The sequence below is a fragment of the Camelina sativa genome, chromosome 17, assembly GCF_030686135.1.
Source record: "Camelina sativa cultivar CO46 ecotype springtype chromosome 17, ASM3068613v1".
In the NCBI taxonomy this organism is placed as follows: Eukaryota; Viridiplantae; Streptophyta; class Magnoliopsida; order Brassicales; family Brassicaceae; genus Camelina; species Camelina sativa.
The window spans coordinates 17,459,773-17,584,662 of NC_141896.1; the positions used below are offsets into that span (position 1 = coordinate 17,459,773).

General features: G+C 34.8%; 24 protein-coding genes, 3 long non-coding RNA genes and 3 other non-coding genes across 39 annotated transcripts; 13 read left to right on the top strand and 17 right to left on the bottom strand.

Moving 5' to 3' along the window:
- Positions 1-1,702: 1,702 nt before the first annotated feature.
- On the bottom strand, positions 1,703-3,736 carry LOC104756994 (putative caffeoyl-CoA O-methyltransferase At1g67980). Its single transcript, XM_010479682.3, has 5 exons — positions 3,321-3,736; positions 2,995-3,080; positions 2,481-2,625; positions 2,262-2,390; positions 1,703-2,133 (listed from the first exon to the last, which is right to left on the bottom strand). Exons 1-5 carry the CDS (start codon positions 3,375-3,377, stop codon positions 1,840-1,842), a joined length of 711 nt encoding a protein of 236 aa, XP_010477984.1. The 5' UTR covers positions 3,378-3,736; the 3' UTR covers positions 1,703-1,839.
- A 1,254-nt stretch (positions 3,737-4,990) lies between these two features.
- Positions 4,991-5,077, top strand: LOC147923929 (small nucleolar RNA Z159/U59). The gene has a single exon (XR_015587969.1). It is a non-coding gene; the product is annotated as a small nucleolar RNA Z159/U59 (small nucleolar RNA).
- On the bottom strand, positions 5,056-6,297 carry LOC104756995 (putative caffeoyl-CoA O-methyltransferase At1g67980). The gene is made up of 3 exons (XM_087494094.1): positions 6,014-6,297; positions 5,772-5,900; positions 5,056-5,655 (listed from the first exon to the last, which is right to left on the bottom strand). Exons 1-3 carry the CDS (start codon positions 6,149-6,151, stop codon positions 5,527-5,529), a joined length of 396 nt encoding a protein of 131 aa, XP_087350220.1. The 5' UTR covers positions 6,152-6,297; the 3' UTR covers positions 5,056-5,526.
- A 2,168-nt stretch (positions 6,298-8,465) lies between these two features.
- On the bottom strand, positions 8,466-10,180 carry LOC104756996 (uncharacterized). Its single transcript, XR_002036229.2, has 4 exons — positions 10,049-10,180; positions 9,518-9,945; positions 9,203-9,323; positions 8,466-8,807 (listed from the first exon to the last, which is right to left on the bottom strand). It is a non-coding gene; the product is annotated as an uncharacterized LOC104756996 (long non-coding RNA).
- Positions 10,181-16,387: 6,207 nt separating this feature from the next.
- On the bottom strand, positions 16,388-17,737 carry LOC147923930 (uncharacterized). The gene is made up of 3 exons (XR_015585985.1): positions 17,407-17,737; positions 16,899-16,958; positions 16,388-16,789 (listed from the first exon to the last, which is right to left on the bottom strand). It is a non-coding gene; the product is annotated as an uncharacterized LOC147923930 (long non-coding RNA).
- A 214-nt stretch (positions 17,738-17,951) lies between these two features.
- LOC147923931 (small nucleolar RNA Z159/U59) lies at positions 17,952-18,038 on the top strand. Its single transcript, XR_015587970.1, has one exon. It is a non-coding gene; the product is annotated as a small nucleolar RNA Z159/U59 (small nucleolar RNA).
- Positions 18,039-18,112: 74 nt separating this feature from the next.
- On the top strand, positions 18,113-18,198 carry LOC147923932 (small nucleolar RNA Z159/U59). Its single transcript, XR_015587967.1, has one exon. It is a non-coding gene; the product is annotated as a small nucleolar RNA Z159/U59 (small nucleolar RNA).
- A 1,002-nt stretch (positions 18,199-19,200) lies between these two features.
- Positions 19,201-32,705, bottom strand: LOC104756998 (THO complex subunit 2). Of its 4 annotated transcripts, none has more exons than XM_087494096.1 (35): positions 32,545-32,705; positions 32,227-32,424; positions 31,996-32,121; positions 31,823-31,864; positions 31,263-31,322; positions 30,661-30,723; positions 30,331-30,411; positions 29,908-29,979; positions 29,791-29,838; positions 29,620-29,688; positions 29,397-29,530; positions 29,158-29,233; positions 28,647-28,840; positions 28,167-28,247; positions 27,807-28,011; positions 27,496-27,726; positions 27,332-27,412; positions 27,116-27,235; positions 26,965-27,024; positions 26,360-26,487; positions 25,560-25,656; positions 25,347-25,475; positions 24,805-24,908; positions 24,301-24,481; positions 23,954-24,120; positions 23,176-23,782; positions 22,968-23,072; positions 22,052-22,207; positions 21,839-21,919; positions 21,376-21,768; positions 20,901-21,108; positions 20,295-20,807; positions 20,002-20,180; positions 19,476-19,777; positions 19,201-19,316 (listed from the first exon to the last, which is right to left on the bottom strand). In XM_087494096.1, the coding sequence occupies exons 2-35, from the start codon at positions 32,359-32,361 to the stop codon at positions 19,247-19,249; spliced, it is 5,298 nt and encodes a 1,765-aa protein (XP_087350222.1). In that variant the 5' UTR covers positions 32,362-32,424; positions 32,545-32,705; the 3' UTR covers positions 19,201-19,246. The 4 variants fall into 4 exon arrangements, with proteins under 4 accessions (XP_087350222.1, XP_087350223.1, XP_087350221.1 ...); XM_087494097.1 differs by adding an exon at positions 25,715-25,817 and having other exon boundaries at positions 20,002-20,807; positions 32,545-32,646; XM_087494095.1 differs by having other exon boundaries at positions 20,002-20,807.
- Positions 32,706-33,896: 1,191 nt separating this feature from the next.
- On the bottom strand, positions 33,897-37,086 carry LOC104743543 (receptor-like kinase TMK2). The gene is made up of 2 exons (XM_010464610.2): positions 34,786-37,086; positions 33,897-34,687 (listed from the first exon to the last, which is right to left on the bottom strand). The coding sequence occupies exons 1-2, from the start codon at positions 36,896-36,898 to the stop codon at positions 34,200-34,202; spliced, it is 2,601 nt and encodes an 866-aa protein (XP_010462912.2). The 5' UTR covers positions 36,899-37,086; the 3' UTR covers positions 33,897-34,199.
- Positions 37,087-45,402: 8,316 nt separating this feature from the next.
- LOC104757000 (zinc finger protein 7) lies at positions 45,403-46,827 on the top strand. Its single transcript, XM_010479684.3, has 2 exons — positions 45,403-45,759; positions 46,067-46,827. The coding sequence occupies exon 2, from the start codon at positions 46,093-46,095 to the stop codon at positions 46,696-46,698; it is 606 nt and encodes a 201-aa protein (XP_010477986.1). The 5' UTR covers positions 45,403-45,759; positions 46,067-46,092; the 3' UTR covers positions 46,699-46,827.
- Positions 46,828-47,713: 886 nt separating this feature from the next.
- LOC104757001 (putative calcium-binding protein CML25) lies at positions 47,714-48,873 on the top strand. The gene has a single exon (XM_010479685.2). The coding sequence runs from the start codon at positions 47,985-47,987 to the stop codon at positions 48,546-48,548; it is 564 nt and encodes a 187-aa protein (XP_010477987.1). The 5' UTR covers positions 47,714-47,984; the 3' UTR covers positions 48,549-48,873.
- A 320-nt stretch (positions 48,874-49,193) lies between these two features.
- On the top strand, positions 49,194-51,974 carry LOC104757002 (uncharacterized). Of its 3 annotated transcripts, none has more exons than XM_010479687.3 (6): positions 49,201-49,620; positions 49,761-49,927; positions 50,014-50,322; positions 50,406-50,669; positions 50,778-51,162; positions 51,292-51,974. In XM_010479687.3, the coding sequence occupies exons 1-5, from the start codon at positions 49,296-49,298 to the stop codon at positions 51,150-51,152; spliced, it is 1,440 nt and encodes a 479-aa protein (XP_010477989.1). In that variant the 5' UTR covers positions 49,201-49,295; the 3' UTR covers positions 51,153-51,162; positions 51,292-51,974. The 3 variants fall into 3 exon arrangements, with proteins under 3 accessions (XP_010477988.1, XP_010477989.1, XP_010477990.1); XM_010479688.3 differs by having other exon boundaries at positions 49,209-49,620; positions 51,298-51,974; XM_010479686.3 differs by lacking the exon at positions 51,292-51,974 and having other exon boundaries at positions 49,194-49,620; positions 50,778-51,269.
- On the bottom strand, positions 51,366-51,696 carry LOC109129829 (uncharacterized). The gene has a single exon (XM_019238658.2). The coding sequence runs from the start codon at positions 51,694-51,696 to the stop codon at positions 51,478-51,480; it is 219 nt and encodes a 72-aa protein (XP_019094203.1). The 3' UTR covers positions 51,366-51,477.
- Positions 51,975-56,952: 4,978 nt separating the features above from the next.
- On the top strand, positions 56,953-58,043 carry LOC104757003 (ethylene-responsive transcription factor ESR2). The gene has a single exon (XM_010479689.3). The coding sequence runs from the start codon at positions 57,000-57,002 to the stop codon at positions 57,912-57,914; it is 915 nt and encodes a 304-aa protein (XP_010477991.2). The 5' UTR covers positions 56,953-56,999; the 3' UTR covers positions 57,915-58,043.
- Positions 58,044-59,180: 1,137 nt separating this feature from the next.
- Positions 59,181-59,721, top strand: LOC104757004 (uncharacterized). Its single transcript, XM_010479690.3, has one exon. It carries the CDS (start codon positions 59,249-59,251, stop codon positions 59,498-59,500), a length of 252 nt encoding a protein of 83 aa, XP_010477992.1. The 5' UTR covers positions 59,181-59,248; the 3' UTR covers positions 59,501-59,721.
- A 1,672-nt stretch (positions 59,722-61,393) lies between these two features.
- LOC104757005 (uncharacterized) lies at positions 61,394-61,929 on the top strand. Its single transcript, XM_010479691.2, has one exon. The coding sequence runs from the start codon at positions 61,478-61,480 to the stop codon at positions 61,739-61,741; it is 264 nt and encodes an 87-aa protein (XP_010477993.1). The 5' UTR covers positions 61,394-61,477; the 3' UTR covers positions 61,742-61,929.
- A 254-nt stretch (positions 61,930-62,183) lies between these two features.
- LOC104757006 (uncharacterized) lies at positions 62,184-66,639 on the bottom strand. Of its 4 annotated transcripts, none has more exons than XM_019238705.2 (16): positions 66,507-66,639; positions 66,284-66,413; positions 65,982-66,049; positions 65,782-65,890; positions 65,604-65,696; positions 65,413-65,517; positions 65,240-65,323; positions 65,036-65,154; positions 64,849-64,950; positions 64,669-64,782; positions 64,535-64,591; positions 64,382-64,448; positions 64,225-64,278; positions 64,040-64,117; positions 63,912-63,947; positions 62,184-63,733 (listed from the first exon to the last, which is right to left on the bottom strand). In XM_019238705.2, exons 3-16 carry the CDS (start codon positions 65,999-66,001, stop codon positions 63,614-63,616), a joined length of 1,158 nt encoding a protein of 385 aa, XP_019094250.1. In that variant the 5' UTR covers positions 66,002-66,049; positions 66,284-66,413; positions 66,507-66,639; the 3' UTR covers positions 62,184-63,613. The 4 variants fall into 4 exon arrangements, with proteins under 4 accessions (XP_019094250.1, XP_087349713.1, XP_087349714.1 ...); XM_087493587.1 differs by having other exon boundaries at positions 65,782-65,887; positions 66,507-66,624; XM_087493588.1 differs by lacking the exon at positions 66,507-66,639 and adding an exon at positions 66,157-66,176 and having other exon boundaries at positions 65,782-65,887; positions 66,284-66,416.
- LOC104757007 (putative E3 ubiquitin-protein ligase XERICO) lies at positions 62,211-62,848 on the bottom strand. The gene has a single exon (XM_010479696.3). The coding sequence runs from the start codon at positions 62,846-62,848 to the stop codon at positions 62,450-62,452; it is 399 nt and encodes a 132-aa protein (XP_010477998.1). The 3' UTR covers positions 62,211-62,449.
- A 1,793-nt stretch (positions 66,640-68,432) lies between the features above and the next one.
- LOC104757008 (uncharacterized protein At3g49055) lies at positions 68,433-72,014 on the bottom strand. Its single transcript, XM_010479697.2, has 5 exons — positions 70,258-72,014; positions 70,098-70,174; positions 69,603-69,714; positions 69,369-69,485; positions 68,433-68,985 (listed from the first exon to the last, which is right to left on the bottom strand). The coding sequence occupies exons 1-5, from the start codon at positions 71,662-71,664 to the stop codon at positions 68,635-68,637; spliced, it is 2,064 nt and encodes a 687-aa protein (XP_010477999.1). The 5' UTR covers positions 71,665-72,014; the 3' UTR covers positions 68,433-68,634.
- A 187-nt stretch (positions 72,015-72,201) lies between these two features.
- On the top strand, positions 72,202-74,841 carry LOC104757009 (E3 ubiquitin-protein ligase RGLG5-like). 2 transcript variants are annotated; one of them, XM_010479698.3, is made up of 10 exons: positions 72,202-72,350; positions 72,637-72,856; positions 72,952-73,036; positions 73,124-73,264; positions 73,353-73,466; positions 73,551-73,648; positions 73,735-73,814; positions 73,901-74,134; positions 74,228-74,378; positions 74,465-74,841. In XM_010479698.3, the coding sequence occupies exons 2-10, from the start codon at positions 72,656-72,658 to the stop codon at positions 74,600-74,602; spliced, it is 1,242 nt and encodes a 413-aa protein (XP_010478000.1). In that variant the 5' UTR covers positions 72,202-72,350; positions 72,637-72,655; the 3' UTR covers positions 74,603-74,841. The 2 variants fall into 2 exon arrangements, with proteins under 2 accessions (XP_010478000.1, XP_010478001.1); XM_010479699.3 differs by having other exon boundaries at positions 72,206-72,350; positions 72,641-72,856.
- LOC104757010 (cytochrome P450 86B1) lies at positions 74,747-76,799 on the bottom strand. The gene has a single exon (XM_010479700.2). The coding sequence runs from the start codon at positions 76,572-76,574 to the stop codon at positions 75,003-75,005; it is 1,572 nt and encodes a 523-aa protein (XP_010478002.1). The 5' UTR covers positions 76,575-76,799; the 3' UTR covers positions 74,747-75,002.
- A 4,593-nt stretch (positions 76,800-81,392) lies between these two features.
- LOC104757012 (protein JINGUBANG) lies at positions 81,393-83,258 on the bottom strand. Its single transcript, XM_010479701.2, has one exon. The coding sequence runs from the start codon at positions 82,754-82,756 to the stop codon at positions 81,506-81,508; it is 1,251 nt and encodes a 416-aa protein (XP_010478003.1). The 5' UTR covers positions 82,757-83,258; the 3' UTR covers positions 81,393-81,505.
- Positions 83,259-85,614: 2,356 nt separating this feature from the next.
- LOC104757013 (anther-specific protein BCP1) lies at positions 85,615-86,411 on the bottom strand. Its single transcript, XM_010479702.3, has one exon. It carries the CDS (start codon positions 86,142-86,144, stop codon positions 85,776-85,778), a length of 369 nt encoding a protein of 122 aa, XP_010478004.1. The 5' UTR covers positions 86,145-86,411; the 3' UTR covers positions 85,615-85,775.
- An 811-nt stretch (positions 86,412-87,222) lies between these two features.
- LOC109124496 (T-complex protein 1 subunit epsilon) lies at positions 87,223-90,251 on the top strand. Its single transcript, XM_010479703.3, has 9 exons — positions 87,223-87,636; positions 88,008-88,326; positions 88,421-88,769; positions 88,890-89,022; positions 89,103-89,155; positions 89,255-89,357; positions 89,499-89,665; positions 89,735-89,848; positions 89,930-90,251. The coding sequence occupies exons 1-9, from the start codon at positions 87,438-87,440 to the stop codon at positions 90,098-90,100; spliced, it is 1,608 nt and encodes a 535-aa protein (XP_010478005.1). The 5' UTR covers positions 87,223-87,437; the 3' UTR covers positions 90,101-90,251.
- A 63-nt stretch (positions 90,252-90,314) lies between these two features.
- Positions 90,315-93,483, bottom strand: LOC104757015 (ALBINO3-like protein 1, chloroplastic). Its single transcript, XM_087493589.1, has 10 exons — positions 92,908-93,483; positions 92,716-92,826; positions 92,542-92,616; positions 92,249-92,309; positions 92,086-92,159; positions 91,890-91,994; positions 91,587-91,694; positions 91,336-91,439; positions 91,015-91,245; positions 90,315-90,935 (listed from the first exon to the last, which is right to left on the bottom strand). The coding sequence occupies exons 1-10, from the start codon at positions 93,265-93,267 to the stop codon at positions 90,635-90,637; spliced, it is 1,530 nt and encodes a 509-aa protein (XP_087349715.1). The 5' UTR covers positions 93,268-93,483; the 3' UTR covers positions 90,315-90,634.
- Positions 93,484-94,527: 1,044 nt separating this feature from the next.
- On the bottom strand, positions 94,528-96,949 carry LOC104757016 (uncharacterized protein At1g24485-like). Its single transcript, XM_010479706.2, has 5 exons — positions 96,868-96,949; positions 96,209-96,734; positions 95,269-95,900; positions 94,843-94,995; positions 94,528-94,717 (listed from the first exon to the last, which is right to left on the bottom strand). Exons 1-5 carry the CDS (start codon positions 96,947-96,949, stop codon positions 94,638-94,640), a joined length of 1,473 nt encoding a protein of 490 aa, XP_010478008.2. The 3' UTR covers positions 94,528-94,637.
- Positions 96,950-98,358: 1,409 nt separating this feature from the next.
- LOC104757017 (uncharacterized) lies at positions 98,359-99,312 on the top strand. Its single transcript, XM_010479708.2, has one exon. The coding sequence runs from the start codon at positions 98,516-98,518 to the stop codon at positions 99,236-99,238; it is 723 nt and encodes a 240-aa protein (XP_010478010.1). The 5' UTR covers positions 98,359-98,515; the 3' UTR covers positions 99,239-99,312.
- A 6,964-nt stretch (positions 99,313-106,276) lies between these two features.
- Positions 106,277-107,559, bottom strand: LOC147923933 (uncharacterized). Its single transcript, XR_015586161.1, has 2 exons — positions 107,463-107,559; positions 106,277-106,658 (listed from the first exon to the last, which is right to left on the bottom strand). It is a non-coding gene; the product is annotated as an uncharacterized LOC147923933 (long non-coding RNA).
- A 4,830-nt stretch (positions 107,560-112,389) lies between these two features.
- On the bottom strand, positions 112,390-115,213 carry LOC147923934 (very-long-chain 3-oxoacyl-CoA reductase-like protein At1g24470). Its single transcript, XM_087493590.1, has 4 exons — positions 114,709-115,213; positions 113,967-114,252; positions 113,092-113,161; positions 112,390-112,962 (listed from the first exon to the last, which is right to left on the bottom strand). Exons 1-4 carry the CDS (start codon positions 115,049-115,051, stop codon positions 112,723-112,725), a joined length of 939 nt encoding a protein of 312 aa, XP_087349716.1. The 5' UTR covers positions 115,052-115,213; the 3' UTR covers positions 112,390-112,722.
- Positions 115,214-115,968: 755 nt separating this feature from the next.
- On the top strand, positions 115,969-116,820 carry LOC147923935 (uncharacterized). The gene has a single exon (XM_087493591.1). It carries the CDS (start codon positions 116,231-116,233, stop codon positions 116,750-116,752), a length of 522 nt encoding a protein of 173 aa, XP_087349717.1. The 5' UTR covers positions 115,969-116,230; the 3' UTR covers positions 116,753-116,820.
- The last annotated feature ends 8,070 nt before the right edge of the window (positions 116,821-124,890 follow it).

The window sequence follows — 124,890 nt, forward strand, 5'->3', positions numbered from 1 at the left end:
GGATTGGTAATTTTCTTACTGATTGAGTGAATAGTAATATTTTTATTCATTTTCTATGAAGTAAAAATTGATTTTGGAGATAGAAGTATGTTTGAGTTATTCTAAAAATATTAAAATAATTAATTGAAATGAATTTAAACAAATTATTATGTCATTTTAAGAATGGTCTTCAATTAATATTTTTAATATTTTTAGTTTATCATTTTAAAAAATTAAAAATATAATCATTTACATATCATATCATATTTGACAACAAGAGAACAAGTTGTAACGGTTCATAAAATATATAAAAATATGACTGTAAGTTTAAGAAGAGAAGACACGACTGCATATTGTATTTATTCATTTTTTAGAAATTAAAAAATATTTTACGAAAAATTACGATGAAAATACACAGATAAAATGTTACATTGAAAAGATGTGTACGAAATGTTATGACGAATAAAAGCGAACGAAATAACACAACTGCAATGTAATCTCATGGAAGTTAATCGTAAAAATTTGTTTAATTTGATGTGTGTAGCATCGTTAATTATATATTTAATCATATGTGAAGGTAAGATTATTTTTAAAGAATATTTTTCAATAAAGATATATAAAATGTTTCAAAAATTTGTATGTTTTTGAAATTTTTATTAAATTGTTTAGAAATCCCAATAGTTTAATAAATAAATTTAAATAAAGAAAATTTGTAACGAATATTTTACTAAAATGAGATCCTCCGCGATATCGCGGGGACTCCATACCCAGTATTTTTAATAATATTGTATATTAATTTTTAGAAATTATATAGGGTTGTGAGATTTTCTTTTCTAGTTAGTAAAAATAAAATCTTGGTGGTATTCAGTTGATATGATTTGATTAATGAAATCCAAAACTTGTCTCTTTGTCTTTTTCTTCTTTGTTTTCCGTATACATTGCGACAGTTTAACGATCTCGATTCGAAAAATCAACGTCAAAACTAATATATCATTTATCAACGTGCCCACACTACAAAAATTAATTTAAGTTGTTCTACATTTTACCATACGAGATCTAGGAGGTTAAAGAAAAGTATACAATGCATCTCTTTCTCTTAAGACATACAGTATCTTACTAATAGTAATAAATAAATAATAATAAAAATAGCATTCTTTTTCCTTTTGTTAGGAGAAAACTAGCAAATCTAGAAAAAAAAAGGAACATGTTTAATTTGGTGGTCAGTTTCAACCACGAGGATAACATATTTTATAGGTAGACAAGATGAGGATTGTGACCCAACGTGGTGTGGTCAATGATACTGTTGAAGAGAACAATATATTCATAGCAATAATGGAGTATAGAAGTTTAGTGTTTGTAAACCAATTTCGACGTGGAAATGTAAAATATTACATTGTTAAAACAGACAATATGATTATGTGAAACAAAAAAGCCTACGCTATATGCAAATTAAAGCAGGAATACGTACGAATTCAATTATAACTTATGTTACTGTGTGTAAGTAAATATATATTTGCATACAGTAGTATATATGGATTTAATAATCACACAAAGAGCGTAGTACGTCGAGTAACAAACAAATAAGGAATTAGTACGTATTCCTACTTAGATTGTGTACGAAGTACCATCACCACCTTATTTGTTTGTGTACCTCTAATTCCTTATATGTTTGTTACTCCGCTCTTTGTTTGCATATTGGGTTTTCTGAGATATATATATGTGATTTAAATAAATGCATGCACTCATATATATAAAAACTGCAAGTCTGCAACGTAAGGTACTGATCAAATCACATCACAAGAATCACTGGACGATTCACAAACTAAGAACAGTTGGTATTTTGATGAGTCTCATAATCAATCATGCAAGGCGTCTACAGAGAGTGACACCATCACCAATAGAGACTTGAGAGAGCTCGATGCGAGGATCAGCAGCAAGCCGCTTGTTCAATTCCATAATGGCTGTTCTGTTCTCCCTCATATGCTCTGGCACGCTTTCTTCTTTCTCCTCTGCCACAAACCCAAACCACAGTGTGTTATCAAACGCTATGATTCCTCCTACCTTCACTAGCTTCATTAGTCTCTCGTGCATGTTGGGATAGTTTGGTTTATCAGCGTCAATAAATGCGAAATCAAACTCCGGTTTTGGATTCTCCTATGCCCCATCATCATGCATAAACCAATGTCATCAGATTAAGAGAATATGCCAAAAGAGAAGAAAAAAAATGGGTGATATATAATAAAAAAATAAAAAATGACTGCTAATAATAATGGATTACGTACGGTCAACAACTTGTCTAAAGCCTGAAGAACATCCGATTGGATGAAATTGATCTTGTGATCAACACCTGCGTTCTTGATGAACTCTAGACCCACCTCGTAAGCTTCTTTGTCGATGTCTATTGCAGTAATCTGTGAGAGTCATAGATGTTAGCTAGCTAGCTCCTATCATTTTTGCTTATTTGATTTTGAGTAAATCAAGGAGTACTGTTGGGTACATACATGTCCATCATGAGGCAATGCAAGAGCCGTTGTGAGCAACGAATAACCCGTGAAAACACCAAGCTCTATCGTCTTTTTGGCATTCATTATCTTTAGAAGCATCGATAGGAAATGCCCTTCGTCAACCGGTACCTCCATCTCGCTTCTATGCATACAAACAAAAATCATTTTTTTCATTAATTATTAGTATAATCCTAATAAATGATTCGATTAATATAATATTCTATCAGTCTTAGCAATGAAACTGCGGTTTGGGGCACAACAACTCGAGCACCAACCACTAAGCTAGTAAGTCTAGTCAAAATTTATAAATGTTAATTTTTTAAAAGTTCATAAGAAGAAACAAAATCAATTTATTTATGCGAGTGGGATACAAGGTACATACACATATTTAGGATTTAAGGTTGTAAAACTTGCAATTATTGTTAGAAAGTTTAAGAGTATGATCGTATAAACTCTTGCAAAATATCAGCTCAAGTCAACTTATGATTATAGAGGTTGCAGCCAGACTTACAAATTGCCATACTTGTGGACCGTAGCTTCTCGTAATTTCTTGAGTTGTTCATGCTCTCTTGGATAAGCCGTCGTTTCAAATATATACTGTCTCACGTACATAATCACAAGTTTTGATTCACAACCACAACCGTATAAATAGAATATATGTATTGGTACGGATTTAGCATTCACGGAAAATATTAATCGTTAAACGATAATAAAGCTTCATCTCATCGGACAAACTAAGTAAACTTTAATTGTGCAGATCAAACAAGACTGTGGGTGGGATCCGAACAAAAAAGAAAACAAGTAGGGAGAAAAATATATAGAAAGTGATTAAAAGACCTTTTTGAGAGCCTCGCTCTTGAGAATCCCTTTGGGCGGAAGCAGCTTCTCCTCCATAGCTCTCTGCCTCTCTCGAGATGCCTTAAGAAATGCTTTTTAACGCACATGAGTATATGACCACCATCTTATATATGTCTCTTTTACTCTTTAGACAATCATTAAAGTTAGTGGCCTAGTAATTATCAACAGTTCGACTACTGTATATCGAATAAGCATATATCTTTGGAACTATTTTCATTTATCTTTTTGCATCTTTGGTGTATTTTATTTTTTAAGTATATTATACTTTAATTTAAAACGTTTTTGTGTGATCTATATATTCGATTTTTTAATTCCAGCTTACTATTCAAGCTGCTACAATATCAGTAATCATACAAAACATTTTAGACAACACCTATTGTCATCTCTTATATATCGCCAGCTAATTTATCTTGATGATCTTTATCATCGCACACTAGCTACTGTTATTTTTTATTGCCGGTCGAGAGTTATAATGCTTTCATTGGCTTAGGTTTATTATTTATGTATCTCCCATTCAAACTCATCAACTATATATTTTCTTATAAAAACAAAGTATTTTTTCACGGAAAAAGGCACTTAGTTAATAATGAACGAGAATCAAACTTTTTCTAATCAAAGAGAATCGTTTGCTCCAAATTGTACATCATTATTATTTCACCAAATTACTTAATTATAAAAACAGAAGAATAGTTCATTTTGTACTCTTTTAAGACATTACTTAAAAGAACAAATAAAGAGTATCAATATTGCTTTTGTTAGGTGAAAAATAGCAGATATAGATGATTGGGTACTGGCCATTATCACAGTGATTCAACGGCTGTGGAGCGTCAATAGCTGTATAGCACTGTTGAATAGAGAAAAAAAAGGCAATATTGGAGGATCTATAATGTTTGTGTTTTACCAGCCAGCCGACTTCCACGAAGAAATGTGAAAACTGTGGAAAAAAAAAACCAAAGCATGGAAACAGTAAAAAGCATATGATTGAGGTTTTATTCTAGCCTTCGAGGTCTTGAAATTTCATCATCTGAGCTCACATGACTAATAAAATAGTCTCACGTCTATACTTTAATTTTCTCATAGCATGATCAAAATCTTGAATCTCAGTATCTCTCTATAGGGACAATGACATAAGTAAAACTCGAAGAAGAGTTACAAAATATGTACTCCTTAAAAAAATCACAAAGCCAAAACAAACTGGTGAGAACATTTAGTATTTTGATGAGTCTCTTCTGAATCATACAAGGCGTCGTAGGCAGAGAGTGACGATGGAGAACTTGATTGAGAGAGCTCGATACGAGGATCAAAAGCGAGCCACTTGTCAGTCTAACTCTATATTATACTAAGAAATCGCATGGGCTAATTTAGAGAAATCCATTAACAAATATGCCCATTATAACTAAGCCCAGATGACGGAATGATAGAACTAGGGTTTAGTCACAACGACTCAGCCACCCTCTCTTCCAGTGTATGTAGCCATATAAATAGCATAGTCATGAGATTGTAGTAACCTAGCTATCAATCACTCAGTTTTAGTCGGTTTTGTTTTAAACTTGGTCTTTTAGTTTCTGTATTGAATTTTTTTCACACGCAGTGATTCTTTTATCGTTCTTCTTTTTTTTTTTTTTTTTTTTGGGATTAATTAAGAAATTGCCAGCGATGATGATCAAATCATAACTTTCGTTCTTCCGAGATTTTAAATCATGCGGAGAAATTATGGAGACCTGAACTGAGCTTTAATTTGAGGCTATTTCTTCTTAATTATCTTTGTTTTCGTACGTATATATATATATTTTTTAATTACTCATAAGTTGCTGATTAATTTCTTGGAATTAACGCATATTGCATAAGGGTTGTGTGGTCCAACACTTGACCAAAATAGAGCTTAACCGGATAAACAAACCGGAGATGGTTTTAAACAGTACTTATTGAAAACAAGAAAATATTGCGATAGATAAAAAGATAGAGATTGATGGGCTGTGATCTAGTCTTGTCACAGTATTTTTAATGACTCGATCGTAATTAATCATACAAGGCGCCTGCAGAGAGTGACACCATCGCCAATGGAGACTTGAGAGAGCTCGATGCGAGGATCAGCAGCAAGCCGCTTGTTCAATTCCATAATGGCTGTTCTCTCCTCCCTCATATTCTCTGGCACGCTTTCTTCCTCCTCTGCCACAAACCCCACTCACAGTGTGTTATCAAACGCTATGATTCCTCCTACCTTCACCAGCTTCATTAGTCTATCGTACATGTTGCCATAGTTTAGTTTATCAGCATCAACAAATGCGAAATCAAACTCCGGTTTTGGATTCTCCTGATGGTTTCCATCATCATACGGTTTACGTACATACATACATACATAAAGGAAAACAAATAATCAGGGAAGTGCGTACGTAAGAAACATGATTGATGATGTAAAGGATCACGTACGTTTAACATCTTGTCTAAGGCCTGAACAGCATCAGATTGGATGAAAGTGATCTTGTGATCAACACCTGCCTTCTTGATGAACTCTAGACCCATCTCGTAATTATCTTTATCAATATCTATTCCAGTAACCTGTATATCCAAAGAGTTGATAGATGTTAGCTCTGATTATTATTTTCGCTTATTTGATTTCGAGGAAATTAATTAAGGAAGACGACGACTGTGCATAGTAATAGTATACATACATGCCCATCCTCAGGCAACGCAAGAGCTGTCGTGAGCAGTGAGTAACCCGTGAAAACACCGAGCTCTAGTGTCTTCTTGGCATTCGTTATCTTTATAAGCATTGATAGGAAATGCCCCTCATCAACGGGTACCTCCATCACGCTCCTGTGTATATATATATAAACACAAAAAACATTTCATTATCTAAAATCCTTGAATTGGTTCGATTTTTTCATTATTTTTTTTTTCATTATATAAACACGCTCTCATTTTTGGGTTTCTAATTTTGATATTTTATATAATTAATATATTTTATATAATTAATATATTATATAACTCAGAGAGTAAATCCCCAAATTTATGGAGGGGTCCGAGACTAATCTCTCTGAGGGAAGGGCATCTTATGGGTAGGGTCCCCCGGTTATGCAAATGGGCCGTAAGCAATGGGCCCATACCCATGTGGCCAAAGGGATAAAGCTGAGCAATTCTTGCGCTTAGGGAGAATCGATCCCTGGTCTAGACCAACAGGACGACTCTTCCATCAATGCTAGAACCACTAGCCCACCACCTCGTGGTTAAAAGAACTTTATTGTTCACGTTCCTCATTTAGTAATCTTACCAAATCACACAGGTCTCTCGCGTAATCCTCCACTTACACTCTCATCTCTATTCCACCAAATTAAATCACCCGAATATCTCAATGTCTTTAATTACTTGATTTCTACTTTGGCTGTATTTCTTACTCACTTTAAAGTAGGAAATGCTCAATTTCTTGTCTGTTCCATCAAGTGTGTTTGGTTAAGAGCTCTTTTGTAATTGAAACCATTTTTTCTTTTGGTATATAGTTTAACATTAAAACCGAAAAAAAAATCCACTTTTTTAACGGGCCTTACGTCCTCTCACTAGGCCCGTGAGCTCATCCAAATCTGACGGCCGGTTTGCTATGTCCAGAAGGTTTTAAAGACTTGTTCACCGTACCTACAAATCACTACATGATTTTTCTATGTGTTTTGTCCTCACTCGCGTAGTTCCGACAATCATTTTCCGAAAGGTCACCATCCTGAAACTAATCCAGCTCAAGCACGCTTAACTCTGGAGTTTTCTCATAATTACTAACTGAAAAGATAAGTGGCACTTTGATAATATAAATGGTCAAATCAATTTTTTTAAACTATTCTTTCCTGTCTTTCTTATACCAAACATAAATGTCACATGTCTTTCTTGGACCACGTATAAATGTTTTAATCTTCAGTAAAAGTAATAAGAATAAAAAAAAAAGGAGAATGATTGAAATAAATACGCATAAACATATGGTCCTACATGCTTTAAATGGAGAGATGTAGTTGCTAAAATTTGTGGTAAAGGGTACAAAGAAACAAAAAATCAGAGCAGTGTACTTAATAAAATTGTGTGGTAAACAGAAAACAGAGCAAACACTCTCTGAACACATCTCTATATCGTCCGCACATCTCACAGATCATTACAAATGTTATCAGAATGATTATTAAGAATGTTACTTACCCTTTCACATTCAACCAGAGTTGGTATCACAAGAGATAAAATACAAGAGATAAAAAGTAAGTTAGACCAATCCATGATTTTCTTCTATCTATTAATTGCTAACAACAAGAAACCACGTAATATGGTGTGAGAGACCAAATTATATATGCAAAGATGTAAAAAAGCAAACCTCTAGGTATGTTTAGAGAGCTTAGAGCAAGTTTATTAGGGGGTTTATATAAGGGGAGTTCTTAAATTTTTTATGAATTAATTGTGTACTGTTTGGAATATAAGAACCTATGATCTCTTAGATAAAATTTTTTCTTTTATTGGTAGGTTCTTATTTTGGGTCTCTTATTTTTGAAAATATTGTTTTTAAATTTTAAAAATATTAAATAGAATAGAAGTGGTATAAATGTGTAAACATTTAAGATTTTATAAAATTAGAAAATATTGCATTTTAATTAATTTTCAAACATACAAAACATAATAAAAACATTAATACATATTATAACAGAAGTGCAATTTATAAATGGAGAGAATGATTAATTTTAATACTGATTTGCTCCAAATTTTGCCCAAATATTCTAAACCAAATGGCAAGCACAGAGATTGATCGTTTTGTTTCATAAGTAAATGTAGGAAAGTATATAGATGGAACATCATACTACAACTAAACCAATCGTAAACCATCTGGGAGTTGTTGATCATGAGAGGAGTCTTGAGATATTAACTACAAATAAATGATAGTTTCTTTTTTTTTTTGGTGAGAATAAATGATAGTTTCTTAGGAATGGAATGAGGATTTGCGTATATATATAGGAAGACACAAATTCTTTAGACAAATTTAAAACTTCTATACAGTTAGCAATTATATGTTGTAGAATGAGATTTGATCCTTTGGTAAAGAAATTGTTCAACGACTAAAAAATAAATGTCCTACGTATAGGTGTAGTGTCATTGAGCTTAAAGTTAGATAAACAAAATGATAATTAATCACGTGATTAATATTTGATTCTACATTAATATATAAGTTTACATATCATATATCATGCAACAATCACCCTATCGGTGTTATCGTTTTTGCTCCGCTGATCTTTGCACTCTTCCTCGTCCATAGTGTCGCATAGATCACTCCCTCTAGTCTCTGGCAATCCCACCGCAAACAACCCCATCAAACCTATAGCAAGACCGAACAATCCAAATGACCAAAGCCCGTTTTTCCGACCAGCTGCTACCATGATAGGGCTGAAAACCCCTCCAAGCACCAACGCCTGCCAACTGTAACGCCCCGTGGTTCCCGATTCTCATATTCTGTAACGCAAACATAAACAGTTCTTTGATTCTGATCAATCCGATCATGAAAGCACCAATTGAAAGAGATCAACTATAAACAGTCACAGGATCAAATATCTTATTCTCCAAACATACGAATCAAACATACGAACCAAACATACTAATTCAACTGAAAACAAACACACAAACTCAAGAGTCACAGAATTAAAAAGATGGGATCTTAAGCAACGGTTCATTATGTTCTATCACTAAAACATCAAGTTCTAATGCTTCATCCATAAATCAACACAGTAGAGAGTGAGTCACTTAACTAATGCAGTAATCAAATCTAAACACATACATCAAGTAACTCATGAACATCACCAACACAATCACGGAACAAAATTAGACAAAGAACAAGAAAAAATGAAAACCTGGTTTGCAGAAAACAGAGAGGACAAGCCTCAACGACCCGAACAATAGTTTTGATAAGCTTAGCAGCTTCTCTCTCACTGTAATGACCTCTCTTGACGATCCTATCAAACAACTCACCACCTTCACACAAGCATTACAAAAACTTACATAAGCATTACGGTCAGGAATCAAATCAAATGATCAATTTGGAACACATGCACAACAAAAACACTAATTTTCCAACAAACTTCAAATAACCCTCAATTCCGATCCAAATAAAAAAACCCTAATCATAAAACAATTTCCGATTCAAACAATTCTACTAAGAAACTTACCTTTCTGATTCCAATTGATTCAACCTCTCTACCGATTTAATCGACTCCTGTTATCAAATTCATCGTTTCCAATTGATTCAAGCTTCTGATTCCAAATTCATCGTTTGTCTCGTCGATGAAATCGCAACCGAGAGAGAGAGAGTCACACGAAAAAGAAATTAATCGAGGAGGAAATGTTTTTTTTTCTCTTTTGTTTTATTATTTTAACCAATAGAATTGGGACACGTAGCGCCTCTTAAACATATATTCGGTCTCTTATATAAGGGGAGATCTTCCCATTTTTTCCATTTCTGATTTATTTTTTTCTTCTTTTTAGTTAGAACTCCCCTTAAATTCTCTTAAATCCCTCCGATAAACAAGGCCTTAGGAGCCCCCGATTGAAGGCTAACAAGGCCATCTCCTTGGCTATTGCTTGGCTGGCTCGGAACCTGAGAAATTGAACAAAATCAAAATCATCAGGATTAGCGAGCACACTAGTAACCAACATATCACATCAGGTGAAACTTAAAAAAAAACTAATACTGTTATAACCTCTGTGGTTGATTCGGTAGGAGGAGGATATGCATGAATTTAGAAATATCAAGTAAAATAACCCACTTTGATTCTGAATTTAGGATTTTTAAGATAAGTGAAATCAATGGTCTTCAATTCATTTTATATATTAATTCTATTAGAATCATTTTACGATTTAAATCCCCGATTTCACTAACATTTTCTTTGAAAAAAAATGCAAATTTAATGCAAGTGCATTTAATTCTATAAGTTTCCCAAAAATATTTTTGATCAAAAAGTTGTCGCAAAAATATTAGTATAGACTAGACTATGACCCGCGATCCACCGCGGGGTAAGTTTTTTAAAAAAATTTTTTGTTAATGTAGTATTTTAATACTAATTTTGCTAATATATTATTTTATTAATTTTAGTGATTTAATATATAAACCGTGGTATACCGTACAATAATTTTTGTTTACTACAATCTTAATTAAATCAATTTGATTCGACATATTTTATATTGGTGTTGTTAAAACATTAAAATGAGGATTTAATCCGTATTGAAATATCATATTAATGATAGTCTATTTTTTACTATTATCAATTCAATCTTGTAATGTCATATAACCCGTCATGTAGTATAACTCGTTTGTATAATTTTGAAAATTTAATATGTTTAAATATTTACAGATTTAAACTTTTTATTAAGTTTAGATATATCAGTTATAAATTATAAACTTCTTAAAAATTTATAATTTACTATATACAGTAAAATTACTATATATGTATGTTGAACACACACTTTTTATATCAATTGAGTAATATATGTTTGTTTAAAAAAATTCAAATCATAATATATACAGGAAAATACATTTTTATTAACTTTATGGTTTATATGATGATTCACTACATTTAAATTTTAAATCAAAAAGAGATGATAGGAGAATAATTTTTTTAATCTAGAATAAATCTTCTAAATATCTACATTAATTATAGAACATTATATATGGATATTTAAAATATTTTAATTGTGTTTGGTTATAAGGACAATAGAGAAAGTTAACTAAACTTGTTTAGATATGAATATAAGCATTAAATAGCATTCAATGTAAAAAAATTTTAAAAATACTTTTGAAGAAAAACTGCTATAAAAATACTAGTATAGATTATGTTATTGAGCAAAACTAGAAAATTCTTCGTTCAAAATGGTACTAGGCAAATTTTGCCAACTCACCAAAAACAGATCTTATGAAATAGGGGCCGATTTATTTAAAGTTGTAACTTGTAAATATGGATTTGCCTAGCTTGGTCCCAAACGCAAAGGACCCAAAGTGTCGGTCATACTAAATTTATAGGTTTATAGAATATGTTAGTTTATAAGTATAGGTATTTTACATTAGCAATAGAATCAATGAATATATATATGCAAACGCAACTTAACTATTTTATGTAAACATACTGGAATGATGCTTATACAGAGTTATAGTAACTCATCCGAGATCATATATGATATATATATAATGAAACATATGAAGAACTAGAATAAGTTGAAGTACTATATGACAAATATGAAACAATACAGAATGGGAGATTTAATTACTAGGTACTAACCCGCAGAAAATCGCGGGCTGAGCCTTTTTCTGATAAAGATTTGTAATCATTTATTTAGTTATTATATTATTTATAATGGTTTGTGACTAAAAATTCGATTTGCTTCTATTAATATTTTTAGATTTTAAAAATGTTTATTGAAAACATGTCAATAAAACATTTGTTGTAATGAATAAAACTGTTTAAATCTTTGTCAATTAAACACAATTCTTGCTATAGTTGTGAAGTAAGTAAAAATATATAAATGACATGTAAAAAGGGCATTAAATATAGGCAGTGAAGGTTCTGAAAAAACTCTTTAAAAACAATGATTTTTTTTTCTGTGGCTTCCCTTTCTTGTCTGTAATAAACACCTTCAAGCATTTTAAATCTCAACTTAGTTTTATTTTTCTAAAAAAACTGTGGCTAAAAAATAATATAACTTTTAAAAGTAGATAAGATACTATATCTATATCTTTTATCTTTTATTTATTAATTTTTACAATCTAATCCGTTAAACGGAACTGTTATATATTTTACGATTAGATTTTTGATAAAAATTTTAACCCGTGTTGGAAAAGTTTTTGATAAAATTTGTGGTTATATAGATTTTATTCGATTAGATTTTTAAAATCTTAGCTGTTAATTTTTTTAAGTATGAGTTAGTTTTGATTCTAAAAGTTTTTTTTTAATTTTCTACAATTTCTTTTATGTGTCCCCAATTTTTGTTTGTAATTAATTAATTATATTTATTTAATTAATTAACCTTAATCAAGTTTTTCTAATGGTTATTGAATGTAATTTTTTACACATTTTAAGGTCAGTTTCATATTTGTACTTCTCAATTAATATAGTAGGATACATTTTAGGTAATATTACCAGAATCTACAAAAAAAATTTATTACTAGAATATTTCGGATATTTTCAAAATACTCAGCGTGCCCTTGTTTTATGTTACCAGAAAAAACGTAATTACAAAAATATCATTGTCACGTCAGACGTCACGTCATAAATCGCTGATGTGTATTAAATAATTCAGCCATAACGTGTAATGAGGTTGAGTTATGGGTACATTGCGGCTGATTTATGAAAAAACATTTGAGTAAGAGCGGACGGCTGACTTAGAGCATAACTCAGCCAAGCGTTACGGCTGACTTATTAAAATCTGGCTGAGTTATGCGCTCTAACTCAACTGTCCTTACGGTTGAGTTTTCATCTGATGGTTGAGTTGTCAAAATTTTGGCTGAGTTATCACTATGACACGGCTGAATTAACTTTTTCCGGGTGGCTGAGTTATGAAAAACGGCTGACTTATGAGATGTAGTTACGGCTGAGTTATGGTTAAAAACTATAACTCAGCCATGATAGGCTGACTTATCGTACAACTCGGCCATTTCACGGCTGACTTAGTAGCAAAAGATTAATTACTTGAATATTATTCCGTTACGGTTGACTTATTAAACGATACAGCTGAGTTACATATTTTCAGTTAATGAAGCGGCTGAATTTGGCTGCCATTTTTTTACTTTTTAATTACTGTAATGTTATTCATGTTGTGACTGAGTTATAATTTGTTTGATGGCTGAGTTATATTTAGGCTGAGTTATAATTTGTTTGATGGCTGATTTGCCACGTCAGACGCATCATCCATGTCAGCATTCCATGTCATTATCTTTCTTCTCCGGATACGAAACGTCGTTCCTTCGACTCTTGTTCTTACATGGTTTTTACCTTCTTCTTGACCTTGTTCTTCTACTTCTTCTTCACCTTCTTCTTCACCTTGTTCTTCTACTTATTCTTCACCTTGTTCTTCATTTTCTTTCATGGATTCAGTTCTGGTACTAGCTGTTTCCGGTAATTGGGTAAAGAAACACAAATATGTATTTAACACCGACGATAGAGGGTGTATAGTTGTGCAGATAGATGGAGGCACAACACAGGACAAGCTTGTGGAGCTTGTTCTTGAAAACTACGGATTGGACGCGTTGGCTAAACGCATGCTCTCGATGTAAACAAGTTGGGCACAATGCGAAAACTTGTATGATGCAGTATTATTGTAATACATTTGTTTTATTTTGTGCAATAACTCAGGCATCAAGTATTATAACTCAGCCGTCATATTAATCGACGAGACATTTCGTTTTCCGCTTTCAGATTATTCCTTGTGATAACTCAGCCACAAAATATTATAACTCAACCGCAATATGAATCGACGAAACCTTTCGTTTTCCCGTAAATACTATAACTCAGCCGTTAAGTAATATAAATCAACTGTTTGCTTTCAGGTTATTTCTTATGATAACTCAGCCACAAAACATTATAACTCAGCCGTCATATGAATCGACGAGACCTTTCGTCTTCCTGTAAATACTATAACTCAGCTGTTAAATTTTTTTTTTGGGTTGTGACGTGGAAACTTGAAAATGATGTGTATTTTAATTTGCTGATGTGTATTTTTTTTATTTTTTTAATCAAAATCTAAAAACTAAACCCAAGGGGTAAATTGTAATTACACCCAGTACACTAAACATTTGAGCAATTTTTAGAAGATTGTTAGATATGAAGAATAAATTAATTTTTGGATAACATTTAAATTCTTTTAAAGATGCAAGTGTCAATTTGGCATATTGAGAGCACAGTGGGAGCTAGGAGGTAGGTTCAGCTCGAGAAAAAGTAAACAAATATGAGATCGGACGGAAAATTGTTGGAACATGATCATATAATGAGAGGATCTAGCTAGTGACTGCCCGGATAAATCGAAGAGTTTGGAATGGAGATAACACTATAGAAGAGGATATAAACTTTCTTATTAGGGTAAGCCATTTTAGTTTGAGAAAAAAAAAGTGAGGTTAATTTTATTGAACAAAAAATATTATATATTGTGGATTTCGCAGGTGAGTGTACAAAAGAAATACATTAGTTGTCGTTTTGTAAGTAAGCTAAGTAGATTATGAATTGTTTAGAGGCAAATCACTATGGGTGATGATGTTGCATAACACTGATCAAACAATCTTGTAACTTACTTGGGTTGGTGAAACCCTTAAATGGCTACACCCACTTGCTATACTGATAAGCTACAAGTTGCTATCAATGGAAGTAAAGGAAAACGCACGAAGATACCTAACGCAAATTTGTGGACTATGTTTCAGGATATGTTTCACGTGGTATATTTATCATCAAGTCAAATTATTAGTAGTTTCAAAAACAATATAAATTTCAAGTAAAAAAAAAGAAATCCGAAATGCCAAATAATTACAATTAACTAATTAGTAAAACTTCTATAAATTAATAAGATCGAGACCATGGAATTTTATTAATTTACAGATGTTTTATTTCATTTTCATAGATTTGAAAAATTTCTATTACAAAATAAAATACTTTTGTTATCATTTACATTTTTAAAGAATTTTTTTAATTTATAATCTTGTCTATCGTAATAGGATAAATGTCAATTATTTACTAGATTATCTAGTTAAAAATGATAAATGTTAGAAGTTTAGAGTTTAGAAGAAATTGCTACTGCTATTCTTTCATGGTAATGATGAGGTTGAAGAAAATATTCGGTACCTTTAAAACCAATTATATGTAAAGAAATAATTATTGCATCTAGAACTTTCTATAATTTTTGGATGATATTTAAGAAGACACCAACTAAAAAGATTACAGATAAGCTCCAATAAGAATGCAAATTCAAGAATAGACAAACAAAATAAAGTCATTATCACTAGATTTTCTTACATATATATATATATATATATTAGTTTATTTGATTATTAATTTATAATATTGATGATACTATAATTTTACATAGGATTTTTTAAAAAAAATATTATCTTACAATTTTATCGAAATATGTCATTTTTACTAAATATTACTTTAGACCGGAAGAATTTATTAGTTTAAAGAGTTCTATCCTATCCCTTTTTAAAAGTAAAAATAAAAAACAAAAAAATCTACTAAAAGAAATCATGGGCTGGTTTAGAAAGATCCAATAACAAAGGCCCATTATATACTCAAAGAGAGAGAGCTAGGGTTTTTTAGTCACCCAGGACTCCTCCTACTCAGCCTCCCTCTTCTAATGTAGCCAGCCATATAAATAGCGTAGTGAATGAGACCGTAAGGGCATATTTATAGGGGGATCATGTGGGGGTGATCTTAGATGAGAAATAATGTAAAAATATTGTAAGATCAGGGCTTAAGATCTTTTGTTAAGAAGGAAGTTATAGGGAGAACAGGTATAAGATCTTAAGATTTAATAATATAATATTCTTATAGAATTTTTAAAATATTGAATAAATACAAAGATTAATGTTTAATATATAATTTAAGTATGCTTAAAACTATTTAATATAATGTTTATTAATTTTCTTATTAAACATATTACAATTATTAAAATTTATAAAATAACATTTTAATTGAAAATTATTACAACTTTTATTATAAAAAAAAACATTATTACTTAATTAATTAAAGAAGACAAACATTTTATTTAATTAATACAAATGACCAAATTTATTCCAAATATTCTCAATCAAATCCTCCTTTAGTTTGCGATGTGCTTATTGGAATTCTTGTTCGTCATAAAGTGTGTATGAATCTTTTTCATCTTCGACAATCATATTATGCAGTAGATAACACCAGTTTAAACATCTACTAATGAAAAGTTTGAGGGATTGAAAACAGCAGAAGAGAGGTTAAAGAGTATTATTTACCGAAATATTATGTAGTTTAGTCACATGAAGGTTTGAAGATCAATATATGAGGTTTCAGATTTTTGACCGATTACAATTATTAGAAAATCTGTCCGTTTTATATATTGGACTTGGATTTCTTGTTTGTATTTTAAGTTAATGAAGGATTCTAATATAACTGAAAGTTAAACAACGAAACAACAAACATCAAACAGAACACAACAACAACAACAACAGGACAGCATATATACATTGATCTAAAAGCTTTTCAGATTCAGCAGGCACTCGCACTAGACCAGAAACAAACGGTGACTCTTGTCTTACCAATCTTCAAGATCTAGTAACCTCCCTGAATAAACGCATTAAGGCGTTGAAGCTCCTCTCGATGCTCACTCACCACAGCTCGGACCACATCTCCAATGGACACCATTCCGATCATCTTCGGATCTTTGTTCAGACCTCCTTTGAACTCTTTGAAAGTGCTTTGGTAAAGTTTTGTCTGCAGTTTGTAAATCAAGGAGAGAATATATATCAGCATTTGTATCTCATCTTCTAAACCAACACTCACAAAAACATGGAGGATCAGATCTTAGTCCTCAGCTACATACCTTTCTTTCTCAAGTTTTGACTTCAGCTCCTCAATCTTTGAATTAACCTCATTGGACATGCTGCCAGAAAAATATACAAGGATTGAAGCAAGAATCAGCTAACAAACTAACAACACTTAAAAGAGCATTAGAACATGATAAATTTGGTCTGCGATAGAAGATCTAGACTAATCCATGTACAACGAGCTTGATATCTTATCAATCAAATACACATAATCAATTGCACAACAGATCGATTAACCAATATAAAAATGCTTGAGCATATGATCGAACACCTTTAGCTTCATCTGCCTACATCTAGTTGATAAAATTAGGTTTGCAATACAAGATCCAGACTAATTAATTCATGTAACAAATTGAAGAAACGCTCCATAGAATCAAACGATCGCCATAAATTTCTCGATGATCTCATAGCAAAAAATTGAAATCTAAGGTGACGGTGATATTCAACTAAACATTCCATAACCTAATCGGAGAGGAACATGTAACCAAGAGATTATATTATCACCTGGAGATGCTTTCTTCCTTCTTCTTACGGCCATTCTCGTCCGCCTTCTCTCTGATTTTCTGCAACGCCGACATGAGTCCTTTGAGATCGCTGCGTATGATCAACACAGAAAACACAATCGCGAGTCATAATCGCGAGTCATAATTTAGTCAACCGGAATCGGAGACGAAGAAAGGTCTCGGAGTTTCGCCGTTTCGCCTCTTCGGAGAGAACAAGAAAAAAAATTTAGGAAAACCCGAGTGAAGAGAAAGAAAATGGTACGAAGACAAAATAATTTCCAACCAATCTCGTTCAGACACGTGCCCGGAAGATCACCCGAAGAACTGATCTTATTTTAGATCAGAAGGCCTGATCTTATTTACACTGTTCAATTTTTTTCAATTTAAAAAAGCCCAAGATCAGGCCTTCGTTTTACCGATAAATATGGCCTAACCTTATCAAAATCACTCAGTTTTAATCGTTTTATTTGTTTTAGCCTTTCGCTTCTTTTGTTTTTTTTTTCCCAAACGTTTTGTTTTTAAGATTGTAGGAAATTAAATTGCCTGCGAAGCGATGATGATCAAATCATAACTTTCGTTCTTCCGAGATTTAAAATCATGCGGAGAAATTATGGAGACCTGAACTGAGCTTCAAGGCAATTTTTTTTTTTTTTTTTTTTTTGTAAAATCAAAATCGAGCTGTTTTGGTTTTTGTGGGAAAAAAAACAAACTCTGATGATGTCAAAACTTAAAACTTTCGTTCTCCTGAGATTTCAATGTGCTGAAAAAAATTGGAGACCTGAACTGAAGGAGTTAATTTTTTTATTTTTTTTAATAAATTAAATCGTTTTCTCGTGATTATTTTTGGTTTGTTTTTAGAGTTTTGGATCTGAGTCTCTTCTTTCTACAAGCTCGATCGATATCAACTTGATGAATGAAACAGAACCCTTTTGTCACATTATTTGAAGACTAATTCAATAATTTGATATTATCAATTAAAAGTATCTGAGTATCTCATATTTTATCAACCAGGATCAATTGTTTGATTTCATTCTAGTCTTCTAGATTAGTCTAATTTGACAATATTGGATTGATATCAAAAGTAAAAAAAAATTCCCGAACCATGGAACCTAAACCCTCAATGTGATTCTAGCGGACAAGATGAAAAAGTGAAATTTTGTACTTTTTTTTTTAATCTTTATGACCAAATGGCAAATAATCCAGTTATTGGTTTCATCTTGACCTTGTCAAACTGATGACACATTTCCGAAGAAGGACGAATTCAGAAACCTGAAACAAGTCGGCATATTTCAAAACTGTGATCATACTTTTTTTTACTGAAGTCAATACTTGATTACGTCAAAGTTATTGGAACTCTTAAGGTGGGGGTTGTTCACAGCGTTTATGATATAGTCAAAGGGAATAGACAAAATTGACCACAATAAATATAAAGTTGATCCAACGTTTATGATGATCTGCTAAATTTGCCAATCAGTTTTTTTTTTTGCGGACCATCTATATATTCATTCACTCGGAAGTTTTTTCCCCACTGTTTTATAACAATTGAGAAAACGCTAAAACAAAATTTGATATGTTGTTACACTATCAATTTCCCTCGCTAGCTATAGTTTTACAAGCTTCTCCATACAAAAATCTGAAAAATAAAATTGCGAATTTGGTATGAGCATATCTCAAGTCTTGCAAAGTCATTGTCAAACTCGGCTGAGCCACAAGACAAAGTAGACCGCATAGCCATGGAATGGTTAACAGTACGTGTACAGAAAATGCAGTGTTCAGTACCAGCCATTTGTCTCTCTCTTCATTGAACAAACCCAAGTATATGCGAGTTCATCACTGTCTACCTACTTCCGATCTCTCCGCTTCCGTTCTGCTCTCTGCCTCTTCTCCTCTTCCCATTCACGGTCATACATTCTATACCAAGGTCAAGGAAATTGCTAAATCTTGGATTTGGATTTTGCAACTCTGAAGATATCATTTAATGATGCATCATATAAGGGTTTAATTCATGATGCAAACTCAAGCAGAGAGATTATATAAATTGGTAACGGGGCTCTTTTTCTTTAAGGATACGGTTCGGGATCACGGCGAGCCATCTTGCTGGAAGCTTCTTTTCCAACAAGTCTGATGCTTGGCTCTTCAAGATAACCTCCGTGTTGAATCATACTACTGCTCTTTCGCTCTCTGCCTTCGTAAGATGATGGTCCCATACCAGTCGATAAAGAGGATTGATGTGGTGGCATGGGAGAATATTCCCCTGGCTCTGCAGATGAAACCTGTTGCTCCCTCTTAAGCTTCCTTCTCTTGGATGCTTCAAAATCCTCTTTCAAAGGGAGGCTTTTTTCTCTTTCTCTTTCTCTTTCTCTTTCTTCACCCTGCATCAAGTAGAAAATAAGATTATCATTCATATGCTCAAAAAGGGAGATCATTACGGACAACACTCCATCACGTTTCCCTTTTTTCATGATAAAAACTGATCAAATGTGAATCACCATAACACAAAAGTCGATAAGAGAAAGAAACATGACGATGCAACTACAGCAAAAAATTCTTCAGTTCTCAATATCAATAGGGGTATGTACTGAGGGAGCTATGTTACCTTCACAGTGATTGATTCTCGGTCATCTCGCTTTCGGTCACGGAAATCGTCATCTCTTCTACGTTTTGCATCATCCACAGAAACTGATGAATTCTCTTCAGAGCGTCGTCTCTCTCTTTCGTCATGCCTCGGGGAAAGCCTCTGAGAATGCCTTGAACCTCCAGCCCTTCTTTCGAGGTCTTCTTTTGCAGCCATAGAATGTGGAACGATGTTAGGTGGTAAAGGTGGAGGTGGGGGTAAACCTTGAGAATGAAAATGATCATCAGAATGAGATTTCTCTAGTGATGCCTCACCATGACGCAGTTTGCTTCTATCATCTTTGTTTCTTTCATCCTTGTTTCTATCATAACTCCTAGTTGTTCCTTTATCTAGACCCTTCTCAACAGATCGCTCTCTACCATGACGCTCCAAAGATTTGTCTCTTGCTTTCTCTACATCATCTCCGCGAGGTTTATCAGAACGCTCAACTCTTTCTCTATGGTCTCGGTCCTGTCTTTCATTACCCTTATCCTTTGATCTATCTTGATCCCTATGTGTGCTTTGGTCATCAGTAACTGTTTTGTTTAAATCCAACCGAGCGTCTGTTGATCTATCTCGATCACTTGATCGAGGCTCACTGTCATGCTCTCTGTGCTCAACATCTCCTTTACGACGTTTACTTATTCTCTCACTATCTTCAACAGCATTCGTTCGTTTCTGTAACCTATCACTTGATCTCACAGAAGAGACGATTTCATGCCGCGGGGAATGAACAGTCCGAGAAGATTGCTTTTGTGCATCCGAAGCTTCAGCACCGTCGTCTTTTACTGCATCAGAAATTAAAGTCAGAATATCTGATAAGTCCATCCAACTACATTAGCTTCCACAAACATTTAATGATTTTGTGAGTGAGATCAAACCTTTGGACGAACCAGTGGCTATGCTACCATTGGCTGCTGTGCTGGAAATAGATTTGGTCAAACCTGATTGCCTGCTCTCCAAATAAGTAAGATCTTTTTCAGCTGTGGATGTTCTTCCACCAGCTTTACCGGACTTTCCATCATCTTTTCCAAAATCTTGCTTTGTAGATTTGTTCACTGATGCACCTCGTTTAGAGGAAGGTTTTAACTGCCAGCCAAAAACATTTATACATAATACAAAGTTAGAAACCAAAAATTTCCTGAAAATGCGGATTAGCTGAATTTTTTCAGCCAACAATTAACACAAAAAAAGGGTGGGAGAAGGTAACCATCACTTCCCTTAAATAAATCCTAACTGTCAAGAAAATAGAATTGGCTCTAGTAAACCAAATAAGATAGAGTGGGCAGGATAAATTTCCTACATAACTTTGGTGAACACATGCTAGTAATAAAAGAGAAAAGCACACAGCCATACCTCGGTTTCAGAATACTTTGAAGCAGCTTTGACAGGATGTTCATCAGATATTTTGGGTGTTTCATCTGTTTCCTTTTGTTCCACTGACTTCTTAGACATGGATGATTGGGCATCCAATGGATTACCCCCCTTTGATTTAAGATTTCCTTGATCAGATTTTGAAGGTAAACTGTCCGTTCTTCCATCTAGATGTTTAGTTTTCAATAACTGGTCCTTGCCCAATCCACCAGACTCAGTCTGCTGGTTAACACTTGCTCTTTCCCCAGTTGGTTCACCATGGGAGACACCAATCAACAAGCCATTCTGGGAAGAAGTATGTTTTGGAGCATGTACTGGCGGGGCCTTTAGTTCAAGGAAGCCCATGCTAAATTCTTCATCTGTAACCCAATGTGGCTGCAAATAAAAGACATTCAGTGAAATTCCATAAAACACTAAACATGAAATTGCTATGGTTAGAACTCACTTTTCTTGCAGACAGAGCTGCGGCAACACCAGTTGCTAAGACCTTAAGGTCCTCTCGTTCATCATTTTTAATCTTGGCTACCTGCGATATCAGACCATCAAATAAAGGAAACATTAATTTTTTTCATGAAGAAAACAGAGCGACAGATAGAAATCACACTAATTAAAAGCAGATTCAAAAGACAGGAAGGCTGGCTAGTAAAGAGGTACTTGCCCGTTTCTCAAGGTTTATCCCAGTTTTCCGAGTAACTGGGAAAACACCAGATATTTTTGTTAACATAATTAGGGCATTACGAATCTCCATATACTCATTAGACTCCAGACACTGGATCAAAAGCCGTGTGATTCTTCCACTCCATTTCCAGTGTACCTTTCAGAGAGATCAACAGATGAAGCAGACATGAAACACAAAGGAGCAAGACTTTGTTAACAGTAATTAAAGCAGAATGCGTAATAGCTAAATACAGTGGAATTACATAGGGAATCCACAAATGAAATGGAAGATATCAAATCACGGAGCAGAAGCACAGCAGTTCCATAAAATTAAAAAAGGTATTTTAACTACTTTTCTAGGCGTCATACCATAAGTTCAACAAATCAATATAACGTCCAGCACCAATTAAAATAACCGTCTAGTTCAAATAGTGTAAGATTTACTCAAGCCCTAAGCCCTACATGATAAAAATATCCGAGTCTTACATGTCATAATATCTTTCTGAAAGAATCATAATACAGAGAAAATGCACTGTCAGTAACTCAGGAATTGACTACACATGAGAGGGTGTGAACAAACTCTTCACTGATTTGGCTTCAGCCACTCATCATATATCATAAATATATTATTCCTGATACGCAACCCCTTTTTCCCTTCACCCTAAACTCTTATCAAAAACTGATACTTCCCTTTTTTCTAGGCTATTGCGATCTACAAGTTAGCCATTACTACTTTCCAGAAATATATTAAAATGCACTTCTACATGTGGTTTATCACAACTAAAAATACTAAATTGTAACAAACAAGAATGCTCGAGACAGTTATAGAGTTTATGTCACCTAAAACATGAGACAAGGTATAAAGTATACCACTAAAAGTAACATGATAATACAAGTCAAGGGTCAGAATTTCTAACCTTCACAAATTGTCCAAATGTGACACGCTGGCTGTTCGGGTATCTGTAATAAACAGCAAACCCTGGCATATTTCCGCACTCATGTTCATAGACTGATTCCTTACTCTGAGAAAATATTAGAGACAACAACAGCATTAGAAACTAGGTTAGAAAGAAAAACCCAAATCTATACTATCATCGTCAAAGTAAAATAAAATTTTAAAGTGACCTTCCAGTGGTATGCAATCTTCAAGGTCTCAAACAAAAACCTCCCAAGTCTTCCAACCTCATATTCAGTGCAGCAGCAGATCATTGGTTGCAGCGTTTTACAAATCAGAACATCAATGTGATTGACAGTGTTAAAAAAGGGTGTTCCAAGAGAGTGGAGCATATGTACAAACATCGCGCAGTACACAGAATCTGCCATGCTAAATGTGCACCGAGGGAAAATACAACGTTGCAGGAACTCCATATTGATCTTCAAAGTATCAGGACAGGAACTCAACCATGTATCCTTTTCACGTGAAAGCCTTCTACGGACAGAAGCAACATGTTCTTCATGCTTTTTCAGTTCACCGGTTAGACGATCAAGAGACTCTTGAATCCTTTCCTTCTCTTTTTTTCTCTTCGTAATTGCTGAGCTAGAATTATCAGCAACCTCTTCAAGTGTCTTAAGGGCAGCATGCTGTTTAGATATCTCAGACTCATAACGATTTCTGGGAACATGGAGATCATAAAGCGTAAGCCCCCAAAAAGTAGCGTAGAGGTCTGGCGATAGACTATTCCAAGCTTTTGACGGCAGCATTGTTCTTACTGTATCAAGAACATCAGACCACCTGCAAACACAATGATGAGGTAATTAAATGCAATTAAAATAACTAACTCTTTATCAGCGAGAAAAACTACATATCTTCAGAAAGAGACTATTTGAAACTACAAATAGACATCACGTACAGAGTATTGCTAATACAACAAAATATACTATACAGGTTGAGTTGAAATATTACGTTACAGCTTTTTCAGATGCACCGACATCGAGAATCATAGAACTCTCAGACTCTGATATTTCAGAATCCGCATCCATAGATTCCCCACTATCCAAAGGCCATGAAACATCACCATTCCGTCGACACTTGAAGAGCCTCATCACAGGGCGAAATACCAAAAAAGCGACCTGGCATGGGATTTAGAACATAAGTATGGATTTCAAACTGCAGAAATGTAATCACAAAAAGGCGGGAATAATAGCTAAAGATATAGACCAGAAATACATAAGTTAAAGTCATGAAATCCATATTGTTGAAAAATGAGGCAACACAAGGGTAAAGAACAAAGAAAAAAAAAATCAAGAAACCTCTGGCTCGAGATGGTATGTGTGAACAAGCTCATCAAGCGAAGGTACCAGGCGAGCATAAGCAGTAGCAGGACTGACAGCACTAGAAAGGAAGTCCACGTATTGGAGGAGAATTCCATGACATCTGTCGAACTGTTCAGTGACCATCTTAATATATGGGGCATCCGCGTTCACCACAACTCTGCATATCAGGTAGTTTACATTATAACAGAATAAATCCCAAACAGCATGGTTTATTGACTAAATGAGTAAGTGCACAGAACACATACTCAATTTAGAGATAGGAACATTGTCCGTAGTCACACCAAAAAAATGAAAAATCTACAATGTATATATGTAACTTTCAGACACCGATTTTCTTTTCCATATCTATTTATGTTTCCAGGTATATGATGTAGAAACATGGGCATGCTGTTCCAGTAAAGACTTGTATGCTCCATGCAAACAATTAATCCACACTTACAAATGTCAAACAATTTCGTGAGTTCAGATTTGTAAACTTACAGAGAACGATGCTGGGCGATAAGTAACAAAAGGGGGATAGCTAACTTTGGTTCATCATTTGGAAGTAAAGAATCTCGTAGACGGTTTGATGATTTGATAAGTGCCTGAAATAGCCAGGAAGATAAATCAGGAAGAACTAAGATACTTCAATGATCTCGGAGGTAGATAAACAAAGATTATTAATACTGATGCCACTACCGCAAGCACATATGTTTTTATCTGTATAAAGCCTATCATCTAAAGAAGTACAAAGCGTTTCTTACTAGACCAGACATTCTAAATGAATGTCTTCAAATAAAACAAATTTTCCACAACCCGCCACATGTTTGTAAAAACATGTATTCATGCAAATGCATAATAAGAACCAAATCAATTAGCGTCGTTCAGATTACTGAAAATAAAGAACCCAATTTCAAACGGAGAACATTGGTAACTTTCTCTAACAGCAATAAGCAAATTAAGGCACATATGGTAGACCAATGCTTGGCTCTTTCAGGATTTAATATGTTAATTTGAAGTTTTGAGGATCTAAAAAGACAAACCTTGTTGTTCCTCGTCATGCCAAAGGATGTTGCATGATAACGTAAAGTCTCACTTCCTGCCATGGCATCCAACTGATCTTCAGTAAGGTTCTCAGTGTATTGTACATTTGCCATCTGCTGGACCAGTTCCTACAATCATTATAAACTACAGTCAGCCCCATTAGTCTGAATAAGCTGACTCATAAGAATTTGGCAATAAAACCAAAAGGGTACCTGAAGAAGAACAAGCTCAATCCCTTGGCCCCTCTTTAACTGGTTCACGAGATACTGGAAAAGACCCCGTAACTCCATTGATGGGTACTTCTTACACCTGGATAACATGATATTGTTAAAAACAATCCAAAAAGATGGCAGTATAGCTTTTATACCTTCGTAATAATGCTGTATGTGACTGACGGAATGCTAATATTCTAGTGGCAGTCAAAGAAAAAGATAGAGCCCTCATGTGAAGAAGTTACCAGCCACAACACCCTAGATTTAAAAATAAAAGAGACATATGAAGAAGACTAATAAGAGGAACACATGAAAAAACTAACGGCTAAAGTAATGCACTCTTCATCCTATCAGGAAAAGGACTAGCATATATAATGTGAGCAATATGAAGCTCCTCAACTTCTGCAGCAAGTAAATGTTACGCAAAATTCCAGTAACCTATATCACTACCATATACAACGGATAGTTCCATTATTATATAACTAGTTGTCGAAACGATTCAAGGGGTAAATTTTAAACTGAAAGGAAATACAAAATGAACAAACCAAAATGGAAAGAGTACCACCAAATTTCACTAAGTAAGCACAATGGTTTCGAACATCAGAATTGCAAGTTCACTCTTTAAACAGCTTTACATAAAAATAATACTGCACTTTTCTTTCTATCCTTGGCATAACTGATATATGCCTGCTGCAAGGAGTCACAAGAAAGTAAAACACCCATAAAAAACAACTATATCTCTAAAAGCGTACTGAAACTATTTATAGCATGTAGTAAAGATTCCAAAGAAGAACACATACAGGTGACCCCAAAATGATGCCAAAGATTGAAGCCAGTCTGATAAATTAATCCCGTCGTCTTTAAGTTTATCTCGCCCGCTTTGTGCCAGTCTCTCAATCACGACATATTCCAGGATATCATACTCAAGCTGTGCATCAGGAATAAAGCATCAGAGCGTACATAATGGAAGCAGCGCATCTCAAAAACAACGAAACACGTGACAGACTGTCTCAAATGTACTAGAGCGTCAAATAAAAAAAACTCATGGAAAACATATGTTAGAATGTTAGGAAATAGGAAACATCTGACTGCATCCCAATTTACAATGACTATCTCACTTCATAGTTACCTACTTCAAAGGCTCGTGTACGAGTATATCAACCAAACCAACAAATCCCTGAATCCCACATTTTAAACCTACCCCCCCAGAATGAATGTGTTAACATGTATCAGTAGAAAACCTACAAGCCAAATCCTAATCACTGGCAAAAAGACCATCCGTCTATCTCATTAAAATTACTTCTTTTTTAGAACAAATGAACATAACCAGGGGAGAGTAAGGGCATAAGGTGAATACGAGCATAGCATACAAAAAAAGAAAGAAAAAAATATAGGCGTCACGGACCTGTGTCAAATACTTGAAGGCATCCACAACAGGAGCAATCATATCTCTGTATGCTTCAATCTGTTGCACCAAGAATCTGACAATTAGCCCCGTCTGAACAATTTGATTACAAAAAAATAGAAGCACAGCACAGTTTGTAGTAGGTTGACACCTGATTTACAATTGTTCGAAGCACTGTCATGGGATTGGCATGAGCTAGTTTTGCCACCATCCTTCCTAACTGCTTCAAATTTTCTTTTGCAAGCCGTTTCAGAATTCTTCTAGTATCCAACTGACATACAATAATAGTATCCTGAGGATCTGAAGGATGTATATTTCCACTTGAATTGTATGAAAATAACTTGCCGAAGAAGTCATACTGCTATACCTTTGCCACTTGCCTTGCTGCCAACAACAAAGGATTCTGCTCATCATCCTTCTCCCACTCACCATATAAGCGATAACGAGCCTAAATACAAAAATTAATCAGCACGGTTTACCATCACGTTCTAAACAAAAAGATTTGGAACAAACAAGCATAAGCAAATCAACCTCATATGGAAGGAGACTCATCACTTCCCAAATCTCATGGCCAACTGCTGGATTTGCAGGTACTAACTGTAACGACGGTAGAAGGCATGTCCCTAGAGCTTCTTCCACTCTCAACCTAACTTCCTTCAGGTGCACACGAGAAACTTCATATGCACTACCTTCTTGATTTGAAGACCCATCGCGAACAAGATCTAAGGCCGACAAGTAGTAAACCCTTAATACTCTACAAATCTGTCACAACGATAAATAAATATCAGCCTTAATCTTCAATCTTTTGTATAGAACAATCAGTATTTTAAAGGTCAGCGCACCTTCTGCAATAGTTGTGTATTGCGATAAAGATAAGGTCCAACAGTAACAAGCATCTGAAACACTTCTTTCGGAAGGTCTAGACAACTCTTATCAGCTGTTGTATTAGCAGTGTGTGTGATCTTTTCTGTGCCCCCAGAAGAAGAATTTTGAAAACGTGTCTGACGTGCAATGCTATAAGCATGAGTAATCGACTTCTCTATAAGCCTGAGAACGTAGACCAAAAAAATCATTGCTGTCATCATATATAATTGGCCAGAGCTGCAGTCTCTCTTCGGTGATACATATAGCTGAAGATATGAAGAATGAAGCTGCTATACAACAGAGTACAAAATAGTCTGAGCTAACTATTACTCACTAACCTAAACAAGCCACTACAAATCTGATTGTGAGCCACCGGATTAAGAGGGGCAAGACGCTCGAACAAGATATTGGCATGATACCTGAGAAGAAGTAAGAGTTAATTCCAAAAAAAAAAACAAAAAAAAAAAACAAAAACAAGAGCAGAAAAAGGAAGTGTAAGAAGTAAGTCTTTAATATAAACTAATTATACAAATAGCTTTGTGTATAAAAAATTAGAATGTAAACAAATTTTCTATGACTACCGCATTCACCAGTAACAGTCATCCAATATATCCTCAACTTCAGGTAATAAAAGGTGATGCAATTATCACAAAATTAACAATCACATACAGAGTAGACCAAGAACAAATCTCACACTCATGAAGAATATAACTTAAAATTACACATGCACTGGTTCGAGAAATGTGTTCCTCAAACCAACTGGACTGATTTGATGACAATGGATTTTTTAAGTAAAACGAAATGAATGGTATACATACCAGTCGTCCACAGAGAGGAAACCATTAAGGAGGCCCAGAGTCTGATTATTTTCTAGCTCTGGTAATCGCTCAGTAACAGCTTCAGTTTCCATGTCTAAAGCAGCAAAGAGATCTACTGTGACATCTCCTTGCTTCTCATCCTCCATAAGATCCTTCCCAGTAGCAGCGAGATTAATCACTCCAATTTTATTGGCCTGTGGAAAATGAGGGACTTGTAAAATCATAACTCATAGATAAACATATGAACGTAAGACCTCAAAAACAACAAATAATTGACTGGCTTCGAGGAACACAGAAATTTTTCGTATCTAAGTAACTATTAAAATTTGCAAAGGCAAGATGAGCAGATTATCCAAGACTAGAGGAAACCAGTTTGTTCATTTGTCCTAAGGGAAATAAAGGTTTTAACTCAGAAGAAACATATAGACAACCTAAGCTAGGCCAGAACAAAACTATCTTAAAACATCTGTAAGCATGTATCTTAAGGCCGAGCTCATATTTTGAACTGTACCTCTTCCACTCGCTTTGCAGAGGAAGCATTATAATCCTCAAAAATTTCCTCGTCCTTAGGTAGCAGATGTGCATATCTGTTCACAACAGTCAGGTATAACAGCATAAGAACAGAAGGTCCATATATAGTATAGTTTCACTTATCAGAGGCACATAGAAATGTAGCAATCTGATAATCATGGAATCAGTGCACTGCTAAAATAAGTAATGATTCAAACCAGCTGAAGGGAAAGTACTCACATGCTTTCAAGATTGATAAAGTCTTCCTTTACTAGCAAGGCTGTAAGCTTATAGAGCCCAACTGGAACAGGGCTATTCACCTCTAATCTCTGATAGTATTGAAATTTAAATCCAAGAATTTGTGAAGCATGGGACTGCATGTAAAAGAGTTTTTGTGTTAGTAAAAAAATAATCTCTCGGGCTAAGCATTAGAATATAAAAATACGAAGAAGACATTCCAAACCTTGGGAAAGATAGGAATCAAGTTGAGAAACGTGTCGTAATCTTGTTCAATTTCAAAGCAATCCAAAACCTATTCATCAAAAACAAAGGGAACATTACTAACAGTGAAGGACAAATCGATACATTATGTGATATCAAACAAAACATGACAGAACTGACAGTTGAAACTTACAATGTCAAAAACACGGTTCGGATCCAGGTCAAAATGCCCAATTAATGACTGCAAGAAAAAAAAAAGTTGAGAAAAAGTAAATGGAATACATATATAATGTATTGGCCAAATCAAAACCTTGATAATTCCCATCGTTGCTGCTGATGCATTGTGCGAAGAACTTGCAGATCCTCGGCATAAAAGAGTGACCTGCACTCCACAACAGAAACTACTGTAATAAGTTGGTGTATGTACAATCTGATTCAAACAAACTACACAAATCAATAGAAACTCTGCTGAGATAACATGTCTACTACTCTCCCTAGCTATAATATAATTGAACTAGTAGGAGACATGCCTTCCAACTGGAACCATGTGAAAAAAGGAAGGCCAAAATCAGCATTTTTAAAAAGATCATCCCTTCCAAAAATTCAGGAGCATTTCTTAAAATGCGTTTCAGAATGTCTAAGAAGTAAAGAGTATCTAAGAAAAGAGCATAGAAACGCAATTGGCAGGAAGAATGACAATAGATAAAAAGCTGGAGAATCTTTAATAACGAACCAATTTGGCATATCCCTCACTTTCTTCACGGAGTAAGTTGAACTTTGTCTGCTGGTACAGAAGACGAGTGTTTAATCGCACCTGAGTAGCACCAACCAGAATTGTTATTTCTGAACAATGAGCAGCAGTTACACTGGTAAAGAAGAATTCATAAATGTATTAATCTTCCGCAATAGCAACTCGCTGAGAGTAAGTATTACGTAAATCAGACCACAGTTCATCTGAAATGATGACTAAACAAGATAATATCATATCATATAATGACCGCTAACCCTGTAGCAAACTGTATGTCACATAAACACAGCAGTTACAGAAGTGTGAAGTCCTTACCTCTTTCCCCTTCAAGTCTTGGGCCTTTATCTTGACCATATCAGCTTCCCAGAGAAACTCCTCCTAAAAGGAAATAAAGAAATCAATCATCAGCGCCAACAGAACAGTTAATTTCTAACTGATCAAGAAAATAGAGAGGTTAGCTGGGACAAACTACTCAAAATGGGAATAATGTGATACATTTCAGGACCTGCACCCTCCTATCCTTTACACCAACAACAAGGTAAAGAGGCTATTTAGTGAGACCAGCTGGTCCACTGGTTTTGAGAGGACCTTTTTACATTTAATAACTACCTTAGCAGCTACAATAACAATGAATTAGCAGTCTCTATCTATTACTCCAGACTTGTTCCTGCTACCGTTTCTATAATAGGGAGTAGGATTGCATAGTGAAAATGCTACATATATGAGGGGTGCCAGTGAGGGAGTTATCAAGAACTAAGTGAAAGTTAAGGGGTAATAAGAGGGGACTCTATTAGGAAACCTCTGAGAGCTGTATTTCTCGTTCTAAGTACTACCAATATAAAAGATTCTCTTCTTACTACCCTGTTTATTGGGCATTTTCCTGATTATTCATTGACTGAACGTAACATAATGCTTACCTCACAACGCTCTTGGAAAAGCCTTTGAGAGACTGTCTTTGACTCCACAAGCCATTTCGCCTACAAATGAAAACAACTGATCAGTAAACAGCTGTGAGCATAGAAACCTTGAGGAGATGGTAAATGAGAACATAAAGTATACTTTAAGGAATCAGAGTGAAGTAGGCAATCATCAAATTAGATCAAATATGACATATGCTAACAAATCAGAAACTAATCACGTCAGTAGCTCAGAGTTTGGATCTAGCATACAAGGGAAATTCAACAACAAACTGCACTAATAGAGAATCTAAGGCCCTACGGGTAAAGCTTCAGCTCCTTAGGCTGAAGGAACCTTCTACAATGAGGAACATTCTTGCTCCACCGGTTAGTTAAACCCTTACAACACTACTGATAGCTAGACACCACATGCTAAAATTTATTCAACATATAATGCTATTGCATGATAGTTGTAGTCTATAATCTCAAGTTTCAATTCAAAGGGCTAGAGGTATCGTTCCTAATACTAACAAGTAGAACAATCAATTTTCAAAACGTAATATATGTTAAAGAGTACTGACCAATTTGGTTAGGCGAGAACGTTGATCTCCCGACATGGTAAGCTGCAAGAAAACGCAAAGACAAGAAGAAAGGAAAAGAATCCAACGCTCAGTATCAATACCCTAGCAGAATCTCATCTGTAAGCAATGTCAAAACTGTTAATTGAAAAGAAAAGAAAAAAAAAAAAACCTACGTCTTGAGCAATCTGAGTCACAACATCGGCAAAACAAGAAGCTAATTCCTCTCTGGACGGCTTATCCAAAAACTCCACAGACTCCAACACAGATTTACAGCTCTGAATTGGCAATTCGCCACGAACCTGATTATATATAATCCATCACGAGGCACCTTCAGGAACTCGAACAACATATACGCGCAGTGATTTGGATAGTAGGAAGAACAAGTGTTGAATATGTGTGTGTACCAAAATCCAACAGAGCTCGTAGAGGAAACGAAGCATCGGTATAGAGCTGGGCAGCTTGGTTCCGTAGTTGCCATTCTTACCTTCACGAACAAACTCCTCCGTCACGTACTTACACTCCAGTAGCGGAAGAGACATCTTTAACCCCTTTCTTCTGTGTAATATCTTTCAACTCTCTTCCCCTCCTCCTTTTTCGAAACCCTAGAAGAAGACGAAGAAGAAAATAGGGTTTAGACTTCTGGAAAATTCGATTGGAGAACAGAAAACAAGCATTTCCCGATATCGGGAAAGTATCACAGATGAAAAGGGATAGGAACGAACAATTTAATCAGAGCAGTAAAGAGAAATTAGGGTTTTGGATCATTTGATTTTGACGGAGGAAGTGAATTGAAGACGATGACGGTGTGATGATATGTTTTGTTTGAAGAGAAGGAGAGGGACTAATTGTAGAAATCATTATATTGTTTTTACAATTTCAATATAAACCGGATCCGGTTTACTCAATAGATGATGATGAATCATCTTGGATGATGTTGTTTAATTGGGCTTGAAACTGTAACCGGCCCATGGGCTCATACGATTTTTTTGAAACCACCAAAATATTTTGATGAATATTATTATACAGTACGTGACTAAGACCATCATTAATGGTGGGTACTCTCTAAGTTACTCTCATATTAATTAATTATATATTTAATACTAAATTAATCAAAGCAATCCTAAGAGAACTTAACCAAAATTACCCCATTACTAGAGAACCCCAAAGAAAGTTACTCAAGCATTTAAATAATAAATTTTTAATTTGTGTTTATTAATTATCAAACTTTAATTATCTAAAATAATAAAACAATTATTTAAAAAATTTATATTACATAAAATAGAAAACAACAAAATTTTACAAAATTTGGAATATGAAACATATTTTACAAAACTTGGAATAGTAAACATATTTTACAAAATTAGAAATATTAAACAAAATTTGGAATAAGAAAAATATAACTGTTGTACAAATCTCAAATGTTACAAACCAAAGCAAAACCACTTGGTTATCCTTTAGTGAATGATCTTTCACGACACGAGAGGAACTTGGAGAACCTATTACAGCGACCAAACACTACAAGAATTTCGGTTTTTAATAACACCACAAAAACGCTATCTTAATATTACGATAGTGTTATTAAAAACGCTTCTGTATCGCCCACGATAATAGGTTGACCATTTTAGATAGCGGTTTTATGTACTGCTATCGTCTCTTCGTCAAATATAGCGTTTTTTCAAATGCAATTATATATTTTACAATAGGAATTATATTGTGTTATTATTTATTGTTTTATCATTAGAACAATTGCTATAATTGGACTCGAAAATGAGTTTTTTATTAGGAAATTGGGCCCCAATTACATGAGTAACCCACAGAGTATCTCCCACTAATCATGCTCTAAGGCAATACCACATTCAATGTCAAAAATTTAAAGATGTTAATTACATCTTTGGTCCTTCTAAAAGATATATAAAGAAATAGTGCAAAGGTATTCAAACCATGTATAAAATGTTCTGTAAATTAAATTTTAGTTTTTGCGCATCACATGTGTTCATTGTTTGTGATATATATATATATATATATATATATATATATATATATATATAATCAAGAATATGCACTGCACCATGTCTTAAACCATAAAAAAAAAAAAAATCATATAAATCGAATTATGTCAATGATAACATCAATCCAACAAAATTCTCAAGTCAAATGCCAATGCCCAAACCTAAACTTCTTCTTCCCAATCCAACTGGTCTACGACGACAAGGGACCAAAACACGTGTCCAATTTAAACGTTCCACACTTGCGAAAATGACACCCTAACTTGAAAAACAAGGTAAACCAACCAGAACTATACACAATCCCTCAACCTAAAACAAGAACTCAATCCAACAACAATGCATTTCTCCTTCCAGCTAATTCTCTAACACACTTACCTCCCTTGTCCTGATTTGAATGTGCTGTCAAGCTCGGATGGTCGCGACGGTATGCTCGTCAGAGTATTAGCTCCAAAAAAGGTCGAATCAAGGGAAAATTGAGGAAGAGGAGTGTCGTAATCGATTCCATAGATATCTTCCGAGTCTCCGCTTTGTTCTGCTGGTTTCCATTGAAGAACAAGTGAGACCAAAACGTTGACCACGTGACTCATGTCCGGTCTCTGTTGCGGTTCCCTGGCGCTACATTGGTTGGCAAGCTCAGCTACTGTGTTGATGCTTCGAAGTGTCTCTTCGTTGAACTCAATTGTTTCGTCGATAGCCTTTGGGAATGAGTCTTTATTGATGTACATTCTCCTAAACCATGTAGCAAGATGTACTTCTTCCTCAGATCGCTTATCATCAAGAGCTTTTCGACCCGTTAGTAGCTCCATGAGGATGACTCCAAAGCTGTAGACATCAACCTTTGTTGTAACTCTTCCGGTCACTGCAGTGTACATATATAGATAGAGATTTCAATATTTTCCTCTGGTGCATGAGTTTAGTACAAGTAACAACAAACATAATAAGCATATAAAACCATACCTGCATATTCTGGTGCAAGATAACCAAATGTTCCAGCAATTTTGGTCTCAATAGATTGTGCGCCTTCTGGTGCAAGCCGGACTAAACCAAAGTCAGCAACTTTGGCATGCATATCGTCTCCAAGAAGAATATTAGAAGGTTTGAGATCTCTATGTATGAAACTCTGATGCGCTAAAGTATGCAAATACTCTACTCCTCTAGCCACGTCCAATGCAATAATCAACCGTCTAGTCCACTCGAGTGGCTTCAACCCTTCTACCTGCCAGTGAAAAATATGCCTGCTTAATGTCCCTTGAGGCATGTACTGATAGACCAGAAGCCTCTCATTTCCTTCTAAGCAGTATCCATGAAGAATCACTAGATTGCGGTGTCGAACTCTAGTTAGAACAGCAATCTCTGATTTAAATTCATCTAAACCTTTCCCACTTATAATCGAAGGCTCCATTCTCTTAACCGCAATCTTTGTTCCATCATGCAACTCTCCCTTGTAAACAATTCCAAACCCGCCTCTCCCAAGTATATTCTTCTCGTCGAAGTTATCTGTAGCATCCCTCAAAACTTGTATCGAGATGACAATATTCCCACTTTCCCCAACATGATGAGCGTCACTACCACTGAATCCACTTTCACTTCCACCACCACCACCAGCACACAGATTCCCAATTGTAATCTTGAGTGCACCTTGGTCATCACCAGGTTGTTGTTTAGGATGCATCCTACGATATTGCTTATTTTTCTTGACCAAAAAGAAAATAGCAAATCCGATAAGAAGCAAACCCAACAAACTACCAATAACCAAACCAATCATTTTCAGTTTCTTGCCGCCATCCCCGCCGGAAGAACAACTCTTTCCTATGTTAGGATTCCCACTCGTGTTTACAATAACAGTCGTGTTAAAACCCGGTACTTTACCACCACACAAGTGATTGTTCGAAACATCTAGAGTTTTCAAGTTGGTCAACTCAGTGAGCTCTTGTGGAATAGTACCGGTAAGGTTATTCCGAGAGAGATTGATAACCTGAAGAGACGCAAGATTACGAAAACTCGGAGAGATAGTGCCGATGAGTCCCATGTTTTCGAAGTTGATAACACTGATGTCACCTCCCACACATGTTATCCCTAACCAGCTGGGACTTTTACTACAAGGATCATTACCTTTCCAGCTTCTAGCAAACCTCTCAGGGTAATCAAATGCTTTAACGATGGAAAGCAACGTGTTAACACGGGGATCACAAGGAGTACCTGGAGTATCTAAACAGAAACTATTGAGACCAGTCAAATCAAGCGTAAGGTTATTAGCCTTGAAGCTTGGTGTAGGTCCTTGAAGCAAGTTATTGCCTAATCCCACCTCAGAGAGAGATGTCAACTCCGTAAGAGAGGACGGTACAATACCAGTAAGCTGATTGTCCCTGATGTTGAGATCTTTAAGAGAGACATGACCAGAAAAGTCCGGGATGGGACCAGAGAACTCGTTTCTATTCAACCGTACCTCGGTTAAAGCGGTCATGTTTTGCAGAAATGAAATCGACCCATTTAGCTTCTGCCCGTTGAGTGACAGAGTGTTCAGACTAGGGAACTTTGCCCAGTCCAAATCCGGGATCTTACCGTTGAGACCGCAGTTGGCAGCGGAGAATTCTGATAGAGTAGTCGCATACTTTAAACTCAGAGGGATTTCCCAGAGACCAAAGGGGTTATTATCCAAAGACACTTGCTGAAGAGACGTCAAATTAGTAAAGAAATCAGAGTCGATGGAATCGAAACCATTGTCGTTAAAATAAACCCTTTCCAAAGATTTCAACCCGGCAAAACTAGGAATCTTCCCTGTGATTTTGTTGTGCATGACCTCGAAAATTGTCAAAGACTGGAGGTTTTTGAGATCAGGAGGTAACGTTCCTGAGATTCCTTTATTCCCGATTTGAATATTGGTGATCCGGTTTTCGACGCATTGTATGGACGACCACTTACAAGGATCCGGATCGGACCAGTTGAGACTTCCAGGTAACTTGAGGGAGCTTCTCAGAGCTGTCATGGCCGCCGCATCAGGACTAGATGATTGTCCGTACACAGAGGCGACGAAACAGAGCAAAAGAATGAAGCTTTTTGCGATGATCATCTTTTTCAACTGAGAAAAAAAAACAAACGCAGGAGGAGTTGATTCATAGACGGGTGATATAGATTAGGGTTTAAGCCTTCGGAGGGGGACACAGAAAGGACTTGGAAACTTTTTGGGCGGAGATTTTCTTCTGCTTCTTGAATTGAATGAGAAAGAGAAAAAACGAAACGGCGGATTTTTATTTGCTTGGTTTTTTGGAAACATTAAATTGACTTAAGCGAGGGAAATGCTAAATTACCTTTTTTATATATTATATATATTTCCCATTTATTTGTTTTCTTTCTTTTTTTGTGTAATGAGATTTGTTTCCTTTTAAACTTATACAGGAATACTAGATTAGTAACCGGGGTGGTACACTGCGGAGTAAATTATTTATAACTAAAACAACTTGACATTTTAAGTGATTTGTGTGAAACTTACAAATCTTATGTTATTCAACCATGTATTTTAAAAAGTCTATTAAAATCCACTGTTATTGAACTGATGATTTAAAAATCTACTTTAAAATCTACTGTTATTCAAAATAGTTTGTGGATTTGGATTTTAATGATTTTTGAGATTCTGGAGGATTTAGGTGGGATTTGTTTAGTTAAAAATAAAAAAATCCAAATCTCATGGTTTTATGTGGGATTTGAAAGAATTTTACAATAAATTATATCAACTTCCCTAAAATCTTTCAAAATTCCAAATTTTCTAAATCCCATCAAATCTTCCAAAATCATAGTTTCAATACACCCCCCTTAAGTTATAAGTTGTATTTCTTGGTTAAATATGTTATAATTATATAACAATGTTAATTTTATAGTTTAAACCATATAATACTGCAATATAATTTAGTTTTTACTTAATATTTATTTAATAAATTTAATTATATGTCTATTCTTTGATACCAATAGTGTTAACAAAATAATGAAATAATGTTTTACCCGTGTAACACCATATTAATTATATTTTAAATTTATATAAATATCGATAAAACATGTCCCACTATATAACCCCGTCCCGAGATATTTTAATTAGCACTATATCATCTTGATTTTTAATATTTATTATATATCCGCTGTATAATATTTATCATATTTAACTTTTAGAAAGTTTTAAATATTTATCATATTAAAATTTTTAAAAAATCTTTAAGATAAAGAACCGGAATAAACTATCCTTATTTTATTATTTTTCAACACTATTAATATTAGAATATTTGACATATAAAACAAGTTGATTTAACTAAGATTTTGTAAAATAATTAAATCATTAGGAATAATGTGACTTAACTTATTATGTATCATGATAAATAAACTTAATAACTTATTATTTTTTTGTTAAAATAATTTAAAATTAAAATAGAATCTCAAATACCAAACAAAACAATTCAAATATAACAAACAAATGGTCATGAAGTATAATTCGGATTAAACAATTTTTATAAACATTTAGCCGTACAAACTGTCGGAAAATTTAGTTATCCCTCTATTTATAAAATAACCAATATTTAACAAATAAATACAGCATAAAATATAAATAATAATAATAATTATTATATGAACGTGGTGTACCACATGTTAAAATTTAGTATATATTAACAACGATTATCATTGTGATCAGTTCAACTGTTCCTAATCTTACCATGAAAAAAACACACTCAAATTAATCACAAACCAATCATCCTTTCGACCCCATGAAATAATACCAAAATAAACAAAGCCCATGCATGGACGTTGCAAGATGTATATAAGAAGCCCACCGGAACAAACTGATCAACATCTTCTAAAGACGATCTTTGCGGACCTGCAAAAAGATCCTTCTCTCTGTGTCGTTGATTCTCTGTCGTTAAGAACGATGATGAATATACAGATATTGATTACTTCCCTTTCTCCCCAAGTCCTTAAAAAGCTATATCAACATCAAGTTATTAATGAGATACTTTAAGGCACCAAGTTTTTGTTCAAAACTTCTACTCTTCGAGAGAAAAGGCTCATACAGGCAATCTATATATACATTTTTTAAGTACATTTTGTGTTCTACTTTTGAAGTTTAATTTATTTAAAAATTTATTTACATAATTGATCCCTAAAAAATTGCACAAAAATAATAAGTAAAATATGGAAATCAAAATCGATTATCTCCATAATATACAAAAATCGAAAAAATCAATTTTTTTCCTAAAATATCTCTACTAAATTGATTTCTAATTTCTAAACCAATTTTGGTTTATATTTGCACAATCTGTACATTTAACAATATATTTCTAAACTATCTCTAAAATACATTTCCTATTTTCCTTTAAAAATAAAATATCTCAATTTTTATGCGAAAAAAAAAAAAAAAAAAAATCTCAATTTTTTTCTAGAACAAACAAACAATCTAATATTCTACATAATCGATTTCAAATTTATTAATTAAAAATTATATACTTAGAGCAAATAGAATTCCAAATGAAAATTATAACTTTTATATATTTAAAGCAAATTCCAAATGAAAATTATAACTTCTATATACTTAAAGCAAATAGAATAACAAATATCTCAATGTTATTATATAAAACTAAAAAAAACTATAATTTTATATTTTATCCAATATAATTTTTTTTGTTAGTTATAGAAAACTTGGAAAAAAAACATAGCGGATTAAAATCTATAAAATAATTAAGTAATTACTCAAAAGTTTATTATCATAATGGGCCTTGACCTACACATTCTAATATTACACACTTTATCAATATCAAAATACTAGACATATTAATTAAATTGATTAAACTATGGTTATGTAAAAAAACAAGTTATCATAAGGTATATCGCGGGTTAAATTCTAAAATTAAAAATTAAAATACAATTATAAAATTTTAACCCTAATCGTAACAAAAAGTCTAACAAACAAATGCAATTTATATTTTCATTTTTTAATTACAAAAAAAATTGCATATGGTTTACCGTGGGTTAAAATCTAGTAGATAATTATAATATCTAGAAAATTTATTGATTCGTTAATAATGATACCTGCGTCCCAGACTAACATGCATACTGGCTTAGTAAATAAATCGTTTTGTTAATTTGCCTAATGTTTTTATAGTATTAATGTTAGTTACAACATTTTAGCATGCGTTAACTATCTACGTTACTCAAAAAAAAAAAAAAAACTAACAAGAAAAATCCCCTATGTACATTAAAGGACAAGTTGTTGAGAGATATACACACTGTGTTTATTTGACAGAGTTTTAGAAATATGAAATATGTATAGAATGAAGGTAACAGTTGTACAATATTACTTGAACCATTAATTTCAACTTCAATAGCTAGTATCTTGTACATAATTAAAAGTATAAGGCTCTTATAGCTAGTATTCAGATACTGGAACTATAATTCATATTTTATGTAAAAACACAAAAGCTAAATAAATATTAACATATACAGTATCTGAATGTAAATAAATTGTGTTATATCTCAAAATGAACGCCCCTTGCACTTTGCTTATTGTATAAGTACAAGTATTGTCTCACATTTGCTTATTGTATAAGTACAAGTATTGTCTCACAGCACGTGTGTGAAAAGAAAGAAAATATGGATGGTATAATTCATGATCTTTTGTGTGTTTTACTAATCACCGGTCTTGGTGTTGGCGTTGGCGTTGACGACGGCATTGGCGCTCCTCCACCGGAACAATTAGCACGCATCTAAAGGTGTGTAGTCTTGTGTTCACAACATCATATGGGAAAATATCTCGGCAGTTTATGTTTGGTGACTCGTTTGGCAGCAACTTCGTGTTAAAGCCCGAGGACGGACACATATCAAAACTTGTTGGGTTCTTTGGAACATCTAATGCCACTTCTATTATGTCTTTAGGAGCTTGTTTTGACTCGCCGTCGACTTCCACAGCCAAAAAAGTCAACGCAATGTCAGAATTAGTACCACCTCAAGGTTCTTCCGATATCTACGATGGATACCCATTCGACGACGGAGTGAGGAATGTTACTCTAAGGGAGATGACAAATGCGTGAGTTATATTAGGATCCAGTATGTGGCAAATGACAAATTTGCATTAATAGAGTATTATATAATTTATTAAATGTTTGAAAGTAAAATGAAAAACCACATGAAAATTGAGAATTTGTATTAAAATTTGATAGGAAATATATTTTTAATTAACTAACAAAATGCTAATGTATAATAACACATAAAATAGACTCTCAAATATCATACCATCTATTTTTTATTGTCATATTAGCATTTTATTAGTGTAGTTGCAAATTTTCAACTTTCGTGTGGTTTTTCAATTTTACTTTCAAACATCTAATACATTATAAAACACATACATAAAAATATTTTACTTATGTTTTGTTTATATTTTGCATATATTTTGCTTATTTTTTGTTAATATTTATTCAACATTTCAAAGAACCAAAAATGACTAATTTGCTGCCATATATAAACAATCACACCTATAATTTATATTTATATAAAATTTAATTTAAACTATACTCAATGCATCAAACAATCAAATAATTTCTATATATATATATGATTTTATCATAGTCACAAAATAATATAAATAATTAAAAATACATATCATCCATGTATCTTATGGGTAACTATCTAGTATATATATATATATATATAAAAATATATATATCATTTTTAACTTTAAAAAAGAAACAAAACCATCTTTTTTTCGCCCTAAGCCTATATGAACCTAAGCACAGCACTGTTCGGGGGCTCATGCGGTGAACGATCATACGTGACGGCGCTTCAGTTCGTGACTTCATACGCTAGCTCTGAGAGGTTTGGTAGGTTGAATAATACTTGCACCCAATCCTTCACGTTATGGAGCCGAAGGGGGGACGTGGATCAAAGCTTGTAGGCTTCCTAGGAAGATCCGATGATTTGATCTATGCTATTGGAGCTCGTTTCTACTCGGAATCTTCTGCTACCAAAAATCAATCTTTCTATTACTTTGTTGGGTTCATAGAAATTATAGTTATGACCTTTTAATGGGAATATGTAGGTTTGGATGACCGTAGCTGAAGATTAATCGTTCAAATAATATTGTATAATTAACTCTTAATCAAGTTTGAATCTATTATCTCATATTTTCCTATATACTTCCTCTATGGTTGAATATAAACACAAAAATATTCCTCAATTATGTAAGTGGATTATTTATTTATGGCAATGCTACAAACCGTATACTGGTATACGTACGTGACTTTCATGTGTTGTTTACGTAATTATTCGCAAATCAACAGTCCAATTTCTCCTCCTAATATCCTCAGCAGTCAGCCCTTTGTTATGGATTCTGCTAGGGGTGGGCATTTCGGTTTAAGTTCGGGTTCGGTTTGGGTTCGGTTCGGTTCGGTTTATTCGGTTTTGGTAAAACTCTAACCAAACTCAACCGAAGTTAGTTTGGTTTGGTTTGTGTTCGGGTCGGTTTATGTTTGGTTCGGTTTGGTTTTTGTATGGTTCGGTTTAATTCGGTTTAAAAATCAATTAATGTAACAAAATGAAATTGATTATGGTTTTATAATAGTTAATTAATCAAATAAATTAGAAAATTAAAATTAAATACCTAACATTAACCATAATTAAATCTATATTTATATTTAGTTAATTTATTAGAAATTTAAAATAAAGTAAAATAGAAACCAAATGCAAGCGTTTGTAGGTAAGATCACATATTTATATTTTTAATAGTATTATTAATTAATTTAAAAAACAGATTGGGTTATTAGTTCGGTTCGGTTTGAAACCGAACCGAACCGAACTATTTGGGTTGGGAAGAAACATAACCGAATGGTTGGAGTGTAGGATTGGGTTTGGTTTGGGTCGGTTTGGGTTCGGTTGGTTCGGTTTGGTTCGGTTTGGTTCGGTTTAAATGCCCACCCCTAGATTCTGCACAACAAAAATAAATAACTTGATAGCCGGGCCTATGTTTTACAAGTATATATTAGCCATCCATTAGCAATTACTTTTACGGTAAAATCTTATATTTGGCGTTCAAACGATCATTTTCTAAAAACTAATTTTATGAATATCTCTATATCTAAGGCATGAGTTTTTGATTGGTAGGTTAATCTTGCTAATTAACATGAGTGGAGGTGTGTAAAGTTGACCTCATGCAAACGTTCCACCGCTTATTCAACAAGTTAGTAATCATCAGACAAAATATTAGGCAATGCAGAATAGATTCTTCAAAGAGTGGAGTTTCCAAAATTTGAAGACTGGTATGTAGTCCGACTTTGTAAAAATACTTTAAACTATCTAAAACTTTTACATTATCGAATTTATATAACTATGTAAAAATATTGGGGAATGTATAGCAAACTTTGGTGGCAATATAATTTCGATAATCAGAATTTCGGTAAGCTATAAGATATTGAAAGAAATTATTTTAGATAGTGATTTCAGTTATGAATTTTGGCAGAATTCGATCTAAACTGCTCTAAATAATTAATCGACCACATCATATTGTACTAAGTATCAACAATATAAGATTCAATTGAAACTCACTACTACTTTATGGTGTGAATGCACCAATTTTTAGCTCCATTTTTCATAGTAGCAGCAGTCCATTATTGTTTTTTTTTTTCTTTTTCTAAAATCATTCGATTGTTCAACTTCTTATTACCCCCAGGAAAATAGTTTTTAATCATAAAAATATCAAGCAGCAACATAGAAACGATAGAACAATCATCTGTGAAATGTGACGGGGAAAAGCTAATGAATTGAAGTGGACCCAAAGGCCCACAGACAAGTTGGGATGGAAATGAAACAAAAGTGGGCACATGTCATAATCACTCAATGCATCAACACACACACACACACAAAAAAAAAAAGATAATATTATGGAGACACCATTATCTCTTTGTCTTTTGCCACGATCCCAAGATTGATTTTCCCTGAATTGAATTGTTTGCTCCACACACACACAATCGCCTCTTTGTATAGAGATTAATCCGATGGAAAAATAAAGTAATGAAAAAGATCGTTGGTCAGGTACGTTTTGTAGTCCCCTAGCAACAATAACAGTGACCAACAATACATTTTTTTCTTTTTTGGTTTTGTGGTTTTTTTTTTTTTGGTAAAAAGTTAAGTTTTGGTTTGGTAGTTGTTAGCAATCAATGGCAACGACTAAATTTGGTTATTTTACAGTCGTTGGTTCAACCGTAATTTTCGTTAACAAAGTTTAGGGATTATGACAAAATTTAGCGACTAGTAACAAAAAAAATAAAATTTGATTGCTAAATTTGTTTACGTGTAAAAGTATTTGGTTGATTTTAGGAACAACGTTATCATAGAACAAAAACCTTCACACCTTCGTTTGTACCGCACGAGTGATTGGTAACAAACCACACAGTATGACAAAAATGTGTTTTTTTTTTTAACTTTGCAAAAAAAAAAAAAAAAAGTTAGATAGATATGAGACAAAGAAAGCAGAGACTTTAAAATCACATGTGAAATATCAGAGAAAACACAGCAAAAAAATGTCCACATCTTAAAGAAAAGGTGAAGCCGGGGGAATGAATGTTATGGGCTCCATGCAACATTATCAAATTCATTGCGTTCAATTCGTTTTATATCTTAACTTAAGTGTCCGAGTTCAATTATTAGTTAGTTCATGAAAATCTCCAAATTAAATGATGAACTCTGTTGAGCTAGTTAGATCAATAATTGAAGAATACAATATGTAAGATTATACTAGTATTACATTTGTTTGTTCTTTATTTCTTCTGTATAATTGATTTTAAACATCTCATCTCTCATGCAATTTTTTTAGAAAAGATCATTACTCTTCAACTAGCACCAAGACTAATAATTTTATTTTATTTTTTACTGACTTGTAAGAAGTAAAAGTTGATATCTAGATGTAACATCATATTATTTTTTCGATCAAAACTCATCCCATACCAAAGAGATATTCTGGAAACATTATGTTACAAGTTTTTGAACACAAGTTGGTACATATGAATCATTGGATTTTGACACCAAAAAAAAAAATGAATCATTCGATTCGGGTTCTGTTTAAAATATAACTTTAGGAGAAATCATGGATCATGGATGCTAATTAAAGACTCGCATTATTGATGGTTCAACTATATATGGTCCAAAGTGACTCGTCGATCCAATCTTTGTGACAATTATGAACTGTAACTTTTAAAAGTTTTGAAAACTTCAAAGGTTTTTGTGAACTTTTAAAAGTGATTATGACAAAGTTTGCCTATAAAGCTACCCTTTAAAAATGAAAAAAAAAAGTTTGCCTATAGCACATCAGAATGAACGCATAATAATAAAAGTATAAAACACTACTTTCGACGTGCATACCAACAGCCTATACGGCTACACCTTTACAAACACTGTTGTAAAATAATAATACAAAATATTCTTTAGATAAATTGATTATTTGTTTACTTGATTAACTTAGGATAAAATAAAGTACTACACCTGGCTAAGTGTGCCCCTAAAGAAAGAAAAATCGTTGAAGTATTGGAAAAAAACAGAGGTCTAAGTCTAACTGGCAGACACTTTTATTCCCCCATGTGTTTCCACTAGACACCATCTCCCATCTCTCCAACATTTGCGTTTCCACATTTGTTTAAAAACATACCTCTCTCTCTCTCTCTCTCTCTCTCTCTCTCTCTCTTTCTCATTCCTTCAGTACCTCTTATTCTTATGCTCTTCTTCACCAATCCTATCTCTTCTCTGTCTTTATATTTTTTCTTACATCTGAATTGACCCATTTTTGGTATACACAAGAAGTACCACTTTTCTTATAACTAGATTCTTCTTCTTCCTGCCTCATAGCTTTCAAGTCAACCACTTCAGTTTCTGTCGGCTGTCTCTCCCCCAGATCTCAACTAATCTCCTACTTTCGTAAGCACAGTACTCTCTAAACATCTCTCTCTCTCTGATCTTTGATTCTTGTTTATTAAACTTAATTGCTGCCTTCGATCTTCTTCTCTCTTCCTTCTAGTTTAATCTCACAAGCTTTATTTTGATTGGTCGTCTTTATGCTTCGAACTTAAATGATTCTTGTCCGAATTCAAGAACTATGTATTGAGGTTTTGAACTAAGTGGTTACTCTGTTTTAAGACTTTACCTACCGTTTCTTCTTTGCACAATTTTTAGATTCATAGATTGTTGTCTTTTGATATCGGCTTTGACTTTAATATGATTTCAGGTTAAAAGACTAGAAGTTTCGACTAAATGACTGAATCTGATGATGCCTCGCGAGAACCAGCCATAGGAGGAGAAACCTCATCAAATCAAGAATCCAACCCTGTCTCACTAGATCTCAAGCTCAACCATAGTTTCACCGATGACACAAGGAGCACAAAGTGTGAGGCAAACCCGAGAGTCTTCTCTTGCAACTACTGCAGACGCAAGTTCTATAGCTCTCAAGCTCTTGGAGGTCACCAGAACGCTCACAAGCGTGAACGAACAATGGCCAAACGAGCAATGCACATGGGAAGAATGTTTGGCCACCATCACAGGCCTTACACGTACACTTCTTCTTCCCTCGGGATGCAAGCTCACTCCGCTCTACTTCACCACACTTTATCCCAGCCTCAGCCTCTTGTTTCTAGGTTTCATCAACAAGGGTATTTTGGAAACAACGTGCCATTGTTCTTTGACTATGATGATGGCGGTGGCGACTTCTTTTGGCCAGGGAGCTTCCGTCAGGTCGTTGAGGAAGCTGAGGCTCCGGTGGTGGTGGCTGTCAAAGAGTCAGGTTTTGATCTGAACTCGGTTGCGGCAAATGGAGGTGTAGATAATAATAACTCAAATCCAGATCTTACCTTAAGACTTTGAGGATTAAGACGATTATGATCTCTCTTGTTTTCTTTTTCTATTGTTAGACAAATAGCCGAAGATAAGTTGGAGACAGTTGATAGAAGATTTATGATAAACTCTTTTGTTATAATATGAGGTTATTCATTACATAATTGTGTCATTGTTTCATTCATACGAGCTCCCCACCGTACGTGAAATCATCTATGAAGTGAAAAATAATAATTAAGGATGTTTAGTCGATGTTCATCTTATGAGATATGAAGAACTTCTTGAAACTATTTTCAAGTCTTCTCCGAATAGAGACAAATCTACATGAAGATTTAATTTAGATCAGACACTATCAAAACGGTTGCGTGAGCTATTAGGTTTTTTATTTTCATATTGTTTTGTGTATTATCACCGTACTCTATTTGCGTTGAAAAAGAAGAGAACACATACTGATGATTCAGTTTATGAACAACATATGCAATATTATGGAGTGTGATCGTCAAGTGTATAGGTAAAGGCGGTAACTAGAGCCAAACATGTCAAACCTTCGGTTTAGACTTTTCAATAATATTACAAGTTTCGAAGTATGGAAAACTCAAAAACAATTATAGGATGATGTGATAAAATCAAAATACGGAGTATCTATAGATATCTTATTTTTTTAGTAGTAGCAATCCGTAAAATTTACAAGATTTCTAAAGATAGCGATGTCCAAAAGAAGGTTTCATCCATAAGATTGTGCCGAGATTTATGGAGACATTAGGGACGAAGTTGATTGATGATATTCCAAATCACTATTTTGTGTTAATAAATGCAAGTAATCAACATATAGTGTATATTATTTTTGTCCTTACATACCCAATTGCATATTTAAATACAAATGATAAAATTTTGACTTTGGAATGATAATTCTAAAGTTGTGATTATGATGTTTTAACAATTCAAATGACAGAAATTAAATGATTATACAAAATCTTTTATCCATTATCCACTTGTTAAATTTTAACTATATACAGCAAGAGAAGCGGTCGATATTGGAAGAGCAGTACTTACGCATAACACACACACAAAAAAAAAAAAATCAAATATTAATTTAATTGCTATCCAGTTTTTAATTATGGATTTACATAAACTGAGAGATAGAGAGTTTTAAGGAACAATTCCAGATTTAGTTGATAAAAAAACCCAAAATTAGCTAGCGATTAAGAGAATCATCCGCATTCCTATTGAGAATCACACAAATACGGATATCTCTCTACATTCGATTCTCTTTTTTTTTCTCATTTTTGAGGATTTTGGAAACAAAGTATAACACAATGTTCAACAAAGGATCCAACGGTGGTGGTTCATCATCTTCCAATGGCGGCATCGGAGCGGATTCACCTTACCTCCAAAAAGCACGTTCGGGCAAAACAGAGATCAGGGAACTCGAAGCTGTCTTCAAAAAGTTCGACGTGAACGGAGACGGGAAGATCTCGTCAAAGGAGCTAGGTGCAATAATGAAGAGCCTAGGTCACGAGGTACCAGAAGAAGAGTTAGAGAAAGCCATAAACGAGATTGATCGTAAAGGTGACGGTTACATAAACTTCGAAGAGTTCGTTGAGCTGAACACCAAAGGTATGGATCAGAACGACGTGTTGGAGAATCTGAAAGATGCCTTCTCGGTTTACGATATCGATGGAAACGGTTCGATCTCGGCTGAGGAGTTGCATGAGGTTTTGAGGAGTCTTGGTGATGAATGTTCTATCGCTGAGTGTAGGAAGATGATTGGTGGTGTTGATAAGGATGGTGATGGTACGATTGATTTCGAAGAGTTTAAGATTATGATGACTTTGGGATCTAGACGTGATAACGTCATGGGTGGTGGTGCTCAGAGGTAGAGTTTTTAATTTGTTCCTCTCTGACGCACCGAAACTGGTTTCTTAATTTGTTCCAATCTTCTTCGTTTTGTACTCATTGTTTAATCTCCACACACATTGTTTCAATAATTTTTTTTGTTTGTTTTGTTCTTTGGGATTTGTGTTTTTCCCTTTTAAGCTAACGTACGTGATTTCTTTATTTATAACTTTTTTTTTTGTTTTGTTTTGTTTTGTTTTGTATTCAGTTCTGATTTTGGAATTGGATATTTTGAATGCATATACTGTGAAATTTATGTATGTGAATAAATAATAACCATAAGGCCTATGTTAGAGGCTAATTTGATTCTTTCACCTTCCTTTACACCTACAATTTATTAATTTTGACTTTTGAACTTGCAAAGAGACTGTTTCATATTCTTCTTTCAGTTTTTCACAAATGTTTTGAATGGTTAGAGAATAATAACTCACTTTATTTTTGGTTCAGATATAAAATTTGCTTTGTAGTGGTGCATTGTGCATAGACCAAGACAAAAATAAAATAAAATAAACATAAATCTTATAATTTTTATTTTTGTTAACTTTATATACTTAGTAAAAGTCATATTGGTGATGAAATAACAAAGTAAAAAAAAAGCCCATTTAAAACGAAATCGGAAGGTACCCAGCAATCTAACCCGACCCGAATAAAAAACTAAACCCGATCCGGATCTTCATCCTCAGAGCTCGAGCAACAACACTGAACCGGGTCAGCTCTGTTCGAAGTGACTCATGGCCGCCAATTCGAAAATGGCGATGGCTTCTCTGGCAGCTCAAATTCGCCCCTTCACATGTTTAGCCGCGTCTCAGCCATCACGACTGGCTCCTCATCCACCAGACCTCGTCCGTTGGATCAAAAGAGAAGGCGGCTTCGTTCACCACGCAGTTAAGCTCTCTCAGGAGACTCAATTTGGTATCGGCCTCATTTCCACCGAGCGAATCCCTCAAGGCACCGACCTAATCTCTCTTCCTCCTCACATTCCCTTACGCTTCGAATCAGACGATGCGTCATCGTCTTCTTCCTCTCTCCTCACCGCTTTGGCCCGTCGAGTTCCCGGTTAGTGCTTCCTCCGTTCCAATATTATGCTACTTCGTTTTGAATCTTAAACCTTAGCTTATAGGATGATTCTGGTAATCAAGTTTCCGAAATTTGGTTGATTTTGTAAGAGTTACTGATTTAGAGAAATTGTTTGGCAGAAGAACTATGGGCAATGAAATTGGGATTGAGATTGTTGCAAGAAAGAGCCAATGGTGATTCATTCTGGTGGCCATACATTAGTAATCTCCCGGAAACTTATACTGTTCCTATATTCTTTCCCGGTGAAGATATCAAGAACTTGCAATATGCTCCTCTTCTTTACCAGGTTAGATAAAAGTAACTGCTGGAGTTATCGAGATTGAGTCTCATTTCATCAGGTGATGCAGATTTGTTGTGTTCTTTTGTGACCAGGTCAATAAAAGATGCCGGTTTCTTCTTGAGTTTGAGCAAGAGATTAGACGTACTCTTGAAGATGTTAAGGCTAGTAGTGATCATCCTTTCAGTGGACAAGATGTTAATGCATCCGCTCTCGGATGGACCATGTCAGCTGTTTCAACTAGAGCGTTTAGGTTACATGGTAATAAAAAGCTTCAAGGTGGAGGATCTTCTGATCATGTCCCCATGATGCTTCCTTTGATTGATATGTGCAACCACAGCTTTAAACCGAATGTTCGGATCATTCAAGAACAGAACGGAGCTGACTCAAATACCTTAGTTAAGGTTTGTGTGTTAGATCTCTGTTTTATATAGTGGCTTTTGTTTGACTGTTTGTAATTGATGTTTCTTCTTTTGTTGTGTATCAGGTTGTTGCAGAGACTGAAGTCAGAGAAAACGATCCTTTGCTACTCAATTATGGTTGCCTTAGTAACGATTTTTTCCTTTTGGACTACGGATTTGTCATTGAATCAAATCCGTACGACACCATTGAGCTTAAATACGATGAACAGCTTATGGACGCTGCAAGCATGGCGGCTGGTGTTTCTTCCCCAAAGTTCTCTTCACCAGCTCCATGGCAACGTCAGCTGCTTTCCCAGTTAAATTTGGCCGGAGAAATACCAAATCTGAAGGTCTTCAAACCGTCATTCTCACTAACTTGATATATTAAGTAGTCTTTACTCCCTTGAATCAAATGATGGAACTCACCCATCTCTCTAATGTTTTTCTTCTTATACTAGGTAACCATAGGAGGCCCAGAGCCAGTAGAGGGACGACTATTGGCAGCCATAAGGATACTGCTTTGTGGTGATTTGGTGGAAGTTGAGAAGCATGACTTAGACACGCTCAAATCTTTGTCCTCCACAGCTCCTCTTGGAATTGCAAACGAGATGGCCGTTTTGCGCACTGTAATTGCCCTCTGTGTGATTGCATTGAGCCACTTTCCGACAAAGATAATGGAAGATGAGGCTATAATCGAACAAGGTGTCTCAGCCACAGCAGAATTGAGTATCAAGTACCGAATCCAGAAGAAGTCAGTGATCATAGATGTCATGAAAGACCTCACGAGAAGAGTTAAGGCGTTATCGTCTAAGGAGACACCGAATGCTGCATAAGAACCATACTGTAAGTTCTCTAGGCTTGGCTTGTTTCAAACGTCAGTTTCCAAGATGAATCTGTTTAAGGTTATTCATTTTAAAAAACATATATAGCAATCAAGATTTCTCTAAGAACTAGCTGGTTTACCCCCTGAAGGATTAGATTACATGAATCTATGAACTAGAGAAGGGATATTGGATTAGAGGCAAAAGATATGTCGTGTCGGGATATTTCACAGGAAACTCATCATATTCACCAGAGATATTTACATTGAAAGATAAAAGAGAAACCCTAATACACAGAGGATCACCTATCTCTATCTCTCCCTCTCTCTCTTTGTTATCAATTCCCAACGGAGATGGGTCTTTCTCTCTCTCCTAAGCCCAAGGGAGAACGAGAACGCCGTGGACTCACGCTCTCGCGAAGCACCCTTGGCATCTCAGCCTGCCTTAGAGACGGGTGTTGTATCTTCTCAAACTCTCTCTTGATCTTCACGACTTGGCTATGGATAGGAGGATCAATCTCATGCCCATCATGTACATGATTGGCCTTATTGTCCATGGAAAAGTGGTAGTGAAGCCAGAAGAGTTCTTCTTATGATGTTTTTGTGATGTTTGCGTTTTCTATTCACGCGGGAGGCGTGTTTATAATTATAATCTTGAACCAAAGTTTGTGTGAGAAAAGTGGACACGAGTTGTTGATGAAGTAGAAGGGAAGTTAGGTTGGTGGGCAACGCCAAATTAGTCTCTTACACATCTCCCTCTCTCTTTGTGTGTCAATAATATATACATATGAAAATGATAATTAAAGAATTTGTAATGGTGGTGAGGTATCTAAAAGCAAAGAAGAGTCATATCATTCTCCTTGTAAACAGCATGAAAAAGAGGGTCGGTGTTAGGTGAGTTTTGTGGTTACGTGTCGGCAATAAAGCTATGACACTTGTGATGATTACTGGTACGCAATTCTTTCTTTAACCGAAGACCATGACTCTTGAAGATTTCATTTGACCTTCTTTTCGGTGAGGTTCCAATGTTTAGAAGCTACTTTTTCCGTATGAGTTGCTTTGGTTTGACGGGAGAAGACTATTGTGGGACTTATTTACTCGTTGGTCAACTTAGATGATTCTCTCTAATTGGGATTTATTCTTAGCTCAATTGCTCAAATTAAACCAAAACCGGTTCTTATATAAGAACAATACTTGCTGTTGTTGTAAATAATCCAATTTAGATTAAGTTGGAATATATACCATCGAAATCAATTTCAAATTGATATCAACAAAACCAAAACTATGGACCGTAGGAGATCAAAACCGCATCCAAGGTTGGGGACTTGGGAGTGTCAAATTTGGACAGAGCTTCAAATCAAAGTAAGAAAAGAGAAAACTCTGATTACTTCAGAACTCAGATCAAATCCCACGCTCAATGGGACCCACAGTACATCAAACTCAGATGTGATAGACACAAAGTCCACGTGGATCTTTTGTTTTGTTTTGTTCTTTCCCATGTAGAAAATCGCAGCCGTTCGATTTACGGTCAAACATACGATTCTAGATTCGGCGGCGGGTCTTATCAGTTTCCATCTTTTGCTTCGATGATTTACTTAGACCGGAAAATAAAACATTTGATGTTTGTGTTTCCATTGTTACTCTAATGACCAAAAGAAAGATCTTCAAAATTGAACTCTTATATCAAAAGTGAATGCATTACCTAACAAGTTCTAGTTCAATGAATTTAAAATAATAATTATATTTGAAAGAAAAAGTAAAAAGCAATGTTTTTCAATTGTCTTGCTCTAGAGTTCTTAAAATTATTTGTTCTTGCTGCAGGGGATTTTACTCTGCCAAAAATAATGTTAGTAGTATTAGATTTCCAAATGACGACAAAAAATAAATTCCAAATGTGTGTATCTAGCTATTGATAAGGTAGCTTTATAAACATAGGGGACAAGTTGTTCAGAAGAGGTCTGAAGTAACTCTCAGTTCAACAGTTGATTTTTTTTTTTATGGCTTCCATAGTTTAATATTTGTAGTACAACCGGCAACGGTCTCTGAAATAAATCAAATGATGGTACTTAATCAATTGTGGGGAAAAAAGAAAATTATGATGTGAACCTCTTTTCGAAACCTCTTTTGGCCCTTGAACTATTAAGTTAAAAGAGATGAAAGATCGATCACGTGAAAGCAACTATGAATGGGTTACACATACATGCGTAAATTGGTAAAAATTGGTGTAGGTTAATTTAGGTCATAATTTAGATATGGTGTACGATTAAGAGGGGACCAAAATCTTACAAAATCTGTGCTTTTAATATCCATATCTTTCTGGCAAACTAATTATTTCCAGGGTAATCGTATAATTGTATCGTATTAAATCATAACAACTAACTACAAGATTCATCAAGACGACTAGACGAACACAAAAAGTTCATTTGATCAGCTCTAAGTTGATGTAATTCACTAACAAATAACCTATACGGTCCGGGATCTTTATTTATTCAAGTCACTAATTCAACATAAAAAAATTGTTTACGTTCAATACAACGTTTTACGTTTATATTAATTAAATTCTCTTTAGCCAAAACGTAAGAACTAATTAACCAGAACAATTTGGAGAAATAGAGCAAATTATTCTTATATATTATGACCACGAAACAAACAAAAAGAGATTAGGCTTAGTCATCTTGCTTCTTCTTCGAACCTCGTTTCTGGAGTGAGTATAGTCGGTTGCACACTATTCAATAAGTTCGATAGAGGTTGACTACTGGGACTTTGCAATTTCACCATACCTTCTCTGGTTTCTCACACGCTATGGCATGGACCGTGGCTTGAAGAACATATCCCACCTTAATTTGAGATATTTGCTATACATATTTGGCATATACATATCTATAAACATGTACTTTTATTTGAGATGTTAGCTAATACTATCACATATACATGACCTTAATTTGCGTAGCTACAAACATTTTCCATATAGTGTATTTGTCTACAGTAGTTTCGGGTCTAATTATTGCCGATCGATATCACATTATATATAACATGATCGCGTTCGTGTGAGAAAAAAGTCAAACATAAAATATACTATTGTTTTATATAGTCAGAGAGTGAGAGAAAGAGAGAGAGAGGGAGGCATTGTGCAGAGAAAAAACCCACGCGTTTAGAAGAGAGGCGACAATTCTGGTATCAACTTTAATGTCGTACCATTGCATGTAACCTATTTTCCTAGCTTTGCCCCTTCATTTTTGCCTTCCATTTTCTTCTTTTGTTCCTAGCCATTTCAACTGATCAAACCTTAGTTATAAATTTCATTTCATCTGAATGTAAACAAACTATATATTGTCGAGAACTGTGGACATTTATGCATGTTTCTTTCAAACTCACATTTACATTTCTTCTGTGACCAAAAATATAAAAAATTATCATCTATAGTGAATTACACCAAAAAATTTGAAAGCTATAGTATAATAATAATAATACTTAATAAAAGTTTATTTGAATTTGAAAAGGACAGAAAACATTCATATCAAAATAGAAATATAGGATTACTTTTTAATAGCTTGAACGTTTTCTCCTCTGACAAATTGACCGTCCATGTATGGTCGTATAACCGCTTAGATATTAGAATATTAAGGCCTTGAATGTTTTGTAGTTTTTAAATGGTTTTAGTTTTTAGTTTTTTGTTTTTGGCTTTAAGTTTTTGGTTTTTTGAGTTTTTGATTTTTGGTGTAGATTTTAGTTTTTGTAAAAACTTGAATGGTAACTTGATTAGTTTTTGGTTTTTGTATATAATTATTTTTTAAAAAGGCTTAATTGAATTAATTATAGTTTTTTTATTAGAAAAAATAGTCACGTAATATTTTTTCCTAAAAACCCACAAAATGTGGTTTTTAGATTCTATGAAGGAATTGGTAAAATCTAGCAAAATCTGGTTTCCCTGATATTTAGGAAATCTATTTTTTAAAATTCATGAATGGCTGAAAAAATAGTTTTTGCATAATCAAAAGCCAAAATCTGATATAAAATCTGATGCCATTCAAGGCCTAAGTCTCATTTCGACGAACCAAAAACCTACCTTCTTGAATCTCATCCTGTATACGAACCGTCTAACCTAATTTTGTTCTTCTTATATGTGATTGACTTTTGAGTTTATGAAGTTTTGGCTTCTTGCCACCAAACTATAAGGCTGAAAGTAATCGTTTTAAGCCTTGCCACAAATTTCTCACTTTTTCTTTAAGTGATTTCGATGCATGTGAACTGAGATTGGTGGTGTTCACAATCAATTTTTCCCCAGGGAATTCACAACCTCTGTTTCTTCAACCTCTAGAATTTCTTAGACATAATTTTGCCAATGTTTTATTTAGATTAACATATATAGTTTATCTGTTAACCAGAGTTTTTTTTCCAATCTTTATAATTTTTCACCAAACAGCCTAAATGAAATAAAATCATAACACGCAACTATAAAATTATTGAAATCGCTATAACACAAAGAAAAATATTCAGACATTTTCTACGACTGATCCAAGGCGATATATGGCGAGAATTACGTGATAGATAATAGAATCTTTAACAAAATTAACGTACGTGATAATTGTGTGCAAACCCTTATATTTAGGGTTCGAATAGTAGAGGAGGTGAACATCCCATTACTTTAATCGGTTAAGAAACTCTACCGAAATAAATTAGTTGATGGAGATTGTGGAAGAGACTTATGATGATTTAGATGTAAATGGGAAATTAAATTAATTGACAAAAGAAACGATATGAAATTAGTGGCGCAGATTAATTTCCGTAAACACAAAGGGTCATTAGTCACAATCGAGCTACAGTATGAAAACCCTAAAGAGGCTACACCATGAAGAAAGAGCCCTAGTTGAGACAAATCCACGTGACTTTGGTTTACAGATTAAAGATATATACAAAATACAAACCCTAAATAAGCAAATCGACCATAATCTCGTAAAAAGAACAGACAAAACACAACCTCATGTAGAAGGAACAATTTCTGACCGCCGCCAGTGTTATTAATTCAGAATCATAATAATTTCACGATTTTCAATCTTTTCCTATCAAGTTTTCAACTCCCAACATCATAATTTTCTTTAGCATCCATCCACAAACTACTGTGTTTTAAACTATTTATTTATTATAATGACTAGAACTAGTAATTGTTATTCCCAAAAACTGTTAAAAAGCTCCTGCTGCAAAAAATTAGGAAATTGTTTGAAAATTACATAATGGAATCAAGAGAGGATCGGAGAATGTTTTCTAAAAGTGCTGATATAGTGTACCAAGCTTATTGGTTTCAAGCACTTCTAGCATTTATTCCTCAAAAAAAAGAAAATTGTGAAAAATTAATTTCTTTCATTAGAAACAAAAGAATAATTCGAAAGGATATAATTAAATTCACATTATCGAGAGGGCCTTTAAACTCTGACAGTAAGAAAGAAAGGTTCAAGGAAGGGCGTTAGAATAAAAATAGTAAATAACAATTATGATATTGTTACTCATCAAAAAGACATGTAAACTTATTACTCTGCTTTTATGTAAGTCCGTAGAAAAGTAAAAAAAGACATAGAAGTTCGAACGTGGAACATGAACTTCGTTTAACGTACTTTTGCTTTCTGCATCTCTCATACTCACAGAGTCACACAAGTCAATAAAGACGCAAGTCTTATTTTATATTTTATTTATCTTTGGTCAGGTAACTCTCATTTAAAAAAAATAATTTAATGTGATTTTTTTGTTCTATAAATACAGAATCAGCTACCATCACATTCAGGTGCCCCAAAACCCTAAAAGAACCACTGAATTATAATAATAAAAAAAGTTTATAGCTAAAAGAAAAATTTCAGTCAGGTCAACCATGGAAGAAGCAATCATGAGACTCGAAGGTGCCGAGCACAGAGAAGCCAACAACAATTCTCTAAAGAGAAAGCCATCAAGACCTTCGTCCACCGCTCCTAGCTCTCCCGGAGCAGTAACCACCTCAAAAGCTGCCGCCGGAACCAACGCCTCCGGTGGCTCCACCATAAGGTACCGAGGCGTGAGGCGTAGGCCATGGGGTCGTTACGCTGCTGAAATACGTGACCCACTGTCCAAGGAGAGACGATGGCTCGGAACATTTGACACGGCGGAGGAAGCAGCTTGTGCATACGACTGCGCCGCTCGAGCCATGCGTGGTCTTAAAGCTCGAACCAACTTCGTCTACCCAATGCCTTCTCTTGACTCTTACCACCACCGTATTTTCTCGCCTCCTCCGATGAATATGTTCCTTCTACGCGACGTTTTAAACGCTCAGTCTCTTTCTCCGTTGAACGCCTTCGCTTACCCGCCTTGTAATCTCTCTAACGTAACCGACGCCGTTCACGAGTCCTTCACTAACGTCAACGATGTCTCCGAAGATCTCTCACCTAAAGCCAAGAGGTCAAGTACCATTGACAACGAGAGCCTGATCTCTATCTTCGAACCAGAACCAGCTGGGTCTGGTCTACTTCAAGAAGTTGTTCAAAGCTTCTTACCAAAACCTATCTCTCAACATGTTTCTACATTTCCAAAGAACAACCAACAGTCCGTTGGTGTTTTCCCGACAATGCCGGAGACCGGTTTTCAGACAGATCTTGGTTTACCCAACGTCAACGTCGAAGGAAACGGATTTGGTGAGGTCAAATATCACGGAGAGTTGGATTGGGCTGATCATGAGAGTGGGTTTGATTCAGCTACGATGCAGTACAACGGAAATGTTGGAATGCTTTATCAGTATTGCGTTCATGATTATTAGAACATTGTTGTTGTGTTCTTTACATGCTTTTCACTTCACTGTTTTTTAGTACTCAAATCCTTTTTTGTCTTTGTTTCTTCATCTATTTGTATGATCAGTTTATCCCTCAAGATAGAATGCTTTAGCAAAGGACAACTTTATCTGAGTATGAGCAAAGTTAATTAATGATGTATAATACATGTCGATTCTGAGCTAAGATAATTAAAAATTTGAGAAAATAAATAGTCGAGGGAATGAAGACAACACCAAAAAGACAAAAAAGATCTTCAACAAAAAATAGTCCTTTTCTAATAAGTTGACTTCAGAATCCAAAAAGACAGCCTTTGTCCTCCTTTTCCTTTTCCCGGCCCTTTCAATCACCGGAAGCACATAATTATATTTTAAGTTCCCAAAATCCTTACACCCTTGTTTGTCGGTAAAAAATTATCACAAGTTCTAGACCTAGAGGTTCCATCAAAAGTCAAAGTGTTTATAGTACCATCAAAACTCGATAAACATATATTTGTATGCTTGAATTTGCATAATTGCATGTTTAGTTATATATTGGATTGGATGTGATATTCTAAGGCTCCAAGGAAGGAGATCAATCAACAAAAACAACCATCCCATTTATGATTTTCTAGGGGCACTCTTCAAAAATCCAAGATCTTCTATATTGTAGTTTATGATTTGATATGGAAAGATGTTGTGATTGTCTTTGATTTTAGATGATCACATAGTCGTCACAATTAAGTACATACAGGATTTTAAAAAAAAAAAGTACATACAGGATGAAGAAAAAACGGATCAATTAAAAGAAAAAGTGATTTTTTTTTTTTAATTTCATGTAGAAGTATTTAATATATATTAAAATTAATAAAGAACCAATTCAATTAAAATAGAAATTTTTATATAAGTTAAATTTTTATTATTATTTTACACATATAATTTGAAAAGATAATATTCAATTGAATTTTATTTTGCATTGCACATATAATAGATTATTATATGATGCACATATAATAGATTATTATATGAATATGATCTCTCTAAACGGCATTTATAAAAGAGTATAATTGATGAATGATGGAAGTCATATTAATAGTGAATCATTATCCACTTAAGGACCGATGTGGCTTTTGGGGTTAGGAGTAGTTGAAAGTTGAAACATTATGAAAAGTTAAAGGATACAGTTGGTCCTTGATGGAGTCCATCATCATTCCCGTGATGATCATGCAAGTAGAAAAAGATTTGTTCAGCCTTGAAGCTTCTTCAATATATAAAATTGATAAAGAGGTTAAAATCTTTTTATATATACATCTTTGATTGCACTTCTTGTCTTTCATATTCAAATTATGAACGATAAAGGAATCATGGAGACTAAAGCTTCCATAGGGGAGATGGGCCTTGGCGGGTTATCCCGGCAGACCAGCATCACTAAGACCAACTGCATTTGCTCACCGACCACTCACCCGGGGTCATTTAGGTGCAAGCTTCACCGGACTCCATCGCTGCAGCGTAACAAGAGCGTTGAGACGAACATACTTCAAAATCTTATGACCAAGCCAGATGATTCAAGCACCAGAAATGAAGCAGCAGCTAAGTAGTCACTATATGAAGCTTAGGGTTTGTTTTTGTGTCTATGCTTTAGATCGGAGCACTATGCTAGTGACCAAACAAAGTAGTATAGTTCTATTCTCTTTCAGTCTTTTGTCTCTAGTCTTGTAGTGAGGTGCAAGTTTTTTAATTTATATGTGGATATTGAAGTCTATGTAAAACATTTATATTTACTTTTTCGATAAATTTATTGATCATTATATTTTCCCCACTTTAAGATCATTATGGTTTGTTGGGAAATATTTTAAATATTTTAAACACATACGGTGCCTCAAGATCTTGGCCTTTAAGAGTATCTCCATACGGTGCCTCAAGATATTATACTTTTTGAGACTCTTATACTTTTATGTAAAACTACTATTTTGAGACTCCTATATTTTTTTAGTATTAGAAAGTGTACTTCTAAAAAATAAGAAGTATTGATTTGTTAATTAAAATTATATTCTTCCAATGGCGAGCTCTAATAATTGGAGTTCTTACTTTTGAAAAAAAAATATTTTTAAAATATATATATGTTAAATAGAACAATTAATTTAAATGTTTAAACAATTAAAATTTTATTAAAATGGAAAATTATTACATTTCAGAAACTTTTAAACATAAAAAAAGAAAAACATACTGTATTAAAGAGTCATTCTAACAATATCGTTTAAACAAGTCACTCCAACAAAAATATAATCAGCAATTCCAACAATATCCTGCCACCAAGTAGGAAATACGTACGTATGCTTAATATATTCCTGCTTTTCCACATCTTGTAGAACTCACAACTCGGAACTAACATCAAAGCAAATGATTATGTGACCGTTTATGCATATCTCAGACAATCCAACAATATAATGAGTCTTGCAACATTCAATTTTTCTCCATGACAATTCTCCAGTTCTGTTAGAGTTAGAACTAGATGTTCATAAATTGCATAAAAGACAACAATACCTTGAACTGTTTCTCAATCGGTTCATACACAAAAAAACTGCTTATATATCCACTCCACGTCGTTGATTTGGGCAATAAGAAGTTCTTATATCAAAAAGAAGGGGAAAAAATGTTTTTATATCAAAAATTAAACCAATCACATACATACACATACCCAATAAGAATTGGTGTTAAAACTTGTTAAATAAGAGGCAAACTCTTATTTTTTTATTAATTTTGATTTATTTTTTGTCCCAAATAAAATAAGAGTCTTTGCTAAAATACACCAATGGATAAGATGTTTCAAAGGGCGTTATGATCAGATAACTTTTAGACGATTAAGTCGTTCCCAAATTATTTGAAGTTTCTAGGCTCTCATCCACAGGTTCTCTCTCACCTATGTTATGGGCTGGGCCGTGCCGGGCCAGATCAATCAGGTTGACACAACCTACACCACTTTTTGACCAAGCAACAAAGACAAATCTGAAATCTACAAGACGACCGACGAAGAGACCCACGTTTTTCCTAGGCCTCTCCATCCAAGTTGCGCATTAGATACAATATTATTTGGCCATCGGCATCTAATTCGATCATAATAGTGTGACGAATAACCAACAGTAACTACCATATACCATTTCGCCGTTTGTAATCGTTGGCATATACGACCTTAGAAAAATTATAAACCGTTGGCCCACTTCAAGGATACGAAGTTGTTGAAGTTTTCGACCAATCAATTTTGCTATTGTTTAAAGCTAATCTCTCACGCGCTATGTTTCGTATTGGATCCTTACCTATGTCATTAGACCATATCTCTAGACATGTGCATTAGAATATATTAAAATCAGCCAAACCTCTAGGAGTATATATCTATATTTGCTCGGACAAGACATAAAGAAAAATGGGAATCGGATTCACGCCCATCTATTATGTTGACTTCATAACCTCATATTACATTTCTTATATAAACGACCCTTACGATAGTTTCCAAAGATATCGCTACCAAAACAACAACACTCGAAACAAAAGACAGCTAAACGGTTCTAGTTTTAAGGATGGTTCTTGGAAACTCCTCCAATCACAAATCTCATCATCATCATCATAATCATCACCACCGAGACCCGATGAAGGAGTTCAGAGCTGTCTTTGCGGCAGAAGATCCGATTCAGGGCTTCGAGTATGCAGATGTGAGGAGGTCGAAGAGCGAGATGATGGGCAAGAGAGAGGTTGCAAAAGCGGAGGATGTTGACAAAGAGGCAGAGGAGTTCATCAAGTTTGAGCATACGAAGTTCAGCAAGTGGATGACTAAGAGCGCCTAGTGTATGCGGACAAATAATAAGAAATGATAAAAGCTAGTGGCATACCATATTGGCATATTCTATATAGATTGTATTAAATGATATTGTGTTCTTCTTCTTCTTGTTTTTATTTTTGTTTTGTAACAAAATGGGTGCTCTTGTTACCTTTGTCTACAAAGGTGCATGGAAATAAAGACTATGATTAGTAATTTTATGTACTTTTAGATCTTTAGTCCAACGCAATTTTTGTTTCTGATAACATGCAAAATCTGGTTTGGATTCGATTATTAACTAACTACACAAACACAAACCATTACGCTACAAGTTATATAGACCTAGTTCACATTAGATGCAAGATTGTCACACTAATCATGAATACATGAAATTAAAGTGCAAGAAATTAATATAGTCTTATAGAATATAACTCTTTCTATAATGTTAAATATTAATACAAGAGCTTAAGAGTTGAAATATGCGTTCTGCATTCATATAAGACAAGAGAAGAAACCCCTTTTTAAAACCAAGAAAAAGGAGAAATCACACACACACACATACAACAATTAAAGTCATTGTTTATTATGAAAAAAACCCCTTTTCCAAACCAAGAAAAAAAAAGGGGAAAAACATAGACACCAAAAAGGGTAAAACAGAGGATAGAGAATGTGGCATTTCCCTATAAAAAGGTAAAACAAAGCGGAAAAGAAAAGTGTAAAAAAAAGATTCGCACCACTAGAGAATAGACCTGCAAAGTGGACATGTGGTGTGGTTATTACCAAACCAGTTGTCTAGACAAGCTCTGTGGAAGAAATGCTTGCAAGAAACCAACTCACTCACTTCCTCTTCCTCTTTAAACCCACAAAGACACACACAACACTCCACACCTTTCTCTTCTTCTTCATCTCCTCTGTTCTCACACAGAGACTTGAACTTTGTTATCGAGACTCTTCTCCTCAAGAAATCCTCTTCAGGCACGTTTTCATCTAAGTCCATGGAGGCTTCGCTCTTGGATACCACAATTTGAAAAATAGACCTCACCATGTTCTTTAACAGAGTGACTGAAACAATCGTGTTCATCACCAGAAGTGGTAGTACTCCTTCTGGCGCTGTCGGAAACTGCGAAAGACCCATTTCTTTGTAATGTCTTCTTATTTAGCTTCTATAAACAAAAGATGAAACTGAGAGAGTCTTTTGAAAGTTTTGAGACTTGAAGAAAAAAAAAAACCCTTAGAAGAAGAGAAATATAGAGGAAGTATAGCCGCCACTCATGTTCCGATGGGCGATTGGGGGTTTTTTTTTTTGTTTTTTTAACCAGCGGTGGTCTACGCACGTGTCGACACAAGAGAGGTTGTCCTTAGAGACTCATCCCTCTCAATGTCTCAACTTGATTGTGGTGGACACAAGGTAGGTTCGTCCTTTTTATAACGAAAACAGAATTAAAAAAGAGAAAAAACTCTGTTTTTGTTTTGTTTTTTTCTATGTTGTGTTTTGTTTGTAGATCTTCTGACACGTATTGCGATCAGCCAACCAGGTGATGCGTTGTGGAGAGCTCCTTGTTCTCCCGAGGTCGACTCGTAATCGACACGTGGAGACTCATTCATCTCTCACGATCGCTAACTTAAGAAAGAATGCCATGTAATAATGTACAGACGCATTGACAAATCATTTCAGAGTCCACACACCTGTTCTGTTTCAGCTCCTCACAATCTTTTTTGTGATTAAAACCATGAATTGTTATGGACAGTCCTCTTTACTAATATCAATGGAAACTGTTTAAAGAGATGGGGTTCATCTATAACCTGTAAAAATGTATATATGTTGAGACAGTCTAAATAGTATATATAGCACCTCAGAAGTTTATCCTGGCTACAAGAACTACTAATATATGGTAAGGTCCTATCGAGAGGTGGTTGAATTGGATGGGCTCTCAACTTGTAACGATTTGAAATAATCCTTCTCTGCGTTTTCTACTCTTTTCTCGAACAATTTCCATTCCATTTGACATCTATCCCTTACCTGCAAACACACACAAATTTTAAGACAGATTGGTCTATTTGGTTGCTTGCTTTTCAAGGTATCTAAAAACCTAAGACAGTCCTAGGTCTTTTGTTATAGAGAACCCATGAAACTCCCTCAAAAAGAAAACTAAGCTTCTCTTTCAGACAGAGGCAAATACAAAACCAAGTTTTCTTACCCCTTGCCATGGCGCTTTCCCGTTGTCTGAGTTTCCCTGTATACATATTGGCAAGAAAAAGGAGAAAGAATGAGATTTTGATTGTTTTTTTTTTCCTTGGAGAGAAGAATGTGAGGAAGTTAGTTAACCTCATTGCCAAGGGAAGGGATAAATTGATGAACGATCCACTGAGAGTCTACAATTCCTATCTTCTCATATGCAGGCTCCTTCATTTTTCCACATATAAAAAATGGAGGACTCATCATTAATCGATCAAACAACACGCAGGTACGTTTATATAAAACATGAAGCAACATTTCAATCTTTTGAGTACCTCAACACATCTTCTGAGTGCAAAGTCAAGACCCCAACCATGAACCAAATCATTCTGTTTTCAGTTCATAATAAGGTATAAGTAAAGAATTTGGGAAATGGGAAAGGAAACTTTGCACATAGTGGAATAAGATAAGAGATGATAATTTAATTGTGACCTGGATCATATGCCACACGCAGCGCCACGCATTTTTTGAGAAGACAGGAGCCATGATTTCCACAAATCTGTGGTTTTATGAGAGACACAAAAATAAAGCTAAATATGTGGACATGTAAAACTTGAGTTCGATAGAGAGACTATTCTAACATACCCAGCACACGGAGGCCGTGGAGGATGAGAGCACCAATCTAGTTTCTCATCTGTTTCCCTGATAAAGATTCAAGCCAGCTGTATTGTAAGATATTAAAATTAAACTAGAGAGGAAGTTATGAGTCAGATATATACTTATGGACTTCACTATGTTCTCTTCTTTTGGTGATCTGCCAATTAAACCCTCTCTCTGGGTCCAAACCAGGTTGTGAAATCTCAAGGCCGTGCTTCTTCACTATGCGTACGTATCTACAACAACAAACATAGGTTAGAGATTTTTTACTGAGCTCAAGTGAGAAAGTAAAAGAAACTCACTCTTCTGCGTTAAAGTGATCGACTCCAAGATCTTCATCCCATATGAATATATAATCGTATTGTGCTACAATGTCCGGGTGCAAGAATCTCTTTGCATACCACCTTACAATTCACAATATTAATTAGAGTCAAGAACGTCATATAGCCAGATAAAAATTAAAAGGGGATTAAGCAAAGATACTAATACCATTTTGTCTGCTTTTTGACACTTATGTGTATTGCATTCTTTGACCACTCAAACTCATCATTCCACTCACTTGTTCTCCCATCGTAATGAAACAGAACAATTGTAAAGTTGTCTGAAAACTAGTTTTTTGAGTAGACAATACATAATTAGTTTACTATCAAGTATTAAGCAAAAAGAGAAGACAAGAAAGGGCATCACACAAACCTTGTTAACATATGCATCTATATTGTGTCTCTGATTATAACCCACTGTAAATGTTGCTAGATATCTCGGTTGTTTCTTCAAATCCTGATGAAACAGAGGAAACAAACTTGAAGCTAGTGTCACTAATGACCACACATGAAAGATGGTAGTAATATTCAAGAACGAGAACAAACCTCATCAGGGTTCCCCCACAATCTGCGCAAGTAGAAGTCTGATTCGGATGCAATAATACCGGGTGGTAATCTCTCAGCGCCTCGAGGATTTGAAGGCTCCCATATCTGAACTAAAACATTGTATTATTAAGCTTTGGTTTTGTTCTTAAAACATCAAAAAGATCTGTGTAAATTCCAAACATAAAACATGCCTTTGAGATATCAATGGCTTTGGGAGGAGTTGTAGTTCCTGAATTCTTATGAGAGATAGCAATGGAATGAAGAAGGTTTCTAGGGAGACTCGTCTACACAATTAAAAATGGCATGAGATGGAAGATAAAATCTAAGAAACAACGAAGAAATTTTTGGAAGATAAAGAATAAGAAGAACCTCAGTGATCCATAAAGATGGAAAAGATAGTCCAAGAAGAATGCCAAAAGCTATAGCAAACAAAGCAGTTGTGAGAAGCTTCATGCTCTCTTCTGATCTCCTACTACTACTAATAATAACAACAATCACATTATCATCAACGATCTGACTGTGAGAGAACAAATAAGAGAAAAGAGAGATAAAATGGGCTTTTTTCTTACCTGCGTGACAAGATTCCCATAGTTATGTTTTTAATTACAACTTGTCATCAACAGCATCTCGATCACTCCTGTTTATTGATAAACCAAACTGAAATCAATCACTTGAGCTAATATATACACGATCAGAACAAAACACGAATGATCAAACAAAAAACTTCATTTGCTTTATCATCACCTTAGATTAACAAAACAATGCTACATTCACGTGTCATCAGAAATCTTGATTAGCCATAGATTTTACACACGACAAAGCACGAAGGTTATAATAAAAAGAACAAAAAAAAGACGTGACATTTACATACAACGTAGAACACCACGAAAAATTTGAGACGAGTTTACGCGTCTTGATTCAAATTAAAGGTATATTTTTTGGGAGATCCTTATTCTTCCGGCGATCTCCAGTCTTCAGAGCAGACGTGTGGAACTGAACAGCTGTTTCGTAAAAAAAAACAAAAAAGAAATTGATATTTTTGAGGAAAGTTTAGATTATTCTATGATATGATTAGAGGTGGTGATTAGGCATACGGAAATTTGATGCCAAAACGGGGAGTTTTATAACCTTCACATATATAGAATTTTGTTTCAGTTAATTTGGGTAACTTAATCATCATATATATGGACGAAGATATTAGTCATGATGGACTCCTCACCCACCCAAATAAGATGACACGATCAACAATTTTGTACGTTATAACTCCTTTGAGGGGTCAATTTACAATTTGAACGGTTCAGAAGTCAATGCCTGAATAAATAAATATCACCCTTTTTTTGGAAACTATATATACCACGTTTAACTTTTTTTGAAACGAAATCACTATTTTTTGCATACATTTATTACAATATATTTTATTTTATTTTTACAAATGTATATAGCAATTTATCTACCATCCTGCAATTTTAATGGCTTTCCTATTATACATGGTCATTTGGAAAAAATAAAAAAGTGTTGAAAAAAGTAAATATAAATTGAAATCTGTTGATGAATACTTTACTATTAATCTAATATTATCAATTATTTATGGTATAAAATTCCTATAAGATTAATTCATGAGAAAGTTATGATAAATAATAATTATTTATTATATTAAGTGCTTTATTTTTTTAATTAATTTTATGTTCAGCAAAAGTAAATAAGATCAAGTTATGAAGTCAACAAATAGAAATTGAGTTACATAAGTTATTATACACTTTTGCCCAAAAAAAAAAGTTATTATACATGGTCATTTGAAAAAACATAAAAAGTGTTAAAAAAGTAAATATAAATTGAAATCTATTGAAGAATTGCAGATTTAATACTAGTAGTAAATCTAATATTATCAATTATTTATGGTATAAAATTCCTATAAGATTTAATTCATGAGAAGTTATGATAAACAATAATTATTTCTTATATATATTAAGCATCATCATATACGATAAAACTATCATAGAAGCGGTTCACTTTTTTAGAAGAATTTAAACACTAACATATAGTTAATGAATAATGGGATGACTAATGAGCTTAAGAGATTATTTTGCCAAGAGTTCTTCCATCTCATCAAAGGACAAATCTTCATATTCTTCAAATGCAGCTGAGACCAACCTTCTCTTCTTTTCCTGTGCAGTTTCAGTGAATTATTTATTATATTAAGTGCTCTATTTTTTTAATTCAATTTTATGTTCAGCAAAAAGTAAATAAGATCAGGTTATGAAGTCAACAAATAGAAATTGAGTTACATAAGTTATTGTACATGGTCATTTGAAAAAAAATAAAAAAGTGTTGAAAAAGTAAATATAAATTGAAATCTATTGAAGAATTGCATATTTAACACTAGTAGTAAATCTAATATTATCAATTATTTATGGTATAAAATTCCTATAAGATTTAATTCATGAGAAGTTATGATAAACAATAATTATTTATTATATATATTAAGTGCTCTATTTTTTTTCAGGCATTTGCAAAAAAAAAATAAAAAAATTCTATACCTTTTTGCAAAAATACCGTATTGTTGTCCATTTTCAATAATACAATTTTCTATATACAAAATGACTAAGTTTTAAACTTTAAACTCTAAATACTAAAACTCACCCCCTCAAAACTATACTCTAAAAGTAAAATAGATAACCCAAACCTAAAATAAAATATTCTAAAAATTAACTTAATATATTGTAATTGTGCAAAAGAGGACAAAAATGAAAAGGACAAAAAAGTAGTTATTTTGAAAAATGTATCTATAAAAAAGTAATACTAAATAAGAAAATATCACTAACAATTTCTCTCTTTAAAAAAAAAACAAGTTGTATGTTCAGCAAAAGTAAATAAGATCTAGTTTTGAAGTCAACAAATAGCTAAGAAATTGAGTTAAAATATTTATTTTTCTGTGTTAATTTGGATGTAAATCTTAGAACTTTGATCCAGGAGATTCATTTTCTGAGCCATTGCACTCTATGATTTTGAGCAAAAAAGGATGGTAAGAATCACATTTTATTGATCACTCTAGTGTTGGGTGTGGGAAAAACCCTACTCTTAAATTTTTTTTAGTCGAACATTACAACATGAAAAGATGTTAAAGCTTTGAAAAACTTTTTTTTTTCAGATGGGTATATATATACATAAAAATCAAAAACAAATACAGAGAGTATGTTATTTTTGTATACAGTACCGGTTTTCTCATAGTAGAGGTTCAGCGAGTTCCATCTCGTTCGCACTCTCTTGTCCAGACTCAATTCTTCTACCTCCCACAAAATCAATCCCGAGAAGTTGCCAAGGCCAACACGCATATCTAGCTCTGTTTGAGTTATTCATATCTCGATGGGTTTCTAATTCTTCAACTTTACGGTTTAGCTCTTGGATTCTTTCCCTCAATTTAGTCGCCCTATTGTCTGCGAGTCTCAGAGATCTCTCTGCAGCATCCCTTGCACCCATGGCTGCAGCAGCTGTCTCTTCCTTAAACTTTAGTTTCTTCTCTGATTCTATAATCGCTTGCTTTGCTTCTTCAAGTTCTTCTTTTAGCACAGACAGCTAAAAAAAAAAACAATAAGAGTTAAGACTATCACGCCTTAGTTCCCAGGAATTGCATACCTATAAATTGAACAGAGTGCACTAATAGGATCCAAAACCGGAGAAACTTCTTTACTCACTCCACCAAGAACTACACATCATAAAGAGACTTAAATCAAAAGGGAGAATCTCTACTCCCAGCCCAATTTCTAAGGCCGAGGACAAATCCTGGATACCCTAACTATCTCCTAAACTTCCTTTATAACCGGTTAGCTTTCTAGCTAACTGACTCAACTATAAGCTAGTACTGAGCTTGCCAACATAGCTATAATCCACTACAAACCACCTAGGGTAATTAAAATGCTCCTACACTAGACTAACCCCAATGACTTATCATCACGTACCTGTGATGTGAAGTCTTGTTCAACAGCTCCACCAGCAGCAGCCTCCTGCTCGGCGGCTACTTTCCATCTTGTTATTTCTTCTTCAGCAGCAGCAATGTCGGTCATAAGCCCTTCAACCTATTATCCCAAGGAACCAAAATCTTGAGACTGTGTTCTATACTTTGTCATAAAAAGCCAAATGATGCACAAAACAATCAGCTTTCACAGCAAGATAGGAAGCAAAAATTCACTCACGTTTTCATTCGCTATTCTCTCTTTTTCTTTAAGTTCTTCTATTTGGCGCATTCTCTGATTGAGCTCCTTCGTTTGAGTGTCCAACTGTTTCCTAAGAGCGCTAGTCTCTTCCCTGGTTGATACATGCAAATACAAGTGGTCCGCGTAAGATACACCAACAAAAGCAAGCAAAAGAATCACTGTGGACAACAAAACAAACTGGAAAACTAGGAGTATTACATATAAAAAATGCATTACACAAGGAACCACTTAGAGATGTATTTAAAACAGTCACTTCCATGAAGTTTCATTGAACATCAAGTACGATGTTGCAAGCACAAGTGGAAAAATTCAAGTTCCTAATAGAAACTTCATCAAGGTTTCCTTCGCCTCATCGTTCCTTGGCCACCTGATTCTATGAGGTAAAACTAAGCATCTACTTTCCTTGCGACCAAGTAAATACCTCTATCAAAGTTATTAGATATAAAAGGAGGATTTATGCGTGAGAGAGCTTGCCTTGATTCCTCCAACAAGTGCTGCAGTTCAACGATCTCAAGCTGAGATGCCTTGACAATATTTTCCAATGTGCTGGCCTGCATTCCAATACGGAGACATCATAAGGTACCCGCATAAGTGAAGTTCATCAAAAACATAATCGGCATTAAGGAACACACACCAGTGAATATATTTCATTCTCCTCTGTACTATGATCATCAGTACTATCACTATGGGAGTCCTGAACCTTGCCATCCTTTAAGAATTTACTGAATTTGGAATCAGTACCAACATCTCTCAAACCATTCTCTGCAGCCTGGAACAATTCTCTTTTTTGGGATGACTGCTCCGTGATCACCCTTTTGGACAAAGCGCTCCTCAGTAAAGTACCAATATGTTCCTTCTCCTTAACTAATAAACCCACGGTTTCATTCAAATTCTTCAATTCATGACTATTCTCTTCCACCAAACTCTGTGCTTTCCCAGAAACCACTTTGGTCAGTTCGAAGATGGATTCCATACCTGCTAAAGATGCTCGGATGTTCTCCTCCATCTCTGTCTCTTGAGGCATAAAGAAAGACTCAGACAAATCTGACTGTTCTGAACTATTACCATCAACTATCCTTACAACCTCGTAAAGCTGGTCATGGATCCTCGACACAAGATTCAGCTGATCCATTAACAAAGGACGCTGAGCTACCATCTTCACTTCCATAGTCTTCAACTTTCCATCATACTCATCAACCAACTGTTTCAACTCCAGAACTTCACCTTCTAGCACACTCACCTTCTCTAAATTACCTTTCTCAAGTTCAGCAATCCTCTTATCTTTCTCACTCACACCCCTCTCTAAATCATCAACAGTTGAAGCCTTCTCCGCAACCTCCAATCGCAAATTACTGATGGCAGACTCCAACTGAGAAACCTCAATGGCTATCTCATAATTTCGCTGGTCCATCTGCTCCCTAGCTTCATTTCTCGACTTAGCAGTAGTATCAATCTGCCTAACGAGCTCCTCCACGATTTCATTAGTACGCTTAATAACTCCATAAGCCACAGAAGCTAGACCAGTGTATTTCTGAGACTTGGGAAGACCCCCATTTGAAAAATTCTTAAAGCTGCTTACTTTACCAGAAATCTTCTCAATCCCAGAAACCAACATATGCGACGAATTCTCAATCTCTGCTTTCAAACCATCTCTAGATCTCAAAGCCTCGTCAAGCTTCTTCGACATCTCATCCTGCTGCTTAATCAAATCATCTTTACCTTTACTCACATTCTCAAGCTCCTTTGTTAAACTCTCCTTCTCCTCCAAGGCTTCATCTCGCTCTCGCTTAGACTCGTCGCGCTTCTTGATAGCCTCGTGAGCAAGAGCCTTTAATCGATTGAACGAAACCTGAAGCTCCGATTTCGAACTCTCAGCAGCTTCTCGAGCTTTCTTCTCACGATCGAGTTCCGCGATTAGTTCGTTTATCCTCTCTTCCGACGCTTCTTCACGCGGCGGATCTTTTAAAACAACAGGCGCTGGTTCGTCGGACTCAACGTCGCTGAGGACAGCATCGGTGTCCTCATCGTTTCCGTTAGCCATCTCACCACCGTACAATCAGTAAAGGCGATTTCGCCTTCTCTCCGATCTAAGATCGCAACAGTGACGTGCAAGGAATTGGAACGCAAAATTGCTTCGCCAAGGAGGCAAAATTGGAAAAAACGGAAGATCGAAAAAATCAGCGTTTCTCTACCAAACAGCCGTCACTGATCGGAGGATGGAGATTTACGAAAACGGTATATCGTAGTAGGTGGAAACAAAGAGCCGAACTTATACGGCGGAGGAACTTCAAATTCGACGGCGGAGAGGACAGAAGAAAAAAGTAATCTCGGCGGTGGGTTTGGTTAGTTTACTTACTCTGTCTTCTTCCATTTTATATTTTTTAAATAATTAAAAGACTTGGTAGGCTTGTTTTTGTATTATTTGTACGGCCCAACTATGTTAAAACTTAAGCCCGTTTACTTTTGGCCCAACTAGTTTTAAACTTAAAGCCCGTTCACTTTTTAAGCTAGAGGTGGTTAGGTAGATGACATCAAATCTTACTTACCTACAAAAGTTAAGGTTTTAGTTAAAGATTTTGATTAAGGAAGTGATAAATCCATTCCCCGATAATATAGCTAACTGAAGTTGTATATAATAAACTCTGCATTCTAAAAATTGATTTTCACAAAGGTTCATTCATTCAGCAGATTCATTGTACGCAAACACCAAATCGATTCATAAAAAAGGTAACATAATTGCACATTCAAATTTACTGCTCATTCTTCTCTTTCTTTCTTTTTCTCTACGATCAATTGAGTAAAAAAGTTGGATCTTTTCACTACCGGCCGACGCTTCAGTTTCCAAAAAAATCGATTCTTTGATGATTTTAGTATGTTAATGTAATCAAAAAAACAAGAACTTTACTGATTCAAACAATGTAAAAAAAAAAAAAAAGGAAGAGAAAAGATATTAGATAATACTTACATCAGATCGATAAGTCTCCAGCAAAATTTTTTTTTTTTTTTTTGGAAGGTAGTTTGATTAATCTGTGATGGGAAGTAGCAGTTCAAAACGCTCGAGCAAGATAAGCAGTCGAAGATATTCTCAAAGTGCGTCTTCTTCTTCTTACGACGGACACAATCCTCACTACACTCAACAGGCTCCTGCTTCATCTTCCAGTTCCAGGTCTGTGAAGAACCAAGGCAATAAGAAGTATTCTCAGATTGGTGATTACTACCGTTCCATTGATGAGGTTCAGTTTCCATTTTTTCGCCATGTTTATGAGATTCTTGGACGTTTTTGTGTTTGGTGGTTCTGTTTCTTGAATGTTCTTGGTTTATATTATAGGTTACGGCTGCTCTTTCTCATGCTGGTTTGGAGTCATCGAATTTGATTGTTGGTATAGATGTCACTAAGAGCAATGAGTGGACAGGTGTGAAAAGTTAGATTCTTTGTTCATGATGTTTGTTTAAGCAATTGAACATTTTAAGTAATGTTTTGGTGGGTTTTTGGATTCAAGGAGCGAGATCATTCAACAGGCAAAGCTTGCATTACATTGGAACAACTCCAAACCCGTACCAGCAAGCTATTTCCATTATTGGAAAGACTTTATCTGGTTTTGATGAGGATAATTTGATTCCTTGTTATGGATTTGGAGATGGTAATAAATGTCTGCACTTTGTTAGTCTTTATGTTTTAAGAGAAATGTTTCATTTAATTGTTTTTCTTTGTATGTTTGATTCTTGCAGCTACAACACATGATCAGCATGTCTTCAGTTTCTATCCGAATGATACATTCTGTAACGGGTTTGAAGAAGTCCTTTCACGTTACAGAGAGATTGTTCCTCAGCTGTGTCTTGCAGGTTTGAGATTAAGAAACTCCTTTTTCTGCTTGTGTCTGTGTTTGTTTTGTTCTGTTACATGATCTTTGCTCGCTCCTTTCATAGGGCCAACATCTTTTGCACCCATTATCGAAAGGGCCATGACTATTGTGGAAGAAAGCGGAGGGCAGTACCATGTTCTTGTCATAATTGCTGATGGACAGGTAAATAAAAGGATTCTTGTTCTGCTACATTCATTATCCTACATTAACCTCATGATTGACTAGGTTCTGATGTTTATAAATGTCAGGTGACAAGAAGTGTTGATACAAATCAAGGCGGCCTCAGCTCACAAGAACAAAAGACCATTGATGCGATTGTTAGAGCTAGGTACATATCTCTCCTTATGTTTAGTCAAAATCAGATATATAATAATAACCTCTGTGCTCTATTATAACTTGCGGTGCAAATCGCAGTGCATATCCTTTATCGATAGTTCTGGTTGGTGTTGGAGATGGTCCTTGGGATACAATGAGACAGTTTGATGACAACATCCCCGCTCGTGCCTTTGACAATTTTCAATTTGTGAATTTCACTGAGATTATGGCAAAGAACATTGATCCTGGAAGAAAAGAAGCAGAATTTGCACTTTCCGCCTTGATGGAGATCCCGTCTCAGTATAAGGCTACCCTCGAGCTCGGCTTACTCGGGTTAGTATCTTTACTTTTTTTTTATTGAGAGCATTACTATAACCTTCTGCAACTACAAAACTCTTTAGATGACCCTTGTTTCCATATTTGTAGACGAAGAACTGGAAAGTCTCCAAACAAGATTGCTCTTCCACCACGAATCAGTGCTACTAACCCATTTCTGAACATCACCGTGAAAACTTCCTGGTCAAGCACTGTCGCCACTGCACCGCCTATTTCAGCTGCTAGTAGTAACGAGAGAGAGGTTTGTATATATATGTCTTTTAATCATAAAGAAACTGTGCCATAATTTATATATTATTTAACCAAAAAATTTAAAATGAATTTCAGAGTTGCCCGATCTGTCTAGTTAATGCAAAGAACACGGCATTCAACTGTGGCCATCAGACTTGCCATGGATGTGGACAAGACATTGATAAGTGTCCCATTTGCCGCACCACTATTGCAGTTCGCATCAAGCTCTATTAATAATGGTACTTTTTCATCAGATCATCGACCACAAGGTGAACGAAACCCGTTATTTTTTTCTGAGGGCTTCGCCATTGTTTCTATCTCTAGGGGAATACAAGATTTTGTAGTTCTCCATTTATTCTTACTGTACATAATTTATTCTTTCTTTTTTTTTTCGCATTCTTACTGCACTTGGATTGGGCACTTTTCAGTTTAGTTTTAGAGCTTTTTTAATAAACAATAGATTGTTTTGTTTCCATGATAGCGTGAAAACATAAGTGTTTTTAGTTAACATATCCCACCACAACAGATTAAAAATACTAAATATCGAGTACAGTGTAACAATATCAATTATTTTACTAAGTACTACTTTGTTATCCATAACCAAACGGATAATTTTCAAACCGAACTTACCTTACTAGTTGCGGGGATGGAGCACGACACGCATACCGTTCTTCATGTACAATGTAGTCGTGAGCTTGGGAACAATCTCCTGTCCTTGAACAACTTTGACTGAATACCTCATCAAGACTGCTGCAGCCACCATTTTCATCTGTGTATACGCAAACTTCTTCCCAACACATAGCCTCGGACCTGCGTTGAACACAACGTACTTGAACTGATCTCCGCTCACAATTTTTCCTTCTTTGATCCATCTCTCTGGTTTGAACTCTTCCCAGTCTTTCCCCCAGATCGATTCTATTCTCCCCATCGAGTAGACCGAGTAGTGAATCCTAGCGCCTTTCTTCACCCTCGTCCCATCGGGTAACACATCGTCTTCTGAAGCTTGCTTCATCTCCATTGGTACCGAAGGGTAAAGCCTCAGTGACTCTGTTAGAGCAGCTTGGAGATACACCATTTCCCTAAGCTCTTCAGCCTCGAACTGGTCTTTTGTTTCTTGTGCTGTAAGTTTCCCTTGAATCTCTCTGATTTCCCTTAGGATGTTCTTCTCGACCTGAGGATGTTTCTGAACTAGCCAGAAGAACCACACGAGAGCCACTGATGTAGTGTCCCGACCCGCGATGATGAAACTTGTGCAGAACTCTCTGAAGTACTTGTCTGAAAAGTAGTTTCCTCTTGTAGTACCTTCCTCTTTCTCGTACTCTCTTTGCATAAGGCGTGACAAGAGATCAGAGGATTCGTTTAAGTTCCCCATTTTCCTCAGCTTGTTCCTCCTCTCTCTCACTGTCTTATTCGCAAATGCGTGAACGATTCTAACCGCTTTTTTCAGCTTTCTCTCAGACCCAATATCTAGAAACCTCATTGGCTTCCACACAAAGGGAGGTATCAAAAACCTTGCAAGTGTATACTCCGTGGCTTCCTCAAAAGCCTTAGCGAAAGGAATCTCCGGTAAATCGATCTCTAAAGATCCCGGATAAACCCCAAAGGCAGAGATACAGATGTTGTCGAAGGTGAAACGCAGGAGCACGTCTTGTAGATCAAAGACTCTCTTAGAAGTAGACAACTTCTCCATCAGCGGCACGAGCTTCTGGTCCACCAGATCTCTCATGGTAGTAAACGTGTGCTCCAAGAAACGAGAAGAGTGCATCTCGGTTTTAGCCACACGTCTCTCTTCCATCCAAAGCTCACCATCAGCATTAAAGATCCCGTCTTCAAGAAGCTCACGAAACCTCTCTCTATAAAACGCACCTTTTGGATAGTTCTTGAAATTGGTTTTGAGAATGTGCTCGATGTTTGCAGGATTCGCGGTCATGATTCCGTAAGACCCACCGAACCAAATTCCTCTGTAATGAAACGTCCCACCAGCTCTGACTACGCCTCTGGTGCACCAACCAAACAGATCGTATTTGTTTAAGGCTAACGGCGGTATGATTCCCAACACTGGCCACATCACTGGCCCACCTTTGCTCACTAACTTTTCACGCAAGTAACTAAGAAGAAAAAGCCCTACTAGGGCTAAAGCCACGTCCGGAAACCTCAAGTGGGTGTATACCCATTCCACCGCAGAAACCAGCATTTTCACCTCCATTACGTCAGAGACTTTTGGCCGATAGTGAAGAAAAACACAAAAGGGTTTAAGCTTTTCGCTGAGTTGCAAAGCAGAATTAAGATGGCAAGGGTAATAAATAACCAACTTATGAGATATCAGTATATTATTAAATGATCACACCAACTTCATTAGACCCTAAAACTGTATTAATTAACTATTCGGCTAGTATAGTTATACTGAGGAAACATAACTATAATAGTGGGATTAGGCAGTTAGCTGTAGCGGTTTACGAATTATATAGCTTATACAAAAATGCTAAGGAAGTTATGTGTTTCACAGAAATGCACACTTTGGCTGATTATATAAACTATCCTACATGTATTACGCAATGTTAAAAAAATGTTTTTGTTGCTGAAATTATCTCTACGCCTTAAATATATTTCTTCAACATGATGGTTTCGCATATGAATGGGATATTTATATTTTTGTCAAGACATACTTATCTTAGAATTATAAATTTATAATCCAACTGCTAGGCTCTAACTCCCAACGACTTTAAGCGTTGGGTGAAAACTAGTCGTCAACTCTCAGCAAAAAAAAAATTATCAATAAATATTTGTAAATATGTAATTAATTAACTTTGACCAGAAACGGAGACAAAAAGATCTTCAAACTTCATAATCTTAATCATTAATTATGATCATTACGAAGGTACAGAAATAGAACATTAATTATGGTCCCCCTTCTTTACCTCTTATACATAGAGATTGCCTTTTTATGAAGTTGATGAGTTTTGCATCTAACACCATCAAATGCTATTGTTCTTGTAAGAACATACTGTATAAGTATAACTTTTGTTAACCGGGAAAAAGTGGAGATTATCTAATAGAGATTGAACTTATTCGAGTAGATGATTTCGTAGACGATTATATATGACATATATTATAGAATATTTGATAGTACGTGGTTACTGTTCTTTTCTACAAATCTAGTTTTTGTATTTCAATTATGAAAATGAAAGGTTCAATTTTTCTTAGAGAACTTTAGTTTCTCTTGAGCTTCCGCAAGTTCGAATAATTTCTTAGAAGTGTGAAGTGTCTGTTTTGCCTTAGTGTCTCCTCATTTTATACTGTATATCTTTGAAGACCCCGAACATGTTGATCTTGGATTGTGGGTTAGTTAGCCTAATTAATACTAGTACTGACAAAATTTTGGTTGAACTGGCAAAGTAACGACTGTGCCAAAGATTAATTAAAATTCTTTGTAAGTAGAAATAAGGAATTTATGTCATATTGTCCATCAATCGCTTTCGTCTGTGATGCTGAGATATTAACTTCTTACCAGTTCTCTCTTTCTCTAACTTTAATTATATAGCCCTCCACTGCACTTTATAGTATTGGTATCTTTCTTCTATTCTTCTCTATCCAATCGTTTTGATTAGTATTATTTTCAAAGAATCGATTTATATCCAAGTTTTGTAACCAAATCCAAAACGGTATTATTAGCTATGCCAAGTGGGCTTACTCAGGTGGACCAACCTATTTGTCACCATAATTTTGGCCATTGCTTTATTCCAACACAATTAACGAACAGCCAAATTCTCTTAAATTTTCTTTTTTTTTCCGATTTTTGAATCATCTATATGTGAAATTATAGCTAGCGTTCATACTTTTTAGTCGGTATGTCGTCATATTCTTAAAATCTATTTTTCATTTTTTAAAACATTTAATAGACTTCTACCTTGTAAAATTGAATTATGTATACTTTTGGGAGAAAATGATATATATTTTCGTAATTTTTTATAAATCTGCAATTATTGTTGTATATTCTTAAACTGCTATACTTTTCAGATAGTATGGAACAGTCCTGTAAATCGTTATTTAGTTAGCTACACTTTCACCGGTTTCTAAATTTTATATGGATGTAATATATACCATTACCATTATATATAGTTTTATCTTTTGTCAAATGTATTATTTATGATAAATTGATTATTTCCACTTGCCGACAGTCAATGCTCATATTAAAACTTAAAAGAACGAGTGCATGTAGTATACTAGTACGCAATTGTGCAAAAATGTAGTGTGAAAACGTAGAAAAAATCTTGAAACTTATAATTTATTATTGATTCTTTTTTTTTTTGTTAAATACTGTAGAGAGTACTACTAGAGTATTTATTAAACTTTGAGTCATGTGGTCGTGAATCGTGAGACAGTACAGACCATAAGTGAGTCCATAATGATATCGTGTTTCACTAACATATAATTGTTTTGTATGTATGCACGTAACGTATATGTTGTAGTCTATAGTTTAAAACCAAAAACAAATATCAATAGCTGTTTAGATATACACTTTCTATATTTGTCATCTTCTTCTTAAATTATCTGCGACAATAGAGATGCACACACATGAATCCATATTCAAACAGTTATATTCGAACTTAGCCGATTCTGAAGTATTTCGGTCTGAGGTCGTAATCGGAAACCCATCTTCTCCACTAAATATATAAGAAGCCAAAGTTTGGGCCACTCGATCTTGGATTTTAAGAGAATAATATTAAGATCGATGTAAGATTAATATCTGTGAATTTTTTTAAAAAGGAGTTTATCATCATGAGAAACGACTTTGTTTCTAATAAGACGAGCTCAAGTTGGCAACTTGCATGTCTACTTTTCATTCTCACGGTCACGTACACGTACCAAGGTATGTGCCAACTTTGTCCACTTCACACAAGATATGTCTACTCATTCCTTTTCTTTGTAAAATGTGTGATGGACAGTCTATATATTTGTCTTCACTGAAACATCACGAATAGTAAAATTAACAAAAAATAGTAAAACCAATAAATACTATGATTATTATGCAAAATGTAGATAATTAATATATATATATATATATATATGTAATTGTTTATATGTGAAATTACAAAAGCAAAGTAAAAGAATGCAATATATATATAAGTATATTATATTTCTATTAACAGTTGAAATATATATATATATATATATGTGCTATTATAACATAACAATACAATAAAAATAACATTAGTTAAAACAATAAAGTTAAAACTATGAAAATAAGCTTTTTAAAAAACTTATAGAAAAAAACAAATATGTAAATTATATTTTTTAATAATCTTTTATAGGTTAATGACTTATAAATAAAGTATATATAGATATAGTCATATAGATAATGCTCAATTTGCATTCTTTACCTTTTTATGTCTCTAAAACTGTTGCTACATATTTATATTTATTTTTACCTTTTTCCTTTCCCACATTTTAAATAGTTCGACCAATACTAAGTGGTTTGAAACTTGAAAGTTAACTAATTAGCAAGAAAAAAAAACTTGGTTGGATACTTGGATGATAAAAAGTTTAGAACTCTTTTTAAAAGTTTTTACATTCTAAAAGATGTTTTGTGCTATAAAAATTTATAAAATTATAATTTGCAATGCTCAATCACCAACGATATAAAATTAGGAACATTTTCATCGCAAATTGATCTTTGAAATGATATATCGGCCTATAACAACAATTTTAATATTGGAATGTCACTATTTTAATCCTAATATCACTAAAACTTGTAGTTAAGTTGAAAAATCTCAGTTTTGTATACCCAATTAGTTGCAAACCCGACGTCCTATTACTCGGACTCGAGTATTATTGATGGGTTGGCAACAAGTTATTATCTTTGTACTATGTCAGCAACATGTTAACGAATCAATACTGTACTTGTTTGACCGATAATAATAATGAAAATGTATGGTATCATGCAATTTCTGTAAAACTATTTACAAGTTGCCTTTAATGATCCCTCTTAATTTGTCCTTTTTATTATTAAGTTGCATTTATTTATTTGTTGGCTTTTCCAAGTAGTGTATTTTTTTTTTTTTAATCTTTCCTGCCATTAAAAATTGAAAATTGAAAATTTGTACTTTCTTATTTTACGCCAAAATAAATCATTATAACTCCAAAAAAAATATGGATATATAACTCCACTTTTGTAGTGATAGGAAAGAGATATGTTTCACTGTCCAAAAATGTTGTTTTGCTTTGTGCATTCTCAACGAATAGATAACAATATGTAAATGATGGTGCATTCAACAATTTTAATCTTGCCCATTGCTATATACCGTCCCAACTCGACTGGAAGAGATCCCATTTTATTTAAGACTTTAAGTTGATAACATACATGCGGATTTAATTCCAATCAAATATTGCTAACAATATTAAAGCGTTATTATACAATATGATCTCTATCTTCTCCACTTCTAAGATCTAACCTCAACGCTAGAGATGAAAAACAACTAATAAAGTACACCTTTTGTCTTGATAAAATCTCACTCGGGTTTTTAACAAATACATCAAGTGTTATTTCTATATCATAAAACAAAGGACAGTTACGATATCTTATCAACAAACCCTCACGGGCCATTATTTGACTTCTCGTTTTGGCGTAACCCAATCAATATATTTATCTTGACAAATCTCACTTTGGTTCATTGGACTGATGCATGTGAATATTATAATGAGTCCAAACATAATTTAAACATGAATAATTTGTCTGACAACCAATCACAAACCTAGCTATAAAGAATCTAATACAGAACAAAAAAGTCGCAAATTTATGAAACATCACCCCATTAGATTTCCGCAGGTTTCATGGTGGCATAGACACATCTTCATTTCCACGCCTGAAGAACATGTGCAGGTGTGTCAAGTTGTCCAGTTTTTAATCTGTTAATCTAACCATTAATCATCCATTAATCATGCATGTTATTCTAATAACATCATTGATTACCTTGTATATATCTCCTTAAATGCCCACAAATATATAAAGCTCTTCTGGCACGTATTTCAATAATTACTTACTCATTTTTTTTTGCAAATGACTGTTAAAAAACGCCAAATTTGTTGTTTACAAAACAATAATTTTCAACCAAAAAAAAACAAACAAATGTAATTAATTTATTGAACAAGATTCGTGTAAAATGAATGATCCGGTTTGGTGACGGAGACCTTCCAACATTTAACCTCTCCGTCAAGACTTCCACTAACGATTGAAACGACACCGTCTGACTCCGTATCTTTAACCGCCGCCAACGACTTAACCGGTTTAGTATGACCATAAAGAACCTCCAAGCAACTGTAACTAGAATCAGATCCACGTCGCCAAATCCTAACCGTCCGATCTGCAGATCCACTCAGCAGCAAATCAGAGACGTTGAACAAGCTAAGTATTGCTTTATCATGTCCCCTCAAAGCACCTCTCACCGCCATGTAATCGCAAGTGTCCTCTCTCTCCCAAACCAAAATAGACCGGTCACACGAACCGGAAAACAAAACCGATCCATCGTCGTTTAACGCCAAAGCGTTAACCGCCGATTTATGCTTCTCCAAAGTCGCGACCAACGCATGACGTTTCGAACCGGTCGGTTTAGCCCAGACCCGGATACGTCTATCCGCGGAACCGGTGTAAACCGTGCCGTTAGCAGAGACGGCAACGGCATTAACGGCGTCATCGTGAGCTTTGATAGACTCTTTGCAACGAAGATCAGAAGCTCTCCAAATCTTCAAAGTCTTATCCCAAGAAACAGAGTAAATGAACCCGTCGTTGACGGCGAGAGCAGTGACGGCGTCGGCATGTTCGATCCAGAGACGTTTTTTATGACGGCGCACTTGAACGTAGTTTTTAGGGAGAGCGAAGCGTCGCAAACGGTCGTTTAGAGTCGGAAGCGTTGTCAACTGTTTATAACCGCTTTTCGCCGTTAGTTTCCAGACTCCGATCTTACCGTCTTGATGCGCCGTGAAGATTTTTTCACCGGAGAAGCCGACGGATTTAACTGTTCCCGAGAAAGGATCCTGGCCGTTGAATGTGTCGAGATGAGCACACATGTCGCGATCGTAGATGCTTACTTCGTGTCCGGAGACGGCGAAGAGGTAACCACCGTTGACGGCGAGACATGTGACGGGGAGACTCCGCTCACGGAGTTTAAACGAAGAGGTGACGGAGTGAGAGACGGTGACGGTGGCGGAGGGGATTTTCTGAAGAGAAGGAACTGAAGGAAGTGTTTGGAGAGAGAGACTGCTGTGTAGGCTGCTTGAGCCGGTGGTGGCGTCGCTGAGTGATGATGATGACGTGGCGCTTTCGCCGGAGTCTAAATGTTTCGGTGTTCGTTTTCTTTTGTCTGAATCGAACAGCTTTGAGATAACTCTCATGGTTTCTATCGATGTTTGGTAAGAAGAAGGTTTGGTTTGAGTGAAGAAGAGGAGATAGATTGTGTAAATAGGAAAGAAAAAAAAGCGCGTCGTGCAGAGAGAATACGCCACGTGGCAGGTAAGTACAGAGCGGCGCTTACTAATTTTCTGGGTGTTATTTAAACTTAAAAGACATTTGATTGTTGTACCATTTGGTTTTGTACTTATAGACGAGTGAGGGGTATTGTGGTAAAGTCGAGAGCTAATAGTCAAATAGCCAATTTGTGTGTGTCTTGTGGTGAGAAAGAAAGAAACAAGAAACTTTGAAGACAATCAAAGTAAAGAGGAGGAGAGATTGGGGTGTTTTGCGTTACAGCATTGATGAGGTTGGATGGTAGTGAATTGGCAGTATGGGTTAAGGAAAGAGTAGGACCCAAGTAATTATGAACCGATTGTGTTGTGTTGTGTATTATCAATTTGCTAAACATTATTTCGAAGATACTATTATTTATAGCACTTTTTCGGATGTTGAATAGTTGTGTGAGTTGTAATAAATGGGTGTGAGTGCATGAGTGGGAAACTTGGACGGAAATGATTATGAGATTGGTCACATCGTTGCTGGAAAGTGGCTAAATAAAGAGAGACACAATTGAAAATGGGGTCAACTGTCAGAAGAGAGACACAAACCGATGACCAAAAAGATAAAGAAAATTAGTTTTGTAGGGAAAAAAAATTAAGTAGGAAAGGTCGGAGTCGGTCGTTATCTGGAGTGGACTGGGAAGAAGCAGCGATGAGACCGTAGTTGCCAGCCCAAAATAGTGGAAGGTTACATAATAGGAAGGCTCTTGCGTCTTTCTTTTTTGTTTCTTCTTTGAACCTACATCGATTTTGTAATAAGGGGAAGGCGCTAACTTACACGAGCTATCGTTTTCATTGCGGTTTGATAGAAAGTAGAAACCATCACGCCGTTACTTATCAACGTTTTTTCTTTCTTTTTGCAAAATTCATGAGTACTCAGGGATTATTGTACAGTCAAATGTGCATTTTGTTCTTAATTGATTTCAATAAAAAATCATAAATTTGGGGGGGGGGGGGGGGTTCAAATAATAAATGGGATTTTGATCTCTATGTATTCTTTATTTTTGGTACAATTCAGATTATAGCTTTGCAATTATTTTGTGTGTTAATTGAATGTACGATTAGGAAATCACGTATGTTCATTTTTTTTTTGGAGGGCATGATTTTGTTCTTTAAAGCCTCCTTGAGTGAAATGGAAACAGAAGTTGGTTATTCTTTGATATAATTCAAAGTACACAAGACGGTATATGTTAAGATCAAACAAGAAAACTTTGTATGGAAGTTGTGACACTGTTGTTTGACTGAGATCTCCTTAAAGATAAAAGTTGTTGCTACTGTAGAGATAGAATTGAGGATTTCGTCTTGATTTATGGTGGGAATATATTATCCAAGAAGTGATTTTCTAAGTGTTGGTTAGACCATTTTGAGCGGTGGCCTATATCTTTAAGTTGGATGAGAGCGTTTATTTTCTTTACTTAGAATTAGAACAACATTATGTGAAGTTAAAATATCTTGCAATAGGTTGTCAAATTCGAAGAGGACTCCTATGCTTTCTTTTTTTAAAAACTCTTTTTTTTTTCTTTTTAATTACATAATTTATCCACATATCATCATCACGTAGATATTATTAACTAGCACTTTACATTACCATTTTCTATTAAAAAAAAAAAATCGTTGAAAAGCTATTTCAAATTTTGTGTATATCTGGACGGTTAGTGATCGTGGAACTTTCTCTATCAAGTATGATAAATATATGAAAATGAAGCTTACGATTGTGTTGATACTTGATAAGAATACCCCAAATACGAAGTGGTGTTTTCATAAATAAGACTAAAGAGATCGAGAAAGAAAAAAAGATAAAGGAAAAGAAAAAGAGGTATTATTATTAGTTGAGTTAGGACCAAAAGTGGTTACACACACCAATACGAATCCGTATGCACCACGCGTACGGCTCTTTTCTTCACTAGTTAATGGGGTCCCTCGCTGAGCTTCTTCTATAGTGGAAGATCCCCAAACCCAACATAGAAACTGGAGCCTGATCACACACCTTTTACATTCCATGCTAAATTGCTAATATATTTGGGGCCGAACACAAATATAATTACAATTTGCTGATATCCAAAACAAGATACATTTGATGTTTACTTGTTAGGTAACAATTCTGAAAAAATGGAGACGAATACAATCCACCGTTTCAAGACCACATTTTAAATTTGTTGTCACTAATTTGGAAAACATGTTACAAAATAGCGACGGTGAAGGAGTCTATCGTCGCTACTTAAAGTTTATACGACCTTATTAAAGTTTTTAACATCGCAAATTCCCAATGTCGCTACTTGGGACCACCTTTCTTTACAAATTGGCATCAAAGAAAGGAAGTGAAGATTAAAGTCGGTCAATCTTTCTTATGATGGATGTTAGTTAATTTCTAGAATGGTCACAATATTTTAACGTTCCAAACTCATCAGATAACATATTTTGTGTCACTATATAATATACTACAATATACTTTTGAAGATTTACGATAGATTGGTCAAAATTTAATTTAAAGCGGACATGTTACAAGAATAAATTATACTCGAAAACTATGGTAGCTTTAAATATAAAACTCCTCGTGGGATGTAACATATTATATGCCTTTGTCACCGTCCTATACTATATATGAAACATATATATGCATTCTGGTTAGAATGTATTCTTTGTTTTCAGACGATTAGGATTGTATTCAATGGTTAAGATTTCACCTAACTAATATCTTTAGCGACTCGATCGAAAACGTGAAAAAGTTAATACTTTTCATATTCAAAAGTAATCTTTCGTTTTTTTTTTTCATTTCCCGGTATTATTCCAAAGATAACGTTTCTCATAACAACAGAGAAACAATATACAAGATCATCACAATCATCCATACATATAAATAATAATCTTTCAGAATAAGCTTCTTATCATAACAATGCCCACCTTAGAACAACAAGAAAGAACCGGCGATGGATGTAACACCAACGACGACGGCAGAGACGCCGAGAGCAGCCGCACCACCTTTGTCGGCAGAATCGTCAGAGCCTGAGGGTCCATTGCTAGCGTAGGAGGAGTCACTTCCTACAGGACCAGCCACTGCAACGTCATCATCACCTGGAGCTGCAGCTGAATCGTCGTCGGTAGTTCCGATTTGGTCATCGGTGACTGGAGGTTCGACGTCATGATCAGTTTTGGAGGCAGCCGGAGCTTTGGAGGGAGACGCTGAAGGAGATGGAGAGGAGGCAGCTGCTGCTAGCCCAAGGATGGCCATGAAGACGAGGGCGACCACGACGATAACGTTTTGGCGACCCATTCTTCTCTCTTCTCCTTCTTACGTAGATCTTTGTTAATTTATTTTAGGGTTTGAGGTTTAGAGATTGTGATGATTGGGGATGAAATGAGTTTGATGTGCATATATAGTTGTCTTTTTGTGATTAAGACAAAAAAGAAAATAGAAAACGTTTGAACTACGAAGGAGGATTACCGTACAAATCTAATTTAGATCTACTGGAGTACCTAAAAATGGATTTGCGCAGATATAGATTTTTTTTGGTGGTGACATGGAAATGAATCAGATGTCTTCAGAAAAGAGCCGAAACAAAACATTCTCTCTTCTTCTTTATTAACATGAATATGAAACTATTCATTTGATGTTATCATATTTTACAAAGATGTAAGAGCACGAAGATTTTTTTATCGGATATTTTCATTTTTCCCATCTGGTTTTAGTCTCCTTTTAGGCACATAATCACCACGCTACAATAAAGCCACTAATGTTAGAATCATCCCACATCGGAATAATTAATATTTCTGGAGCAATATATATAGTGTGAGTCAATCCTCCTCTCTTGAGCTAGCTTTTGGGAGTAAGTTAGGTCCATTAGTAATATGAAATATCAGAATCTAGGTTCAAACTTTTGGATTGTGGGCTGTGAGGGGGGAGGGGGGGATGTTAGAATAATCCAACATCGGAAGAATTGATATTGCTTTTTTTGAGCTAGTTTTGGGAGTGAGCTAGACCCATTACTAATAACTAATCTTCTAGGTTTTTTTGAAGGAAACATGTGTAACGGATAATGTAGACCATACAAGATTTTAGTTTTATTTGAACTATTTTTTCTGCATATCTGAATTAGAACTCATACACAATTTAAGAAATATATTTAGCAACATAGCGTGGGTGTAACCTTTTTAAAAAACTGAAGTTTTTTTTTAAAATTTCCAAATACAATGTATATTGATAACCATACTAGCTAGCTAGTGCTAACAGCAGTTTGGTTTTTAAGTATTACTACTGTTTTCGTAGTAACATAAACATGTGAAGTTGCTCAATATACGTACTTGTATCATATGGGCTTTTAAGCCATAAGCCCAAAAATATTGTTAGGCCCTTGAAACAATTTCGATTTACGATTCTGCCATCAACAGCGAGTTAGGGTTTTACACTCTTAACCATTTGCCTCTCAAATCTTCCAGAGACACTCTTCTTCTTCGTTTTTTTTTCCCATTTCAACTTTTTTTTTTCTCTCTCTCTCTCTCTCTCTCTGGAGTAAGGGAAAAAGAAACAAGATCTATAGTTCGATCGGATCAAGGGAAGCACCGAAAAATGGCGCTGGCGTTCGATGAGTTCGGGCGTCCGTTCATTATACTGAGGGAACAAGATCAGAAGACTCGTCTTAGAGGCATCGATGCTCAGAAAGCCAATATTGCCGCTGGTAAAGCCGTGGCTCGGATCCTTCGTTCCTCTCTTGGACCTAAAGGAATGGACAAGATGCTTCAAGGACCTGACGGAGACATCACTATCAGTTCGTTTCTCCCTTTTTTTTAGATTTCTTCATATCTGCTTTTTGGATTTGTTTAGTTTCGTTCTTCTATGCTTGAAATAGAGTTTACTACTGTCGTTGCAGTAGTTTGATAAAAATGGATCCATCTAGGTTTTTGAAAATCGATTCGCTATGTCTGTGAGCTTGCTTAGCTTCGGCTTGTTTCATTCTGAGGTTGAACGAAATTGCTAATGAATCTCACAGTTCGAAGCATTAGGTCATGGAGCTCATTTAACTGATATTGTTAACAGTAGTTGCCACTTTTTTCATGTGAAGCATATGGTTTGTTTTTTCTGTTTGATTAACTAATGCTGTATCGTGTTTATAACCTAGCCATTTTTTGTTTTCTTTAGCAAACGATGGTGCAACTATCTTGGAGCAAATGGATGTTGATAACCAGATTGCAAAGCTAATGGTGGAACTGTCGCGGAGTCAGGATTATGAAATTGGTGATGGAACAACAGGTGTTGTTGTCATGGCTGGTGCATTGCTGGAGCAAGCTGAACGTCAATTAGATAGAGGAATTCATCCTATCCGTATCGCTGAAGGATATGAAATGGCTTCTAGAGTGGCAGTTGAGCATTTGGAGCGTATAGCTCAGAAGTTTGAATTCGACATTAATAATTTTGAGCCCCTGGTTCAGACATGCATGACAACTCTTTCGTCCAAGATGTAATAGTCCTTATTCGATATATGAGCTGCTTGTTTTGGTTTTTATGGTTTGTAGAATATTCTCCTGACTTTTTCTTGTTGCTCATTGCTACAGTGTGAATCGATGCAAGCGTAGCTTAGCTGAGATTGCGGTTAAAGCGGTTCTTGCGGTTGCTGATTTAGAGAGGAGGGATGTTAATTTAGATCTGATCAAAGTAGAAGGTAAAGTCGGGGGAAAGTTGGAGGACACCGAGCTTATATATGGAATTTTGATTGACAAAGACATGAGTCATCCACAAATGCCAAAGCATATTGAAGATGCCCACATTGCCATTTTGACTTGCCCCTTTGAGCCCCCGAAGCCCAAGACTAAGCATAAGGTGGACATTGACACTGTGGAGAAGTTTGAGACTTTGCGGAAGCAAGAGCAGCAATATTTCGATGAGATGGTTCAGAAGTGCAAGGTAGGTTTTAATATGTAAATATTTTTTGTTGTCATTTGGATGTTGAGTGAGCTACTGGAGAAGTGCTTTCGACAATGATGATATGACTTATGAATTATCCTTATGTTTTAAAATTTCCAGGATGTTGGTGCTACACTGGTAATTTGCCAATGGGGATTCGATGATGAGGCAAACCATCTATTGATGCACAGGAATTTGCCTGCTGTCAGATGGGTCGGGGGTGTTGAATTAGAACTTATCGCAATAGCCACAGGTAATTATATTACTCAAAGCATCTACTGCTAGTGTTTTTATCGGTTATGCAGAGCTGATAAGATATTTGTCTTTATGTAGGCGGTAGAATTGTTCCACGATTCCAGGAGTTGACACCAGAGAAGTTAGGGAAGGTATTATTTAAGCTCAGTAGTTGTTGCCAGTAAAATGAGTTGAATGTGTAGTATGTTTTAAACAGACCATTGAATCTCCACATTTGCTGATATGTTCAGGCCGGTGTGGTTCGTGAAAAATCCTTTGGCACAACAAAGGAACGAATGCTGTATATTGAGCACTGTGCGAACTCAAAAGCTGTCACTGTTTTCATCCGTGGAGGTACTTTAGTTTTTTCTTGTATAATTATTAACAACTCTGTTTTGACTTTTGAATAGCTGATGAGAGATAATAGCTATGTATGGAATCTAATGTGCTTGTATAATTGATTGTTCTAAAAATTTGTTACGGGATATGGTTTAGGTAACAAAATGATGATAGAAGAAACCAAGCGTAGTATCCACGATGCTCTGTGTGTGGCTAGGAATCTCATCCGCAACAAATCAATTGTATATGGAGGTGGTGCAGCTGAAATCGCATGCTCACTTGCAGTTGATGCAGCTGCTGATAAATACCCTGGTGTTGAGCAGGTATAAGATCATTTTTCCTCTTTAGTAAAATCATTTGTTTCGCAAAATCTTAACGCTGCCTATTTGCAGTATGCAATTAGGGCATTTGCAGAAGCTTTGGACTCTGTCCCTATGGCTCTTGCAGAGAACAGTGGATTACAGCCCATTGAGACACTCTCTGCGGTTAAATCTCAGCAAATTAAGGTAAGTGACTGATAAGCTTATTATTATCCATTGCCATTGACTTGTTTGGTGACTCAAAAAAAAATGGCTTTTGGTGAACAGGAGAATATCCCCTTCTATGGGATAGATTGCAATGACGTGGGAACAAACGATATGAGGGAGCAAAATGTGTTTGAAACATTGATCGGGAAACAACAGCAGATTCTGCTTGCAACACAAGTCGTCAAGATGATTCTGAAGATCGATGATGTCATCTCCAATTCTGAATACTGATGTGTTGTTACCATTGTAGAACCCTTTGGCTTCTTGGGTGTTTTTGTTTGGTTTTCTGTTAGCGTTCGGCACTCTTGAACATCATTATCCTTTGTTTCCCTTTTGTTTTGCAAGCTTTTTATTAAAGAACATCGCCCTAGTGATTGAAACTCTCCTTTCTCGCATTTTCTTGTCAATTTGATCACAAATGACTAGATGAGCACATGTCTTGCAATGTAGTTCAGATTTTTCTTTTATATTCGTATTAAAGCAAAACCAGTGAATGCGTATACATAAAAATACAAGGCACCTGAACCAACGCTTCTATGACTTACAAAAACCCATTTCCTACTGTCATTGTACATAGATTCTAAACCTTAAAAAGACCAATGTTCCCACTCTTGAGATCTATAAACTCCGAACTGTTGCAGAGGGATTAAAAGGCCAAATACTGTGGTTACTCTTGTCTTATTCAAATCTCAAGTCCTCTTTGTTCGTTTCACTTTTCCTTTCAACGCAAAAACAAAGAGTCTTGATGAGGAGTGTTTATCTCTTCTATGTTTCATGAGAATGGTGTTGTTCTATATCTTGGTCGACGCCTAATTTCCCATTTGTGGTCTCGTCCTTTTGAATGGATGGCTTCCCATTCACAGTGACAGTGCCGTCAGTTGTTTCTTCCACTGCAGAAAGTTTGGACTTTTCCTTATCTCCTTCAGGGACAACGGCTGTATCAGATATTCCATCTTGTTCTAGTGCTTCGTCTGTATTCTGATTTGATAGAGCTGCTTCAGCTTTCAGCCTCGCCTCTTCTTTTTCTCGACGTCTCTTTGCTTCTTGCTCTTTGAGCAACCTAAACCTGAGAATCACATGGACGCGGCAGTAAAAAACAGAGCATCTAGTAACGAATGATGACACATTTCAGTAACATTTAGTACCTTTCACCAGGCTTGGGCCCTTCTGGGGTCAGTTTTTCACCACCCTTCTCTCCTGGCACTTTCAGTTCTGAAACAGACTTCTGAACCAGCGTTTCTGAAATCGACTTCTCAACTTTTTGAGTCTTATCTTCCTTTGTGACCAAATTAGTGAACTTCTCCATCGGATTCTTGGCACCACCATATTTTTGAAGCCATACTTGTTGTGCTGTGCTCAAAATGTTGTTGGTCAACCTACAAAAGCACTTTTCAAGCTAAGAAGAAAAACAAGAGGCAGTTGAAACCCCACGGAAAAACAAAACAAAACCAGTTGCTGGTGCTCACCAATAAAGACTTAAACCAGAAGGAACTGATAGTGCAAAATAGCCAATCATCAGCGGAAGAAGCTTTGTCACTGCTTGTGAGCTCTTCATGGCTGGATCATTACTCTGAGAAAAGGATTCGTCATTGGTTGAAATAGTTAACTAAATAATTTCTGAGGACATGCACCAATTTACATTTTTTTCCAAAACCAGCTTATTGGTCAAGCTAGAGGTAACTAATTAGACTATCACATATTCCGTAAGATTCTATACCTGCGAGGACTGCATAATCTGAATGGAGAGGTACTGAGAGAAGACGAGTAATAGAGGTAAGACGAGATATGCCAATGTATCTGGCCATCCGAGAGGTGGGTTTCCTTCCTGAAAGATAAAAATGGACATATGTAGACATCAGCAATGAGGTCCGACTCCTCTCCCTTCAAGTCCTCTTCAATCAGTTTTATATGCTTAAATAATTAAAGTGAATAAGAGTTAACAAGAAGGAGGACTCTAGTTTAGATTCCATTTTCAAAATATCTACACTACTTAATACCGAGGTTCAAGATTGATACTTACAATGAAAGGGAACAACCATGAGATTCCACTGCCACTCTGTCTTGCAGCAACAGTTGTTGGACCAGCAAGAGAAGGAATCCAGAAAAAGCCTTCCGTTAAGAGCCCCTTAATATTAGAAACAAGCATCCAACAACTTGTTAGAACACAGTCTCGAGGCACTTACAAAAACAAAGGACATATAGTTAATTTCAGGTACCTCATCCGCAACATTTGAAAGGGCCCTATATAACCCAATCCAGACCGGTATTGTGGCTAGTGTGGGAAGGCAGCCTAACAGATAAAATGAAAATAATCTAGCTTAACCAAAATTGCTGTCTCAAATGAAAAAACAAATGAGAATCTGAATCAACAAACTGTACCTGCAAGGGGATTTATCCCAGCAAGTTTATACAATCTGGCAGTTTCAAGCTGAATTCTCTCCTGCAAAGATAAACAAAAATAAAACAGAAAGCTCATTGTTTTAATGAGAGGGCTACTACATTCATCGACAGTAAAGCTAAATAATATCCACAATAATGGAACCAATAGTAGCAATTACACTTGCTCCTACATATTCCTTACATCTCTCAACTCAAAAAATTGATGTAACAATTACATAGTAAGGCATGAGGAAAAAAGAAAATCCAAGGTGCAGTGTCTGAATGGTTCTCACCTGATCACCAGCATACCGTTCTTGAATAGCCTTAATTTGAGGCGTCAAAGATTTCATAGCCATAGCAGATTCAACCTATATAGAAAAAACAAACCACCATTTCAATAACAACAACTAACAATTATATCTTGGCTTAGCAATTACATAGAAGACAAAAAAAAAGAAAGTAAAAACCTGTTTTTTCGTCAATGGGAACGTAGCAGCCTTCACAAGCACAGTAAGTAGAATGATAGCGAAACCATATGAATAAGGAACATTTACAGTTGATAACCCATCTTTCAAAACCTGCAATTCAATTCAAATCAATTCATATAGCACATAAAAATCCACTCTTTCTAAATAAAAAGACAAAACTTTTTTGAATACCTTGAGAATAGTTTCCATGTAATTGGCAATACCAGAGAACCAATCACTGTTCTTGGTGGCAGAATTAGTGCCAGCGACAGATTCAAAGGTTTCAGAGGACGAAACGGCGGCATCAGCGATCGTGTAGAGAAGATTCTCAGCATGGTCCTTGATGAAATCGAAAGAGTCACCTGGGTCAGGGAACGAACCTGGTCTGAATCCGAATTGAGCTACGAGAGTCCGATAACGATACGAGGACGATGAAGACGGTGAGTGGGTGATACGGGAGCGGCGGAAATGGAGGACTTTGCCTGTGGAGAAAGAGGATAGGAGGGTAAGGCTCGTCGTCGGCTTTAGGGATATGGAAGAAGCCATCATCATCTCTAGAGAGACGAAGAAGAAGGTAGGAGAGTTTTTAGGGTTTTTGGTTTAGAAGAAAGGATTTGGATTTTGTTGTTGTGTTGTGTTGTATGTAACTTGTGTTCTTAGCTTCGCGTCTCAGTGCGACCGACTGGGAGAGAAGTGGAACAAAACAAAACTTTGTTTTTCTGATTTTCTTATATACATATATATAATTTTTTATAATTAAAAAAACACAAACTGCATTTGCCATTTGGAGTCAATTTAATCACACTTTTTAGGGGAAATATTATGTTTTACAAAAAAATTCGCAATTTTCAGTTTTGATCCCAAAAAGAATTTACTACCGAGAAATATCCAATATTAGGATCATTAATTAGTCTTAATGTATTAATCACACTTATGTGACGCATTCTGTTAACCGTTCGGTTTCAGTTCGGTTCGATTGTGTTTGATTTCGGTTAGTTTGGATATTGTAATATAATAACCATTTGAATATTTTAGAAAGTTCGATTTGGTTTTATTCGATTTCTTTCGGTTCGGTTAGTTGAATAGGTAACCATAACTAACATAAATTTTTTTTTGGTCAAACCATAACTAACATAAATTATATTGAAATTAACCTAATAAACCTAATATAACCAAAAGTAACCGAATGTAACCAACCAAAAATACAATTACAAAAATACAAAAAGAGAGAAAATATTGATTCGATTTTACAAAATAGTATTTAACTTTGTAAATTCAAAATAATAATATTTAAATATATTGATTATTTTAATTATTTAATTGTTTTGAATCTAAAAATAATTAATATTTTAAGTTTATTTTATATATTTCCACAATATTAAGTATATTATTTTGGTATCTTTTAGATTTTCGGATATTTCAGTTAATCATTTAATTGGTGATTCGGTTTGGTTTAGATTAGTTTGGATATAGGATTTTACTAACCATTCAATTATTAAAAAACTTTGGTTCGGTTTCAGCTTAGTTTTTTTCAGTTCGGTTCGGTCGGTTATTTGGTGATCCGTTATTTTGCTCAGCTGTCATTCATCTTACCAAAATGCAAAACGATTGTTGCTCCGGCCTCCGAGTGGTTTACTTCAGAATTAGTGGTGCCACATTTTTTTTTTGGGAGCAACTCTATGAAAGATATCCAAACATTAGGAAAAAAAACTTGTTGCGAGCATAAACATCTCATGAATTAAGTTATGTGAGACATATGATGAAAATACTAAAAATAGTAAATAACATTTTTCTTTTAATATTTGTTTGCAAATTAAAAGAAAAAATACTTCTAACAATCAATAAATTAGGAAAAGTAAAAAAAAAAAAAAACATGGGATAGGAGGGTGATGATGGGATCAAGATGTTGTAGAAGTCGTTCGTCATTGCCCAGTATTCACTGTTGCATTCCCCAGATTGTTTCCCACATTCACTTGTACGTTTATATTCTGTTTGAGCGGTACTGCAACCATAAATTAAACGTTTTAAATTAAAACTATACCAGAAAATGCAAATAAATTATACTTGATCAAGTAATAAGGTTTATTAATGAATAAATAAATAAAAAATAGGAGGAAACAAACAAACATTCTGATTCGCGGTGGCGCTTGGGTTTGATGAAATAGTTCCAGGCACCCCAACCACTAGCTGCAAGAACCAACAACGACGGAAATGAAATACCAAGTGGTAATGCTAAGCTGTTGCTGCTTTTCTCCTCTTCGGACTTCCCTGAAGATTCTTCTTCATACACACAAACACTTTCACATATTAGTAGACTCGAACCAGTTATCTCATATGAAAATCATTAAATTATTTGAATACTATTCATTCGATAACAATTGATCATAACTAAAAATGACAATGTGGTTTATTTCTCCACTCTACAAAATTGTTTAAAACACGATCAACCAAAATTAACTTCCCTTTATGCACACGTAAAAAGAAAAATAATTTCTAATTTTTTGATTTTCTAAAGAGACCATAATTTGAAAAGTAAAAATGAATAATAATTACCGGATTTGCCTCCACCACCTCCGTCAGTGCTAGGACTGCCACTACCACCGCCAGTGCTAGGGCTGCCACCACCACTACCGCCAGTCTTTGGGCTGCTACCACCACCGCCGGTGCTAGGACTGCCACCACCACCACCGCCGGTGCTAGGGCTGCTTCCACCGCTCGTGCTTGTTGAATTAGTCCCGTTTCCACCACTATTGCTAATGACATAGAGCTCGAGAGCGTTGATGAGTGGGTCCAAATTTGAGTCCGGTGTACCTTTAAATGTCAGATAAGGAAGCCTACTCGTCACCACACCCCTCAGAGAAGCTTGCATCACTGCCCCGAAAGGTGGCACAATTAGATTTAGACCCACTTGCTTGTTGTCATAGTAAACGTAAAAAGATCGCTTTTGGTCGGGACTAAGGCTTAGCGGTTCCGAGAAATACATGACAATGTAAAATGTTAGTCCGGAAAAAGGTAGGCTTATATCATAGAAAGCCATGTCCTTCTTTGACCAAGATGTCCGAAGGACAATCTCTGGTGGTCTATTGTCAGCCCCTGTTGTGTTGATAGAAATGGCAGAACTTTTTAGATGTGTGACCGCAACCGTTGCCGGCTGCCACATTCTATCATAAGGATCAAACGGAGACCTATATAAATGTAAGCTTACTAATTACCCATATACTTATATCCAAAAAAATTTAACAAGGAATTAACCATATACTTCACGCAAATGGTTTTTTTTTTGTTTTTTTTTTTCATTATTTTTTCTTATCAAGAAGGTAAGAAAGAAGTTATATTAGTCTCTCTACCAAGCACCATATATATAAAATTGATTTTTGTTTGCCAGATATATAATTGATTTTCCCATAAATCGTCCATGAACGATATTGTATAAAACAAAATGTTAATCGCTAGATTAAAATCGTATGATCATTTTCATACATGTATTGTTTACCTTACTAATTCCTGCGCACCGTAGGCGGTCCTTTGCTGGAGGATGAAACCTTCCTTAGGGCCAAGATCTGTATACATAGAGTCGTCCAACCTCCGTACTTCAATGGTAGACACAAAAGGGTGCTCGTTCAAAAGCGTGCGAACAAAGCAAACACTGGTATTCCCGCTCTCAGGAATAAATATCGCTTCCGATCGAGTACCGCCGACGAATGTCGTTGTGATGACGGAATCTCTATGTTTTCCATCATAAACGACATCGAACCTCGGAGCCTTGGATTCTTTATTGTAGTCTCCGTAGTTGAATCTCGTCCTAACTAACACTTTCCCACCTTTATCCACTGGAATGTTGGTGTAACAGTTGGTATCCCCCGTAGGAAAATACCGGAGTGTGGTTAGAGAATCATCCGTTTTGATTAAAGGTGCATATTTAGACGTCAAACCGGCGTTTACGAAGTCTGTGTCTCCCACCCACGTTCTGTTGTCCGCGTCAACGTGAGAACTTGATGATCCACAGTCTATGCTTATGTCTGAAACCAATCCACAACAAACTCAATCAGTCTAACCTACTTAGGTTTTCTCAAATTCATAACACTAGAAAATACGTACCAATAGTCCAAAAAAAAAAAAAATCGGAAGTATAACGTAAGTTGAATAACTAACCGGCTGCATTCGAAGGAAATATGATGGAAAAACTGAGGAGAAGGCAAATAAAAGAAGCTTGGGCCATGTTTGATTCTTCCATAACCGAGAGACAAAAGTGTATTTTCATGCGCTTATTTATACGTGCATGCTCTATATTAGTGGAAGGTATTATTCTTTTTACCCCTAGATTCTATGGAAAACATTAAAAACCCCCATAAACCTTTCCAATTGCTCTAATACTCCTCTGCTTAGAATAGAAAGTAACATAATTCGGAATCCCGAATATAATATTTTTCAATTTTTCATAGTCTTGACAATTTTTTATTTGCGTTACCAAAATGTCTTTTCCTCGGAATTTAATTTAGAAAGCAAACACTATGCATATTTAAAAGATACAATATCTATATTTGATATGATCAAAACGTGGATCGAGGTAATGACACAAAATGGCACATTTTTGTAGACGAAATAATTCGATGACAACAAAGTAAGACCAGGTTCTAAAATCCAATTGTTAGTGGTAAAGGAATGTTCAAAGTGATTATAGAGTGGTTGAATTAGTTCGTTAGGCCATAGACGTTCGATGAGTTGTCCGTCGTCGAAGGGGTCAATCATACGTGATGTGGTACCGACTAAACCAACAACGTTGGCAATTAGTTACAATAATTTGTTCGGCAGCTTTTTATGCTAGTATAAAAACAAACAGTTGCAAGTATAATAACATTGTCAATTCATCTTTGAGTGTAATTTTTGACAGTATTGGCACTAAATGGCAATTTATAACAAATCCGTACTTCAATCTAAATTAAAAAGTCAACCTTAATGGCTTAATATATTTGATTTCAACTTAAAACTTGTTTAACCGTTTGTCTAATTTTAACTACACATGGCTGGAACTATATCTTTTTTTCTTTTTTTCCTTGTGTGTGTGTTAGATATTGATTAACATCCACTCACATATTTTCTTATTTTCTTTGTTCTACATCTAATCTTTGTAGTATTTTTTTAACGAATTGTTCTATTCATTTTTAACATAAAATATTGTACAAAGCTGTTTTATGAATATATTGGGTAGAAATAATTTTGCTTCTCCCTTAGATATAGAGAGCGACATGAACAACAAGAAATTTTTGAACAAAAAAAAAAAGAACAACAAGAAATATATTGTGGCATTAATATATTGTATAGCAAATGCCAGAAACTGGTTTTATTTAAGAATTTCCAAAATGTACGAGAACGTTTAACTAAATAAGATATTATATTAATCAAAAATAATTGAAAATGATGAGAACGGAAATGATCACTTTCTCACTTTGGTTTACACCAAATTGGAAATCTCTAGTAAATGAGCAATTGAGCTGCATCCTGCATGCTACTTAAGCAAATTAACGGTTAAGATTAAAAGCTGCCTACACACACTTTATAATTATAACTATTCATTTTAACTTAAGATTATTTGTTAATTAAGTTTCAATAGTCTTCACATAAGCAATCATTAGATTCATTACCATTAGACAAGTGTCGCGTTTACATTAGCTCAGATATTCTCAATTTGCCTTGCCTTCTAGGACACCTCTCTCTTCCCTCCATTATCATTTGCTCATGTAAAGAGAGAGAGAGAGAGAGAGAGAGAGAGGTTTGTGTTTGCGATTTCTTATTCGGGGGAATGAAGCAACCAAAGCCGATTCTGAAATACATCTTGGTGTCTATCTTCCTTAGTCTGCCTCTCATCTTCTTCTTCTCTATAGTACAACTACGTAGACCCGAAAAAGACCTCATCAGGATCCGACCCGGTTACACATCATACGACTACTACATCCAACGACAGCTCAACAAGACGCTTAACCCTAGGCTACGTACACTATGGATGACACGAGACTGGGACCGTAAGATCAAAGTGTTCTCAAAATTCTTCCAAGATCTGAAACGTCAAGGTCTCTTATCCAACGCTTCTAAATGTCTCTGCATCGGAGCTCGAGTCGGGCAAGAAGTGGAGGCCCTGATACGTGTGGGCGTAACCGAGTCGGTGGGAATGGATCTGGTGCCGTATCCGCCGTTGGTGATCAAAGGAGACTTTCATCATCAACCGTTCGATGCTGAGACTTTCGACTTTGAATTCTCTAACGTGTTCGATCATGCGCTTTACCCGGACAAGTTCGTTGGAGAGATCGAACGGACACTGAGACCAGGAGGTTTATGTGTTTTACACGTGGCCCTCTCTACACGCTCGGATAAGTATTCGGCGAATGATCTGTACAGTGTGGAGGCATTGATGAGGCTATTCCGACGATCGGAGGTGGTTCATGTCCGAAATGTTGACGGCTTCGGGTTGGATACGGAGGTTGTGTTTAGGAAGAAAAGGGATTCATCAATCATAGTCCGGTCATGATTTTTTATCTTCGTGCTAAAATAATCTATTGTTATGTCCCATCGATTTTAATGGAAAAATTGTGTTTTAAATAAGTTTTTTTACCGTTCGTAGAAATGCATGATTATATATGAATAGGCCAAACCTTATGCCAAAACGAGAGGTTGTTTAGTACTAGCTAGTTGATATGATGTATATCCGAACGTTACGAATAATTGGAGTTAAAACACAACGAGAGGTTATAGTGTATACGCTTTGCTTGGCTATTTTACAAATTTAAAACGTTTTACAAAATTGGATTTAGCAAAGAGAATCGGATCTTTCGAGAAAGAGGCAAACTTCATTGCATATTTCTCTCACTCCATTCGTGTGATACTACTCAACTAAATTGTGCATGCATCTCCATCATCCTTAATTAATTAAGTAAATTTCTAAAACCACCTAAACAATTGTAGCTTCTTTTTTCCTTTATTTTTTTCTTGCAACGACCAACCATTGTCCATTTATTAACAATGTGTGGATGTCATTGGAGGATGGAGAGTTTAATATTACATATATATTTTTTCCTATTTATTTACCTATCAAGTATATATATTTCAAATATTCATTGTTAATATATATATTTATATACTTATTTAAGCAACCCTTTAAACAAATAACCCTACTCCATATAAAATATTACACAAAATGCCACTGTATTTTAATACAAAATATAATAACAGAATCTTAAAGTAATTTGTTGTAACCTGAAAATGATTATCTAAAAAAATAGTAATTATTAATTTATTAGATTACAAGAAACCATTAATAAAATAATTTCGAAATTATTTAATAAAATAATAATAAAATTATTTTGAAATTATGTAGTAAAATAATTAAATAAATTCTATTTATTGTTTCAGAAATTTTAGGAAACAATAACAAACTATTTAGAAAATTATAAAACTTAAATTTATTTATAAAACTAAGATTAAATATTTTTACATATCTAAATTATTTAATAATAACAAATATATATTAAAATTAGGATACAACATTGTTTATATTTTTAAAATATATCTATATACTTATTTAAGCTATGTTATTAAAAATTTAACCAGTTCTGATGTAATATATTACGAAAATGCTATTATATTTTAATTATTCTAATAAATAACAAAAGAAAAATTTAGATTTGTTTACAAAATAATAAAACTCTATTTATTGTTTCATAAATCTTAGAAAATAATAATAAACTATTTAATTGGCTAAAACTTAATTGCTTATACACAATATTCACTATATAAACAATACTAAGTGGGTGTACAAAAAAAAAAACAATACTAAGTGTCTTTGTCCAAAAAAAAACAATACTAAGTGTATAATATTGATAATATACATAACCTAATTGTAATTTTCACCTATAAAATTAATATACAACATGTTATACCAATAACTTCAATTTGTAATTTTGGTATATTAAGATCTCTAAACACGATCACATCAATTTGTAATACCAAATCATGGATAATACATGTTTTGTTAGATTTTTTTGGCTTTACCTAATGTATAATTAACGAATTTGATATTGTACCAAACCAAAATAGTAGTACCAACTACGGGTCGAAATCAGAGTATGACCTTAAGTAAATTAAATTCATGATTTTATAAAATGTATATAATTAATATATTTTCTACTATTATTTTGTAATAAACAAATCCAAATTTACATAAATATTTTCTCACGCTGGTAACATTATTCAACAAAATATTAACGTATATTTATGAGTCGGGTAATAAAACGGGTAATAAGACGGGTAACGAGACGCTCAAAAATTAATTAATATCCGATACTCTATCATTATTCATGGATAATATAATTATTATACCCTTCACTCGATCCTAAAGCTGCGGGTACCTTTTTTCGAGACGGATACAAACCGAAAAACAGGTTCAATACGGGTATCAGTAGTAGTTTCTAGACCTATCTATTAGTAGTTTAATATAAATCAAAATTCACCATATAGTACTCTATTATATAACATGTAAATGAATGATACAACATAAACATAATATTAATAAATAACAAAAAAAAAAATTCTCCGCGCTACCAGTACGGGTTATTATCTAGTATATATATATATATATATATATACTAAATTAAAATCCAAATTAGTTATTGAAATGAGTATCAAATTTTTTTTTTTAGTTTAAAACATAATTCATAACTCAGAAAGAGAATCACGAGAAAACTTTTTTACTTAATTGTTTGGCAACACATGAAACGATGGCACCCATTTTTCAGTTAATTAATTAATTATCATATATACTCGTAAAACATACCAATTCCAACACAAACTAACCACCAAAAGTCAAGTTCAATTCATAAATAAATTACCATAAACTCAACCAAACAAATATCAGAAAATTATCCAACATCAAATCTACCAATAACAAAAACAATAAACCAACAAAAAATTCCAACACAAACTAACCACCAAAAGTCAAGTTCAGTTCATAAATAAATTACCATAAACTCAACCAAACAAATATCAGAAAATTATCCAACATCAAATCTACCAATAACAAAAACAATAAACCAACAAAAACCACCAAAACGAAACCCTTCATCATTATTTTTTCCTTCTCATGATTCTACGATCATCTCTTTTTTTTTTATATATAAATATAAAACAAATGCGTAAATATTATTACATATAATTCGTGAAGCAATCATTTCATCTACAAGTTATACACACAAGTAAAAAAAAGTGCACAACAATAATCAAACAAACAATCCATAACGTCTCGTTTGTCAACTTTTAGTGGGCCCTACATCCTCTCTAGGTCGTGGGTCCTCCTTATATGACGGTCAGTTCAGAAGATTTTAAATACTTGTGGAACGATCCTACAAATCACCACATGATCTTTCTTTGTGGTTTGTCCTCGCTCAACATCAAATATTTTCTCTTAATACCTTAATTTATAATATATACAGAAAACATGCAACCATAGATCATCCCTAACAAGCATTATATCTAATTTATTGTCTATAATGATTAATTCTCGTTAATTATGAGTTCAAAACTCTTCTTTGAGAATACAATTTTTTTTGGTTCCACTATAAACTAATTTTATCTCTTTAAAACAGTTAAAATCCATGACTATGCTCCGTTACTTGGGTTAATAAGAGGCATGTCCGTATCCACTTTTCTAGGTCTACCAGAACTTAAACCTTGGGCTCTGATACCATGTTAAATTTGGGCTTATTGTAACATCTCTATTTTTAATTGGTGGGCTATTTGAAGTTTTAGCCCATTAATAGCCCAAGTTAACCATAGTTAAAACGACAAAGGGTTTATGGTGTAAGGGTGGATGCACTCATATCGCCGTCCTTATTTTGTCGAGAGAAGAGAGTTTGTGAACCCTAATCCTAAGTCTCTCTCAACGTCGTAGTTCACCATCATCACCGTCTTCCTCATGTTGTTGTCATTGCCATCGTTGAGAAGGAGAGCAAGAGTTCACGGGGATTTGTTGTTCGTCATCGTCGATCACCACCGTTAGTCAGCAACCCATCGTGAATCACCGGAGTTTGAAACCATGTGTTAACCACTGTCAGCAGAGATGTCAGCCGTTGTTTCCGTAACAGCCATAGCCATTGTCGAGGCCGTTAAGGGTAAGGGAACCCTAGTGTTCTTTTGTAACTTGCGCATGAAGTAAATGATGTTGTCTAATGATCTGTTGTTGTTGTTTGATTGTGGATCATGAGAACTAAACACCACCGTGAGCTTGAGCCACTTTGGATCCCTGTTGCCGAGCAGACTCCGTTGCTTGAATCATGGAGCAAACTCGTCCGAGTGTAAACGCCGAGAAAGGTAAACGGTGAAGCTTAGTCTCATGCGTGTTTGTGTTGTGTTGTTTTGTTGATTATTGAACCGACAATTAAACCAGCCTAAACCAAGAGATCCTAAATGTAGTTTGATTCCTAGAACCGAGACTTAATTATCGAGAACGAAGGAATTGGTTTGTGGTGTTGTGCGATTAGTGTTATTTGGGATTGTCGAACCGGAACGTATGTAATACGTGGTCACGTGAATTGAGTTGGTGTAGTATTACATCTTGTGGTGGCTAATATTAAATTGTTAGATTTGGTTTAGTTTAATTATTAAATCATTCTAATTAATTTAATTGGAGGAATATCAAATCAGTTTATCAAGACTTAGAAGTTGGTTTGGATATTAGATTAAATCATAGATTATTATTTGGAAATAATCATTGATCGGTTAATCTCAACCGTTGCAGCTTCAGGATTGTTGTTGAAGTGGGTTTTCTGTTGATGCTAGTTATAAACTAAGGATTCAATCCAATGGCTAAGGTGAGGGTGGTATTTGCGGATAACAGTAGCCTCTTTCCTTATGTTCTCTTTGATAGTTGCTGAGTATAGACTCGAGAATTGTTTATTGATTGAAAGTGTTTGTGTGGATTGGTGTGCATGATAGAGTAGGTTGCTAGTAACATGATATATGTGAAGCACATTAGTTACATGATTTGATGTTATGAGTTAACGTATATATATTATTATAAATATAATTATGAACGTATAATGAGATGAGAAAAGAAAAGATACTTGAGAATGTTGGACTGTAATGGACCGACGGGTTCATTGCAGGTCATAAACCACTGACGAGCAGTACGGGAAGAACCGAGCTATGGGCCGTGGTCTTCCAGGAATGGGGTTTGTGAGCTAGAAAAAGTGATAATGGCCAAACCTATAAGGAAAGTAAAACTTACTAAGTAATGTAAAGAAGCAAAAATGTTTGAATGTGGTAGTTGCCACAAAAGTGCATAAAATAAGATGAAAGTTATTGAGGAGAAATAAGATGTTTGCTTGTTTGTTTGATTGATAAACATTCTGAATCTATGCTAAGTAATAGTTGTTGATTATATTTGGAACGGTATTACTTTATGTCCAGTGGGCAGAGTTTGATCTCCTCACTGAGTAAACTTGTTTACTCACCCCCTTCTTTCCTTTTTCCCAGGTTAGTAAGTTCAAGAGTTACAGTTTGAAGTTTGTTCGTTGGTGAATTTTAAAGAAAGAAACGTTTTTGTCCAGACCGGATGGATTACATGTTGTTCCATCTTTTGTGACGGTACGGGTGTTACACTTATCTTGGACTTCCAACTAAAAATCAATTGGCAATTTGTTGATTGACCCTAACCCTTTATATATTACTGATAGTCCCTTCAAACTTCAGATGTGGGACTCGGATTATATCCCAACATTTACTTAGCTTGCATGATTATGATGTGGTATACTTAACATGCTCATATGCGAAGTGTAGCCATAGATCGGTTCGAGATAGAGTTATCATCTCGAGGAGGCGTGTTAAGAAACCACATGTGGTCCTTGGTTTGAAGGGAAGATTGTTGGGATACAATCCAAGTCCCACATCTAAAGTTTGAAGGGACTATCATTAATATATAAAGGGTTAGGGTCAATCTACTAATTGCCAATTGATTTTTAGTTAGAAGTCCAAGATAAGTCCAAATTTAACAGTAAAGTCGTGAAAGCTTTAAAAAAATTGTTTCCAAAAATATAATTGATGTGTTAAAACATTGAATGTTTTCTTTGAATACATTAGTGTCACATAAATATAAAAGAAGAATCACAATCTTCATACTAGTTTATGCTTATTTGGACCTTGGGTGGTGTCAAAGTTTGCATATAGTCAAACGTTTGATCTTAAGAGAGATAGGAACAGATGGGATCTTTAATCTTCGAAGGTGTGGCTAGATCACTTTAGAAATTTTGCAGCTATCCTTTTCTTTAATATATTAATCTATTTGTTATTTGTTATAGTTCGGTTTTGGCATGGCTAAGATTGAGCCACTCTTTAGCCAATTTGATGGACTTTTGAAAACATAAACTACATCTCAAGAACTAAACAGAAGAACACTAATTAGAGTATTCATGATCGATTGTCTATTTTTTTTTTTTTTTTTTTTTATGTCCAACAATTTGATGATGTTTTACCTATAAATAGAAATAGTTGGAATGAAAAAAGTATTTGTAAATAAGTTTTCGCATATCAAACAAATGATTATAAGTGTGTTGTATTTTACTATATCATTAACTCGATGAGAATATATTTTTCTTGAGCAAAATTGTCTGAGAAATATGTGATAAAATATTTAAATACTTCGTTTCTCAAGGTGAAACCTTATCAGGTCTTGGAAATGGTGAAAACTCATCCCATTGCACAAGATAAAAACATAGTTAATTAGTAGTAAATTATTTATTACATTCAAAATATACTTTGAAATAATGTAATAAACGTGTGAAAAGAATATTACTTGTAGGCTTCGCCATTCTATATTCTTCCAACGAGATTGTACCAATAATCGTTCCAGAATAACGAATCTTACAAGTAAAATTCTTTTAACCCTTTTATTACTTTATGTCAGTATACATTAAGTGTAATAAATAACATTATAGCATTACTAATTAACTATGGCTTGTTATGTGAACTGACATGTGCTTTCATCATTTGCAAGACCTAACAAAGTTTCACCATGGGAAATCTAGCGTTTAATGCTTTCATCAAACATTTCTCCGTACAATTTGCTCAACTAAAACAATTTCGTCAATTTAATGAAATTGGTAAAATATAATATTTTTATAATCATTTGTTCGATAAGTTAATTTTGTACATTTATTTCGAAAAGGATGATGTTGTTTTTGTCTGTAATATCTATGTCTTTATCATTTATTCAAATAATTCATACTATATGTTTATCGTGGCTGACTATTTGATCGTATGTAATTTCTTGACAATATTTTTTAAACATAAATATATATATATATATATATATATATAGTCATTTAATTTAGTAAAGATCTTACTCTACATAATATAGTATTTGTTAGACCAAATATTTTCGAGATTTAAAACAAAAAGATAAAATATGCATAGATTTTTTTACAAGGAAATTTTAGTTATCACTTATTTTAGATTTTTACTTAGTTTATATTTCATTTACTTTGGGATTTTTTTCTTTGTAAAGAAGTACTATGAGAAATGTTTTAGAACCGATTTATTAACGAAAAATTAACTTTTTAACAAGGATATGTCATACTTACGTCGAATATAGATGTATTTTGATAAATTCACAACGAACTGATTTTCATCGCTATATTGATGTACACCACATTTATGAAGAATTTACAACGAATTGGATCGTTGACATACATAAGTTTCTTGTAGTTTAAGGTAAATTTAATTTAAACTATCGAGCAAAACTGTATTTAAAAACTCACCATAATTTTTCCTTTACGAAATCATTGAAATGGGTGCTTTCCATTCTGGATCCCTTCACGAATAGAAAATTCTTCATAAAATCCTTCTATTGTAAGAGATGCTCCCACTCTGGATCTGTCTATTTATTTTTCATAGTTTGTATTCTATAAGATAAACAAAATACTGATTAATAAACAAATTAAACAATACTGTAACATAGAAAAAATTATTCAACAAAATTGCAATATTATTTTAAACTCCTGAAATATATTTTGAGAAAGTTTATCTCCCAAATATTAGGTTTAATGAATTATCCATCTCAATGTAAATAATACATGCAAATAAATAAAGAGAGATATTTGAATAGATGGTATTCATAAATTTCAATGAGAAAAATATTTTCAAATCATCTTAAGAAAATATATATATACAACTAAATGGATGAATAGCCAAAAATCATTAAGATCCAGATATCTTCTAAAATATATTTTTGCTTAAAAATAACCTAGGAAATAATTCATCAAACCTCTTAGAAAAAAATAATTCACGCTAAATCTTAAAAAAACTGTAATATTACGCTAATGGTTTGGCCACCAAAATTTGTTGCAAAAAATTAACATGAATAGATTTTTGTTCTTTAGTTTATTTAAAAATATATATACTATGGTGACAAAAAATTGATGAAATAAACAAACTCAAAACTTATGAAAACAAATTCGGGTTGAAAAATTCATCTAGATTTCTAAGAACATGATGCTTCTAAAATTAAAATGACAAAACAACTGGAATCAATATACTAATTATATCAATTTGAGATAATTGCAATAAAAAAGTATAATTAATTAGACAGTTTAGCGCCAGATTCATTACTGGTTGAGTGCAAAAATCTGTTGAAAAACTTATAAAAGCAGTTATATATTTAAAAGAAAACGTTTGTAAGTAAATAATAAGATCTTTAAGAGATTTACCATCATATTTTACAAGCATGAGCAAGCAAAAATATCTTATATACCAAATGAGCTAGCAAAAAATAAAAAACTCAATTGAATAGACAGAAAGCATCTCTACATCTATTTTTTTTATATAAATTTCTCAATGATAATTAGATTTTTGGTTGGATTATTTCCCTCTTTTTGGTCAATATTAATTATTAAATGTGAGATTTTTTTTTTTTGTCAAACAATGTGAGATTTATTACCTTTAGATACTCTTATTTTAAAGTAATAAATTTAAAAATAGTCAAAGTAAATAAATCTCTGTGTGAAAAATGTTGACTGTGGACCACAAAGATTTTTTTCTTTTTTAAAGATATACATGATTTGTTTTTCTCTCTTGTATTTTGTTTTTGATTGTTATTAGATTGTTGCTCATTATATTGTTATAGAAACTTTTTTTTTTAGCTCTCACTCTTCGTTATTTATTTGGATTAATTATCATTTAAAAAATAAGTTTACATGTTATTACTTGTTTAAGATGATACAGAAGTTATGTACTCTCATGTTTCCCACTAAAAAATGTTCTTTCAAGATCTTTGTTTCCTATACCCCTTTTTAGTGTTTTATCGGGATCGTGTATCTGTGGTGTAAATCATTTTCTTGAACTCTCTTACCCAAAATGCATTAACCAGAATGAATATCAACTTAAAAACAATAGTTGTTAGACATGTTTGTCTACAAATGACGAACAAATATTCACACCAAATTCATGAGTGATATTTAATATATTTAAGTGTCATATTTTTAGTATCATCTTTAAATGGAACCAATCCAGGTTTTTAATCAATTAATTAATAGCCTCAAAATTACTAATCAATTCTACCGATTAAAACATGCCATCAAACCATCAATCAAACCAGCGATAAACAAAACCAATAACATAAAGCCAGTTAACCAACATATGTCATAAAAAGAATCAAAACCAGCAGTGTGAATATCAGTCCTAAACAACAATAATTCCATAAACTAACATCCTAATAAAAGATATCAAACATAACAATCACAACACCAATATGTGCTATAGTGTAGGAACCATTGGTGTTGGAGGTAGCTAATTAGAAATTTGTTTTGAGCAGGGTTCGGTTGGTTCCAGAAAATGATGAGGGGTTGATTAATTCATCCAAGGATGCAAGTTATGAGTATCAAGTATCTGCTAATGGGACTATTCTTGTGCATGGGGGGGGGGGGGGGATCTTCGTGCCCAAGGACAAGAGTTTGAGGCAGAAAATTATGAGTGAGGCTCATGCGAGCATGTTTTCGATTCATCCAGGGAAGACCAAGATGTACCTAGAATTGAAGAGGTACTATCATTGGGTCGTGATGAAGAAGGATGTTGCGAACTCGATCGCAACTTATGATACATTCTAGTTAATGAAGGCTGAGAATCATGTTCCAATTGGATTGTTGTAGAGCTTAGCTATCCTATAGTGGAAGTGAGATAATTACGATGAATTTTGCAGCAAAGTTGCCAACTTTGCAAACCCAAAATACTATTTGGGTTATTGTGGACCGTCGGACCAATTTATCATATTTCTAGTCATTAAGAAAACCGTTAGAACACTAGTTTTTTACTAAAAAAATATATGTGAAGGAGATAGTTAGGCTCCATGGAATGCTGGTAAAGATAGTGTCAGACAAGGATTCCAAATTAAATTTTGTAACGCACAGACCACCACTTTTTCTAATGGGTCCTCTCTAGGTCCGTGATGTTAAAGGAAGATGTGAGCTCATTTTACATATGACACTTCTTGTTGTAATGTTAGTTAGGACTTGAATCGTGACTTGTAGAGTATATTGATAATATATATTCACTAGGAGTAGTCTCGTGCGTTGTATGGTTTTATTTATATTATTATTTATTTCCTGTTTAGAGTAACTTGCGATTAGTTTATTTTTCTGAAATATGTACTTGTTGGACAATATGGAATTGTGTAGTTAATGTTTTTTTTTTTCTGTCGATGTGATTATTTGAATTTGAAAATGAGTTGGTTGTGGCATTGTGTTGCTGTTGAGCTAATTTCATACTACAGTAGTTCAATTCATAGAGAATATAATCCATGTGTTTTTCTTGTTTTTTTTGGAATGATTGTGATTTTTTTTGGGATTTGATTGATTTTTTGTTAATGGTGTTGGTATTGCTATGTATATATTGGCACATATGTTGTGGGAAGTGGTTATGTGATTTTGCAAATTTTTCCCATTTAATTGTCATTATTACTCCCTTCATTTTTTAAATGTCGTTGTAGATTTAAAATTTTATTTCATATTACTTGTCGTTTTATATTTACGATGCAAATTTATGAATCAAATTCTATAAGTTTTTCAGTTTTATCAAATAAAATAGTATGTTAATGAAGGATAAAGCGGAAAATTTAATTATTTTCTTAATATGTGTGAAATTATCTAGAACAATTAATAATATAAAGCATAAGGAAAATTTTCTATTCATTGTTTTTGTGTACTTATTCTTGTAGTCGCTAGACTTATGAGTTGTTACATATTTGTATATATTTATTGGTCATTATTGTGTAATTAGTTTGGTCTTCTTAAGCAGCACCTCTTGAAACGTCTCTTTTATCATTTTTAACCTAAATTTTTTTCCATAAAAGCTAAGCAAGTTACATAGTTTGTTTTTAAATAGTCAAAATGTTCATCGAGATTATGGGATAATTCATGCTTGATCAATTTGGAAATATTAACTCACACACATATTAATTTGTCGTGTTTGGAGTTTTTCTTGGTTACTAATTTAAAGATAGTTATATTCTTTTAAATGTAGATTCTAGTGTATGTATACTTTCCATAAAAGCTAAGCAAATTATGTAGTTTGTTTCTAAATAGTCAAAGTGTTGATCAAAATTTTAGAATAATTCATGCTTTGGTCAATGTAGACAATTTGGAAATATTAACTCATGGTTTACCCCACCTATTAATTTGTCGTGTTTGGGTTTTTTCTTGGTTACTAATTTTAATGTAGTTGTATTTTTTTAGATGTAGTAGAGTCTAGTGTATGTATTTGTTGAAATGTTTTACTTGGTTCTTATCCCTAATTCTCCCTCTCTCTTTTTGTGTACAAAACCCCTAATTCTATCTATTTAAAGAAGGAGAGACAAAAAAAATTTATTACTAGTTCTCCACTACGACGCTACGTCTGGGGAGAGAGCAACCTCTCAACATTCAGAAAATGATATCAGAAATTACACGACAATGTGTACATGGGGATATACAGATTATTACAAAATTGATTAGATACTGATTTTTTTTTAAAGAATGAATAGTGCCCTTTCTTACTAAGTCTTCTCTCGCATATGTATAAATTGGTCCAAGTTGTTATGACTGAATGTGTAATATCATATGTAACCAAAACAATTGTCTTAGTATGTTATCGACCTTTAGCTTAAAGACAGAATGACTTCCAGATATATGAGTCATTTATCTTTTCGATTGAATTCTTTTCTTACTTTCTTGTCCCTTACTCTTCCATCCTTCATTTACTTGAATATTTAGAGATTTTGTTTTTGAAATAATAATATATAATTTGACTATATAAATAACTTGTGTTGTTATTTTCCATTCCTCGTGGTTCTCCTGCAAAGAAATTGTTCAGTGATATTTTCGCCGCATACGCATACCGTCATATCATGGGAAAATTCAAACGTTATGTTGTAAGCTAGACAATATATGAAGACTATGAACCTAATGAAACATCTTTATTTTTATTCTTATCCTAATTAACACAGTATATATCAACACAGCACACACGGGAAGTCTCTAATTCTTCTCTTTATATTGTGGATCGCTGTATGTAAATTGTAGAGATTATGATCTGATCCTATTTAATATTTAATTGAGAGAATTTACGTAGACTTGGTGACGTTGTTGGATACTTTTCTATAACTGTATGTCTCAGCTCGTCCATGTTCACCATGTTCAGAACCTTCAAACATGTTTATGACGTTACTCGACATACAATATAAACAAACTTTTTCTAAGATTTTTTTTTGGCTTTTGTTAATATTCATTACATACCTCAAACGCAGGGGGAACTGACGTCTGCTTAATTTGAACGAACGATTAGAGTGAGGTGGAGAGAATATTTTCCTTGGGATGACAAACTTGTTTCCAACTGCTGTACCAGTTAAGATCTTTGCTTCAATGACTCTAGCACCCAAATGTGTGACACTTAATCTGGTTTCATTACAAAGTCCTTTTTTTTTAATTCATGTTTTATGTGAGCATAACTAGAGAGGCTATCTTTAGTTTAAAACAATGATTTGGCAGACCTGAGAATTTGAGTGAGCTCAAAAATTATACAGGATATGAGGAAGGAAGAGCTTCAGTTTATGTTCCAACAAAATTTATTAACTGATATTTTTCTAAATAAAATATTTTCATAGAAGGAAATGTTTTGTCTTTCTGATTTATAGCATTGTCGATTTTTAGGTTTATCGAATAAAATTAATGCTTATTTAATTTTTGATAGAATTAGGAACACACACAATTTACCGTAACGTTGGAGAAGAAACAATAATTATGCCAACCACAATTTTTTTTTCTGTTTATTGTATTGTAAAGATCGATGATGCATTTTAATTGTTTGATTTTTTGGGTTTAAAATAGAGGATAATATATGGTTTTAAATTACAATGAAATGAAAATGTATGAATGTGGACTACGTGTATAAATATGACCCATTTGTAGAAGTTGATTTTTGCATATTTGTGAAAGTTGGTTGTTGCGAGAATGCATTTTAGCCATATATAGGGAATTATTTTTTTTTAATGGATATGTGTCAACTCTAGAAGTGTGAGCTTTCCATAAGCAAGTAGCGAGCCGACCTGCACGAATGATGTAACGACTGCCCCACTGTCTCCAAAAAATGTCAAGTTCTCGAAACAAGTTTTAGAAGGAAATTGTACTTTATTATATATGATCTGACGCCCCGAAAATGCAATCTCATATGAGAAGGGAATTTAACGGTACAGAATAGAACAAAACATAAATTAGATCCAACTCCACACCATTTAATTTTGACAAGTGACAACCATGCTTTACCAAAAAAAAAAAAAGTGACAAGTTGACAACCATGCATAACTCCGCACGGATGTATGGTATTTTAAACACACATAATTTCCACATAACACAATTATTACTTTTTTCGCAATAACTTATTAAAAATTATTCAGCATGGTAGCACACGGACCACTAGTACCTAGTGGGAATCACGAGCAAATTAAGATAAACTTCTTCGACGAAGTCCGAAAGAGAGACGCCAAGCATTAATGAAGTAATCTGGCACAAATCCGAGAAAAAACCACTGAAGGGAATGAGCCCAAAACGGCGAGCAACGTGATCCAATTCCGATCTGCTCCACCGCCGCTTTTGCGTAGACTTCCGGCGTCGGTATAAAGAAGCTTGGTTTATGTATAGCTGCTACTTCCGACACCATCCTGGTTGCCACGTATAACGGCACCTGCCCATTTGGTTTGACACACGTACGTGTATTATAACGTTATTTTCTTTTACGCATTACATGGGGAGTCCAAAAAAATGGTGTACTAGAAATATTGGATAGTCTCTTTCGAGAAATAAAGAAAGGTACCTGGCACTGGACATCAATACCAAACTTCTTATATTCCACATGTAGGGATCTTGTTAGTGCATCAATATAACTGCATACACGTACGTTCATGTGTTTAGAGATTTATTAATGTGATAATATTCTAGTATATAATATAATGATAGAGTCTACTTAGATTAATACTTTAGGCAAATAAAAACTTCTTAATGATCAATGCAAAAGTTTAGATAGTACTATATATACTATCCTCTATTGTGCAATTAATGCAAAGGAAAAATACTACAAAATAAAAATATCAGTAGTCTTTTTTACAAAAAACAACACTATATATAGACTGAGGTTCTCTCGTGTGATTATATACCTCACTACTTATGTAATTTTTAAAAATAAGAAAGTTACGTGATGGAGATATATATACGTCACGTAAAATGGAATAAATTAATTCGACAATTTTTTGGATAAATTAATAAAATAAGCTTTTTCCGTATTTACTATACAACAACTACCCAGAAAAAGAAAGATCGGAAGTAAGAATCTTGATCTAACAATTATGCAACTCACCATTATGCACTTTTGTAGGGGACCGTTATCCAATTTAGTGACTTAGGTAAATATAGTTGGAGTTAAAAACCAAACTTTTGTAGTCATTTTATTAGTTATTCCTTGTCAAACTAGATGTTCGTTAAGATTCTATTTTATGAGATATACAAAAAAAAAAAAAATGTTTCTATCTTCGTAAGATATATTTTTGGGTTTAAAATTAAACAACTTAGTAACATAATTTGTGATATTATTTACTAATGTCCTTATTAACATTTTTCTTATGATCTCAAAAAAGTAGTCATGGTCCTGTTGGTTAGTGTATGTATTAAAGAGAGCAGTTGGTTAGTCATTACGCTTTGGTGGCGGCGTAGATGGCGCAGAGAGGATAAGAAGGGACCACAACTGCGGCGCCGGAGCTAATACTGACGATGGCTCCTCGGCGACGTTGAAGCATTGGTCGGATGAGAGATCGTGTGAGCCATGTGGTTGCTTCAAGATTAACCTTTAGGATTTTGGTCCATGTGAGTTGGTCAGTCTCGTGGAAGAACATAGCTCGTGGGTAAGTTATCCCAACGTTGTTTATCAGAATCCCCACTTCGACGCCTTTGATCCCTTCCTCGATTACATTATATCCTCCTCCTGCACAATAATTAACAAAAAGAAAAACACTTTTAAGAAATTAGTGTAATAAAACCCCTTTAACAGAAAAAAACTTTCATTGTAAGAGAACTTCTCTTATTGATGAGAAATAGCTTAAAGAAATAATTAGAAAAGTTCATTTGAAAAAAAATATTCAACTTTTAAGTTTAATATTGTAAACTGCATGTATTAGTTTTTTGGCAATGCAATCCAGTGTTTTTTTGCATTTTACTAACACAACATACATATATATATATATATATATATATATATATATATATATATATATATAATATTAATGGTATACTTACCCTGTTTTTAGTAACAAAGAATATTTATTCATAATTACTGTCATCATGTACTAGTATAAAATTATAAATACTCGTACACTGTGTACACACACAATAAAATATATATAGACCAAAACTAAGAAGTGCATTTACTATCAGAGATTACCAGATGAGAAGTCAAATGGAATGATTTTGATCTTGATGTGGGGAAACTCTTGTCCGAAATCATTAGACAGAGCTTCAAGCTTAGAAAGGTTTCTGCTGACTAGGATGAGGTTAAGGCCGTGTTTGGCCAGCTCGTGGGCAAAGGCGCGTCCGATCCCTTCAGTGGCTCCAGTGACCAAAGCCCACGAACCGTAACTCTTGAGCCGCTTCGGGTTTGTGAGGAGGAATCTTGTGATGAACCATTTCAAGAGAGGAAAGAATAGTCTAAGGAGATAGAGAAAGCCTATGATGCATACGACATGGAGGTGCCATGGCTGACTATCATAGATGCATGCTCTCTGCATGTTCTTCTTTCTATTTCTTTCCTCTTTTTCCTTTATTTGTTTGCTTATTATTTGTCATGTTATTTTGGCTTGGAGCTAACTCTTTATGTAGGCAAATTAGAGTTGAGAGGGAGAGGGAGAGAGAGAGATTTGTTTACTATTTTTCTTTGTTGAATCTTAATTACTTTACACATAATGAGTGAATCTAAAATAACTTCTAGCTTACAAGGAAAGGCCAAATCAATATGAAACACAGAAAGGAAGAATATTTCTTCTCTAGGGAGATTAATTGGTAGGTTGGGTAAGGTCTCATCCATGACACAAAACCATACGCTATACGGCCAGGCTATTTATACCATTATGAATTAGTTTTAATATCATGTAACCTTTAGTTGCTAATATTCATCTATCCCAGTGTCTCATATTTGAATCTTAAACTTCTAATTTTTTTTGTTTTTTTTTTTACTTATGTTCTGCTTACCTTTTCCTTGTTGTTTGTTTAATTTTGTTAACTTGTTTATTTTTGTTTTTTATTAGAGCTAATTAAAAAAAAATATATATTTAAATGAATTAATATGTTAAATATATAATAAAATTATATGAAGTTTATATAATTAATATCATTGGATGTTTAAATGGTAACAACTTTTAATTTGCTTTGGACCTTTACTATCTATGGATCGGCCATATTCCTAAGGCTGTGATACTTTTCACTAAAAAATGGCATTCAGTTTGTAACTTCACGTTTCTATTTAATTTTCGGGCCCTAGAACAAGTGTTGTCACGATAGGGATGGGAAAGCGAAATGACTATAAGGAACCAACGATTCTCTCTTCTTAAACAATCTTTATATCCTCCACACTTAATCAGCATTAAGTAGATTATCCAGTTGTGTTTGGTGATATTAGAAAATAACACGATGTCTAATCTTGTGTACTAGGATGGATGTTATATGACGGGAAAATGTAGGCTGGTACAAAGGTGTTTGGTTCTCACAAGCAACACCAAAGTACTCTATCCTAGTCTGGCTGGCAACTCTGAATAGGTTAACAACCGGAGATCATATGATACAATGGAACGGAAGTGTATCCACTCTTGTGTATTCTGCCATGCCCCTTTGGAAACACGTGACCATCATACGACTACTACATCCAACGACAGCTCAACAAGACGCTTAACCCTAGGCTACGTACACTATGGATGACACGAGACTGGGACCGTAAGATCAAAGTGTTCTCAAAATTCTTCCAAGATGTGAAACGGCAAGGTCTCTTAGCCAACGACTCTAAATGTCTCTGCATCGGAGCTCTTGTCGGTCAAGAAGTGGAGGCCCTGAAACGTGTGGGCGTAACGGACTCAGTGGGAATGGATCTGGTGCCGTATCCGCCGTTGGTGATCAGAGGAGACTTTCATCATCAACCGTTCGATGACGAGACTTTCGACTTTGAATTCTCCAACGTGTTTGATCACGCGCTTTACCCGGACAAGTTCGTTGGAGAGATCGAACGGACACTGAGACCAGGAGGTTTATGTGTTTTACACGTGGCCCTCTCTACACGCTCGGATAAGTATTCGGCGAATGATCTGTACAGTGTGGAGGCATTGGTGAGGCTATTCCGACGATCGGAGGTTGTTCATGTCCGAAATGTTGACGGCTTCGGGTTGGATACGGAGGTTGTGTTTAGGAAGAAAAGGGATTCATCAATCATAGTCCGGTCATGATTTTTTTGTCTTCGTGCTAAAACAATCTATTGTTATGTCCCATCGATTTTAATGGAAAATTGTGTTTTTAAATAAGTTTTTACCGTTCGTAGAAATGCATGATTATATATGAATAGCAGAATAGGCCAAACCTTGTGCCAAAACGAGAGGTTGTTTAGTACTACTGTACTAGCTAGTTGATATGATGTATATCCGAACGTTACGAATAATTGGAGTTAAAACACAACGAGAGGTTATAGTGTATACACTTTGCTTACAAATTTAAAACGTTTTACAAGATTGGATTTAGCAAAGAGAATCGGATCTTTCGAGAAAGAGGCAAACTTCATTCCATATTTCTCTCACTCCATTCGTGTGATACTACTCAACTAATCATTTTATTCGAACCTAGGTAACAACCCACATTATTTACGGGATAAATCAATTTTAAATAAAATAATTATAACTAAAATTATTAATTTTTTTTTCGAAGAGTTTACAAAAGAAGATTCAGAAATTAGAGATCTTGAAGACCGAGCAAGACAATCCGCCCTTACGTTGACGTCTCGTAGGATCCTGTTTGTGTCAAACATATATCTGTTTGTATCAAACATGATATTATTATGTTACTTATGTAACTAAAGTTTTTTTTAGCTGCGTTTCTTTCATGTAAAAAATACGTTTCACCGGTAAAAATTTTGAATGTGTAAAAAGTTTTATGGTAGAGAAAGTATTGATAAAATGTTATTATTTCTTGCAATATGTCTTTTTTTCTGGTTTAAAAGTTAAATTCATAACTTCTTATATTTTATCATGTAATAATAACAATCTTGCATATTTCTTATGTAACCATAACAACATAAATTAAATTATTCGGCAATTTAATTATATTTTAGTAATAAAATCGGATTCTAAACTTAAATTTCTGAAGATAATCTAATTTATTGATTTAATATTTTTGATTAGGCTATTTAAATTGTTGAGTTAGTTGGTTTATTAATATTTTCTATAAATGAAAATTATTACTAAAAAACTATTATGAAAAATTAATGAAATTCCAAAATCAATGTATTCGTGTAAAAATACATTTCATCCGTGAAATATGTGAACGTAATCAAGACAATATTTATAAAATGTTACAATTTATGGTAATATATATTGTTGTGTGTTTTAAAAATTAAATTTATATTAATGGTTTATTAAATATTTATAAAATGTTACAATTTATGGAATTAACCATAACAATTTTACATAATCTAATAATGACTCACATTAAATATATTCTGATTTTGACTACTGAGTTTATTTATAATGATAAGGGTTATGTCTTGTTTCTTTTTAATATCACGGTAATCAATATTTCTATTTTTAATCAATAATCACACTAAATATTGAGATTAATTAGTTTACATACTTAGATATATATAAATAATCACAGATTACAATATCTCCTAATTTCTTGTCATTTTTTATATTTATTTATGAATATATATAAATATATATTAATTGGAAATTAAGTTTCTTTTAATGAGTAGATAATTCAGAGGTAATTTACTCCTTTTATAATCAATTATAATAACTATTGAAAACTTATTATTTAAATTACTATGGTAATAGTACTAACATAAAAGAGCATTTCGTCTTTATATGATTTCGTTAATAAGTTATATGTTTTACATTTTTATTAACTTTATGTTAATCGATATATTTTTATAGCTTTTTAAAAATATTTTACTTATATTTATTTTATGAAATAAATATAATTTTGACATGTATATTTGTAAGTATTGTGAAATTTTGCGTTAAAATAGTATATAACTATTTAATTAGTTTTAATATGTGATATTTAAATTTGTATGAGAATGATAACACATCTAATTATTATTAAGTTAATTGTTTTATTTGAAAATATAATGGCATGTTATTATAATTAAGTAGAAAATTTAAGACCATTTTTCTATAAGGTGTACAAAGCTCTATGACGACGACACATCAGTTTTTTCAAACGTATCCCCTATATATTAATAGAGAAGCACTCTCACTAAAAAGCTGAGATGTCGCACAAACAGAGCTCTTGTACCATTTGAATAAATGCTCTTACTTCTCATTACTATTAACATAAATATGCTATTGAAATATATGAATTAATGTTTTTTCTATTAGTTTTAAATTATCACTTATATAACCTATTTAATTATTAAAAGTAAACTACATTTCATAAAAAATTATCATTTATTTATTTTTTTGAAATGCTAAAGTTATTCTCCTATTTTGAAAAAATCTGGTGACTATTCAACTATATATATTTTTAAAAAAGAATAAATTATCACAATAATCATAAAAGTTGAAACAACCCTTCCCATTTTTTTTTATATATAATAATAATTCACTAGTGGTCCTATACCCCCTATTAACCTAGCAACAATCAACTACAGCAGAAAACCAAAGAAACAATTCCATTAAACCAATAAGAATTCCAACAATAATAATCCAATAACCGATAATGCAATAATCCAAACCAACAATGCAATAACCAAGTTCCAGCATCCTACAATGTTCTATCGACTCAACACTAGCAACCTAACAATAACTAGACCACAATCAATCAAGCCTCTAGAACATCTTCCTCCTTATCGCCTTGATTCCACGATCACACTTTACCTTTACCTGCACATCACAAACAACAATTGAGATGCGTAAGTATTATCATAAATACTTAGTGAGGCCATCCTCCCATCTACTAGGTTATACACACAAGCATATGAGACCCTCATGTTTAAGCAAACAAACAAACAGATACAATACATCAAACCACAAAAACCAGTCTCGGATGAGACTGGTGTCGACCGATGCTACATCGGTATCGATCGATGCTTGCACGACATGGTGTCGATTGATGCTACATTGGTATCGATCGATGCTTCTTCTGCAGACGCGAACTGCATGAACAGGAACGTCGATCCTCCGTTTCAAATCATCTCGAAACCGTCCCAAACTCACCCAAACACCTCGGGAACCTATGGGAAACACGAAAACAACGAATCCAAGCAAGCAAAACAACACAAACAACAAAAAAACACCCAAACAAAAGAGATCTCATGCTTAGATCAACCATGGTCAAGCACTCACCTCTTTTACAGGAAGATTGGGTTGAGAAACGGTGGAAACAACAGCTTAGGAAGCTTCTCCTTCGTTCCCAGCAGCAGCTCTCCTTTCTCCAGCCACAGATCTCTCCAAAAACGCCAAGAACAGACCCAGAAACTCACAGAAACGCTTTCTCTCCTTTTTCTCTCTTTCTCACTTAACGACGACAACAAAACTCCCAAAACCCTTAATTCGTCACTTCCTCACTTATAAATGCGATTTAAGGATTTCTAATAGAACCAAACCGAACCAAACAGCAATTAAAACAAATCTGTCGAAACCGGAAAAATGTAGTGTCGATCGATACACCAAGGGTGTCGATCGACACTCATACCAAAAGTATGATATTTGGTTCGCGGATGTTACAATTCTCCCCCACCAATAAGGATTCATCCTCGAATCCCGCAGTACCGACCATCCGTCAAGGATTTCCGTGCCACCGTCAACATGGCCCGCACGTCCTCTGACCGGACTAAACACCGTCATCCAAGGTTTCCCGTGCAACTGTCGCAACAGCCCGCACACCTCCGACTGAACTATGAGATCTCCCTCTAGCCAATATACTCACATCAAAGACACTATTTGCTCACAACTCAGTGCTTCCCCCGTCCATGGTCGCAACCAACGAATCATGCCGGCTCGCTATCAGGCCAATCGCCTTAAGCTACGGCATCCAGGAAGTCACTCACACCCAATCCCCCCGCTCTCGGGTCACAACCCTCGAGACATACCGGCTCGCTGCCGAGCTGCGGCTCACAGCTACGGTATCCAGGGAGTCTCAAATATCCCGCTCTTGGGTCGTCACCCTAAAGCGCGCTTTTGGATTGTCATCCGAAGCAACATACCACTCCCACTCTCTGGCCACAAAGTCCATCGAGCTATCGGTATCACATGAGTTGGGCCACACGACCTTGAGCAAAAACAAATCTGATGCCATCGAGTATCTCCCGGCTAGATCTACCTCAACACTTCCCACAAAAATTCCCCTTTTAGAAACTTTCTAAATTTGGAAACCTCCTTTTTGTGAAAACTTTCTATTTATGGTAACTTCCAAAAATAGAAACCGAGCTATTTCTCTTTTTCCCATGACAACAACAGTCAAACATAACGAAAAATACTCATCTTATTAATCTCAAAATGTCATAATTGTTACAACCTCAACAAAATACAAAAGGAAAAAAATAAGATACAACAATCTCAATCCATCAACCCGCATCCTGAGCACCACCTCATCTTGGTACTTTGTCGCACAACCAACCACCTCTAAGCGACCAAGTATCAAGAGAGATGGGCTGGAATACTCCGTACCCGCTCCAGCCATGGACTACAACTTGGACCCGGCTAGACAAGCTCAAGTCGCGGCCTGCTTCTCAAACCACTTCTTAAACCTTGCCTTCATCCTCGCCTCGGGCTCCCAAGTCTGCTCCTCTACTCCATCACAGTCCCATAGGACTCTCATCAAAGGAATCTTCTTCTTCCGAAGTTCCTTGACTCTCCTCCCGAGCGCCCTCAACGGTCTCGCCTCTAAAGTCATGTTGGACTAGAGAGCCTCAGGAATCTTAGCCAACAACCGATCACCCTCGTGAAGACACTTCCTCAGCATCGACACATGAAATACCTTGTGGAACGCATGCATAACCTCAGGCAACTCCAGCTGGTATGCCACTGGTCCCACCCGCTCAACTACTCTGAACGGACCCATGTACCTCGGACTCAACTTAGTCTCTGTCAATGACCTGTTCGGACCCTGCAACATGGACATCTTGAGGTACACTCTATCACCAACCGGAAACTCAAAATCCTTCCTCCTCTTATCAGCATAGCTCTTCTGCCGATCCTGAGCCTCCTTCATTTTGAGCCTCAGAACCCGAATCTTCTCCGAGGTCTCCTGAACAAAATCCACACTATATATGCTCCTCTCCCGCACCTGAGTCCAACATAACGGTGTACGACACGGCCTACCATACAATGCCTCATAAGGGGTTATCCCAATACTCGCCTGGTAGCTGTTGTTGTAAGCAAACTCCACTAAGCTCAAATGATCTGCCCAATGACCACCCCAATCCAACACGCACATCATCAGTAAATCCTCCAAAATCTGGATTGTCCTCTCCGACTGACCGTCCATCTGAGGATCATAGGCTGTACTCATATGCACCTTTGTGCCCATCTCTGCCTGAAACGCCCTCCAGAACACCAAGGTGAACTTGAAATCTCTATCAGACACAATACTAGCAGGCACACCATGCAATCTGACTACCTCCCTCACGTACTTCTTGGCCAAAACCGCTGCTCCATCAGTTTTCTTGATGGCCAGAAAATGCGCAGACTTAGTCAAACGGTCCACAATGACCCATGTCGCATCAAACGTCCTCGACACAGGCAATCCCACCACGAAGTCCATCATGATCAAATCCCACTTCCACTCTGGAATGGGCAAACTCTGTAATAATCCACCAGGAACCTGATGCTCCGCCTTCACTAGCTGGCAAGTGTCACAGTTCGCCACCCAGTCAGCTATGTCCGCCTTCAACTAGCTAGCTGGCAAATAAGTTTTACAAAGATTGTTAATTTCCTAATCTATAAAGAAAAAAAGAAATTAACAATTTAGAATTGGGAATTAGCCTGTTGTATGGTATGGTTAGGTCCTATTAGTATAAATAAAGGTGTTGGGTCTTGAGAGAAGTTCAACACTTCATAAATTTAGAGATCCTAGCGTTTGAATCTTAAGTTTAAAGAATAGTTTGAAGATTCAAAAAAGGCTATAAGGAGGTTTGTAAGATTCTTAGATCTAGGTTGTGATCTAAGAAGAAACCTTGTAAGAACTTATTTTCTAATAAAGAGAGTTGTTTGAATCCTTGCGCGATACTTTTGTTTTAAACCACATAACTCTTGCGTTTTCAAATGTCTCGTAGTTTAATCTATATTGATAATACCGCTTGAGGTCACGATACATCTTGGTCGCCCTTGGATGAATAGAGAACTTGCTCGAATGAGCCTCTCTCAGTATCTCCTGCCTCAAATCCTCACCCTTGGGCACACAAACCTGACCATGCACAAGGATAGTACCATTAGCAAAAAACTGATACTCCGAACCCGCAGCCTTAGAGGCATTCACCAGCCCCTCATCGCTCTCCTGAGCTAACCGCACTCTGCTCAACAAATCCGCTCGATCAGCTGCCTCCAAACCCAAAGGTTCCTATGAGATAGCATACAAACTCAATGCATTAATCTCACCTACCAACGCCTCCATATCCTGCTCCTGAGCTGAAGGCGCCCGCTTCCGACTCAAGGCATCTGCGACTAGGTTAGCTTTACCAGGATGGTAAGCTATGTCCAGATCATAATCCGCTACTAACTCCATCCAACGCTTCTGCCTAAAATTCAGCTCAGGCTGAGTGAAAATGTACTTCAGACTCTTGTGATCTGTAAATACATGCACCTTCCCGCCATACAGATAAGATCTCCAAATCTTCAGAGCAAAAATCACTGCTGCCATCTCCAAATCATGAGTAGGATAATTAGCTTCATGCTTCCGCAACTGGAGCGAAGCATAGGCTATAACCTTCCCCTGCTGCTGATAGACAGGTTTTCACCCAGGGTATCAATTCCCTATGCAGTTGTAGTACAAAGGGTTATCAATCCAAATGGTTGTGTATTGCTAGCAGGAAGGATATGATCAGCACAATACAAGTCAAGCCAAGCAATTAAGGTTTGGGTTCTAACAGTCCTAAAATAAACAAAGTAAAAGAATATAAACAAGTAAACCACACGACCTAAGCACTCGATGCAAGCAATCAAGTACAGGATCGAGTGGGGTGATCGAGTATGCAAGTAAATTATGAACAGCTCGAGGTATTACTCGATGCAGGTTATCGTCTACCTGATCGGGTAAGTGGTCGAGTAAGTAAAGAAAATGCAAGAAATGAAATACAAAAGTTCCTAAGGATGGGGGTAATCCAATCCTAAGTGTTCTAGACCAGTACGGATGCCTTACATGCCTCAAGCAATTATTTCATAGACAATGAACCTCTAAAACCTTGTCACCACACTTTTGCACTAGCAACAATCAACCTTGAACATACTACCACACTGTCGCACTAGCAATATGAACAAGCAGGCATTAAGAACAATTCATTTTTGTCAGTAAACTTAGACTTATCTAATTTTGCCAGTCAGAGTTAAGTATACCTCTAGCATTGACCTAATTAAGCATTTTATCTACTCCTTTCGGCATGTAGCATTGTAAACGCCCTAGATTTAATCTCAACCTTTCGGTCTGTTGACCGCATTAAGAACATCAACCTAGAAGGAAATCTATCAATCATAACAATCAACTAAAGCATCCTAACCGATCAAGAACACCTAATCATCTATCCCATCCCTAGAAACTTTGCTACACTACTCGGACATAGAAAGGAATGAAAAGGCAATCATAATAAACGAAAATGACATTATATTAAAAGATAGAGTAGAGTAGAAAAATTATATGATAAAGATCTAAGAAAACTACAAAATAAAAGTACAAAAACAAGAAGAAAATGTTGAGTCGCTCAGTTCTCTTACAGAAGCTCTCGCTCTCTAGTTTAAGGGTCTGCGGCGTGCTCGTTTGCGAGCTAGGGAAAGAGGGGGTTTATATATGGAAACCCATTTGACCTAGCTTCCCAGACCTGCCCGATGGTCTACTCGATGGGGTACACGAGGGTGAAGTCGGGTAACTCCTCGGGTGGATCTTTGGGTTGCTCCTCGCGCTCTTGGATCCTCTTCGATCGTGTTGGGGTTCGGACTTGTTCTTGTAGCTCGATGGATCCTTCGGGTACATGCTCGAATTGTCCTTGTTTTCCCCCATTTTTGGCTCTTTAGCACTTGTTTTCATCCAATATATGCAAATGCAGAAATGCAACACCTTAAATGCTCTAAAACTTGATTCTTACAGTAAATGACCTAAAAATGCTAAGTTAGAGGTATGAACAATGCAAAATATAGACAAAAAAGGATGCTAAAAACATGTAAAT

Bases quoted from the DNA above. Each gene is read 5' to 3' on its own strand.
- LOC104756994 (XM_010479682.3), bottom strand. From the start codon at position 3,377: ATGGAGGAGAAGCTGCTTCCGCCCAAAGGGATTCTCAAGAGCGAGGCT. The intron at 2,391-2,480 runs GTATGTACCCAA...TGACTCTCACAG, and splicing joins CATTGCCTCATGATGGACAT to ATTACTGCAATAGACATCGA. The intron at 2,134-2,261 runs GTACGTAATCCA...GATGGGGCATAG, and splicing joins CTTTAGACAAGTTGTTGACC to GAGAATCCAAAACCGGAGTT.
- LOC104756995 (XM_087494094.1), bottom strand. From the start codon at position 6,151: ATGGAGGTACCCGTTGATGAGGGGCATTTCCTATCAATGCTTATAAAG. The intron at 5,901-6,013 runs GTATGTATACTA...TTGGATATACAG, and splicing joins CGTTGCCTGAGGATGGGCAT to GTTACTGGAATAGATATTGA. The intron at 5,656-5,771 runs GTACGTGATCCT...GGAAACCATCAG, and splicing joins CCTTAGACAAGATGTTAAAC to GAGAATCCAAAACCGGAGTT.
- LOC104756998 (XM_087494095.1), bottom strand. From the start codon at position 32,361: ATGTCTCTTCCGCTACTGGAGTGTAAGTACGTGACGGAGGAGTTTGTT. The intron at 31,865-31,995 runs GTAGGTTTTTTT...GTTTTCTTGCAG, and splicing joins TGACTCAGATTGCTCAAGAC to CTTACCATGTCGGGAGATCA. The intron at 29,689-29,790 runs GTAAGTTTCAAC...TTTGATGAATAG, and splicing joins CGAACCGTGTTTTTGACATT to GTTTTGGATTGCTTTGAAAT.
- LOC104743543 (XM_010464610.2), bottom strand. From the start codon at position 36,898: ATGATCATCGCAAAAAGCTTCATTCTTTTGCTCTGTTTCGTCGCCTCT. The intron at 34,688-34,785 runs GTATGGTTTTAT...TGTACACTGCAG, and splicing joins TCTTGCACCAGAATATGCAG to TGACCGGAAGAGTTACAACA.
- LOC104757000 (XM_010479684.3), top strand. From the start codon at position 46,093: ATGACTGAATCTGATGATGCCTCGCGAGAACCAGCCATAGGAGGAGAA.
- LOC104757001 (XM_010479685.2), top strand. From the start codon at position 47,985: ATGTTCAACAAAGGATCCAACGGTGGTGGTTCATCATCTTCCAATGGC.
- LOC104757002 (XM_010479686.3), top strand. From the start codon at position 49,296: ATGGCCGCCAATTCGAAAATGGCGATGGCTTCTCTGGCAGCTCAAATT. The intron at 50,323-50,405 runs GTTTGTGTGTTA...GTTGTGTATCAG, and splicing joins ACTCAAATACCTTAGTTAAG to GTTGTTGCAGAGACTGAAGT. The intron at 50,670-50,777 runs GTCTTCAAACCG...TTCTTATACTAG, and splicing joins GAGAAATACCAAATCTGAAG to GTAACCATAGGAGGCCCAGA.
- LOC109129829 (XM_019238658.2), bottom strand. From the start codon at position 51,696: ATGGACAATAAGGCCAATCATGTACATGATGGGCATGAGATTGATCCT.
- LOC104757003 (XM_010479689.3), top strand. From the start codon at position 57,000: ATGGAAGAAGCAATCATGAGACTCGAAGGTGCCGAGCACAGAGAAGCC.
- LOC104757004 (XM_010479690.3), top strand. From the start codon at position 59,249: ATGAACGATAAAGGAATCATGGAGACTAAAGCTTCCATAGGGGAGATG.
- LOC104757005 (XM_010479691.2), top strand. From the start codon at position 61,478: ATGGTTCTTGGAAACTCCTCCAATCACAAATCTCATCATCATCATCAT.
- LOC104757007 (XM_010479696.3), bottom strand. From the start codon at position 62,848: ATGGGTCTTTCGCAGTTTCCGACAGCGCCAGAAGGAGTACTACCACTT.
- LOC104757006 (XM_019238705.2), bottom strand. From the start codon at position 66,001: ATGGGAATCTTGTCACGCAG. The intron at 64,951-65,035 runs GTATTAGTATCT...GTGAATTGTAAG, and splicing joins GTCAAAAAGCAGACAAAATG to GTGGTATGCAAAGAGATTCT. The intron at 63,948-64,039 runs GTTAACTAACTT...ATATGTATACAG, and splicing joins TCCCTTCCCTTGGCAATGAG to GGAAACTCAGACAACGGGAA.
- LOC104757008 (XM_010479697.2), bottom strand. From the start codon at position 71,664: ATGGCTAACGGAAACGATGAGGACACCGATGCTGTCCTCAGCGACGTT. The intron at 69,486-69,602 runs GTGAGTGAATTT...TTGGGATAATAG, and splicing joins AGAGAATAGCGAATGAAAAC to GTTGAAGGGCTTATGACCGA. The intron at 68,986-69,368 runs GTACGTGATGAT...TTTTTTTTTTAG, and splicing joins AACAAGACTTCACATCACAG to CTGTCTGTGCTAAAAGAAGA.
- LOC104757009 (XM_010479698.3), top strand. From the start codon at position 72,656: ATGGGAAGTAGCAGTTCAAAACGCTCGAGCAAGATAAGCAGTCGAAGA. The intron at 72,857-72,951 runs GTTCAGTTTCCA...TTTATATTATAG, and splicing joins ACTACCGTTCCATTGATGAG to GTTACGGCTGCTCTTTCTCA. The intron at 73,467-73,550 runs GTTTGAGATTAA...CTCCTTTCATAG, and splicing joins TCCTCAGCTGTGTCTTGCAG to GGCCAACATCTTTTGCACCC.
- LOC104757010 (XM_010479700.2), bottom strand. From the start codon at position 76,574: ATGGAGGTGAAAATGCTGGTTTCTGCGGTGGAATGGGTATACACCCAC.
- LOC104757012 (XM_010479701.2), bottom strand. From the start codon at position 82,756: ATGAGAGTTATCTCAAAGCTGTTCGATTCAGACAAAAGAAAACGAACA.
- LOC104757013 (XM_010479702.3), bottom strand. From the start codon at position 86,144: ATGGGTCGCCAAAACGTTATCGTCGTGGTCGCCCTCGTCTTCATGGCC.
- LOC109124496 (XM_010479703.3), top strand. From the start codon at position 87,438: ATGGCGCTGGCGTTCGATGAGTTCGGGCGTCCGTTCATTATACTGAGG. The intron at 89,156-89,254 runs GTATTATTTAAG...TGATATGTTCAG, and splicing joins CACCAGAGAAGTTAGGGAAG to GCCGGTGTGGTTCGTGAAAA. The intron at 89,358-89,498 runs GTACTTTAGTTT...GATATGGTTTAG, and splicing joins CACTGTTTTCATCCGTGGAG to GTAACAAAATGATGATAGAA.
- LOC104757015 (XM_087493589.1), bottom strand. From the start codon at position 93,267: ATGATGATGGCTTCTTCCATATCCCTAAAGCCGACGACGAGCCTTACC. The intron at 91,995-92,085 runs GTACCTGAAATT...TCTAATATTAAG, and splicing joins TTTCAAATGTTGCGGATGAG to GGGCTCTTAACGGAAGGCTT. The intron at 91,246-91,335 runs GTGAGCACCAGC...GTGCTTTTGTAG, and splicing joins TCTGGTTTAAGTCTTTATTG to GTTGACCAACAACATTTTGA.
- LOC104757016 (XM_010479706.2), bottom strand. From the start codon at position 96,949: ATGGAAGAATCAAACATGGCCCAAGCTTCTTTTATTTGCCTTCTCCTC. The intron at 95,901-96,208 runs GTAAACAATACA...ACATTTATATAG, and splicing joins GGTGCGCAGGAATTAGTAAG to GTCTCCGTTTGATCCTTATG. The intron at 94,718-94,842 runs GTTTGTTTGTTT...TTATGGTTGCAG, and splicing joins GCGCCACCGCGAATCAGAAT to TACCGCTCAAACAGAATATA.
- LOC104757017 (XM_010479708.2), top strand. From the start codon at position 98,516: ATGAAGCAACCAAAGCCGATTCTGAAATACATCTTGGTGTCTATCTTC.
- LOC147923934 (XM_087493590.1), bottom strand. From the start codon at position 115,051: ATGCAGAGAGCATGCATCTATGATAGTCAGCCATGGCACCTCCATGTC. The intron at 114,253-114,708 runs GTAATCTCTGAT...ATTATTGTGCAG, and splicing joins TCCATTTGACTTCTCATCTG to GAGGAGGATATAATGTAATC. The intron at 113,162-113,966 runs GTAATGACTAAC...ACGTGTATGCAG, and splicing joins ATCTACGCCGCCACCAAAGC to TTATATTGATGCACTAACAA.
- LOC147923935 (XM_087493591.1), top strand. From the start codon at position 116,231: ATGACACGAGACTGGGACCGTAAGATCAAAGTGTTCTCAAAATTCTTC.